A 136,062-nucleotide genomic window follows, 5' to 3' on the forward strand; every position below is an offset into this window, starting at 1 on the left:
GTCAGATTTTCTTAACACTAACCATTGTTATTCACTTAGCTACAGCCATACACACACAGAGGGCAAGATTCCTTGAGAGTAGGTGATATGAAACCTGGAGAGTTATGAGCCAGAGGACTTCATGGGAAAGACTTCAGAGTCCCTGGAAGTCCACTGGCTGTGACAACCAGGACTTTGACTTACAACTGCAACACACCCAACACACCCATTACAACTGCAACACACACCAACAGACCCATGAGTGACCAGCGCCAGGCAGGATCAGCAACGTACAGATGTGTCCAACTGGTAGGAATGCTTTCTTCCATTGTAGGAAGGATGGAGGTGCCTGGGATCAGCCCTGACACGGTGCTCCTTCTTTTCCCAAGCCCTTCGGCATACCCTGTTGTAGCAGTCTCCCATGGTACTTCCTTGGTTCTCCCACAGGAGGAGGTAACTAGTTTAAAGAGTTTGGATTTGTCCCACTGAACTGCGCAGGAAAATTAAACTGCAAGCTTCCTTTGGAGTTCCCTTTTTTAATATTTTTCTAGAAAACAAGTATAAAAATATTCCAGAGAAATACAGTGCAAAGAACAAAACATTCACATGTGTGTCTCAACATCACAGGAAAATAATATAATAAATATAATAAAAATAATAATAAAATAATAATTTATGAAAGATAGCTCACATTTACAGTTGTGGGCAGTGGCACTTAGTTTTACTGTGGGGCTGCAGCACCGCCACGCTGCGGTCCTTCTCACTGTTTTGGAGTGAGTGACTGATGACTGCAGTGACAATCCACAGTGGGCAGCCAACGTAGGAAAGGTCTTTTACAACCACATCACCATTCTTGAGCCTGCTGTCACCCCTCTGTGAAATTTCTGCTATCGATATACCAGGCTTAATAACCTTTGGAAAAAGCCCTTTAGGCTGCAATTTCCCAACATCTTGGTAGTTTTCACTGGCATGTAATAATGCATATATTTCCAGAACTTCTTGTTTGGAGCAGCAGAAATAGAAGGCTTCCAGGTAACGACTGGTAAAATCCGAAGAGCTTTCTTCACTACTGGAGGCAAAGTCTCTGGCTCTTGGAAAGCCTGGAACTTTATTAACACCAGCTTTATCCTTTTGTCTTCCAATGCACAGTTCACTGCTGCCTGCAGTTCAAAGATGCTTGGTCCGCTGACGTAGGCTGGGCTCAAAATAATTATTACTCGTCTGCTTTGTTTAATAGCTGTGACAACTTCATCTGTGTAAGCTGGAGAAGAAACGGCGATCATTATGGCAGTCTATAATGAACTTTTTATCGTATCAGTTCCTTTATCAACAGCTAAATCCCAGAAACAAGGAAAAACAAAAAATAGGGATACTGAGCAACCACATAACCCCTAGAAACGTGTTTGCTATCAGAGGGTACTGCAGCCATTCTTACACAGCCTGGAGAACACCACTTTCTGTTTAGGAGGTGGAGAACACAGCTGAGACCTCAACACGCTTTATTGCTATTCAAACAGAGTCCCAAGGGACACTTGTCTTTGTCCCGGGGACAGGTACTGAGGGCTTTCTAATTACTGCAGGTAGCACTGACTAAAGTTGCTCAGAAAGTAACTACTGAAACATTTGGGGTCTTCTTTTCAGGGAATGGAGTCTGCTTGAAAAGAAATTCTTGGACGAGAAGCTTTTTCTCAGACAAGTAGCTCCCAGCAACGACACTCAAATGGACGTATGCCTCAGGTGCAGGGGCCAAATATAAAGATCAAAACATGATGAGATTTGAGCAGAAACTCCAGTACCAAAATATAGCATTTACTGATCTGGTGCATATGGTTTTTTGGAAAGTGAAAAACAATTTTATAAAGAACTGAAGTTTTTCTACCATCCACAAGAACCTTACCTCCTCCTGGAAGAATATCTCTTTCAAGAATGCATAACTTGTATCCATGTTTATTTTCCAGCATATCTGGAAGAAACTCCAGGGCAAATTTTTCCTCACTAATTAAAGTAGAGTCACTTTCAGAAGAGTCGAGTTTTGCATAGGACACAAACGCATCAAATTCTTTGCCATCTAAAATAAATAAATAAGTAACACTGTATACATTAAAAAGTCTGTCTGAAGCATTCAGGTTCTTTCTTAATTCTCAGTTTATATCTATTAAGTAGGCACAACACAAACCTAAAATTGTCACCTGTTCATGAAGTACAGCCATCCAGTTACCCAAAGCCAACCCTTACTCCTCACTGTCTCGCAAATTTTGTAGACGCACATTATCAAAGCCAATAACGATGCTTCAGATGACGAGTGCAAAGAAATTTAAATCAGGCATTTTTCTGCATTTTCACAAACGTGATCCAGTTTTCACTAGTGGAAGATCTGGCCCCTTCCAGGCAAAATCCATCTTTTCTCTCATTTGCCCAAACACTGATTCCAGAAATACTCATCAATGCACAACATACTTTGAAAATATAGTGAATTTTAAAGGAAAAATTCTTAAATATTAGCTGCTTGCAAAAGATGCACTGTTTTCATACACTGTTATGTTCTAATCAGAGAGACCGATGCAAGTAGCAAAGCCTAAGTCTGATGCAAGTATCAGCTCAGACATTGAGTACTGGTCAGTTCTTGAACTTTGTTTCAGTCTCATTAAAAGACCATGTTTGTGTGGTGCAGATAAAAAAAAAAAAAAAAAAGAACTTTTCTCGGCTTTGAACCAACCTGATACCAATGAGATAAGTTAGGCCGATACTTAACTACAAGGCAAAAGCAAATCTTATCTATTCACTAAATAAAATTTGGACTACATTTGAAGGAGGAGGAAAGAAAACAAAAAGAATTGCTGGTGAAAGCAAAAGGCACAGTGGACTCAGGCCAGCTCACTGTATGTAGATGTTTGGTGCCATTTAAGGTGTCCTAAGGTTGGGACTGCCAAATTTCATATGGAAACTATTGGACACTCAAATCTTTTGGAATGGCAGGATATCCTCAGGCAACCCAAATGACATCAGACACCTATGTTCAATCATCCGAGTTATATCAGTACAGTTAATGGAAACCAGAAAGAAATTCAGCTGTTTAATGCAGGGGCCTACTGCAGGGTGCTGCTGCAGGGCAAGCTGAGAAGCTCTCAAGATTTCACCATGTTGACTACATCTTCACTGCACAGGAGCTGAGACACCTACGTCCAGCACAGACACACAAGTAATGGTGTTGAGTATCACCTCGTGCCTCAGTGTTAACCTCTTGATTTCTATCCCTAGATGTAAGATTAGGACCACAAACCCGAGCTAGAGCCACCAGGTTCCCACAGGATCTAGAAGAGCCCATGTGGATTCCAGGGAGCAAAGGAAATACACACAGAAAACTAATGACATACATGAGCTGGGGTTGAACACCAACATCCAGAACCATCACATAGCAGAAAGTATGTAATCAAAACAAAACACAGGTGTGAAGATTAGGTTTGGGGGCCAAGGATGTGATTAGATAAGACACATTACACCTCCGCTCCTCCCCTTTCTGCTCCTGGCCACACACTTCCACCACTTCCTTCTAGTGGTGCTGAAGCTCTTGTGGTAACAGAGGAAGCTGATGCACTTTGCTAGCTACCCGCTGTCTTTTACTGAGTTATTTTTCTGCCAAGTTCAGCCAACTTAGGCCCACAAGAGTGAATCACCACGAGCAAGCATGTAGGACTAGTGTGGGCATCGAAGGTGAGGCAGAGGGTCACTAGATTGGTTTAGCTGAACTTCAATTCAGCTACATCCTGAATTGAAGCTCCTTTGAAAACAGTTTTGAAATGACAATAAATTGCACTACAAGCTGGATATTCCTCATTTCACCTACAGAGGTCACTGCAATCTTATTAGACAATGACCATTAATACCTACATCACTGTTTCCTTTTATAATATTACTATTACACTAGCAAGTTAGAACTAAGCACCACTAGGATACCTTTTTTTTTCCCCCCAGAATTGTACAGAAGGACAATTACAACTTGAGGAACTCGTGGCACAAACACTGCAGATGCCCAAAGGGTAGGAGATGAAGTACCAGAGTTAAGCAAAGTGATTGCATACATGGTCTATAAATGTTAGTACCACAGCTTCCGCACTGTTTCTTTCTCCTTGTGGAGAACGGCAAAATTTTTAAGAGGTATATCTGAATTGGCTAAGGAGGAAAACCAAGGGTTAGAGAGGCACGAGAAAAAAGGTGTCCTTAACTGCTGTCTTCAACTACCAAATGAGACGGTACAGAGGTGATGGAGACAGAGCCTTCTTTGAGGCGCACAATAATAGGAGAGGAGGCAACAGACACAAGTTGCAACGAGGGAAATTCTCTTGAGATGTTAATGAAAAAGTTTGCACTTTGTTAAAGTTTGATAATGAAAAACTGGAGCACATTGCCCAGAGAGGCTGTGGATTCTCTATCCACAAGGTCCTGAGCAACCTGGTGTAGGTTGGCTCTGCTTTGAGCAGAGTGTGGGATCAGACAGCTCCCAGGGGTCCACTCCAACCTTGTGGGATTCTGCAATGCTCTAATTCTGTGCTAAGAGGGGTGGGAGAGAAAAAATAATGGAAAGGAAGAAACAGTAAAATTAAGTCATAACCGATGCTTTTCTGCTCTATGACCGAGCCTTTTCAGACCTCAGGTGACTTGATATGCATCCACATGAAGTGAGAAGGACATAATCTTGCAGGTAAAAACACATTTTATGGCCAGTCACCTTAGGTAGAAGATTATCTGGGTAGGCACAGTTTGTCTGCACACTCCATGCCCCGACACTGCAAATGGTGCTGCGTGTGTGTGATACATGAGAGTCAGGGAGCGGGACAGAGGCTGCCACCATGGAACCCAATGGCATCTTCAATGCACAAATCTTGTCAGGTCTTTCTCTGTCCTACTGACATACGGCATGAGGTCTCAGGGGACTTTCCAGAGGTTCTTAAATCAATTTGTTACCAAATAGAGGGGAAATTTTGAGTGATTTCCCAAATTGCTTTTGGCAGCTGCCTTAGGACTCACAAAAATACTTTCCAAAAGAGCAGTTAATTTTCTCATTGCATATGTATTTATAGATACCTAGATACAGTTATTTCACACTCACGTATAATCTACATACACACTTGTAAACACAAAAGCAGACTCAGACACCTGTATCTCAAGCTGCATCAAGAATTTTTAGAAAAATTTCTTTAAGCACATACTATCAGATTTCTTTCAACCCATGTAAGAAAATTCTATGTTAAGTTCTTTGAAGTAGGCACTGTCATTTCTGATATGTTTTTACACCGCCTACTACGGTGGAGGCCCGTTTTAGCTGACACGATGGGGCGATGCTACCATGGAGACTTGAAATATCAGACGCTGAGCACTCTGGTGTAAATGTCAGGATGGTCAACATATTTTTTAGAAAGGAAATATGAATATTTCCCAAATGTACACTTCTCAGTTGGTGACCTATACCATCTTATTTCTCTCCTTTATTTATTCTTCTGAGAAATTATTTGGATTCAAGTGAAAAATGCAATAGACTCTGGAGCCCTTCCCTTAGTTCTGAAGGACATTAGATTCTTATCCACAGGTTCTACTGAACACTTTGGGAGAATGAGGTTAAAATGTTGGAGATGCTTTATTATTCCCTGCAAAAGGACTGCCAAAATTCAACTTCCTATTCTAATCTTCCATGGGTAAATTAAGGACCTTGTAAAAGGCTAGCTGTGACATTTCAGTTGGTGTTAGATATTTCCTCCACACTGCCTGGCTTTTTATCCACCTAAATCCACTGAGCACCTTGATAGCTTTAACAACCTTTGTATTGGCTCAAAGGGAACAAGGTGATTAAGAGAATTTAACTAAATGTTTAATTCACACCAGATTAACCCACACGGCAAAGGGCAGTATAAAAACTAGAGAAAATTAATATTTTACAATGTCTCTTACCTCCTGCAGTTTCGTTGTGGACCAGATAACTTCGGTACATCAGCACTATTTCAATCCAGTGCTGGTAAATAAAGGCAGTGCACAAAAGCAACGCAAATAGTGTAGAAATGGCACTGCATAGTATGTATAAAAGAAACACTGTAGAAAGAAAAAGGTCTGTCATAACTCAGGCTTCCAAAATAATGCTGACACTTAGATAAAAAACCCAATTCAGAAACTGGGGTAAACTATCTCACAGTCTTCATTTTTGCCCCACTGGCAAACTTTAGGGAAGTCAGGAATTCATTTAGCTGCAAACCTGAACATAGACTTTCAGTCTACCGTTAGGGATCTTTTTTGAATGATATCTCCTTGACGGTATGAAAGGCCAATCTGTGATGGAAGGCACAGAGAAAAGGGTCTATCACTTGAGATGGAAAAGTCACATCAGAACAGACACAGCTGCACACAGTGCCCCGCTGGAGACTTCCTGTGCCACTCCAATGATGAATGTCTACTGTGAACTATGGTTCAACGGTTTAATTTCCACACTGACTGGTTTTGGCCTTTGCTTGAAAGGCTGCCACATTTATAGCAGTTATGGTAACTTTGCAGAAACATGCATGCTAAGGACTGGGGAAACAAACAGAAATGTCCTATAAAAATCAAGGAATACTATTACTTTCAGCAGCTGCTCTTCTTCAGTTTAGTAGATTGCCTATTAATGGTCAGAGATGCTATTCTCCTTTTTCTTTCTCCCAGTTACTCTCCAGCTTCCACTTGGCCCACCTGCCTGCAGTAAGTCCCCAGATAACCCCGTCCTTCTGAGTAGTCCTCAGAATAATGTGACTTTCTAGACATCTGACAAATCAAACTTTTCCCATCCAGTGTCAAGGGACTTCTGCAGCCGGCTAAAAAACCAGTGTCAATGGGGAATGAATTTGTAGCAGTGAGTGAATCAAAACGTGGCTTCAAGAGCAAATAGTTTTACCTCTCTGCTTTCTTTTCAGCTGGATCACAGCAGTGGCATTCCCCACCAAATTCTTAGCAAAGCACGTGAAGTTGCTTCTGAGGTCCCTTTCAGTAACTTCTTTCAGTTTTGCAACATGAAGAACTGTGTGCCCCTTTAAACCTTTTGGATAAACACTAAAGAGAAAAAAATACGTATTTGCATGATACCTTTGTTGCTCGTTCACACAATCCTCAAATGTCTTAAATACAGCAACAGAGGAGCTTGCAACTTCTTAAGATTCAGCTTGAACTTTTAACAGCGATGCAATATTCTGGTTTGGAACTTCCATTTGTTTTTTACATTGTAAGAAAATACTAACGTCAAAGGTCTGCAGGCTGAAAGGTCTGTTCTTAATTCATCAACTCAGCAAAATACTTAAGCACTTGCCTAGTTATAAATATTTAGCCCTTGCTGACTGCTATAAGATTACTTGTGTTTTTTGAAGATGTAAAAAAATCCCCCAGAGGAAATGCAGGGAAATGAAACTTGAAAAAGGAGCCAAAAGGAGAGAAAACGAGCTGGGCAAAAAGACTGAGCAGCACGGCCTCTTGCACAGGGGTAAAAAGCCCAAGGGTAGGACAGGCAAACAGAATAAGACAGATATAAGGGACGGAAGTCTAGGAAATGAAGAGGTAACAAAGGAATCACTCTGGGGCTGAGTGAGGGTTGTGGAGAGCAGACCTGTGTCTGCAACCACTGGAGAACACCCAGGGTTTATGGGTCTCAGTGTTCCTCTTTGAAAGCCACAAGTACAGGCGTCTCTGAGTGCTCCCAAAGGCGCGCCATATCGTGCCACAATATGACAGTCTAACGTGGCTCTACCGTTGCTAATTCAAGACACACAGGCATGAGCACTGGTAAGGATTCAACCTGTACTGAAAGTCTGCTGTGAATGTTTTATTCATTTGGGTTTTTAAAAAATAAACAAACAGAAATTGTATGCACGCAAAAAGCCAAAAATTTGGTAAGAAGAAGGACATTACAAAGCTAAACATTCAGAAGTTAGGAAAAGACAATTTCCAATCTACCTCATGAGTGAGTGTGTGTGCCCACGTGCATGTGTGCGTGTGGTACCATCACTTGTTATTTTTTTCCCATATGACTTGTATTAGGAACTTGACTCTAGCAGTGACAGCAGGGCTTTTGCTTCCCGCAGCGTACAGAAAATTTTTCCCATAAAGACGACTCTGGGCTGTGTAGTGAAAGACAACTTGCCTGTGTTGCCTCCACTATGTCTCTTGCCCAAGTTGGAACTGCATAAGAGAAAGAGGCAGAGAAGTACAGGAAGGAAAGGGAAGCGTGGTGACTATTTAGGTTATCCCCAAGTCACAGGAAATCTTTCCCCCACACGCTGCTTCTCTGCAGGGTCTGCTTAATTCTTGCCAGGGAAGATTCCTGAAATTCAGTGTCCTGAAATTCAGTGCTGCAAGTCCTCAGACTGACTCAATAAACACACCCCAACATCTGAAGCACATCTGTCAATGTCCACAGCACTGTTTTACTGATCTGGTTTATTCCTCACTCGGAGACAGAGCTTCCGAAGACAGATTGTGTGAGTTGGCACAACAGAGGGAACACTTGAAAACAGCCGATGCAGGCCCAGGCAACCGAGCACCATTCACGTTGAAGCTGTCCATGAGCTAAAGCTTTAGGAGGAAGAGTTAAGATTGTGTAGAAGGTTTTTCTTGACTTTATGGCCATCAATATGTGCTTCTGTATGTGAGGGGTACATGCCTGTCACGTGCTTATGGACACGCACATTAATACATTGAAGAACAGAGCCTTCTGAGTTTCTGTCAGTAAAATGTATTCAGTAAAGCTGTTGTAGAAGGATTTTTCAGTGGATGACTGTAGTAGTAATCAGACTACTGGGTTTTTTCTTACCTTGTTTCCTGAATCAAATTCTCATTTATATTTTCTTTGTTGTTTCTTCTCCATGTCACCGTCACCTGAGAAACTCTTTCAAACCCAAACTGTACACAGCATTTCAATTCAAGTGGCTTTCCTGGAACAAATTAGCACACAAAAACCATGTGTATAGCTCACCAGAACATTTTTCTCTTAAATAGCCTGCAATCTGCATAACACATGATGCTTCCTTTAATACCTACAAAGATATATATCAAGAAAAAAATCCTATATTTTAAATAAAATTCTCATGCTCCTAGAGAGCAAAGCTGTTTTGCCTTATCAAGATCTATCATTATCTAGCAATACCTCATTTAAACATTTTCTCTGGCTTTCAGATGAGGAATCAAAACTTACCAAGCTCTGCTTCGAGGATCACCACACCATTGGGATACAAGACGTTTGGTGGATGGATAGTGTTTTTTGCTGCAATTAACAGGAATGCTGTTAATAACTATAATGCTATCATCAGTGCAGAAGACCAGAGAAAATAGCTTACACAAAAAAGAAAATTTTTCTTTTTCAAATTTTAGGTGGAATGTAGACCCCTAAGTCCAAGAGGATGATTTACAATTGTTGATGTGTCTGAGAGTGCACAGATAAGGGAGTTTTGACCACAAAACTTATGTTGCTACTTAAAGACCTGCTATCCCTGTGACTCTGAGGCATTGTCATCACACATGATCTGAGGAGCTCAGTGTCTATCCTGCACTTAAGGTTATTTAGGATGCAAAAATTAGGGACACCCCCTGCAAATTCTCATAGCAGTTCCATGCCAGGCCTCATTCCATGCCCAGTAAGCATAGACACAGCACATACACCTCATTCACCTTAAATACACAATACAGGTACTTGCATTAAAACAAACTTTTCTTTTCTTTTTTTTTTTTTTTTTTTTCAAAACAAGGGCTGCCAAAGGGCACAGATAATGGCACCCAAAGTTTGTACAATCTAGTAAGCAATTACCCAGGCTCCAGAAAAACAGCCTGAAGGGGCTAAAACCCACAGCTCTGATATTCTAGGAAAGTCCCATACCACAGGAAATGGTGCCACACATCACTTTTTTCTTTTTTTTTTAAATGAAGCCACAGCAGAGGAATGTATGCAAGATGCAGGGGGAGTGTACATGTACATGGCATCTTTCAAGTGTTTTTCTGACGACTGTGCTGTAAAGTGAGGGAAAAGAACTGAGACGCACAGTGCGTTAACTCAGCTTCAGCCAGATCAGAACAAGAGCAGAGCTAGTCCATGCCTGCTTGGAAAATACTGTGGGAATATAGCCGGAGAGAAGAGTGAAAGAGCACCAGACATTGTAACCCAGCACGTAGAGGTCTCAAAAGCTGGTGAGACATGGGATCCAGGCCCTGTCCTGATGGTGTGTATATATTTTTCCCGTGACTTCTTAGTACTAAATGCATCAAACATCTGCAAAAAAGGGACCAGCTATTTCAGAGGAGTGCCGTCCTTACTAGACCATGGAATTTCAGAGTAGTGCTGTCCTCACTAGAGCATAGAACAAGTTTGCCTCACCTGACACCTTTCACTCCCTTGAATCTTGTCCTCCCTTCCACAGAGTGGCCCACTTTCCACCAGGATGCTGAGAATAGGTCCTGTGCTACTGTCATATAGAAACAGCTGCACTGGGTCCACCAAGCACAGCATATAGAATAGCTGTAGCTATGCTCTCCTCTGGGACCTGTGACTGACTGGAGTAACTGGAGTGTCTGACGAGAGTGTTTTACAGCGCTCAATCACAGATATCTGGAGGAAAGCATAACCACATCTGTCTGCTAGCAAACTAAACAGAGTCTCCCTTGTTCATCACCCTGAGCTGGTAGCATGCTCAGGGTGATGAGCCTTGTGCAAGGGAGCATCAGGATGATGCTCCCTTGCACAGTGTTAACCTGGTCCAACAGCACTCTACCTGGCAATACCCAGGCTTTGCCTGAAGGGCAGCAGAGGACAGTAAATATTACGGAAAAAGTCACCATGATTTGAAGGAGACTATAAGGCCATGCCATACCACTGTGCCATAGAGTTCTGGCCAGCTTTATTTAGTAATTCATACAAAGTCTATAAGAACAGGTCATGCAGGCAGTGATGCTTTCCCCCAAACAGCACATGCAACGACAAACGGCTTGTTTGCTAGTTAGATTGCTCACAGGTCTCACATTTCCTCTGCTGTTAGAGTTATGTGGAAGACGGGCAACTATCCCACCAACATCACCTTCCTTATCATCGTCAAGTGAAAAAAATGAAGGTCTCATTCATGCCACAAAGCACGAGTTATCATCTTACTCCTACTTTCACATAAGACTCTGCTTCAGGGACAAAGGTAGGAACAAGATGCAGTGCTTTGGTCCACATTTCCCATGCAGGATTAGCACTCATTCCCCCTAGCATGTGAATATCTTCCTAACACGCCCCATACAGTACATGGAGGACATTAGCACCAGTTGGAGTTTCATGAATTCTACTCCCAGATCAAGAGATCTAAATCCTTTATAGATTTGATACCCGCTGTTAGGAACTACAACAAATCCAAAGCAGAATTAGATCTTGAAAATGATGGTATTGCATGCTACATATTACTGAACATTGAAGGTTCCAGTCAGTGTCCCAAGATGTCCTCATAATACCTGGAAGAGGATTTTAATGATGATGTTGCTAATTCAGTTTATGGGTTTTTCAGAACAAGACCCTGCGCAAAGGACATAAATGGGGTAGGAAAGAATAGAGAAAACGTACTTAACTTCAGGTACTTTAGTCTGAATTATTATATTACTCACCAATGACTTCTATTGTTACTGCTGTTCTCATTGTCCAATTGATATTGTTGTCATATAGAGTGTAATCACACACATACATTCCAGCATCGTTATCATAGGTTGGATTCAAGTAGATTTTATTATGCTTAAGCTTTAGGCTTTGTCTGCTTTTACTGTGTTTTATCTGACGACCATCCTAATGAAAAGAAAAGTGTATCAAGGAATTAGAAGTCCTTTTTTTGTTGTTGTTCCTGTTATTAAAACGTATTCTAAAATATTTGGATACGATTACCATGGCAGTAGGGCTAAGCCAAACTCTTTCCACTGAACCCCAAAAAAAGATTTATTAACATTCTGAGGACATTTGTCAGTTATATTAAAAAACTGTCGTTTATTACATGTGAATACCATTGTCTTTTTAAAAAAAATATTTAAAATTTGTGGTTGCTGAGAGAAATGTGAAATCATGAACCTAATCTAAGTTAAACTCCTATTACTAAAGAGCAACAAAACGGATCACTTTTTTGATGGACCGGGTATTTTTTTTTTTAAATAAATGATTTTCAAAACATTTTAATGTCCTTTCATGAGAAATAAATCATGGTTTTGGATTTTCTGAGATTGACAACACTGTCACTACTTTTAAAAGGATGAAAACTGACTATTTTTTGAAAAGCACTCCTATTTTTCAGCTTAGTGTATTCTCTAAGACCACTAGGAATTTTTCTTAAATCAAATTCCTGAAAAAAATCCACTGATACAAAATGGAAAGAATCTCCTTAAATTCAGTGTTTTTCAGATCAAGATGTAGGTAAAGATATACCTCATTTAAAGTTTGAAAGTAAATGAAGAGTAACTTTGACTAGATCATAATTCCACTTCATAGAATCAATAACGTAAATAATACCAGGTACACAATTGAAATTTCAGTCATTTTCATTTGCTCATTTAGACGGTATATTACAATCCTTACAAACGCAATAGGAATAAATATTAGCTTGCAAGTATTTTAGTGGTCATTTGAAGAAGAGTAAATCAATAATGTTTCATTAAAAACAGGAGTCTTGGAAAGAACAATGCGAAACATTAATCTTAGAAGAATTTTGTTTTTAACAAAGGCACTTTTTCTTTGGTATGTTTGATATTTTTGGAATTTAAAATGTCAAAACAAAATGTAAAATTTTAAATTCCAATCATATATCAGTTTTGTAAAGAACTGGTTTTGATTCTCAATTGCTTCAATTTCATAGGTGAAGAGAAAGCATTTATAGGCCTCTCTTTCATGGAATAATATTTTGGGTGTGGCAAATTTCTTCAAAACTCTTACAGACTTGATATATATCAATTCAAGTTTCTGCTTTTGTGTTGAATTTCTCAGGCTGTATTGTCTGCTAAAGAAGATTTCAAGAACCTATAGTACATGAGCATTAACTAGACCTAAAGCTATACCTCCACTGAGTTTTTTTGAATGCTCAAGAAAGTGACTTTTACCTTGTACCATTTTACATCTGGCTTTTTTATATGGTTGTAGCATTTTGTCCCAGGACAAGTTATTGAATTTCCAATGCCAGCAAGAAGGGGTAGTGTATTTGTGTCATAACCTGAACATTTTGCTGCCTCCTTTGTTTGAACCTCCAAAACAATTTTGAGACATGGAATTTTTTCCCTGAGTGATGCAGGAAAAAAAAAAAAGATAAACATTTAATACACAAAACAAAACAATTCTTGTATAGAAACATAAGCCTTTTTCTCCATCACATACCGTATCACACAGATGTACACTCCAGAAGCACTGTCCCTTACTGGTTTAAACCAAAGTGCATCCCCTCGGAAAGCAGGATTAGAGCTTTCCTTGACAGGCTTCAGTGGCTCGTTATCTTTCTGACGCCAGAACCATTTCACCTCATGTTGTTTTAGAAGTGTGTTGTTATAAATGTGCGTAACATCTTTATCTGGTAAAGCGCATTGTAAAACAAACTCCTCATCACTAATTGCACGATACGATATTTGAGGTTGAACACGGGAACATCCTGAAAAGCAGGACAATAAGATATCAGTACCACCTGAAAGAACACACAGTCATCATGTTTAAAAAAAAATAATTCGGAATACTAAAAAAACACAACTTTACCTTTCTTTGTGTTAAATAATGTTTTATGCGACCAGATGCTAGGATAATAGAGAGTTGATTTCCTTAAACATGGAATTTGCCAATGTTCTCAAAAGTTTTTTCAAAGGTTTCCAAAGGCTTATTAGGCCTTTTTCAAAAGCCCAATGTGAAAATAACTTGATTGCTAGTGAACGGAGATTTTCACATGTGTGTTAACCTGTTAACCTCAACTCTGCAGAAGAGCAGAGGTAGCCCTTCTAGCTCTCCTTGTATTAACGGAGAAGGGATTGGCATAAACCTGAAGAAGCAGAGCCTGCCCACCACACTCCCTCTTTAGGCTAAGATTGGCAAGCGCTATCATCTCACTGCTTTCAAACACTTCTGCTCTTATGTTTCAGCTACTGTCACTAAAATTAGACAAATTTTGGGACTCTGAAGGCTGTGGTCACCAATTCTAACCCCAATTCTCTAAAGGCTGACTGACCTTGCTGCATAACCCCTCCTGCCCGTCAGGATGTGGTAACCCGTGAAAGCACGGCAGGATTTCACTTCAGCAGAAGGGAGGGCATGAAATCTTCGGTTCCTCGCCTGCCCACCTGGGAGATTCTTCGCAGTTTCAGTTTCTCTCTGTGAACTGAATTGGATCAAGCTCCTCCAGACAGATTGTGTGGGTGGAAGACTTTGATATATTGGTCTCACCCTGCCTTTCTCTTCTTTCTCCCCCCTGACAGGCTTGGACCAGCTGCTGGAGACTTCAAGGAGTCGCAGAAGAAATTCATTTGCCACATTCGGTTCTCAGAAATTCTCCTTTACATTTGCCCTTTTCTTTTCATTAGGGAACTGAATTTTGAATCATATTTAGGATAAACTGTATTACAAATACTGAAAAAGCTTGCAGAAAGTCTAGAAACAGCTGTTTGCCTAAGACAAGCATGAACAGGTGCAAGAAAAACTCATAAAGGCATGGCAAAATGCAGACCCACTTTTCTTAGCTGTCAGAAAGCACCACAAACACCAAAACTCACCAAAGCAGACTCTTACCTGGCAAGGTAATCTCTCTAACTTCTGCCCCACTGACAAACAATGCTAGGATCCAGCACAAAGCAAGCATGATTTTCTTTATCAATTTTGGTTGATTTTCTGAGACATTTTCTCGAAGAATCATCTTGCTCTCTGTAAAAGAGGAAAATGGATTTTTTTTTTGTAAATAGTACTCTAGTAAGATAGTTAGGCAATTACATATTTCATTATGTAGCTCTATAAAACTTAGCAGACAGAATTTCCCAAATATCGTGGGTTTTTTAAAATGGAATTTGCAGCACTGTTCGTACTCATACTGTTTTACACGAATGCAGGAGAGATGATATTCAAGAATGTGCAACAGTTTCTTTAAATACGTCTTGCATAGAGTTGCTTACAGATGGATTTCTAAGTTACACCTGTAACAATGCAGAACTCCACAGCTGGAGTGGAAAAACAGGTCTTTCAGCAGCTATTGCTGTTAGAAGGGGAACTTGTCCTCTAAGATGAGTGATAAGATACCAAATAATAAAATCAACAACTATCAGCAACAGACTGAGAAAGGCATAACTGGCACCAAAATCCATGGAGCTCTGCTGTATCTTGAAGGCCAACATGCCCAGAGTATGTAAACAGGATTCTTTTGGGATTAAACCAAACCTGAAGGTGTGCTCCGGCTGTAAATGGCATTGAGTCCATGGGGCTGGAGTAGAACTATGCAGAAGTAAAACCCTCAAAGCATGTACTGTGTGGACACTGGGTCTTTGCTTGTAACTCTTTTCCCCCAAGACACATGCTCCTACTGGGCTTTGTTACCAGCTAAAGTGGACATACCTTAAGATGTCTGTTAGGGTCAGCAGAGCAACCTAAAAAGCACTTCTTCTCCTTCACGACTGCATGTGCAGCACCAGGCCTCACTTCTGCACCATGCACTGCTTGAATGACCCCAGCAGAGACCTGTTGAACAGGGTCTGATCCATCCCATCCTAAGGTATGAGCTCTGTGGTGCGCCATCTGTCCTTTCAGACCAGGAACACCCAGGGGATTTGGGAGCAGGTCCAAAAATACTCGGCTTCACCCAGACGCCCATATTACAGCATCCTGTCCAAGGTGAAACCCTGGATGGTTTCATCCACCCTGTTGGATGAAGTGTTTTGCCTCCCCTACTAAGAGGTTTGATGTGTGTCCCACAGCCTTCTCAGCCACAGGGCTGGAGGGAAGGCAGGCTGTCAAGCAAGCATATTCAAAAGCCATGACTTAATTTGGGTATTTCGTAAAAACATATCCAACGCCTGTGAATGACACGTCTGTAATGCCTGATTCAGGATCTCAGTGAGTAAAGGCTATGTGTTTTGCTGATGTTCACATTGTGCAACTGAGACCTCAAGGAGCTTTTTTTCTTTGCTTATTTGGCCACAGAGTGACTCTGCGTTTGCACAGCTGCCAGAGAGGCACTGAGTCAGCCCAAGGGAAAAAAGAAAAGGTCAGGCAAAGGCTAGTCCCTTGTCTGTTGGCACCTCATGCAAATCAGACACGACTCATGCGGGCAGGCAGCAAAAGAGCACCCAGTGCACACTGAGCTAGCAAGAGAGGTGAAGAGAACTCCCACTCTGCACTTTTTCAGGCAGCTATTATGCGTAGAGAGGAGCACTTTAGTCACCGTTCTCTTCAGCATGTCTCTATTCCTTGCAAGTTAATGGAATGATCTATTTTTACACTCAGAGGTCACATGGAGTAGGTTAACTCATCTGTGTTAACCCATCCTGGTGCTTTGTTAAACATTGGGTGCTGCCAACTGTCATTGCCCCATATGGCTTTTAAAACCATCCTGAAACTCCACGCCAATATGTATGTCTGAATAAAGAGACAGTTTCCTACCAGCACTGGGCAAAAACCCTCCTAAACTTTAAGAAGACTGTCATGTCCACTGCAAAAGGATCAATGGATCCTCACTCTTGAATGTGGGTTTATGACATTCCTAAAGACCTCTCTCAAGGCATTCATTAGGGCTGCATCTCTAGCCCTATTAATACTGTATAAAACAACGGATGGTGTTTTGAGTTATGTCACACAACGGCCCACATGGCAAAGGCTTACTGCTGCCAGTAGCAAGCACGACCCAAGGGTCTAGTTCGTGATTCAGCGCTGCAGTCCCTTGAGCAGGTGAGCTGATGTAATGGGTCACTGTTGTCAAAAGGAGAAGGTCTCATCTACTTCTCCATCCTCCACATGCCCCTCTCCCTTGATCCCAGACAAATGTCCAGCCCCTCTCCTGTGACAGCTCTGGTCCTTTCTGGTGACTTATTCAAACTGTTAAGCCATCAGAAACTACTTGAGGAGGACTTGACCTGGCACAAGATAAGCAATGGAAGCATTTACTTCCCAGCTGCCCATTTTTCTGTAATCGGGGACACGCAGGCGACGTAGCGAAACCACATCAAGTGGCCACTCACAAAGCATTTAATAATGCCACTGAGGTATAATCTCTGCTCTCCAGTTTACTGCCATGCTAACAACTCCCTCTTCAAGCTCAAAAGGTCACCACGAATGGGTAAGAAGTGTGAAAGGGAGGGTTAACTAATAAGTGTTATAGCTTTGGTTAGCAATCTGTTTAATTTTCTGTTGTCTTTTGCTAGCCATGGGAAAATACACCACTGTCACTTTATTTTATTTTATTTTTGCTAACTGGTAACACTTTTATTAGAGAACCTCAGAAACTTTGCATTTTTATAGTGCTTAAAAAGTACCGTAGTGTGCGAAATTAAGAAGCTTTGTCTTGCAAGTGTGCTTGACAGGAAAAGAGAAATTCACAGCAGAAGCAAACAGCAATTACCAAACGAGAGGAGTACCTGAAACGGGATAAACTTAAACTGAGCATTTGGGCGTATTTGCAGTGCAAGTGGACTCAAGGTGATTCAGTGATTCAATATATTCAGTGACTGATTTTATCTTGGTCAGTATCTGCCAGAAAAAGAAAGCACTCTACTCTGGGCAATGTATTATCGATAGTTTTTCTGCCTTCTCCTGCCGTGTACACACCCATATTATCATATCCTTAGTCTAGGGATTTAGGATGCCATTTAATTGGAAAGTAACTAACTTATCTACAGAGGAAACTAATGTGGTCTTAACATAATTTCCTGTGGTAAAAAAACGTAAGAGAGAAGAATAAAAACTCTGTTATTTTGCCTATGTTTCAACTCCTAAAAGACTCTCACAAGAAAACCATAAATCTCTATTTCATAGCAGTTTGTATGTATTTACGTAAAATATAAGCAAAAGAAATCAAAGTCAATTTCTTGAGGGCTGCACCAAGTTTCATGATATCTTTGAAGCCAAGTAGAGTGGCATGCTGCAATCTTATAATCTACTATTCTGATTCTGATGAAAATCACTTCAGCGTCAGAGCTATCAACTCCTCTGTCTTGTACATCAATGGAAAGAGAAAAATAATCTGATTCTAGGAGTAAGATTAGTAATAATCATGCAGGAGAAGAAAAAAAGCTTGACCGTACCTATAAACCAAAAATAAATAATCTAATGAAGCTACTTATTAAGACACTACTGTTTTGTCTGACCAAGCAATTAAAAACTATTTACTTTAAAATGCAGATTCAAAGACAATAAAACCAACTCACCTGTCAAGCAGATGGGCTAGGGAGGGCTAAAATCTGAAGCTAAAAGCTATAATTAAAAAAAACAAAATTATCTGAAAATCTTACCTGCACGTCCTACACTACATGATAAGAATTGTGGTTAGTTCTAGCTGTGCACTGTGTTGAGTCTGTTTCCTTTACAGGAATTTCCTCTACCTCACTGTCATCATCCCTTCCTTTCTCAGTTTAGTTGCATTCGGTTCAAAATTTCCGGGTCATTTTCTTGTAAAAAGAGCAGGGGAAAAACTTTACCCCTAGTAATACCCCTAGTAACAGATTAAAGCCTTTTGCGTTCTGAAATCTCCTACTTGCATTGGGTGTAAAAAATGCGTTGGACTTTTTAGTTTGCTTCATTTAAGAGGAGGAAGGGTAAAAGTTTATTTCTTTTTTGCCCACATGCTGCTACTAGATGGTTCAAAAAAGTGTGTAATACCTGCAATCTACAAGAGAACCACACTTTTGCCCAATAATGAATAATGTTTAGTATAAGAGCTGAGCTCTCCTTACTTTTATTCTCCTCAGCTACCTTCCACACCCACTGCAAATGGGCGCAATAAGGGGGCTGTGACGCACTATTGCTTTCTGTCTGTGTTCTCCCAGTTAAGCCTTGTTGGTTACCCAAACACAGCTTTGGCAGAAAGAGAAAAGAGAAGCCCTGATGAATCCGAGCTGTGACTTTGCCCTTGGACCTGCAAGTCAGGCAGAGCACGACAGCATATACAGTCCCACACGGTCCAGTCCCTCTGCCAGCCTTCCTGTATGGATGTGAAACCCATAAAAGACAGGCTGCACAGTGACTCAAACTACATAAAAGCATCTGAGAACACCTTGTCATCAATTCTGACCTCAGTTTTTCCTATTTCAATAGAGGTTATGTAAATATATAGGTCCAGCAGTTTGCACCAGAGTTATCTCAAGAACAGTAGGACGTGCTGCTTCTTTTTTGGTGTGAAGTTCACTCTCTTTACATTGAGTCAATTACTCTATTTCCACAAGAAGAAGATAAAAAAGGCTTTTTGCTGAATAACAGGGGATTTCAATGCTGCCTCTGTTTATATACACATTCCTTGTGGCAATGTCCAGTATTAATGCTTGATTCTGTTGGGTTCTGAGCATTTGGAGATACAGGATTTGTATTCTCAAGTTCCACCATGTGTTCAGCTCTCTGCTCTTTCCAGAAGAGAGTTAGAGCAGATCTTAGAAATACAACAGAAGCACCAGTCCCATAGAGGTTTGAAAGCCACGCTGCCAGAAGGCTGAGTGGTGCGTCACACCGGTTAACACACTGGGTAAAAGTCTTGGCAAATAGAACCAAATGCATGGCTGAGCCTCTGCTCCATTTCATCCCTTCCTGTTTTGTAAAAGTAATGTAGATGCCAAAAAAGCAGCCTCACACACCTGTACTTTGCAGGTTCATATTTATCCTTTGCTGCTAGAGCAAGTTTGTGGAGGAGAGGGCAAAGGATCGCTCCAGAACACCCTTCCTGCTTCCTCTCTCTCCCCTCCCTGTCCTCCCTCTCGCTCGCTCACCCTCCCACTCACACATTTAGCATATTCGATGCTATAACTCCAGGAAGTTGTGCCTCCCCACCCCTGTGGAAAGTCAAGGTGGGAGTCTATCTCTTACCTTGTCCGTCTCACTTTTGCTCAAGCATTTTGCCAGCCAAGAAGCAGGGGAGGAAGTGCACCACCTCTGTGTGTACACAGAGTAGTCTTACAGTGCTGGGAGGATTATGTTTTTTAGTATTCTGGTACTATTCTGGCTTGACACATTTATGCATCACCTCCTTCTCTGCCCACCTATGGTTAACGCCGACTGGGTAAGAAATTCTCCGCTTCAATTATCTTCTACACTGAGTCAGTGGTGTTGGTTATGGTGTGACAGGAGGTGTCTGAACAACATCTAAACATGACCTTCTGTCCATTTTGTACCAGGTTATACAGTCAGTGAAATGACATACAGTCAAGGGCGGCTTATGGAGCAGTAGGGTAACTCACCTGTTACTCCTCTGTCAACTAAGGGAAGTTGGTGTTATTTAGTACAGATTTGCCACAGTACAGTGCATTCTACCTTGGGTATCAGGGTGTAACATGGCCAGTTACAGAGAAGTACTTTGGCTGTACTAAAAACTGAATAGATCACTTGCCAACGGAGAAAGAGCAAAGCAAATACTCGTGACCCAGGCCTTTAAAATCTTTTTACTCTCGCAATCTTTAATGGTTAAATAGAAAAGATTGCCTAGCACCTCAAATTCCATGCCAATCCCTTCTTGCTTTCCTTGATAGTCTAGCCTGCATACTGCAAACCAAGAAGCTTAAAACTGACAAGGATGACCATTGTTGTGTTACGGCTTTTTTTTCAGAGACTTACTGTTCTCCTGCACAAAAGCAGGTCAGATTAGTTTCCCCATTACTCCCATAGGAGACTGTACTGTTCTAATGGCTTTAATGCCCATCATAAATTTATTCATGGACACGTGTCCTTGTGTGAATACCGTTCCTTAGCTTAAACAACTCTTCTTCTTTCTAGTGCTTTTTCTTTTCCCGTGTGCATTGGTTGACAATGCTCCTATTTCTTTCCCTGTTCATTTTATCAGCCTAAACAATTTAAACTCTTCTAGGATCCCTTCACACGATTCTCCTGGTGATCCTCATAGCTCTGCCTTGCAAGTCTCAAGGTCTCACTTCACTGACAGCACTTCATTGGTATTTGCACTGTATTGTTCAACTTTCCTTCACCATGCTGGCAGCTGGCAACCATCCTGAGGTTCTCACAAGTTTTCATTCCCGAAGTATGAGTTCCTTCCTTGTACCTGAATTTTTGCTGCTAGTCCCCAAAGGCAGTATCTTCCTGAAGTACTACAGAAATAAATATGCTTAATATACTACTTATTAATTCACTATACACAGATAGAGACATTGCTATCACAGCTGAGCTGAACATTTAGGCTTGAGTCTCTAGCTGAATGCCTGAATTTGAAAAGAGGTGTAACCCATAAAGAAGTCCCTCAAGAGATCCTTCACCATAGTCAAAAAAACTCTAACAGCTACAATTTTTCTGCAATGCATAGTAAACAGTTTTGTAACCACATAGTGGAATGAGGTCTCCAGCACGTGACTGAAATTGGCTTAACTAAGGTAGTGGTAAAAAGAATTAGAGCAATGAGCCACGAACCTGCCTGATTACCTTTCACAAATACCTTAAGCCATCAATGTACTGAACTCTATTATTTTTGTATTTAATAGGTAATAAGCAACAAATGTATTACACTGGACAGTGGTAGATCTTGCTAATGTACATACTATATCTCACCAGTAGAGGCCAGATGGAAGATCAAACAATGCAATATAAGAGACAAATCCCTGTGATGAGTTGTTTATATATTTAGCTGACAATGAAACTAAAAAATGAGACTATTGTGGTCTATCTGCAGCTGTTTTCACTGAAGTTCAGGAAATTTGGATTGTTGAACCACAGGAAGCTGTCATGAGTTGACCAAAACTGGAATAGATACTTGTAGAGCCTTTTTTCCATTTTGTATTTTCCGTAACTTGTGGCTATTGCAGGAAGCTTGATAACTACTCTTTCACTCTGGCACTTTATCTAATTATAGTTACTAAATCAGAAAGGTATTTCCCAAAAATGCAATCACATTTTCTTTTTCAAAACACTACATCACAAGCATCCCACTAGGAAAGACAACGTTTCAAACATTTTATTAAATATATATAGGGTTTAATGATGTAAAAATTGCCTTTTCTGTGCAAGTCAGACCACAGTCATCTCTCAAAAGAAAGCCTTTTTTTTTTTACTTTCTCTGAAAAAGCAAGATAGAAAAGGACAACTTTTATATATAACCACAGTTCTAGGGTATCCTTCCAGGCCAGACTCACGCATCTACCTTCTTACCTGCTAATCTTTCTTTTATTTTCTTGACAGTTTTTATGACCTTTTAGCATTTACCCATGGTTTGCAAATTCTGCCTCCCCTCATATGTATGTAAAGAATGCAGACAGCAATGAAGGAACAGAAGTGCTTATAGTAGGAAGAAATTATAGATATGGAACTAGATGTGGTGTCTGAAAGACACCTTCACACCCTTCACTGAAAGAGTCCCTCCATACTTGGTGCACTGAAGGAGGACACATAACACAGGGCATGGACAACTATAATTCACAAACCTTCTACATTTCCAGGCCCTTATACGGTACTACACTATAGTACTGATAGTGTATACAATAGTCCCAACTCTTCCCAATATTTACATTCAAATTATCAACATACAAGAAGACTTCTTTGATACTCTTTTTCTTCCAGCCTGCACTGTGCGTGGTAGAAAGTGGTCAACCAGGAACACTAAAAAAATGCAGACACAGACTGAGCTCTCACAGTCACTACCATGTGGTAGCTCGTGCAAGAAAGACAAGAATCTTCAAGACTGGTGTCTTACAACAGCTGTCTCCTCAATGATCCCATCTGAATCCTCCTCTGGGAAATTATATATTCCAATCACTTCTTTGGATTTGGCTTGGTTTAAATTGTCCTACAGTACAAATGAGACATTTATTGCTCGTGGCAAGCAGGCCTAACAACACTCTTGCTTTTTTAATTGCATTTTTTCTTCTTACTGTAAGTTTTATTTTTGACACTTACTGCTTTCTAACTGCAGCAAAAAAAGAAGCCACAGATGTAGAAAGGGGGAAATAAAGTTTTATTAAGTGCAAAAATGGAACAAAAAATGCAATGTGAATCACTGAAATGACCCATTACCTCAAACCAACTATCATGTGAATTCACTTATAAATCGACATATGCATGATCAGACAGATCAACACAACTACAGTCTATAAAAGTCATATTAGCAGCTCCTTTGCTCTAGGGACTGTAAAGAGAAAGCACGCATTTCCAAGCCCTGATTAAAGTCAGCCAATTCAGGATATAGAGCAATAAGGAGAACATCTGGTATTAATATAAGGACGCATACCCTTAATTTCCCTTGTCTCCCCTTACCACAACATGGGCTGTGAGGATCGGCTATACAGATTAAATGAATGTGTTGTGATACCATTCTATGCAAAAATACTTGCCCCTTTACAGATATTGAGTAGCTCATTGAACTACATCTGAATGCCTGTTTTGCTGGCATTCGAACAACTTTGGAGTTAATGCCATTTAGCTTTCAACCTTCCTCATGTGAAGTCCTCTGGTATTCTGTAAAACCTCAAGTGTGGTCAAATTCTGTATGGTTTCACAGTCTTCAGGGTACAGCTTCATGAGTGCAGTCACAGCATTTCTCCAAGCTGAGGTTCGTGGCAAATTCAATCTCAATTTATAGTAGCTGATTCTCATAGAGGGTAGGCTCAGTCCAGAGCTTTTAACAAACCATGTGCACTATCTTTATTCATATGTGTAGTATAATACATTTGACATTTTATGGTGTTAGCTAATACATTGACAACAGCATATGAAAAAATTATGTGGCTAAGAAGTTTAACCCCTCAGTTAAGTATCAGGAAAGTTACTAACTTTTCTGTCAGCTGTTTCACCAAGAAGTGGATGTGCCCAGTATGTCAGATGGCATTTCTGAAGTAGGGGCAATCATTAGCACTGGAGGAGAATGTTAAAACTGATCTGTGATTACAAATCACAGGAAACTCTGGTAGAGAAGAACTGAACCTTGAGAAAGATTTGGAAATATAAAGACATGCATATATACAGAGCATAAATCCTCTTCAGTAAAAGCTTAAGCCAGAAAATGGCTTTTGCCTAAGGATCGCATTTCAATGGCTCTTTAGTTGCCTAATAGAAAGAGGCAGATGTCCTGGAGCTGATCTGAAGGACACCACACGTGTGCCTTATTCCTTTGTACTTTTTCATCTGCGTGTTAACCTGGCAACCGTGTTGTCTTCATTCTGTTATGCTTGATTGCAGGATATTTGATGAACAACAAGGTATTTCATTCTCATGAATCTTGAGACATTGCCATGGCACCTAGCACTCCAATTGTGTCCTCAAGTTCACTGAGAAGGTAATGGAGATCCTCCACTACAGGTGCATGAATTAAGTGTCAGTGTCAAAGAGATGTCTCCTCATAACTAGCATTAGTTGAATGCAAGACAATGATGAGAGTGGGCTAAGCCTTGATGGTTTCCCAGCAAACTGACAGATCTTCCAAAATGATTCTCCATTGATTTCTTCTCATTAGTACTAGGAGGAAATACGGCTCCATTTTATCTAGGAATTTATGTCAGATTGGTATCTTCTGACAGACAGCTAATAATAAGGGAGGATTACCATGGTTTTGAAAGGCATTACTAAGTTTGTTTTAAAAAATAGTGCTAAGTACAAATGTTCCAAAGGTTTAGGAGTACATGTACATACTGAAGATCTCATTTTCACATAAATCCCCTACATCCCTCAGTGAAGGCAGCTCAGGGTCCACAAACAAAACACTATTATCTCTATCCCATCCACCACTTCTCACTCCAAAAATAAGCATTTACACTATTGTCAGTGTAATAAGAGGATGGAAACAGTCTTTATCATTCCTCCAAATCACTCCCACTTGGCTTGTCTAGACCACATAGACGTCAGCAGTGAATACTGTTAGCCCGACCAAATCTGCCCAACTCTTTCTCTGTTGCCCTACTCCCTTTTTCTCTGTTTTCACTTGATTTTTCTGCTTGACGTTGCCCAAAGCCTGCATGCCAAGTTCTCTAGGGCAGGAGCCTTTTGGGTCTACTCCCAAGCAGGATCCTTAGGAAATACCAAAATACAAACCCAAGAGTGTCTAAATAATAATACTTTGCAAATACTGATATATTTATTGAGGGGCCTCAAAAAGTATGCAAGTATAACTAATATCACTCTACATTACTGGAAAATGTGAAATCAAAATTTTTTACATTGTGCTTTGTGTCTTGTGGTAAGTCCTAAGCAGAATCAAATTTCTGCTCCTTGTGCAGATCACTGAGGAAACTCTCTGAGATAGTATTTCGCATTGAGGTTAACATCGTCCTAGCCCCTGTAACAATTTCTACATTCTTCACAGACCTCAGACTTGGCTTCTTATGAACACTGTCTTCCCAAAACAAGTGTGCAGTTTGTGTTTTCTAGTAGTTAGCAAGTCTAGTAGTTTGCTTCTGTCTCCAGAATTGTTACACAACTGCATTAAAGCCACAGACTTCAGTCCGTGGTTGAGCCCCTTCTAAGCCTAGGTCAAGATTATTATAGTGTCCTTTGGTGTTTATCTTGGTAGGTTTTGCTGGCATCAGGTACCGAAGGTTCTTCCAAAATCTGGAATTCACAGGAAGAGATTTATCCTTTTTCCACTTCACAACCCTCTTTGATGGTAAAAGAGACAGTGATTCTGGCAAGAAATTGTAGTTACTTATAGGCATATATTGAATCAATATGATTTTAGTTTTCCTTTCAACTAGGGCTTTATGTAGTCCACTCTCAAGTTCGTATACGGCTCTGTCAGAAATGTAGTTCTGGCTCAGTATAATGATTAATCGTCGACTTTTGTCAATGAATGAATGAATATCATCAACAACCGCTGCAAATTAAGGATAAATGTGTTATTAAACTAAGTTGAAAGGATAGGGACTGAATCAACTTATCTTTTAACAATTTTTAACAATTGTATGTATACAAACTGTTCCCCTTATAAAGTGAGAGCATGTAAGCATCCAGTCCATATGACGAGATTAATATGCATTGCAGATTAAGAGTTTGCAAAAATGAGCTCAGGAGTGGCCAACACTTGTTTTCTGAAGCAGTTAAAACTGACACACAATCTCCAGCTACCCTGGAGTCTGTCAGTCTGTCTGTCTGTAGTCACATGGATAGAAGGTCACAGCAAAATTTATTTTTCCTCCAACCAGACATCTCTTTGCTTCTTCATAATAAATACCACTGGAGTGTTTCCACAGAAAGTCACCAACAGCAACGTCTCTCCAAATATTCAGTAACCCTCAGGTTACTCTTTCCTTTACGTCCCCAAATACCCAAATCTGTTGCCAGTAATATAAGGTCTAGAAGACTAGCATGTGATGACAGAATGAGTTTCAACTGTGTTTTAGATCCATGACTTTTGTCATGACAAGCAATGAACAAAATCAAATGGTGATATCCTTCAAACACCCATGCACCCAATTAAATTCTCATGCACAACTTCCTGTGGTTGCTTCAGCATCATGGGACAACAAGGTCTACAGAAACCAGAGATCTAGAAAATCTTTTAGGGAAAGGCAAAGCAAACTGCAGGAGTAACCTAAAGAAGAGAAAACTGAGAGGAGGAGGCGGCACACCAAAGGCGCCTGTAAATAGAAGGAAATACTCTTGTTTTCCATATTCACAACAGATCAGCCCACAGAAAAGCTAAAACTACTGCAAGGAAATAAGCTAAAATTATCAAAAGAATCAGATTGAACACTTTGGAAAGACTTTTTTTAATACCTAAGGAGAGATAATACCTGGAAAAAAATGGCTTGGGAGAGTTGTGGCACCTCTCAGGTTAGAAAAATATGTCAGGAATGGATACAAGGAGAGAAGATCCTGCTTTGTGAAGGGGGCCTACTGACCTTATTGCTCTGTGTTTTTAACAATGAAATCCTACTCCTCAACTAGATCTTTGGACTAAATGGAATCTCCCCGTATCTTTTTTCCAAGCATCTGCAAAAGGCCATCTATCCATAGGACATTTAGAGAAACAAAACTCCATGTTCTCATTTCTATTTTGTTATGGAATCCATTACATTCACAAAATGGTTTCAACACCCACACTAAAGATACAGCAAACATACAAGTTACCTGAGAATAACTAGTACCAGAGTGTCATGGTTTCAGCTGGTGTGGAGTAAAATTTCTTGCTAGCAGCTGGTAAGTGGCTATGTTTCGTATTCGGGATGACAGTGGTGTTGATAGTGCACTGGTGGTTTTGGTTGTGGCTAAGCACTCAAGGCCTTTTCTGCTCCTCGCACCACCCTGCCAGTGAGTAGGGTGGGTGTGCACAAGAAGCTGGGAGGAGACACAGCCAGGACAGCTGACCTCAACTGACCAAAGGGTCAGGGATATTCCATACCACATGTCGCCATGCTCAGTATATAGAGCTCGGGGAAGAAGGAGGAAGGGGGGGACGTTCTCAGTGACGGCGTTTGTCTTCCCAAGTCACTGTTATGTGTGACAGAGCCCTGCTTTCCTGGAGATGGCTGAACACCTGCCTGCCCATGGCAAGCAGGGAATTAATTCCTTGCTTTGCTTTGTTTGTGCATGCAGCTTTTGCTTTACCTATTAGTCTGTCTTTATCTCAACCCAGGAGTTCTCTCACTTTTGCTCTTCTGATTCTCTCTCCCATCACACCAAGTGGGGAGTGAGCAAGTGGCTGCGTGGTCCGAGATGCTGGCTGGGGTTAAGCCACAACACAGAGACACCAGTTGCTCTGTGCAGTAAACGTGAGTTCATTCATAGGCGCCTGCTCTCAGCAAAAGCAGAGCAAGAGCACTATTACTGTGAAACAGCTGACATCATCTGTGTTCTCACCTTAACTTTCTGCATGCTAGCTTTTTCATCTGTTCATCTTGGTTCTGTGTAATCAAAGATATGTGTGTATGTATGTGTGTAGGTTTATGTAAATTCATAAATATATCTATAAAATATCTAAAATGAATGCATGCAAACTTTGCATGAACATGGTCTAGGAATAAGTGAAAAATGTAGCATTTCCATGCACAACACATTTCACAGAATTCCTTCTAATTACAGACTTTCACCTTTATGTGAAAATTTTGTGCCTATTTAATGACAAGAATATTCAATACAGAATATTCAATACACTTACCTCCTCCAGGGGATACATCCCTCTCAAATATACATAACTTGTAGCCAAAGTTTTCTTCTAATATCATGGGTAATATATTCAAAGCAAATTCTCTCTCTTCTTCAGTAGGAGAAACACAATCTTTCAGGTAAGACACAAAGGCATCATATTCTTTTCCATCTGGAATGAAATCAACAATTGTTGTCTTGTTAGCAACCATTAGAAATACAGTATCTGATCCACCATTCTTTTTTTCCAAAGTTGTTGTCTCAGTAGCAAAGCATCTAGAAACTCCTGCTCTTTCCTTTGTACCCAAACAGTCTTCAAACAAAAAAATAAATAAATTCCTGAATCAATTTAAGTTTGATACAAAAGATTCTGATTGCATTTGGCAAATATTTGAAACTAATGTATCCTTTCCACATTAAGGTGTTTTGGTTTTTTTTAAAATAGATTAATTTAACCAGTTAATGTCACATCTGTGATGATCAAGAAAATTAAGGGAAGCAAAATATGTGTCTGTAACCTGATAAGAATGCTATTTAAGTGATACTGCACAATTCCACATTTATGTTACTTTCTGTCTAAGACTATCAAGTAGTTCTGTAGAATGGGTACTGGCAAAAGAGAATGAACCAAATTATTACTTTAATTACCATGTCTGGTAATGCTTTCAGCAGTAATTTACAAAAGCAAAATCCAAGACCAATTCAGAGGCCAGGTCTACCACACTGAGCGATACCTAATTGAACCTTGCCACAGAACAACTATCTGGATTGATACAGCAGCGCACATAGCTTTGCTTCTTAAACTGTACTTCTTTGCTTCCCTTTCCAGATACTTTCCTACATGTAGTTCATAAGAGGGAGCACAAAATAAAGCCCGTGAACCCCTACACATGCAAGAGCTCTAGGAGTAGGAAATCTATTGCCTAGTATCAGACAATCAGTTCCTCCAGGGTGGCCTAGTCCAGGTTCTCCGAGATCCTCCCTGTAAGTCAGTGTACACAGTGATAGCTAACATCAACAGACAGATAAATAATGCTGGCAGGCGTAAATTTCATGCACCCATTACTGAAAAAAATCTCCAGGCACTGCACTTTATTCAAGCCGATTTAGAGACTAAAGAGGGCTAAGCAAATCAGGTACATATATACCGCAAGTTTCGTGACCACAATTTTCAGAAAAATTATACCCAGAACTGGGTAACTGTCAGGCTTGTTCCTTACATCAAGGTCACAGCAATGCTGCCTAGGAAGATCCTGGTAGCGTGCTCTCCTGCTCTCCTTAAGTGCATTTAGTGACAAACCTATAAACATTGCAATGGCCTTTACAGTCAAGGAAGCATCTTAACCTTCACCTCACTGCAGGGCATCAGTGAGGTGAAAACAAATTTCTGTCAATCTGCCTGTCTGACAACTCCAGAGTGCTCATCCTCTTTACAGACAGATAATTGTAAACTTCTCCACATTCATCAACTTCTATGATGAAGAAGATGTCAGAACAGAGCACATCTGAACAGCATCTAACCATGTCCCTTCCGCTACCTTCTCCAGAGACAGCTGCTTCACTGTGTTTATCTGCTGTTACTGCACCAGGTGTATAACAAACTCACTTTAGCACCTGACCATCAAGTTCTCTTTTACATATTCTTTGCTGGTTTTACTCACAAAACTCCTGGATTTATTTTGTCTCTTCCTCAAAGATGGTTGTTTTATAGAACCTACCAGAAACTATTTTTTAATCAATACACTTATTTCAATGTCAGCATTTGCCAAGTCATACCTCCAACAGTGTCATCTCTTCTGCATACGTTCCTGTAAAATAGAACTAAATCAACTCTAAACATCACAGAGACAATCACCACAGCTACAGCAACACATGGAAATAGTACAGCAAGGACCATTCCAGTTGTAAATATGTGGACAGGCAGATCTTGGGTGTTCCCTGTAAAACAGAAACCCAGGAAACAATAGCCTTAAAAAAGGGCATTATATTACAAGATTGCTTATTCAATACTGATGGCATCTTAAAATCACCCTAAAAAAATAACAATGTTGATGTGGATCCTCTCCTGCTAATACTGCTACTAATGCTAATATGCACATAGGCATGCCATTTGTCCTGAGAAGACCTACAGAACGTGGATTACTCTAAAAACTGAAGAAACAACCTTGCATGCAGTCACACCCTCCATACGCAGAAATTAACTGTATGTGGGATCAAGACTGACACTACAGATCCTCAAGAATGTGCAGCATCCCAAACTGGTGATCACCCGCTTTTATCACAGAATGGTAGGGGTTGGAAGAGAGCTCTGGAGATCATCTAGTCCAATCCCCCTGCCAGAGCAGGGTCACCTAGAGCAGGCTGCACAGGAACGTGATGAGTTTCCTTCAGGTTATTATTTCCTATTATTCTCTACCTTTTGCCCCTCTCTCCATCCATCCATAACAGTCCTCAATGTCCCTTTTAATCTCTTTGGACAAGATTTTATTTTTTTTTTTAATTCTGTCTTTGGTCTCTTTCAGGCTTTTATTTATTATTATTATTTTCTGTTGTTTTTGTCTTTTTAGTTCCAAATACAGATTTTTAATGCTTAAATCTTTGTGAACTCTTTATGAAGGCATTGTCAAGTCATGCTCATTGTAGCTGGTATTTCATTTGCTTTATTATATGCATCATCTTTTGACTAGTCTATTTTCACGTATTTCCTCCCAGAAAAGCTTGTAAAGGTCTGAGAGAGATGGAAAACAAGAAGGGAATGCTCATTTCCTGTGAACGCCCAGGCTGCCTGGACTATAAATGTGAAGTACTACTATATGGTAGAGGTCAGCTTTCCATAGCTAGGAGGATAGAGTCCCTGGCAAGAGAGAAAGTGCTGACCAGAACTTGTCAGGCATTATCAGGAATATAAAAGACTGACCTTTCCAGGTGGAGGAAAAAAAAAAGAAAAAAAACCAACCAAACAAAACCCAACAAACAAACAAAAACATAAAAACACAAAAAATAATCAAAAGCTCAGATTTCAATTTTATAAAGAGCTGCTTAATAAACAAAGTGATCCAAACAGCAGACTCTGAGCTGCATAAGTCTTGGGTAGTTAACCAAGGCTTATGCAGTGATCCCACCAATCTGATGATCCCACCAATCTGGTGAGTAGGAGAGCACAGGGAATGCTCTGTCATGGGGCGTAGCAAAGTTCCGCCCAGGGATCTGTCAGCCAGAACATATCTCAGCCCCCCAGCTATGTCCACAGCAGAAGCAGCAGTTGAACTATGGAGCCCTCACACAGCTGCTCTAGCAGTCGTAGCAGCAACCCCTGCTGCCCCTGTCTCACAGCAGGAGGAATCACCTTGGTGGGCGTTGTTAGGTCCAGCGTTAGATGGACCAGGGCCTTCATAAGCACGCAGACGTTCCTGGAGAGATGTTCTGAAATCAGTACCCTGCCCTCAGGATTGAGAAGGCTGGCAGGATCAATAATTATCTATGAGGAGTACGATCATAGATTATACCATACCTTTCTTCAATTTCACTATTTTTATTTGTGTTCTTTCATCAGCTTGCAACATGCAGGTGAAATTATGATGCATGTTCTCCTCTGTTACTTTTTTAATCCGTAGTAGCCTTGTGACATAGAACTTGTTTCCCAACCTGCAACAAGGAAAGGTCTTAGCAACACTGTACTGAAATCTACAACAGCTGAGAGGCAGATTTTCAGAAAAAAGTTCTAAAATAACCCTAGACATTTTACTGAATTTGCAGTCCACAAAGTGCAGGACATTATCATATACAAACAAAAGTGAGGTATCTTCAGGAAACCTACTGTAATTTTTTGAACTCTTCTTCACATATTGAAGGTCCATTCTCGGGGAGACCTGCACATTTTTCTGGAAACGTTTGATTAATTAACCAGTAGAGGCTGGCATCTTCTCGCATATAATAACCCAAGAAACCTGTGCAATTGAGTATCTCTTCTTTACCTAAACAAAGCATAAGATGAGAAGATCTAGTCAGAAGTAGCATTCATCTTCACAGTGCAGTAGCGTGTCAGCTTTCCAGGCAATGTATCCCAGGAGCTGTGCTCCTTTCTGGACTTTGTAGCCCCTGCACGGCATTTCATACATGTTACACCTGCACTGGTGGTGGCTTTGGGAACGATGCACAGGCCTGTCTTGCACCCTGTTGCAGAGTGATAGCCATCCACTGCTTTCTCTCAGATAAACTCTGTCACAGCCAGAAGAGTTTAAATAGGTGAGAGCGTTTCAGGCTTTAGAGAACTAAACAGCGCTGGACTCAATGATCCTTATGGGATCCCTTATCACAAGATATTCTGTGATTCTATGAACTAAATTGTGTGCTGCAGGCAGAGAACAGGAGAGGGCAACCCATCACCAGCACCCCAGGGCCAGGAAAAGTAAGTAAGTGATAAGGGAAATTACAACCAATTGATTATAAAAGCTAAAGTATACGCTGTTACTCAAAGGAAAAACAAAACCTGTTAGAGCCCCTGCTGAAGTCTCACAGAATAAATTCTCATCCCAGCTCCACACCTGGAAATCAGCATAATCCTGAATGTGTGAATCACAGAATGGCAGGGATTGGAAGGGACCTCTGGAGATCATCTAGTCCAACCCCCCTGCCAGAGCAGGGTCACCTACAGCAGGTGGCACAGGAACGCGTCCAGGTGGGTTTTGAATGTCTCCAGAGACAGAGACTCCACCACCTCTCTGGGCAGCCTGTGCCAGGGCTCTGCCACCCTCAAAGTAAAGAAGTTCCTCCTCATGTTGAGATGGAACTTCCTATGTCCAAGTTTGTACCCGTTACCTCTTGTCCTGTTGCCGGGCACCACTGAAAAGAGCCTGGCCCCATCCTCCTGACACCCACCCTTGAAGTATTTATAAGTCACTTAGTTAGACAGCTACTTTGTACCATTTCAGAGCACTAACTGGAAATGACAGGAACCACCTCTTAAGAGTCTGATTAATCATAAGAGCAAAAGTAAAAAGACAACTGTACACTTGGGAAAATAAAGACAGAAGGCTACAGCTCTGCAAATAATCTCTGGGTGTGAGATTTGATGATTTGTAAGGCATTTTATTTTAAACGTTGTCATGGGAAGCTGGACCTAAGGGTATCTGCAACTTTCCAACACCATTTCTAGGCTATGCCAGTATCATTTCCAGGGAACACAACCAGAATGCCCTTTACTAAGCCACAAAAGCTGCATGTTAGTTCTTGCTCAGACCATCATGCACAAATGTTTTCCAGTAAGCGAGGCCTACCCAGGAATTCTCTAAGGGCACACATTATAAGTTGCCTTCTCAAGATTTATCAGAGTGAATGCTTCCAATGGAACTGCTTAAGAACATTTAAAGCAGGATACAGCTGAAAATCTGCTCATCTTCAATTCTGAACTTAGAAGTCCAAGTCGTAATTGCACAGATTGGAACATAGACCCAAGTTTCTAGTATCATCTACCTTGCAACTCTAGCCTTTTCACCATACACAACAGCTATTTTCAGGGAAATATTATAGAACACCATCTAACCAATGACAAGTTTGAAGGGCCATCCAAAATTCCCTTCACTATCCACCATGCCACCTGTCTCACCACTCACCAGGTAGTTTAATGACCTTATCAAAAGATCTTATCAAGACGGATAAGAAATGGAAGACAGATGATTCATAATCATTTTATGCTGAATGCTGCTACCTTCTAAGGGTTGGCACAAGCACAGTAAGGGGGAAGAACTGTGCAGGAAGGATGTACTGGGAGGTTGGGAGATATGAGGCATCATAAGATTGGGGTACTACCATTGAAAAAAGGACCTACCAAGTGGTATTTGTAGGAAGGAAGAAAAAGCATCTGGACCTTAGCATCTGAGGTCCTGGCTGAGCAAATGAGATACACGTATGAGCAACAGCGGAAGTAAATATAATTTTTCAGACTTGGAAAGGAAGGACTAGGTAACCAGATTGGAGAAGTCTTCAGGCACAGGAAAGGTAAAAGACAGGTAAATTTCTGTTTCAAAAAAATTTACAGCCTCAATCACAAAATTCTGGATCCTGTCCAACACTGCATGAAGCCTGCAGACTGTGTTATCTAACCTGCTCCCAGTGAGAAGAACAGTCAAGGTTTGATTTTTGACAATATAACCAATCCTTTGCTGCAATGACAGATCTGCATGCTCACATTGCCAGGACTGTCAGCCCTCACACTTCTCATTTCCCTGCAGAATAACATCCTCAACTGCATCAGGTATTAAGGGAATTACTCATTATTGCTGTTTGCTAAACAAACTGGACATCTTTCACACATCACTCCCTGGAGTTTGCTATCTACAAAAGAAAGCTGCGGAGAGCTGGTTTATCAGCATCACCACTTTCTCTTGCTGGTCATAGCAGCAATCTCAGCTTCTGCCTCTGTAAGAGAGGAAATTCAGTGTACTCGTACATCAATCATGCAATGCACTAGGCAAAATATAAGCAGATGTGAAGACGGATCAGATCCAGGAGGGTCCACAGACAATTCCTAGTTTGATTACACTTAGACAGACCATCAACCATAAGGAGATCAGAATAAAAGCATGTATATACAAAAGCTACCACAAAGATTCTTGTACTAATTCGATACCTATTTCCGTTTCAATTTCTTCATCTTGTCCAACTATCTCCAAAGTTACAGCCTCTGGTGCATCTAAAATAGAAAGAAGTACTGCTATTGAAGCAAGAGCTTACTTACATTCTACCACAGCAAAAATTACACATTTGCTTTATTTCTAAAACATAGATTCCATTTAATTCAAAGAATAACATCTGGGCTCTGGCATTATTAAGTAGTGTAAAAGACAGTATGTCCTGTTGAATTTTTTTTTCCACATGCATACACGTACAGGGACAATTTACAATGGTTGGAAAGGCTCTGCCCCAAAACTCTTTGTAAGTTTGTACGACTGACTTACAGCAGCTAATTTTGAAAAAATATAACTGCAGGGAAAACATACTAAATACATTTTCCAAAATTGGTAACCTGTCATATAAACGACTTCTGCTGTTTGTGGTTGGTTTTTTTTTTACTTTTGAAATTATTGCAAAATAGTTCAGATTACCAGATTGATCACCCTTGTATATATTTATCAAATGAGAACTGTAATTAAAAATCTCCATAGTAAGGTGAACAAAAAAGCGTGCTTCAAAATTTCAGAAAGCTTTCTTACCTTCTTCTACTACCAGTTTAATTGTATTTGTGCTGTGATATGTCTTTCCTTCATGATTGATTAAAATTTTACAGGTATATATCCCAGAGTGCTGTACTGTTAAGGTTTTAAAATCCAGTTCCCGTTCTGTTTCATTTTCAAAGTTCTTACAGTCCTGCATCAATAAAGACAGAAAATACTGTTCTGTAGCAAACATACATTCAAAATCTTAAAGATGTTAAAAATGATTTTTGAAAAGAAGGATCACCATCCTTCTTTCATTATCTCAATGACATTTAACTGACCCAAAAGAAATGGGGCACAATTTTCAGTCATGGTCACTTAACGTTTGAACATTTAACCCATTAGAAGTTGAGAGCACTGCAATTCCAAGTAAGCATCTGACTATAAAAATATTGTCTCAGGAATGTAAATGCACGCATCATTCTATGATTCTATGATCTATTTTTTTCAAAACGATGTCTTGGGTCTGTAGGTGCCACCTGCTTGTGGCCAAAAGTTGTCTAGACTTCTGAGGAGCTTTCAGGTTAAAGCAAAATGCCTCAACAATAGGGAAAGTGACCATCTCTGAGGGTGACGAGTTGGACTCACATTTGTTTATCCTCCCTATCCTGCCAAACAAACTCTGGTTTGTTGGGTTTTTTTTTTAATTCATAGCACATGCTAAGTGAAATGTCCTGTGAAAAAACAGCAATATTTGGTTCTGGTCTGATTTACCTTAGATGAAGAAGGAAAATGATCACTGCTGTAAATTGTCCGGGGAATGGACATTTCCTGGATGCATATGCTTACTACCAGACTCCTACACAAACGCACATGTGACCATCCCTCTTTTATCTATGTCAGCTTAGACTGTGATAGGAAGGCTTTGAAAACTTTCACCCAATCAAGTGCCAAAGGATATTTAGGCACAAGGATGGCTGCTTCATCTGTCTCACATAGTATTAGCCATTGATATATTGGGCATCAGTATACTCTGCTTAGCCATGAGAGAGGTCAGTCTGGGGTATGGTCCTTTACTGAGGAAAACATATCCACCTATGGCCCTACCCATTAATGGTCCTATCCTCTTAGGCCCCACAGGACAAGGAAGCAGGGCTGTGGTTCATTCTGCCAGGCAGAATCCCGATGCCCATACTTAAGCTGTCAAAATCCTTTCCTGAAACTGATTCAACGCAAAGTGAAGAGGGTCTGTTACTCCAACCAAGACACCTGAGAGGAATAAGGAGCACTGATCAAGGCGATGCATAAGGACAGAGTGGAAGAAACATCTGCAGGGTGCTTCATCCAATGGTTGAGCACAACACCCGACAGTTACAGGTGCTTACACAACTATCATCTGTATTCTGACAAAAGCTGGTAGAGAGAAAACCCATGATTTGCCTAAAATGAACAGAACTGGATCTGTTACACATTTTGTAAAAAGTGTTCAGAAAGAGCAAAATTGAGAAGTTTGCAATTACTTTACAAGCACGTGCCAACTGTAAAACAAATATCTTGGCACGTCATGTAGTGTCAGGATAATATCTGTATCAGCAAAGTAGCAGCTGGCTAAAGCAGCTGCTAGCTAAAGCAGCAAACAGACATGCGCATCAGATCTTTTACCATTTGAAACTACCAGTTAACTAATAATTTCTTATTACAGGTGATTTTTTTCTAAAAAAGGATCTGAGAGCAGAGAAAAAAAAAATCTTCTGTATTTCCCTAATAAACTGAGAAATTAAAGATTTACAAGGTTCATAGATGCTTCTAAAAATTTGCTTGCAGTTAATTTTTCCTGCAATCAGATGTTTTTTCTGTAGGCAATGATTTGAGTGACACTGTTTCAGTAATTACCTTGTACCATGTTATGCTGTCATTTTCATTGACAGACAAATCACTGCATTTCAGTGAATGACCAGTTCCAGCATTTTTAATTTCTGTAGTTAAATGATTTTTGTTGAAACAGCTGCTTTTATTTCTTTCAAGCACATTCAAGGTCCACTTTTGAATTGTGAAATTTTGTTTTCCATCGCTATGAAAAAAAAATGGCAAAATCAGTTTTAGGAGCTTTTTAAAGGAATGTAGTTTAGTGAGTTATACAACAAAATACAAGTAAATTTTCTAATATATCTGTTAGGTAGAAAGTACATCTACAGTGACCTAATTATTACATTCCCCATTACTACTTTTCTAACACCAAGTATGTGTAATTTCCCATAACAAAAGAGTTATCTAAACTAAATCATCTATCACAAAACATTTGACAATACAGTTATATCTATGAAATATGACAATATATGCTATATCAACCAGAGCAAGGATGCAACAATCATGGCATGCTGTATATTAAAAGTGAGCATAAAAGAGTTTTAGGATCTTGAATCAGCTACTAATTTTGCAAGTTTAATCTCCTATGCGTTACTCAGGTTTAAAGTAGTAACTGAAAAATATATTTGTAAAATACGTCAAAAATAAGATGGGCAACTCTGCTATTGTTCACAAAACAACATTATTCATTGATCAACACTGTGCAGATAGTCACCGATATTTTGGAAATATTTCGAAACTATGCAGATCTCATGAATTACAGAATCACTTATGGATTCAAGCATGTCTGCAAAACAAGGCATTTTGGAAAGGATTCATCTCTTTGTCTTTCTGTTTGCACTGATCAGAGATTTACTGTAGCTGGCCACCCCAGGTTGACTGGAAGACCCAGGAACTACCACTCCTAAAGCAGAGTCCTCATGTCCCACGCAGTACCTATAAAAGATCAGGTGAATATACTCCAAAAATACGTCTTTTGCATATCTAGGAGCTGACCGTTGTCATTCAGGTATCTGCTATGTTCTATTGACATATTCCTCTAAATAATCAGATTATAGCTGTGAGTTATTTCATTACTGGAGATGTCCAAATACATGACTACCAAGAAAGAAGCTGGAGGAGTTTTGGCTTAAGTTTTGCAAAGCTGGCCTAACTTTGTCAAAGTTAGGCATTAAGAGAATGTTGTAAACTGCTGTAAATTAATGGGTGAGATTTTGCAATTAGTGCATAAAGCTCTCATTTTTTACTGAACAAGTAGGGTCTGACAAAGCAAAAGCAGCAATCACGGAGCACTTCCTTCCACTGTCAGTCATATCTTCACAAATATGTTTGAACCTTTTCTGTCTCCAAGAAAAGAAAAAGGAATCATTCCCAGGAGAATTGAAACCAGTCAAATATCATTTTGATGAGAAGGGCTAAGGGGACAAAGCAGTGAAATGGAGAAGCAAGCCCGATGAGTGTATCAGCTTAAAAACCATTCTTGACTGACATGCCTTTTACTGTTACCAGATTCAGAAGAACTATTAGAACATCATTCGTATGATGAATTTAGACCAAGTTTTGGTTTGTTTTTTCCCCCCTTTCTAAGTTCCCCAAATAGATGTATTTAGGTATTTCGCTCACTCTGATTGCATTGTAGCCCTTTTCAGCCTACACAGGTTCTCCTTGTTCTCCTTACTCACTTGAGAAATTCATGACTCATAATTGCAATTGACTATCTAAATCAAAACACAGCGCTTTGGTTTCTCAATCAGCTAACTAGGGTGTCAAAAACAGGAAAAACCTTATCAAAACTTTTCCATCAGAGATGTACTCGCACGGGTATTCACGGTGGGTGGAGGAGTCCTTCTCACCTATTCTTCAACATCACATTTACACATTTAAATCAGAGCTACTCATCACAGGCAGCAGCAGGACCACACTCAATAGTCACCCCTTTACAGCACAGTTTACTTGACCTATTTTATATGTTCGGTTTAGGACAAAATAATCCGTGCCCCAGAAAGGCCTCTCTCTCTCTCCCTGACAGTAAAGGTACCTAAGATAAGTTTAGGTGTAGACATAAACATTGGTTCCAATTAATTCCACCAAGTCTGAATACTGCTGGAGAGGCAGCTATGGATCTAGCCATAAAATACATATAGTTTTAATATTTAGATTCAGCAGAAGGAAGAAAAGGATCAATAAAGGCACATGATCTCTGCAGCACTGTCACTCACCGGAGGCTTTCTTCTGCAATCATATTTGGTGAAATCACTTTGACAAATATGAGGATTTCACCCAAAGTGGATCAAGATATTCTACCTGATGAGCCAAAATCCAGAAAAGAGCAGCTCCCTGGAAGGTGACAAAGCCATACCCATGCAAACTAAGATGAATGTGGCTTACATAATTTCTAGCTATCTGCCATACACATGATTTTCAACAAAAAAAACCCAAAAAAACCCAAAAAAAACCCCATCAAGTTGTATTGTTTAAACTACTAGCGTCTAAGTTGTTACTTTCTATCCTGGTTTTCACTTGCTGAGATTCTTTAGTGATAATTTGTGGGAAACAAAACCATTTCTGCCTTTCACCTCCCCCCGCCAAACCCACCAAGAAGGAACAACAAGAACTAGCTTGACTCAGGAGAGGACACAAGGAAGTGAAAGCCCTTAGAGAATACAAACCAAGCTTACTGGATACATTGCCAACTCTACGCCATCCCTTAGCTATTTCACTGCAAGAAGCCAGGGTTATCTCAATATTTCCATCTACTGCAAGAAAGTGTCACTCTGCCTTCCAAACTACGATATTAACTCTAAATGTGTAAACTCCCACTGCTTTCAACTGTTCTAAATTCATTGAAAAAGTGAGCAGCATTAACATCTTAAAATGTATCATGTGTTTATCGTGGATCTCAACACTTTCTTTTTTTTTTTTTTTTTTAGGAACCTGTCAGTTCCCTCAGTTTCAAGGTCACCAACACAGAGCAACCAGATGACCTGCTTTTTTTGTAATCTGGTTTTCTCTTGATAACCACAGGATATAGCCTATGAAAAAAACATAGAAATGAGAAATCCTGCCAAAGATGTGTGACACAGTTTTTCTGCTTATCATTTCCACTACAAGTGCATATGAAATCTTTATTTTCAAGAAATGTTGCTGAAGATGGACACACTCAGGCTTACAGGTGATGACTATTAATTTCTGAATTTATATCTTAAGTTCTAACTAACTATAAGTTATAGTTAGACTTATAGTTAGTATAACTAAGTTATACTGGCAAACACACGTGAGCACATCAACACACACGTACGCACCCTTTAGCTATCTATGCGATGTCTCATCAGGACACTTCTGCTTTAGCTGGAAAACTTCTGATTCTTCTTTAAGTTAAAAATAAGTGGATAAGACACCACAAGTACATTGTTACATCATTTCCACTCTCGCCTCTTGCATATTGTCAGTTGTAACATACCAGGGGGGAAAAAAAATCCCTAAATTTAATTAGTTTGCAAAATCTGTCAACATGTGTTGTCTTACTTTTCTCAAAAATCTGCATAATATCTAATTGTCACTTTGTTCACTAGAACTGCCGAAGCAGTTATAAGCACTCTAAAAATAGTTTCCCGCATGGCTTACAAATACCTATCTCTTAATTAAATAGTTGAAAATAAAAAAGATAAATAAAAATATACTTAAAATGTCTGTTTTCAAAACCAGAACATATTATGAATGCTCTGAAATGAAACTAATTCCATTCTAATTGTCATTCTTATTAAATCTTAAACCAATAGCTCGCAATTTTTCCCTATCAATAGAAATTACTAAAAGTCCTCTGTCTCTGCAGAAATCTGTTTCTGCAAATAATCTTCTGTATTTGCTGAAATTAACTGCTTTAACATGCTTGCCAATAATGATAACCCTCATATAAACTAAGTCCAAGATCCCATTAAAATCTAATGAAAAAAATCCCCTCATGCCTATTGTTCCAGTGGTGAGACTGTGAAGAGTTCCGGCGTAAGGATTGCAAGATTCTGGCGTGTGCCTTCAGATACACAGAAAAATGAGTATCTGTATGGGCTTAACAGAATGAAATTTTCAAAAAAAAAGTTAACTTGGACGTTGACAATTGAAGTCTAGCTTAAAACTGTGAACTATTGAACTTGTGTCTGCGATGTTACTGGAGAAACGCGGAGAGCATTTTTCAGTATCCACAGTCCCAAAACCTTTATGAACCAGGCAAGAACCTTAAAACTAGTACCTGGAGAACTGCACAAATTATTACATGCAAAATAATCTGCTTAAAATTAATTATTGCTTCTATTGCAAATGCTGAATTACAGTTTCGGTGCAAGCTAGTCATAAGAAGTCTGTGCAGCAAACCTTTGATTTAGTCCTTTAGTCTTTCGTGGTGGTCTAATGAAGATTACCATCAAATAATTGAGGCCCACCCTTATTTCTCCTTTTGACTCATGATGTCCTACCGTGGTAAGAAATGAAATTCAATGATTTCATTTGTTCTTTGAATGGCTCCAAGCATGCAAAGGTTTGCACAGAAAGCAGGACTTCAGCTATGCCACTGTGTTTATTGTTTTACTATAGAATTAGACCACTTGGCAGACCTCATAGGGTGAGATCCACTCAATGCAGTAAGGGAGAATAAGTCTGGTGCAGAAGACAAGCAAATGTCTCCTTTTACTTGGCAGTGAACAGAAGGGTTGCCTATCACTCATCTTGCTTAGGTAATTAATCACAAAGGAGCAGAAATGCTACCTGCCTTATCAAAAGGTGTACAGAACCTTTAAAAGGCTGCAACTGCCTGTAGCTACTTGTAAATATTATAGGTGTGCCTGGATGGTTATTGTGAAATGGTGTGGAAAACGACACCACAGTCAGTGTAGTTCCCTGCACCTCCTTTGTATGGATGCCACTAGTAACACAAAGCAAGACAAAGAAATTAGCTTCTTCATAGACAAGTGCAAAGGAAAGATATTCACCCACCAGCTCGTGTACCCACCTGTGAGTGACAGAGTAATTCCCAGAGTCACTGAGCTTAGCTGGCCAAAACTCCAGAGAATTCATTTGGGAAACAATTCCATGTGTTTCCTTTATCAGTTGCTGCTTTCCAGCATTTCCTTTGTACCAGCTTATCGTGTATGCTTCTTGCTGAAAATGTTCTTGCCTTGACTCAAGATAACAAAGGAAAAAATATTCCCCTTCTAGCACATCAATGGAGGCACGAAGGGGACACAGCTTCTCTTCAGAGAAAGCGGAAAAAAAGATACATTAGGAAGCCAAGTACTTCTTTCAGAATATGACATTAGCTTGACTTTAAAGTGATTTACTGTGCCACTGGTCTTTTATAAGTGACTTTCCTTCACCAGAGTGGTTTGGAAGTATTTATTTATTCCAGCAATATTCAGTCCAAGAACTGAATTCCAATTCCAGTCTAAGAACTCAGCTTTCCAAGTCTTTATTCTACCTCACCCAAGCAATGGCCTCACTCTACAGTAAGGCAGCTGCCACAAATGGGAGGGGAAAGAAGAAATTCTTACATAGGGTTTGACTTGTCAACTATGGCTAATCCTCAGAACTGGTCAACTGCCATAAAAGAAGAGATTCTATGAATTAACATTCGCATTTTCTTATCTTCTTGATTAAAACTAAATCATTATGTGGCTAGATTTCTTAAAAACTTCAGATAAACTGCCTTTGAATGAGATTATGTGTGTAAAATTTAGTCTCAAAGTCAGCTTTTCCAACCAAATTTCCCAAATGTACCCTTGCATACAAAAGTCATAAAAAATACAGAAAAGGGACCACAGTCTAGCATTAATAGTCAGGAATCAAATAAGCCTTTGGTCTCTATTTCTCCTGAGGCTCTCAGAGATTATTGTTGTTTAGCAACTATTGCGACCACACTTCTGAGTAGAACGAAAAGAAGCAGACTCATTCTCTTCCTTGCTGTGGCTCTTCATGAAGCCATGCTCCCATACAACATCATCAGGCATCTCCAGGTCGCATGTCTGCTCTTTTTCCTTCATAATTTTGGTATTTTGGACAAAACTTCCCAAGTCTGGAGCCAAGCTGAAATTGCCAAAACTTTTAAGATTTTGTACTTAGCTGCAAAATACAAAACCTGCCCCACTCTAAGCAACTGTAAAGAAGATGCCACACATTCAGCAAATATTTTGAAGGTTCTACTGTTGAAATGAGGATTTATACTTACCAGTGGCAGCTTCAATGATAAACATGAAAAAAAATATCATCATAGTAATTTTCTTGAGTAACTTCTCACTTCTTCTCCAGAAAAATGAAACCAAACTGTTCTTGCTTGTTCTAAAAGCCTAAGAAAAAAAGACTCACGATTCATCACAAGTGCAGTGAAACAGATTCCTTTGAGCATGTGAGCAGTGTGACTATTGCCTGGGACTGAAGAGGGCTTTTCAAATGCAGAGTTACACATTTTTATCATAACTGATGTTTTCATATATCAGGTAATGCCTCCAGATTTTTCTTGGCAAGTTTATTTTAAATTCAGAAAGCACCACAGGGTTTCCTTCCTCCATTTTCTTGTTCACTAGATGTATTTCGCAATTCTGATTAAACTGGCAATCTTATAGAAGCACTCAAACTTAGATCCCAAGCCAGTAGACACCTACCACGGGACAGAACAGCGCTTTTTTTTCCTCCACAAAGAGTATAAACTTTGCAAGGCTGGACCTTATAGAAACAGCTCGTAGAAACTTCCCTTGCCTTCAATGAGAAAAGCACAACGTTGATAGATCGGACATCTTGGTGGCTAATTTTGCGCCTGTTGGAAAACAATGAGATCTACGATTTATTTCTTCCAATTTTGTCTGTGGAACCAATAAGCACCAGCTGAGAGCGCTAACGTTTCCACTGAGGGGGAGGAGATGAAGCAGCTCATACTCAATTGCTTCATATGCAGTCACCTGTGCTTTCAAAGGCAAATGGAAAACACCACTAAATAGTACCCGTGTGGAGTATCAGCTCCAAGATTCCTCAGAGTAGGAGGTTAACTGACAACCAAAGGCAGAGCCAGTCCTAAGGCTGTGCCTCGGTTTTGCTTACAAAACAGACAGATTAGGTGTATAATAAACTCAGTTCAGCCTCTGCAGACAAGTCACTGACCTGAACATGCATGGTCAAATGAGACACACACACACGAGAGAGAGATTTCACGGAGATGTGCCAAAAGAAATCTCGTTAGCATTCTGTTTCTTTGTTTTTATTACCCAAAACTCTTGCAATTTGAGAAAGCACGTACTTACCGCTGTAAGACACCTCCCTGAGATTCACAGTCAGAAACTTCCCGTGATCTAAAGAGGCCGGAAGCAGGGGGCTACTGCACTTCCAGCAATATTCCAAAATGACATCAAACTGTAGAGCTGCTCTCTCCCTCTTACCGTTCTCCACAGTTCTTTACAAGTATGCCACCATCCCATAAATCACTGTAAGGAGATGAAAGAACTGTTTCACATCCCCTTTTTCACACTGACTGGTAGAGACATCCAGATTTAGAAAGCAGATAGAAGAAGTTGGATGCTAAGTACTGCAACAAGCAACTTTAAGGGGTCATACAGTAAACTCCTCAGACCTCGTTTCAGTTCCCTTCTACACATGGAGATTCAAACTGCTGCACTTCAGAAGGAAAGAAGGGCCTTGCTTTATTTTCATTTCTTGAATTTACTTTCCATTTTTCACCCTATCCCATCCAAAAGAAGTACAGCTGTTACAGACTATGAAATTATGATCCACTACATAAAATAATTTCTCACCAGATTTTTAATTCTAAATCCCATTATTTTTTGGCATATCACATCAGCACGCAGCGTAAGTTCTAAGGAATGCAGAGCACAGCCCTTCATTCTTTAAAGGGGGATTAAAGAACACAGTATAATGCAAGCTACTCAGTAATAACCAGGTTTGAGATTAGTGGCTACTATTACCAAGCAAAACACAAATCCTTAATCTTACTCTCACATTGCTGTTGAACCTGATCAATTTATCTGAAATTGTTCTACTCCAGGCTAACAGCATTTACATTTGAGCCATATGGTTTACATACTCTTCGATGAAAACGGGGGGGGAGTGGGGGAGAAAAGAAAAAAGATAAATTCTTTTGGTAAAACTCAGCACTAAACTTTCCTCTTTTAAGGATGGCTCTTGTGGAATTTAACTCTTTTTTCAAATATCACAATACAGTGCCATAATTTGCATAGGATTCCTAAAGGAAACAAAAGAATCTAGCAGTTGCCTTAACCATACTAGGTCTAAGCACCATTCTGCCAGGATTTCAATTTATTGGTAAAAATGAAAATCCATTTTCATTTCAATCAACACAAGTAAAGTTGTTTACTTACTATGCAAATCTTGCCAGGTGGAAAGCAGATGCAGAGGTAGTCTTCCAAACTCCAGAGAGTTACGACTTGTACTTTTAACTCTTCTGAACCTCATTCATCACTGAAACAGAGAGCAAGCTCTCTCGATAAGTGAGTCAATACAGTCTGAAAAACCTCCTGAAAAAGGAAGAGCGGAACTTCTTACATTGTGAACTGCTGACTGCAGGGAGGAAAACGGAAAAGGTAGATGTGAGAAATTCATTTTTACTAGCATTAATGGAAAGATAATAGCAAATTACAAATATTAACTTTTCTAAATGAGGTATTTGAGGGCTGATAGACAAATGTTTTAGGCATCATCTTTTGCTGTTACCATCTACAATAGCACTTAAGGAGCCTGTCCTGTTCCAAAGACATTGAGGTATGAGGGAAAGGGCCAGGGGAAGGCTGGGGTGGGCAACTTCACAGCACCAGTGAGGGGCAGTGTGTTGAAATAAGCCCTTTTCAGAGCTAAATTATTTATGACATCTCTGTAATAAGGAACAGGAATATCACGGGCCTGGGAAAGTGTTGGAGAGAGGTGCTCAAGCCAGGTGGCTTAGGGTAGCACGGCAGGGAAGGCAGGGTTTGGAGGGGACAAGCAGGGATGGGGGGACAGGCAAGGTGCCCCAGAGACGGAGCCACAGCCCTGGGCAGGGGCTGCCCGATATGCCGGAGGGATGGGGCTGGCGGGGTAAAGCCAGGGACCCCCCGCCCCGGCTCCCTGCGCACACCCGCAGGGGTGCCCTGACCAGAGGCAGGCGCTCGGCCCCTCGGAGGAAGGGAAGAAGGAGCCTCCCGCACCCGGCCCTCGCCTCCCCCGTCCCGCCTGCCCTTTTTACCCTTCCCCGGGCCCTACCTGGAGGCAGCTCCGCGCCGGGGTGCGGGATGCCGGGCCGTCGCGGCAGGACCGCTTCCCGGTTTGGCTGGGAAGAATCGGTCCCGCGGGGGCCGGCGCCAGGCAACGCAGCGGCGAAGGCAGGTGGAAATATTGCCGGGCTTAGCAAAGGGTGCTGAGCTGTCACCCACCCACCCGTGAGTGACACCCAGCGATGCCCCCCCCCCCGCAAAGGGAGGGAAGGTCAACCCTTCTAGGAGGCGGCGGGGGTGGTCTTCCCTCTCACAGCCTTCCGGGTCGGGGGGGGTGGAAGGCGTGAGGAGGGGATGCCTTCGGTGATCTTTAGCCCAAACGCCTCTTCCTCCGCTTTTCTGCTGAATGCCCGCCGCAGGACGTTTTCCAAGAAGTGGAAGTAGGATGGAGGTTTAGGAAAGCGTAATTTAAGTTAAATGCAGCGACTTTCATCTCTGCTACAGCTTCCTCCCCTCACCCACTGGACCTTTTGAGAGTGAGGATGTGCAGAGAGATAAGCTGTGTACTGCAAGGCTGAGATTCTACAAAGACCTGAAGAGATAAAAAGTGAAATAAAAAAAGAAGACCAAAAAAAAAAAGACAAAAAGAAGAAATAACCCCCCCCCAAAGCATTACAAAATATTGTCTGCAGGAAGAGACCAGGCAAAACATGATTCTTTGATCAGAAATATCCCAATTTCAGTGCTATTCTTCCTGTGACAGCATCCTCTTTGGGAAGAGAGTAATGTAATGCAAGCTTTCAAGATGTGAAACATTTTATAACTCCATTATTGCAAAGGGACTGTATGTATTCATTTCTAAATAAGCCCTCATGCCACTAGCTGAACCTGCTTTTAAGCCAAATATTGATATATTGGAACCGTAGTTCAATTCAGGATTTCTGACAGCTGCATTTCCTGTTTAAGTACTGGTCCTGAGTAAATGAATGCTTGACACTGTTCATTTCACATGAACAGTGTATTTGACATGTACTGTGCAGTGATTCACTATGCTTCTAAATAAAGTTATTTTGATAGCAGCAGGAAAAAAATCAACCCCTCAGGACTTCTTTTACTTTCATGTCACCCTTTTCATGTTCAGAAACTTGTTTAGTGACAGCTACCCTTCTTTTCTTGTTTGTTTTTTTGTTTTGGTTTGGTTTTTTTCCCCAGAACAGCTGGGACTGGAGAAGTTTCTATTAGCAACAGGAGGCATCACTTCAGAGGTAAAACAAGCAGGTTACGCTAAAAAAAGAGGGATTCCACAGAGCTGGCTTCTTTGCATATTTTACTGCTGAAGTGAAGCAAAGAAACCCTGGAGAGTTTTACTGTCTCACTTCATTTATTTTCCCCATCACAGATTGAAACAATTGTCTATAAAAACAATCAGACCATCAGCTAATGTAAATCGGCACAACTTCAGGAAAGCCAGCTAAGAATCTGACCCACTATAACTACTTTAAAAATGCGTACAAGTACTTGGCAGTGGTTTTTGGTTTTATGATTCAGTGCCTGATTTTAAAACTTAAAAGAAAGCATATGTCATAAAAAGGATAGTGATTTTACATGTGAGGCTGAAAGCAATTTAGCAGCCAACAAATAAAATCGTAGAGTAAAATGTCATGGGCTTTTTACTTTGAGACTCTCAGTCTTGATAGTGACAGTTTGGAAACTTCTTTTTTTTTGATTGCTATTCACTCTTTTATAAGAGTATTTTCCATGAGCTATTCTCACATTAATTTGCTTTCACATCCTTTTGAAATACTCTCAAGTTTCTGAACTTTCACCTGTGTTGTAGAAAGTGGTGCATTCAATTAGTCCTTTCAATTAATGTCATAGCTGGCTTTGAGATATGTGAATGTATACGAAAGGAGAAAAAGTTTACACTTTTTAGTTCTCAGACTAATACAATTTTAATGGAGAAGTCATAGCCTTGTCATAGAAAAGAAACTCAACCAAAAATAACTACAGCTCAACTTTTCACGATGAAAATGCCATGATGAAAATGAAAGTTCGCACTAATACTGAAAAACAGATTTCTGTATGGAGCTCCAACGACCTGACCCATCAGCTATAGGGACAACCAGTTACTTCTCACAGTTTTTCACATCTTCCTTTCCATCCAACATACACTACACGGAGGTGCTAACTGAAAACCTAAACTGTGAAACTATTTCCGTCATAAATAGCAACACATCCAGCTCCTGTAACCACAGTCTCAGCCTGTTTGCCTCCAGCTCGTAATAGTCTTTTTTAGTCTATTTCTGTCATCTCTGTATACCAGTTATATTAATTCTTAACAGAGGTTAAGTTATATTCCATATTTTTTTCAGCGTTTTCTGACCCTGATGTCAAAAAGCAGATTCCAGACTGATAACACGTCTGTTAGACCCTCATATGTTTCTCAGAAATTTTAAAATACGCAAGTTGCACATTTTCAAACTTTTCTCCACGTTATAGCATCATAGAATAATTCAGGTTGGAAAGGACCTCTGGAGGTCATCAGGTGCAGCCTCTGCTCAGGGCGTGTACAGCTGAAACCTGAACACCTCCAAGGATGGAGATCCCACAGCCTCTCTGGGCACATTTTCCAGAATTTGACTATGCACATGGTGAAACTTTGTCCCCTAATATGTAATGTAAATTCCCCATGTTCTAATTTGTTCCAGCTGCTTTTTTGTCCCATTGCTGTGCTCCTTTGAGCCTTCCTGAGCTCCATCCTTTCTCTCTGTCTTCCCATTAGACTCCTGCAAACAGAAACAGGACCTCTTGTCCTCTCCCTCTATGTCCTGTGCTCTTGGTGGTCTTTTCCTGGATTTGTTCCAGCATGTCAGTGCCTCACTTGTACTGGGTAGCTCAAAACTTGACACAGTATTCCAGAGGTGGTCTCACAAATGCTGAATACAGGGGAATAATTACTTTCCTCAACTATACTCTCTCCAGTAAGGTGCAGGGTGCAATTGGTTGCCTATGTCACACGGACACGCTGCTGACTCATGTTCACCTTAATGTCAACCAGGACATCCAGTTTCTTTCTGCAAAGCTACTGTGTGTTGGGTTGACCTGTTGTTGAGTGTGTGTGTTCCATCTCAGATGCCGCACTTTGTGTGTGGGTTGAACCTCATGAGTTTCCCATCAGTCCATTTCTCCAGCCTATTTCCATCTGAAACAGCAGCCCTGCCCTCCGATGTGCCAAATAGCATTCCCCAGTTTGTTTTTCTGCTGGAAAATCTGTTGGTTTTGCAGTCTGCCCCGCTGCCAAGGTCATTAATAAGGATGTTAAATAGTAGTGGTACCAATATAAGAAGTCCCTGATGGATGCCACTAGTGATTTACTGTGAGCTGAGGTTGGTGCACTGATCACAACACATTGATTCTGCATGGACTTTGGTCCCGCTGCTTTTCCACTCACCTTTGTCCACTTACCTATGTGTCACCAACAGACACTGTGCCAAAGGCCTTGCTCAATTCAAGGTTTGCAGCATCCAGTGTTCTCCCATTGCCCACAGCACGGCTGGATATGCATGATATGCCTTTTGTAAACCCAGTCACCTTCTTCTCCTGCATGCACTTTGAAATGGCTTCAAGAGGGACTGCTTCATAACATTCCCAGAAGATCTATAAAGAGTGGAAAAGGTTTTAAAGAATAAATTGCTATATAACCAATTCTCTCTCTCATATAAAATTAGGCATGTAGCTTATGCTTTAAATGGGGAAAAGGGAACACATGAGCACATATTTCTAACACAACAGCTGTAGTTTTTCAACCCTTGAAAGAGTCAAGAACATGTACAAGTTTTCAATAGAATATACTATCAATTATACATATTATCTTCCGAACATACTTTTGTCCGACGCTGTAAGAAATTAATGTTGCATACACTACAAATAGTAGCTTGCTACAAAAACTTATAAAAACTCCTCTCTAGTGGTCAATCTCTTGGGCTTCACCACCATGTGAAGCAAATATAGGTAAAAGTCTGTGACGGAAGCAATAGCTAAGCTGGCTTTTCAGGACTGTGGTCTAGGTGAAGAAGCCAGCAGGGGTCATGGTTCTTTCAGCTGTAGGAACATCAGATCTCAATGGTATAGGAGACCTCAAGGCCAAACCACTAAATATGTTCACACAAAGGGCTGCTGTCTATTAAATGCATATGTGAGGAGTGAGGAGGGCAGTACGTTCTAAGTGCTGTCTGCAGTTGTCCTACTTCATATTAGCAGGAGCTGGTTTTCATACCTTGAAAGTCACCAGGAGCTTCATCACTGACATCAGTGTCAGTGAAGTCAATGCTTATTCCTGTCTCTTTGTTATTTCTTTATTGCCAGCAAAGCAGCATATACTTTTCAGGTACGAAGCATCCAGAGGTAAGATTTTACAACCGGGGACGTACAACTCTGTATGACTGCAGTTACACGGCAAGGAGACACTATTTTTCCTTCAAAAATATGCTGTTATAAGAGAGTCAGTGCTGTATTCTCAGTGCCAGATTCTGAGCCGCTGTTTACAGGTAATGCTGTATGGGTTTCAGGAGGTTACAGCAGTACGCATTCCCTGAAAATTTCACCGTGATTAACTCGAATGCGATTCTTAAACTGATTTCCAATTGGTCTGAATCGCTCTGTACCTGTTTAGCCACTAGATGGCACGATGGCTCCGCTCTATTAACAAGAGAGAGCAAATCTGCTTTCCGGAGTCACCTAGGCTGAGAAGTGCGAAGCGCAGAGCACTAAAGGGCATTAAATCTCTATGTGGAAGTTCTAATTCAGCAACAGAATTACCTTTGTTCTGTGCATTTTAAGCGTCAAGCATCCAAAATCGTTCTTCTATAAGTTTTCTGTGGTGAGAGATTTTTTTGCACAGGGCAGACTGTCCTATTACTCCACTGAGGCAGCCTGCCTACTGTACTTTGTGTACTCCAGGCTGGAAAGTCCCAGCTCTCTCAGCTTTTCTTCATTGGAGAGATGCTCCAGTCCCTTCACCAACTTCATGGCTCTTTGTTGGGCTGTCTCCAGTACGTCCATGTTGCTCTCCTACCGAGGAAGCCAGAATTGGGCACAGGACTCCATGTGTGGCTTCAGCGGTGCTGATGTTGTAAAAGTATTCCACGGTTCTTTTTGTGCTTTCTCTTTAACACTACAAATGTGATAATATCTGGAGAAAGACATTAATTTTAATGCATATCTCAGATTCGTTTACTAACCACCATGGAATACAAAAAGAAGTGACAACTGCGGCATTTTTTGTCACTATTACAGTCACATACTCACCCCCTGCTTTCGTAAAAGTTCTTTACCCCTTTTCTTTCTGTCAAGGCCAAACCGCTCACTGGTGGTAAATCACAGTAAGAGTTGTCAGGTTTTGCTCGATATTGTTTTCCTCTTTTTTTTTGGTTGACCATGAGGCTTGATACCAAAGTATTGTCACCACAAGACCCATTTTTCATCATCATAACTACATGCCTGCCTAATAAAAGTCAATAAGATATCAGTATTTTTGAGAATAATTTGGTTCATTGCTGACCCCGTGCACTTCCTCATTTTACCTTCTCCTCTTATCCCTTTCCAGCTTCAAAATTCATCCTAGAGTTTTTGTTTCCAAGATACTCAGTTATCATCCTTTCTTCATCGTAAAGTGCCAAAGACTCAAACTCTATTAAAAATTGATCTTGTAATAATCTTGGAAGTGAATAGTCTTGCTCAGAAGCTGCTGTGAAAAATCTTCATAGTGAAAAGCAACAGGCTTTCCTGCCTTTACATATGCCCTAGTATTAGTATTCTTTCTGTTTGAAGAAATAGTACTGTAGGAACAAACCAAGTCTCTCTTACATTGCCATGAATACATTTTGTGGAGCTTCCATAGAAACAGTAAAGTTTATCTAGAGAGATCTTTAGGAAGAGGACCCAACACTGTACACAATCTAATGAGGCAATAATAAAATGCAACATTAGATGTTCTATAGTATTCTATTAGATGTTCGGTGAGTACATGAACACGTGAAAATATAACTCATCAATGAAAAGCAGTTTAGTTTGCCATAGAATTTTAATTTAATGTTGAAAAAAAAATCTATACATCTATTGCATACATATTTTTCCCACTCCCAATAGCCATCCATAAGTCAGAAGATCCACATTCAATAAAAACTTACAGTAAAAGGAAGTTACTTGCCTGCTCTGTAAGCCTGGACTTGGTAACATGAGATGTTCTGCATCTAATTTGCACTTTTTAAGTCCATCTCCATAGCAAGCTTGAAGCTCAAAAACAAGCATTCCCAACAGTAAGAAAATTCCTGGTTTTAAGAAGATAAAAAGATTAAAGTTTGCAAAGATATCTGTAGTAGAAAACATTTTGTTCGTACACCCTTGAACTAGAAGGAGATTTGGCTCTGACCTTTGCATCTCAAGGTATGCCTGTCAGAAGAAAGTATAAATAGGCAAAAGGTCAAAGCAGAAAGAAAAAAGGTGGATGCCGGCTGTTATAAAATGCAGCAAGACTTTTTTTTCATTAGTTTAAAGGAATGCTATCTGTGTACAAAAAAAATAATTACATTTTAAAATGTTATTTCTATCTGGAGATAATAACAACAGCAACAGCATGGTCTGTTGTACTTGAAAGATTTAAATTTTCACTTTGTGTGAGATTAATTTTTATATATATATAATATTAAAATACGTATAAATATGTATCGGTGTGTATTTATTAAAAATGAACAACAGCACAATATTACACTTTCTAGTTGAATAATACACACTATGCTTCCTAGTTGAATAATACAGAAGGCATTTATCTTTGAACAACTGCATTAGAAAAGTAAAGCGAACTTGCAGAACATTCAGCTATTTGGAATTAAAACTTTCAGTTATTTGTATGAGTGTACATAGAAAGAGTATAGGTAAATTTTGTTTCCTGTGACATGCAAAATTCTGCATACAGCCTAGAATGATTTATTTACAGAACTCCTATACCTATAAAAACTTCCCTCAGTTCCCCAGATATCCTCCATCAGTTTACCTTCTTGTTATTCAATCGAAGGACTGAAAAAAAGTCCAAAAATACAGCCAGACTTCCAGACTGTAAAACCATGTACCTACTGAAAGAAAAAGGAGCTGCAGGCATGTAGTTCATCCTGATAGAGTACCACGGTTTTCTTCCACTCACTGCTCATCCAGCATTAGCTGAGTAGGAAGACTTGAGTGTCAGTGGCATATGGTACCTCACCTGCTTCCAGAACTTAGAGTTGGATGACTGTGGGTGCACAGTGTGCTGCTCTTTCCATTTGATGGTACCTTGCTGCTTAATAATAAACCTAAGAGATTCCTGAAGTTTCTCATAAGTCCCAATTGTCTCCATTTCCAGCAGGATCACCTTTGTATCATTTTGAATGAGGGCATTGTATAAAGCGATGTGTTGATCATATGCAGGTTCTTTACAATTAGTCAGCTGGTGCGTTAGGAGGATGATCAGCCGCCTGCTCTTCTGCATCCTCTTCTCAATTGCACTGGCCGTATCTAGGAAAGTACAAGAAAATGATGAGACCCCAAAATTTCTTTTATAAACTATTTTGTGTTTAGGCACTTCATTTTCATTGCTTTTTAACCAGAAATAACTTCTGTATCACTTCAGTCTCATACAGTTTATTCATTCGAAAAAGAGCTTAAAAAAAAACCTAAAAAAAACAAAGGAAAAAAAAACAAACAGGAAAACAAAACAAAACAAAAAACACCCAAAGCTTTCCTTTCAGATGTTTTCTTTGGTTCAAACATTAATATTTTCACTGCTTTTAAGAACTGTTAGGAAGTTCTAATCCAACAACCTAGGGTCAAGTTCAGTAGATCTGGATTGCATCAAATTTGTGCTTGATCAATAGTCTGCATGTAAGGAATCATGTTCTATCAAGTTTAGTGCTTTACAGACAGATCCTGCAATACTTAACCATGAAAATTAGTCATTTGGAGACTTTTGGGTGGGTGACTTCTAAGAGACTTACTTACCGGCAGAGGGAGTGTTAATTCTCCTGAGCTATAGCATGCTAATTGATACGCTTAACCTGTGCATAGGGTTGGCATCTGCCCTGCAGGGGTGGATCCAGACTTGCAGGGTGTTTATACTTCAGGATGACTGAAGGTGATTTTCTTTCTTTCCCACTGTCGTGTTAGGGAGAGCTGATCAACCACTATGGGGACTGTCATGTTGAAGGTGCTGAACCTTGGAAACTCAAGAGCCAGCATGCTGTGGGAGAAACTTCTGTGCCAGCTTGGAAGGGTCCACATCAAGCCTCCAGGAGCTGCTTTTCTCAATGACCTGATGTGACATCTATGGCAGGAAGACTGCAGATGAATTCCTGTCCAGTGGAATGCTCATCCCACTTAGAAGAGTTTCCTGCAGTCTGTAGAATGAAAGCTGGAGTTGTTTTGGTGGGAGCATGTGATGCTGGGCCAAAATAAAGGAGGTGGGAGCCTAGCTAAGGAAATTCAATGTAACAGTTATTTAACAAAGCCACTGATTTGCAGATGTCATCAGCCCATTCTATACATATCCTCATTTCCTTTGCTGGGCGCTGCCAGCCCGTTGCAATGGTCTCCTCAATCTCAGAGAGGTCCAGCTTTTTCAGCTCCTGGCTCAGGAACCCTTACAATGACTTCTCCATCCTATTTCTTGGCTCTGAGAGTATTCTATGAAAATAATTTGCCTTTCTGTGATGGTCACCAATTCAAACTCCTTTAATGTTCTTCTTCTTTTTCATTAAATTTTCCTGATGTTAGGAGAGTAGATCCTTTGGAAGGTGTAAGCAGCTACTGTCATATGTTTAGTTCCCACAATAAAAACACTTTTTAAAAAACATCTTTCTCCATTTTGAGGTGCTGACCATTGTGCTCAGGACTGAAAAACCAGGGAGCTGGGGAGGTATTCAGTTCCACATTGGATTTCTGATACCATACTTGTTGCAAGAGGAAAGATGGAGCTGCATGCTGCAAATACTTTAATCCAGGGATTCATTGCATCCTGTTTTGTGAATGTTAGAAGTTTATGTGGGTTCAGAAAGTGACAGAAAATACTGGGAAACAAAAATCTGTAAGCAGCTATTATACACAAAAATTTGAGCATCTGAAGTCCACATACTGCTGGGAGAGTGCACTCATGGAATTATAATATAAGCTTGCCCTGTTCTTAAACTCTTTTCCAGTCCTTTGCCCATGGCCACTGCTGAAGATAGGACACTGGGCTACACAGAATATTGCTCCAGTGCAGTATGATCATTCCTCTGTTATTCATTCATGGTTTTGTGTATTACAGATACAGCAGCTCCATCAGTGTTTGGTTAGATGCCATCCTGTTTATCACTTGAATCATTCTGTTTAACTTTACTTTTTACTGGAAGAACACAAGTTTCAAATAGCAAAGCTTTGCTTTGGAATGAAGAGTCATAAGCATGTCTTGAAATAATAATTCCATTGTATATCCTCACTGATTTTTTTTTTCTGGAAATACATGGAGTTCTACGTGAAAAATATGATTCATCAAATGCTATGATATGTGTTCAGGAAGGATTACAGTAACTTGAAGTGGCATTTCCTGTTTTACTCTGCTTAGCATATTTTAATTGTAAGGTTTTGAACTTGGAAACCTGGTCATGAAAGGCTCAAGATTGGAAGATAAACAAGAGTGGGGACCCTATGGGTAAAGCCCATCCGCCTGGAAGCAGAGAACTTTTAAGTGCTCCCTGTGGCAGACAGATTCTAAATAGCTTTTCCACCCAAGTGGAAGCATTTTGGGGCATGAAAGTGGACAAGGAAGAGAAAAGCAGAAGGCTGGGAAAGTAGGCAAGAAGACAAAAGGAAGGACAGGAGTCAATGCTCAGGAGATTTTTAGAGTTTTAATTAAATCAGACCGAACAAGTCAAACAAAAGTTACTCACTGTCCAAGGCTGGCTTGCTGAGTGTTCTGTCTGTGACCCCTGGGTTGCAGGCCTTTGTACAGTGAAAATATCTTTGTTTTCAGCCAAATTCTTAGAGCCTTTGTTAATCCCACAGTCTTCAGCCCAGTTGTATGCTGTGCTCAGTTTTCTTCAGGATTGCTATCCAAAACCACAGTTTGAGAGCAGTGTCCCATAACAAAATATTGCCCTGTCTCTAATCGCCTGAACAGATGGCATAAATCTTTGGCATTGACAGTTTTGTGAGCTATTGTTAGTTCCTTGTTCTGGATCTGGCTGGGAACCGTCTGTCTCAGCAAGTCTTGCAGCTTTTTTTACATTCTTGTTGCGGTGGGTTTTCTCAAGGCCAGGCAGCACTTTTGCAACTCTCCAAAGGAGAAGGACATCAAAGATCTCAGCCCAGCTCTGGGCAGGTGAATGAGACCTGGCCCAATGCAGATGATGTCAGGAATACGTAACAAAAAATGTGTCAGCTTTGGCTTCATGCCTACTTACTGACAGGGAGAGAAGATTTGCTCCACAGAATAACCAGAGCACAGAATAACCAGACAAGTCAGCTCTGAACTGAGGCAGGGAGCACCTAGATGACAGCAATCATAAGAGGTAGTGTAGAGGTGTTCATATGGAAATTAGCACAGATTAATTAACATTATTCCATTCTGGAAGACAAGGAAGCAGGAATAAAGAATACCAACTGTCTCCTAAACTAACATTGGGAATTGTGTGAAGTGAAAGTAGGTCGTGTCAGTGAATAGAAGTTGAACTTCCTGTGACGCTAACACCCTCATAACAGGTTGAAAAACCCCGAGTGATAACAGCAAGGTAAATTCTTCAGCTTAGTTTGTGGTTTTTTCTTCTTCCGTGTCTTGTAGACCTACTCACACACAGTTTGGTTGAGGTTTTGCCCAGATAATGGCTATGCAGAGTTACACTACCCAAAGGGCAGGTGTAGATTTAAGAGTCATGCTTGGGGTCACATTTCCTGAATGACCCAAGAAGATAATAAACAGCCTGTGCCCCTGTCCTGTAGCTTGATTTTTGTAGAACCAGCAAGTACAGGGTGCCATAGTCTCACCCTGCCTGAAAGAGCAGACACACAGCGGCTGAGGAGTGAGCAGCCAGCTCAAGAACGTAAAGGAACCTCCTATACCCCTAAAAGAAACTAGAACCACAATTTGCTCCACCTTGACAAGTCATTCAGTGCATTATCCAATCTGAAACTTACCTTCTCCAGGATATATGTCTCTTCCATAAATACACAGTTTATATCCACATTTATTTTCTAGAATATCTGGCATGATTTCGTAAACAAAATACTCCACAAAATTAGCTTCATTGGTGTGGCTTCTGGGGTAGATAACATATGCATCGTATATCTTCCCATCTGTAAGGCAAAACAAGAGAAAAGTGTTAACATGAATTAGTGCTGTCTGCTGCAAAAGCTAGAAGAGAAATAAAAATATCAGTCTTTGAAAGACATCTAAGTCAAAGTTCCTGCTAAGGTGAATAATATATGTCATTGGATGCACGTTTGGAAATTAGAGACTGTGCACATTTGGTGTTTTCCATGCTCAGTTGTTATGTCCTGTGTGTTTGTAACTTTGAAGAACCTGACTTTGCATTGTGAAGGCGGTATCCCAAAGTATATAGAGTAAGAATTCAACTGATTGATTGATGGATATTAGCAGCAAATAGAGCCGCAGCTCATAATTTGTTATTTCAGTGATATAACAGGCTGTCATCAGCCTTTGTCATTTAGGACAAGACATTGCACTTAAATTCTTGCACCTTGAAGAAATTACTCATCATTCCCACAGCATATCATACTTCTGAGTGAAAAGCTCCTTTACTCAGGAAGTAGTCTTACAGTCAGTACCAAGTACAAAGTCAAATATTTATTTTTCTCTCTTCTTCATTTCACTCAAATATGTTTTCCGTTATAGCATTTGTTTTCTAATCCCAAATGTTTCATTTCTTTCTTTGCAGTGGAGATGATCATATCCCTTCTTCTTTTGTTGCTATCTGAGGTTCTTGGGTCCTGGTCCAGACCATGCTTGCAATAAAAAAGAAATAGCCATTTCTAGAGTCTGATTTATTTTATCATAAAATATACTTAAATGGAAGCTTCCCTAGCAAGCATAATTCTTACCTCTTTAAAGAGAACATAAGTAACTAGATCAGCTGTAGGTATCTACTGTGCAGACATCTGTGATAGGAGTCAGCTTCAGATTCAAAAAATGTAAACTGAGGTGTCTACATGAAAGCTAGGTGTCTAAACTCCTGCTACAATCAGTGCAAAAGTAGCCATTGCAGTTAGTGAATTCTAGAGTGATTCAGATTACTCTCATGCAAATTCCAGGGACCCAGTTGAGTTGCCTAAACATACACTTCTAGTGCCATTTGAGACTTCCTGGTACTTCAGGTACCTTGCCTGATCTCCATCCCCTTCTCTAGAAGTCCGAAACATCTGACAGATTTGTGTTGTGTATTCATTCTTTTGGCCATGCCAAATGACTCTAGATGACCATGTTTAGACCACTGACAAAAGGTGCCAGCGCCTGCTTAGCTGAGTTGATTTTATTGATGAGGAGCTGGATTTGGTCACCTAAAAACATATACCACATAATGTCATTAGGCACTGCCTGCCCTTCAGCTGCCACTGCAGAGGGATTCAGGTCTCTCCTAAGGGAGCTCAAGTGGCACCAGCTGCTTATAGCTTGACAACTGAACCCAGCCCCAGGCCTCCAGGTTTCATGTCTATGATGGGAACTTGCATGTGTTCACCTTCATAGCATGAGACTGAATTTAGATGAGCTGAAGTCCACCCCTAAAGTTGGTTAGGATGTATTCCCTCCATAAATGTCTTCCACAATATTGGTACCTTTCTTTTTGGCTGGTAAGAACTGTATTGCTCTAACACATGCCTGTGAACATATCAGCCAGAAGGCTGGTTCCTTTGTTTCAGAGAGCACATAACAAGTACAGTTAATAGCAATGTAAATTGGATTTTCAGTGTCGTTCAATGTTTCACGGCAAATATTTTTGTTAAAAAAATATGAAACCAGGACTGAGTCCCTCTTTTGTGTCATACATCGCTACAGAACCCAAATCATGACACCAGGAAACAAAGGAATGTAGAGCCCTACCAGAGATATGTTTTTCCCCCCTTATCTAGACAACTTCAGAACACATGAGAAAGTGAAGGATCAGGCTCAGGTGTCATATGAGTTAGTAAACAACTACCAAACAAATTCATTTCCATATGATTTGCCTTTTTCCTTTTTTTAGACTTTCTTGCTCTATTATTACTTACCATCCTTGACCGAGTAGGGCTGAAATATCTCCCGATACAATAGGACGATATCAACTCGGAAGGACTGATAAAGTATAATGGAGCCTGCCATTGCAAATAGCAGAACTAGAGATCCTACGATCAAGAGTACGTTAGGAAGATCCACTGCAAAGAAGAGGAATATATTGTTAGCTGTAGAGAAGTTAACCCATGGTCTCAAGCCTCAGCCTCTCATATTCTTACTTCTATTGCTGCTTTAAGGAGCTCAACAGAGACGACAAAGTTTTTTCCTTCCCCAGCTCTGTGGAACCAACAGAGACCCCTGAACTACAGGCATACTAAGCACTATATAATTAATATTTACTTACGATGAATCCAGACTTACCTACGCTAAACACCACAGCTGAGGATGATGTTTAAATATTTTGTAACATTGTAAAACTGTTAATAACACAACCACCAATCATTTTCAAGCATTTTGCAAGGCATCCAAGCCTACGCATGACAACCGTAAGTGTCCACAGAAGGACAAGTGGAGGCTTCTGGCCTAGTTGCACAAACAGGGCGCAGAGAAACGTGTGCAAATAATGAAATCTGCAAGATAAGAGCAAAGTACACAAAACAAGCAGGAAAACAGAACATGTCCTGGTCACAAAAGTAAAATAAACTATGCTGGAAACAGATGATGTCCTCCCCTGCCTTTTCCTTTGAAGAGGGTCAAGGAACATGAAGTAAGTAATATACAATGAAGTAAATAAGGACAACAACAATGAAGTAAGTAAGGAAAACTGGGAAAGAAAGGAGCGATCCACTTTAGTTCCAGCTTCCCTTGTGGAAGAACTCTTGAATCTGACTGCCTCCACCTCAGAGATGAAGATTTATCAAGGTTAGATTTAGATTATGTATAAGGAAGAAATTTTTTACAATGAGGGTGGTGAAACACTGTCACAGGTTGCCCAGAGAGGTGGTAGATGCCCCATCGCCTGAAGTATTCAAGGTCAGGTTGGATGGAGCTGTGAGCAACCTGGTCTAGCTGAAGATGTCCCTGCTAATCGCTGGGGGGTTGGACTAGATGGTCGTTAAGGGTCCCTTCCTACCCAAATTATTCTATGATTCTGTGATTCTATGAAGTTTGAAATTAAAACATCAAAGGCTTTATATAGGAATTACACAAAGAGGATTCATTATTCCCTTGGAGGGCAGATTAATGGCAATTGTCTCATAGTAGAAACCTCCTCCCAAGCAAATGAGAGAGACCTAAATCTACTCCACTTTGTTTTAACTTGCACACTCAGAGCAGTTCCATGTACATTTTTTTTTCTGACAACTAAATCCATTAAGAGCTTTCCATTCACAGTCCGTCTTCTTTACCTAATTATTGCTGCCCAGCATGACAACTCCTCATCCTATAGTTGTAATAATATAGCTGCTTTGTGGACTTTTCTGTGATTCAGACCACTGAAATGATTTAGACTGAAAAATATACCCCCAGAGGCATCGTACTGGGTGATGAACTATTACCCCCAAAGAAATGCACATGAAAACATCCAGACTGTGCATCACATCTGCATAAACGGACCCACCTGTATTTTTATTTTACTATGGTATAGAAAACATAATAATTGCCAGATGCAATGCCCTAGCTTGGAATATGACTGGAAGCATGTATCTCTTCAGTGTTCCAATGAGATCTGAGGTATGCTGCAAACTCAGAATTATCTTAGCAGAGGAAAGAAATACTCCTTTGAATGTTGGCCGTATTTAAATTTAAATACAAGCATTCTATCAGTATTAACATGGAGGCGAGCTCTGGCATCCTCACTGTAAAGACCCTTCACAGCAATTCAACCCATGGAGGGTGACAGTATGTACTGGTAGCAACTTCACCCAGCCAAGTCTCGTGCGTTCAGAGCAGTGATTCAGACGATCAGGGCTTTTCCTCCCCCTGCCTGCAAAACACACACAAGACACATGCGGCTGCAGCAGCAGGCCGTTCACCAGCACTTGAGGAGGTGCGTCTTACAGCAGGCTGAAGAGGCAGTCTCCATTTCCTCTACAGAAGAGGCAGCAAGACAGATTGGAAAACGCTGCAGATTCTATGCAGCCGTCAAGCTGCCAGGTGAAGGCACTCACTGACACCAAGGAGCAATTTCAGAGCTTTTTTTCGGACTTGGCACTAAAGGACCGTAATAAAGTAAAATACTTGGCAGTGAAGAGTCTCATATTGGAATTTAAAGGTTCCCTGGCTTCTCCAGGAGATTTGAATGAGGCAGTGTATTGAGTAGTACTTATGGAGGCAATCTAAAAATAGTAGTGCCTGAGAAATTCCACTGAAAAGCTATATAAATAAAGAGTTTACAAGTACATTTTCCCTTTCCTCTAGTAGGATGAGAGGTAAATCGGACATGATTTTCACACTCATCCTGTTTCTTTCTTTGCCATTTAAAGGGAGAAAGAAACATCAGGCACACGATGAAGCCCACCTCACCAGAACTAGGACATCTGGGGAAACTACCTTCCAATAAGATTGAAGCGGGCAAGGAAAGAACTGGTTTCTTTTATAATGAAGTTTGGCCATTTTGTAGTTTTAACAGTGTCATGTGATGCCCATGAAGGGACTTTGTCCTTGTGGACCCCTTCAAATTTTATAATTTGATCCATTTTCCTGGTCTATACACAAACACGCAGAGACAAAAGCAGAAAACCTCTTCCACTACCTGGTGAGGACGACCCAAGGATCAGAGATTGTCATTATTTCTTATTGTTTCATTTGCTGAGAGGGTGCTCACCACAACATTACAAATACTGTTGTAACACATTGAGTAAGTATCTGTAAAACATCTAGAGAAGAAACAGGTTCGAACAACAAATTCTGAAATTACGAACTTAAAAAAATGCTGTTTACATTTGGTTTTGCACTGATTAGACCAAGGCTGGAAAAGAAGCGATGAATTTCCTGTGCTTATACAGCTTGTAAAGCATCAGACAAGAACCACACAGGGGTCTTCCTGGAAAAGCAGGTTCAGTTCCCAGTAAGGCTGACTCAGCCTCTCGTTTCTCTGGAATAAATCAGCTATCTCCACCATAATGCGGGCAAGGGCCAAAAGCCATTTTTGGAGGCCCTGAACAGAGGTTGAACAGATCCCGTTGTTCCATTTGACTTTGTTACACCATTTAGCAGCAGAAAGTTCATGAGCAGACTGTCTTCTAATCCTATTTATTTATATCCAAGCGTAATGGGAATACAGAACTATCAGCTTACAGGAAACAATACTGGAGAGGCCAGACAAAACAAGTCAGAAAGCAACATCTGAAGAATTTCCTGACAAATTTCAGAAGAACAGCAGGCTTTTGTAACTCCTCTGGCTTCTAAGGTGGATGCACTACCAGACAGTAAAGGCAGAGAACTGAGTCTGGAATTCCTGTCCACATCTGTCTGCCAAAGATGAGCCAAAAGGTTAGATTTGGTGTTAAATATCTTTGAAGAAGAACAGAGCTGATGTTCTGGGCTGAACTTTATCTCTGCTCCAAATGACTGGAATTTCTAACATTCCCCAGAGAAGAGAGTTCATGCCAGAAAAATTTGTGGTCCTCTGGGCCTTTTACACTTCCTTGTGAATGAGAACTGAGGAACGCTCAGGGAGAAAGAAGATGATGCTTGTGGGTCAGACACATGAAAAGCCACTTCCAGTTATTTAATCATCCCTGAATCAAGTGAGAAGCTAAAAGCCAGTGGCAGCTTATATATTAATAAAAAGGGAAGGATGTGGAAGGCATTCAGACAGACCATGTATTCCCTAGCAGACAGGCTAAAGGGGATGCTGAAGGGACGTTCCTGCCCTGACCCAGCTCTGCTGGTAGGAGGAGTTAAAACTTTCAGTGTTTCTCCAATTATTTGTCACTGCCTCCACCTCAGGAGCTAACAGCTTCCACCCCCCCTCCCCCAGCAGAGCTATTTTTGTGAGCATTGATCCACTGTAGTTATCAATGAACTGAACTGGCATGAACCGTGTAGCCAATTAGTTTTCTTGTTCTTGAGAGGTGACATCTTCCAGCGTGAGAGGTACCAAGCAGCTGTGGAGGGCAACTGGGAGCAGTCTGGCAGACAGAGTCACTGTCTCTTGCCAGGTGTCCAGAACAGCTACATCTACCAAGACTAGCTGCATCTTTGCCAGGAAAGGTGGAAGAAAAGGGAATTAGATATCACAAGTTTCTTAGCCTTACAGTGACTAGAGGCCAACACCACACAACAAGCTATACAGATGATCTCGGAGCACATGAGAGGACATGTCTTGTGGCAGAGAGGGAACGTAAAACATGGGATGATCACCATCTCTGGAGTTGAAAAGGGAGATGTAGGACTGAAAAAGCTGGAGGAAATGGGGCAGCCTGTATTTTCTGTAAAGAGGTATTATGAGACATGTAGAATGTGTTCAGTGAACAAGTGTCACTGAAGGAGTCAGAAGATACCAAACAGCTTCAGGCAAAGAGGGGAGAGAAAGGATGGGAAATAGTGTGGAAGGATGGGTTCCATATTGACTGGGGGTGATCAAAGTCTAGGCGGGGTGATGGATGAGGAAAAAGTGAAGATCTTCCTCAGCAGGAGAAGAAACCTCCAAATTTAGCAGCAGCAGCAGCTGAAAGACACAGGGACATTAGCACCTCCTAATGAAGGCAAGAACATAGCTGCAGAGACTGTCAAAATTCATAGACAAATACTCATTAAAGTTCTTCTGTTAAAGCAAATAATTTGCCTGATTTCTGTGCCTAACAGATATAGTATGCGTAGTCTAGATACCACCAAAACACACCAAAAGCAGCTGACTGCATTGCATTACTCCTGATAACTGAGGTACTTAGGTCATGTAGATCATTTCTAAACAGCTGATAAGCTTCTCTTTGCAGCATTTATTTCCTATTTAAAAAGACAAGTGAAAAGACACTTGGGACAGACATTAGAGACAGATGCTTTTTTCACAATGCAGCACTTTTCTTCACACTCACATATGTGAATACATATATGTGTGCACAGCATGTGTCTTAAACTGGAAAATATACCTTTTTTCCCCGTGAAACGTCAAGCAGTTTTGCAATGACACCCGTTCCTGGCAGTATTAAGGGAGTATTTTTGTATGCCATGGAGACAAAACCAAACAGCTCTCACCACTCTTCACTGTGAAAGAAACTCCTCCTTTCTCATCGCTCCTTTCTGGCAAGTTTTTATTCTTACGTGGATTACAATTGTTATCAAAGCAAATTGCTCGGGTTAATTATAATGATATTGCTAACAGTGAAATGGGGCTTAAAGTACACGATTATGACTCAGAAAAATAGATTTAATTCCTGGTTCCCGTGGAAAATTTCCATAAGGTGAGGCAAACCATTCATTCAGCAGGTTTTTGAAGACAGAGACAATTGCTGTAAGACTCAACAGGTACTAACATGGAAGAAGAGCTCTAATGCATTTGCTTACAGCATCTTTTCTTCCTCCTTTAATCTGTCATTTGTGCTGCTAAACACTATCTATCTAGTTCATTACATGCCCCCAAAACTGACTAATTTTAGTAGTAAGTGGCACAACATCTATTCATCTCTTTCTTACTTCCTATCACAGATCTGTGCTACAAATAATGATAAGGTAACCCATACTGAACGCCCTGAAAAGAACAGGAACTTGCATAAAAAGCACATTAACAGGACAGTAGCTAGCAGACACAATTTGTGCTATGGGAAACACTACGGAAAAACAACATATTTAAAAAGAAAAAAAAAAGAAAACTGACATTTTTTTCCATTAAAAATAAACAAAGAAACAAAACACACAAAAAAGATAGATTTTTTATTAAAAATTTACAAGATGTGAGGCAAAAGCAAACCCTACAGCATTGTTATTATACTTAGAGACAAGCTGTCATTGTTTTAGCACAAATATTGCTCAGCTGTGTGAGGAGTGAGTGGAGAAAACTAAAGCAGAGCACAACCATTTCTGAATGTAGCTTTGCTTACACCAGCAGTGCTTACTAGCAGAAGCAGGCAACGTGACAATAGCAGCAACAAGCAGGAGGCGAGAGACATCCACACAAAACAGGCAGCAGCAAAGGAAGGTCACAGTTGAGAGCTTTCATTAGCATTTACTGTCTACAACAGAAATCAGATTTAATGAATCACTTGATGAACACAAAATATAAAATATACCCTTTTCTTCATGTAGTTTGTAATATGGGGCCCATAAAGGACTTGTATTGCCTGAACTAGAGTGAATAGGAACTGTTACTCAGTTTCCTTCCCTCTCAATGCAAGTGCACTCCCACACTCAGATAATTCGGTGCAGAGCTGATGTGTTTCCAGCTTCCTGGGTGATGCTACGCTTCCACACATTTAGTAATATCCAACCAAAACATCTCCTGTCACCTTCCTCTCGGGGGAACTGATGCTGTCCTACTGGATGATGACCCATCCTCTGTAACAGTTCACCTACATCCCTTCTAGTCTAGACTATGGCGAGCAAATAGGTCTGTGCTTTGAAGCCATAATCCTGTAGGAAGTTATCAACACTAAGGAATACTGCAGGACACAGAGCTGTGTACACCCTGTGATCACAATACACTTAATTTTGCTCTTTCCAGCATTCTCACATAGAAAACTAATCACTCTTAAAGACCTTGGGATTTCTTCTCAAGGTCTTTGGTGGTTCAGCATATCTGAAGGGATAAGAAAGGAAGCCATTGACCGCAGCTTCTTTTTGTGCCTTCACAGACACAACAATATTTTCTGCCATAAGAGTCAAACTCAGTGGTGCCGGTGACAGTGCTTTCTCAGGGATCTGGCTATCCCTATTAAAAAAAAAAGTTCCCACAGGAGCTAAAGTCCCAGTCCCCACCATTTACTGACCTTGATTTTCCTTCTCTGGCAGAAGTTATTAGAATCATAAACTTAAAAACAAAACCAAGGGAAAGCCTCCGAAGTGTTATTCACACCTTTGTGTGGCACACAGTGAACACAGTGGCGCTCAGAGGCAGAGAAGGTAACGCCAGACATCACAGAAGTTAGTCAAGCCACTTAACGTTCCGTCAAAAAACAAGGCACTACAGTGGGTGTGGTATGGGAGGGAAGGCAAACCAACTGGTAAACTGGCAGCTGAAATTCTAGCTTTTAAAGTTTGCCTATATTCTGCCATGGTTCTGCAGTAGAAACAACAGTTTGATTCTCAAAAGAAGATGAAACTCTGCTCCTCACAATGCATTGTAGTGCTGATGACCAAAGGAGAGGTCAGTTCCTTGCCCGGCTCTCGTCTGCAGAGGCTCCTCTACAGCCTGAGTATCTTGTAGAGCAGACCGCACTACACCAGTGTGCTTCAAATCCAAGCGCACCACATGCCTTCAAGGCAAGGGGAATTTGTCACCGAGCAGAAATATCCTGGAAATAGGATATTGTTATTACAGGACTGATACACTGTCCTGCTCTGCATACTTAATCCTCTCCCCTCGGTCCCCCCAGGACTTCCATGACCTAATGAAGCCACAAAAATTTTGCCACTGGCTTGAATATGTAGGGAGGAAGCAGGCTGGTGTTCCCTCTTACTAGCAGAAACATTCTTACTAACAGAAACAAAAAATAAAATCACCAACATGTTTCAAACTGAGCGCAAAGTGTAAGAAAACAAAAAGAAAAAATCCTACCCTCACTTTGTGCTTTGAGTCGTAATGTCACCGTGGCCTTTGTGGTTTGCATTTCGTTCAATGCTACGCAAGTGAAATTTGCTTGCAGATCCTCCTTTTTTATTTCAGTAATATGCAAAGTTGTCTCTCTGTAATATTCTTGCTCACGCCCTTCAAAACTAATAGAGAGAGAAAGAGCTGGTACCGTTGGCTTTAATAGCTAGGCACGGTTTGCATAGAAGAAAGATTATTCTGTGTTATATGTACTTACAAACTAGTTTTTTCATGAAATCTTGAAAAATCTAAGTATTTCACCCGGATGTTATCCACATCCCATGTGACAGCAGCCATTGGCGGTTTCTTAATCCCCAGGCGGGCCTGACATTTCAGAGACCAAGCAACACCTAATCAAAACACAAAGGTAAACATTCCTTCATAAAAAGCAAGTATAATTTAATTTTCCTCATAACACCTTTTTCTACAAATCTTCATACCACCTGTGAGTTTTGTCTTAACAATTTTGACATATTTCTCTGCTGAGAAAATGATCCACAGAAAAGACTTGAAAAGAAACAGTAAAAGGAGATTGTAACAAATGATCTAATACGACACCAAGAATAATTCCTAAACGGAAGTATTTATATTTGCTATGATGAAGGCAACGGAGATGTTACTTGTGATGCTTAACCCACGTAATCAACCATCAAGGAACATGGAAAGTAAATGCTGGCTTACACACAAACATGCAAATAACAAAAAGTAATTTAGTATATATTATTTTGCGCAAGTCTTCGAGTACAGAGTCTTATCTTGGATTTTATTCAAGCTGGACAAAAGTAAAGTGAACCAGTCCAAACAAAACTAAAACAGGAAATTACTTATTAAGTATTTGTCATTAGGAAATATTTATTCCAAAGTAAGAGTCGCTGTTGCAGTGGAAGAAGGTATAATTAAAACACTTTAAATTATTTCCATGTAAATCGGCATGTAAGCAGGGCTTAGATAAGATTAACAAATCATAGGACTTACATCCTGCATTAATATTAAGGAGAAATACCTTCAGTTTTGCAAATAGGGAACAATAGATCCAGTAAAGAAAAGGGATTTTAAATGTAAAGTACATTTGCTCCTTGTAAGCAGTGCCAGATTATTCATTGTCCCAGAGGGGTGAACAGAGTCCACAGAGCACTAGAGACTAACCATCTTATTAGAGAAAGGTGTTCCTGGAGCACAGATTGGCTATTTTGAGTGACAAAGCAACTGGGTGAAAGATAAAAAAAAGAATGGGAATGCAAATCAACATGGCAACTCCCAAAGTATTTGGCATCTCAGACAGTGTCCCCAGGCCCTGCAGTGCCTGCTACCACAGCAGTGTTGCTGTAGGACAGAAACAGTGGAGAAGTAATTGTGATCCCTTCTCCCAGCGGCTCAGATTCACCCCACCTGCCCTGGGAAACAAGTATCCTGGGCTACCTATTTATGTTTCTGATGGGCTCAGTTACTTTCTGGAGAGGTCCACCTCTCTCCATTGACCATGCAAAAGCCCTAGATGGCTCTCACTCCTGCCACAAGGAACCTGCTCTGATGCTGCAAGTTACGCAGGGTGAACCTGAACCACTGAGAACACCTATGGTCCTAAATGAAAGGGAGCCAGGGAGCAAGCTCTGCATCACGGGCTCTTCAACTGCTATTTCTAAGTTCATTCCTTGGTCCTGTCTTTCAGCCCTCTTGGTATCTTCCATCCAGAGAGGTCCGGTCAATGCTAGCCAATGTGGACATGAGCCAGGCAGTCCTCCACGGCCTTAGGGCCAGCAACCAGTCCCTTGCTTTCCTTCATTCATCAAGAGAGCCACAGCCACTGTCTCCAGACTGGAATCACAAGGAACAAGGAGTAACTCTAGTTGCAAGAACAGTCCACCCTTCTCTCTTATGGGTTTAAAGGGATTTATCTACAGCCCTCTTTGAAGTGGATGGAAGCTGTCACCCCTTCAGTTGAAATGTAATCATTGACCATGTGAGTAATCCTCGTCTATCCCAGTAAGGGTAGAATTTTTAAATCCCCTTAAATTGCTGCTTAATACCTAAATAACCCATCAGTTATATCTAACTTCACATCACTGTGCCTGGGGTAAATTAAATCTGGTAAACATTACGGTGCAAAAATATAATGAAAAATTACATCACAAAATCTTCGTGAAGATCGCTGTGTTCACTGGGTCATCGCAAAACGTTAGTTTAAAAACAGTTTATAGTCTGTACTTACCAAGCTCCACTTCTATTACATCTTTATCTTTTGGAAATAAAATTTGAGGAGGTAGAGGTGAGTGTTTTGCTTTAGAAATTAAGAAGGGAAAGAAAGCACATATTAGAAAGTTTTGAAAAAGCATTTTGTAAGATAATTATTACAATCTGTACAGTTAATATTTTAAGATCCCAAAGCAGAATTGCAAACTAACACTATAACAGTGTTTCACATGTCTGTTGAGACCATCTGATCTTATTCCTATGACCAAATATTCCTGGGGATTCTGTGCATGTTAATAGTTTCAGTATTTTCTCCCCATTTATTTAATTTTCATTTTGTACATAAAGAGCAAGGAAAATTTTTGGCTTCTCAAGTGGAAAAAAAAAAAAGCAAACGCAGTTATAGGTTTGTGTTTTTTCTCAGTTGCTTATTCTATTTCTAAAAAGAGATAAAGAAATTCCTTCAGATGTTGGAGAAATTACTCATGTCCATTAAATGAAATAGTGAACATGTATTTTCATGCGGTATCTGAACTGGGGACCCTCTAGCCCCCAGCTGCCTGCCTGTGTTCCCCTCTGTCGCCCCCATCTCTGCATCCTGACAGCCGAGCACATCTGGTTCCCAGGCCCCTCTTTCTGCTCTCTGCGCACCACTGCTGCACACAACTGCTTCCCATTACACCACTCGGCCATGACATTGAGCATCCCTTATCGTTACCTTTTAGAAGGAATACTGCTTTTCCTTTGACATATTTATTTTCCGTCCCCACTAATAATTGTTATGGACAGGTCCAAACTACCTCCAGTCACTTGACTTGAATTAGGTGTTTAAAACCTTTCAGACTTTTTTCCCTTGGTGCATTTTTCTTCTTTTCTTGCTCTTTATACTGTCTTATATTTCCCACTCTCAAAACATTGCTTGCTACCTTTTCCCTCATTAAGCTTTTTGATCTCAAGGCAACTCTACGAAACCCCTAAAAAATCTGCAGGAACTCATTTAACACCCTGCTTCCCAGGCCACCAGAAAAACAAATCTCTTTACCCGTCCTAACTCTTTCTCATTTTCATTAGCTGGATCCGGTAAAAAAGAAGTCAGGAGAAAGTCAGTAACTTCCTAGCTAGCTGACTATGGTAAGTTCTTAGCCTTCAGCATTCAGAGGCAGGGTCAGTGTGGATTTGCAAGGCAACAGGAATGTACATCATAAGCCAATATTATCAAAACATAACAGCTCCACTCATCAGGATACTAATTTTAAGGTCTGATAAAACCTCAAACAATTTGTCATTAAGTACTTTGAATTTAGTAAAAATTGGGCTCAGATTTCACTTGTTATGTTGCAATCACTTCTTTCTGCCATGATTTCAAAAGAAAGTCAGACTAACTTTGAATTGAAGTAATTTGCCTGGATATAACACAGGCTTTTGCAAATTTGCATATCTTTGTGCCAAATAAACCCCAGCAATTTTCATTGTAGCACAGACATGCCAATATTCCTGACCCAGTTAGGGAAGTTATGGTGAAAGTATGTTCAAGCAAAAATTATTAGGCAGAGAAGTATCATGTAGACCAACAGGGTATTACAAGGAAGATGGGGAGGAACGGCACCACACCTCATATGCTACTGGCTTACTAGGTCTCGGCTCAAATTTGTCTTCTGTCCAGCTCAGAATAATCAGAACAAACTCCACTACGGAGACCTGGGCACAGCAGCAAAAGCTGGAATCAAGGCTCCTACACCCCAAATCTGCATTCTGGCCACAAAGCTGGGTCCCTTCCCACAGCAAAAAGATCTGATGTCAGTCTGCAAATTAACGTTATCTATTTTGGGACAAAAAACAAAAACAAACAAGAAAAAAAAAACAAACCCAAGCCCTCCCTGTCCCCAAACCCACAACAGCCCTTCTGACTTTTTTTCTACTGATCTAACTGCAGAACTGAAGACACATTTTGAAGTCTTGGAAGTTGATACAATCTGAACTGCTCGCTGCTGCGTGCTCTTTCCCTGACCACCACCCAAATACAAAGCCTCCCTGAGGAGACTGTATCCTAGAGGCACCCCAAAGTCCACACGTCTCAGCCATTGTGGCTGAGTTCACAATAACAAAGACACAGTAATCACTGACCTCCACTCATTTTCTGTCTATATATATATTCTGGCATTTTGCCTCATTCAAGACAAATCTAAAAGTTTTTTAAGACCTACTATCAAATTAATGCTAGATAATCAAGAGGGACCAGAAGGCATTCCGTTGCAGGCCATCAATGCATCAGTGATCCATTGACCATAACAAATTCCTCTCCCCTTGAACAAACAGAAAGTCAAGCTTTGTGGCATCCCACTAAGGAAACCCTTAATTTCAGAAATAAGTACTACCAGACAGCTCTACCAACCACAGTATGTAACCAGAGTCATCAGAGACTTTAACAAAAAAGCTGAAAGTGACCATGTCTGAATTTACCCACCTGCCCTTGCTCCATTTGGATCCCCATCCACAAAATTCACCTAAAAAAGCTGATCTAAAGTTTCATTAAGAAGATAAAACAAACCAACAGAAACTCTTGTTCTCTGTAATGTGCAAAAGCATCTTCTTTTGCTTTGAGTAGACATCAGTCCTTACCCTCACTTATGAAAATCCTTGTTGCTGATACATTAAACACATTCCCTTTATGAGTGTAGATAAATTGACAAGTATAATAACCATCATCCTCCTTTCCTGGGTTTTTAATAAAAACGTATTTTTCTTCCTTGAGGTATCTCTCTCCCTGAAGAGGTTTGCAGTCCTGGAAAAGAAAACTAACCTTATTTGGCTGCAAATATCTTCTCAAGGTAATCTGATATACAAGTGGCACTGTCAGGGTTCTCTTTACCTTATACCACTGGATGATAGTAGCATTCTTATAATTGTCAATTGTAGGACAAACAATTCTTCCTCTTCCAGTGTCATTTGGGTAACGAATCTGACTTGGGAAACATAGTCCTTGCTTGTATGGATGCACCTGCACACTCACGTTGAACAACTTTGTGCGATTATTTGAACTTTAAAAGTGGGAAAAAAGGTACATCAATGATAGTATTTTTATATGGAATATACTAAATACTTGTAACAAATGTGAGTTTTCGTTTTTATAAACATATGGATGGCTATTGTTGTTCAGTCACAGATTGATTTTTGATGACCTGTCATAAGAAGCGCAATTTCAGAATGAAAAGTTAAATGAATTTGTGTATACCATGAAAAAAAGGCATCATTTCCACAGATAATAATTAGATTGTATTATAAAACATGGCGGGGGCATGGGGGGCATAAGCAGTCTTATGCTTTTCACTTTTCAATGTTGCACTTACAAATGTATAACACAAGTGTAGTTTCCAGAATCCTCCCTAGAAGTTGGCAGAAACCAAAGAAATCTATTTAAGGAAAATATTCGTGATCCCGTTTCTTCTGGAGGAATTATTTTGTTAGTATCCATGTGATACCAGGTCACTTTCACAGATGAACTCCATCGGGGACATTTTATAACTAAAGCCTCACTTTCCATTGCATCAACTGCAAATGAACAAAAGATAAAAATACCGGATTAATCAAACCTTAGCCCCACTGAGACAGAGCTGAACTTAGCATTCCTGGATCAATAGCCAGCCATGTGCCTCTAATTACCTTCCTTGAGTTTTCAGAGATTATATATAGCAAACTTATGCCCACTGGATAAAGAAAGACATTTTTACCTTGAGTTATTGAGTCATTTGTTTGCAAAAATAGTAATTAATGTGTGGGACAGAAGGAAAAAAAACCCCAACCCTAGATTCAAACCAGAAATACACTAAAAAATATGTTGTTTTAATTGAAAAACAGTGATTGCTGGAAATGAACTTCTTACGCAAATCTTTGCTTAAAAACCTGGTTTTATTCAAAACAGGAATTTAAACACAGACAGAAAAGCACTGGCTTTAATGCTGTACTATGAAGTTAGCTTTCCTTACTTCAGTATAAATAATATTTATCAACAGAAAAGAGTTTTTGCTCTGTCTTTTTAATACATAAAAAGGAAATCAAGAATTTTTTTCTTTCACTGAAGAAAAAACTAGAAGAAGGAGGAAGCCTGCAGATAAGATCATCAAAAAAAACCAAAAAAGACAAAAGCCAGAAGAGCTTCTCTCCATAGTTCACAGAAATGTGAAACAAGTGAATGAAATGTAACAGACTGAAAGGAAGAATCTGATGGGAAGGTGAATAGATGCCAGAAAGGAATAAGAGACAAATAAGAAGCATAGGAAGAAACCCACACACGCTCACACAAAAGAAAAAAGAGGAAGGAGTTGGCAGTAAGGCACTAATTTATTTTTTTTTCAACTGAGTATATTTCTACTCTTGAATACTGAAACTGGTCCAGAGAAACTTGAATCAAACAATTATGACAGATATTTAAGTGCCCAGGCACCTGAATAGTGAATTGGCTGCTGAAAACAGAAATGCTAATCTGAAAGTTAAATTGCATTTTGGAGAAGAGAAAGATGAGAAAATAAGCCAGGAGGGAGACTGCACAGAGATGGAGATTGGCAAAGGAGTTATAGTAGGTAAGGGAACATGAAAATGAGAGTAGGTAACCAAATAGCTAAACAAAGTAGAGAACCTCTATCAAAAATCACACTTTGTGGGAGTATTGCCACTGCCTGGCTTTAGACACGTAGGTGCACAAATCAGGTGGCGAGTCTCTCTACATGGTGAACACTTGGCTTCTGCTATGCTTCTTTCTAAAGAAGCGGACCTTCTCTACTGACATTACTTGTCTCCTCGCTTACTAATTCAGGCACCTAAGTTAGCCACATCAGGTATGAGTAACCCCAGGCCCACCATTTTAACAGCATTCCTACCCATGAGCCTTGCAAGTATAGTGGGATGTATGAGGGGTGTCCGGAAAGCGGGCATTGCCCCACCGAAGGAAGAGTATATTGGAAATACAGCTTTCTTCCAGGAAAAAGAGGAGGAGAGGGAACACATAGAAAATAAGAGGCCTCATCTAAACTCAATGACATCAGTGAAAATTATCTTGGCAATTTCTTCAGCAGAATTTGGCCTCTTAATAAATCTAATGTGTTTGAAAATTAGCATTCGTATTGTAAAATTGAGAATATGGGGAAATATTTAGAGATCATATCTTATAATGTTTTTCAGACAAATAAGCAGCTCAGCTGGAGACTAGAACTACATGAGTGCTATGTAATGGTGCGTCACCGGTCAGCACTGGCCAGCATTATATAGCTGAGTCAACAGACCTGACCCGTCAGAAAGAGCTTACTGTCTTGAACATCCCCCATAGGCAGGTAAGTGTTATTGTTACATTGCACTTGTGTATTACCACCTCAAAACCAGGACATTAACAAGCATTTTTAGAGAGCAAAGCGCCCAGTTACGTCCCTGGTTCAGCAAGGTGCATACACATGTGCCCTGTTCAGGGCAACTTAATCGTGCTCTTGGAGACTAGCCTGGAACACCGGCTACTCCCAAATCCTTTCAAAAAGACCCTTTTCTTTCTGCTTGCAGAGATGCCAAGGAGCAGAAGTAGAACCTAGGCTTAATGTCACAGAAATGGACAGTACTCGGTGCATTTTAATATACAGAGAAAACACATAAAGCTAGATTTGCAACAGTGATTTTTGGCTTGAGGAAAACTAGCTAATTTTAGGTGTTAAAAAAATTGACAATTTGGGAACAGCCTACACATTCCTACAGAATAAACCTCATCAGAAAGTATTTTTAAAATGAAACTTACATGTTTCGGCTGTCATGGAAACTGAGAGGAAGGCAGATAGGAAGATCAGATGTACACATCCCATCATACTTCTAAACCAAAAAGAAAAACATTGATATCTCAGAATATACTCTGGCTGTACCAGTTATGCTACTGCCATGGCACTGATGTACATCTGCTAACAGATAATGGTATCGTGCAATGATAAACTGCATCATGCGAGCTGCTCTGTACAGAGTGTGTGTGTAGCAGTGGTTTTACAGCTTTGAGATGATCCTCTTTGCTCTATAATCAGTGCAATAGTTGATGTTCCGTTGAAACTACTGTTATGACTTAGTTTAATGGGGGCGGGGGAATTACCCTGCCACGGTGGGCCTCAGGCAGAGGCCTCTTCTTGCTTAGTTGCTTTTTTTTTTTTTAAGGAAGCCAAATGTACATTGGCTTTCTCTTCATAGTCCAATGCAGAAAAAATTATACCTCAATTTAGAAAAGGATAGGTCCTGGATTTGACAATATATACCCTGGCTTTGAATTAAGCTTACATCCAATCAACTGCTTAGGTACCTAACACCTTTTTGGCTTTCTACAGAGGTGGAGGTATCTTCAGTGAGTGCTTCTCTAGGAAAGCATTTAACAGTAAGAACAAAACCAGGTGAGCGTCATCAGCAATGCTAACCTGAAGGGGAACTGAAGAAATTGACTGGAAAGGAACATATATTATATTCAAGTAACAGCAGTAGGGCAGATCCCATGCCTTACTGATGTTTTCATTTGTGTCTAATTGATATGCACCTGTAATTCACAAGTTGCCACGCGGCCCAGGCACCCTCCAGCAATCCCCTTTATTAAAGAAACTGGTTATTTGTCTGTGGATACTAAATTGACCTAATCTCAGGATAACTCAGGAGACAGCAGACACGCAATCCAGCTATACTACGCAGCTGTTAGCATTCTACTTACCATTAATAAAGCCTTCGCTTGAATGCTGTCCTTCACTGCAGATCACAGAGCGGTGGGTTCTACCGTCATGCGTGAGGAAGACGCGGTCCCAGGGTGCTACAGATGGCAGATAAGTTTTCAAGAGAAATCACATTAGAAACAAGTTATAATTTATCTTGCAGATAGTAAGCACAAGAGAAGTAGTGAAAAATAGGCAAGAAATGTACAGGCAGAGTAAGTACGGTCGTCACACTTACGGCAAGGAATTTTTATTTCAGTGCCAAGGATTTCCAGACTAAACAAACATTGACAGACCTTATCAAGACCTACATTTTTGCCAAGTCTGAAATTCAGAACAAACTAGATTTTGAGCTTTCAGAAATGTCATTTGCTTTTTATTGGCATGGAAAGTTTCTTCTTTTAGAGGGTTTAATAACATCCAGAGGCTTATTCTTAAAACTTTAAAAAATAATAACAGAACTTAGTGTTGGAAGAGAAAAGCGTGCGAATTTAAGTGTAGATATTTTGCAGTGATACTCACAAATCACAGAAAAGATGAGGTTTAGACTGAAAAAGCAGCATCCCAGCTTTAATGTCATGGCAAGGCTGATGTCGTGCTTTTTATGGGAAGCAAGTAACCAGCCAGGAGCTCCTAGAAGCATTGTGCATCAGCAATGCTCACTTTCATTAGAGCTGGAGAAAAACACCACATACAAGCACATGCAGTCTATTGACTTCTTTAATTTTAAGGAAATCTTAGGCCAGGTTAATAGATTTTTAGGAGGTACTTTTCAACACAACAAACATCAGGAGTTATGCCCTGGAAGGAATGAATGAGCTGGCCCAGAAGAGGGTTCAGGAGTGACCTGGGACAGGATAGGCCCTCTGGGAAGAAAGATACAGAGCAAAACAGCACACAACAAATATTCACAGCTTCAACACAGCAAAGCATTTTTCTTTGTTCATCCTTTAAAGCAGAAGGCTTGCTCCTAGAACTTATTTCTGGGACTTCCAGGAAGCATACTAGATCAGCAGGTGGGAACGGGGAGCTGAGTTTCACATAGCAGGATTATTAGAGGCCTGGATCCAGCTCAGGACCTAAACAGGTCCTGTATTTGCCAGCAACTTGCTTGACTTCATTCACCAGCTAAGATCTACTTTGATCGCAGTTGAAAAATGATATGGGGTCATGGCTCCTTGACTTAGTTTCACTGAGCCTTGTTACGATATAGATCTGCTCTCAAACACCTCTTCATTCTCTGCAGTAATTTCCACTGTAGTTAACTATCTTTCACTACCTGTTACTGTACCTAATCTTATTGATCCAAATCAGCTTTGGTTACCCTATGTCTCACTTGTTTGTTCTCACAGAAATTACTTTTTTCACTTGCAGCTCACAAGAGCCATTACTGATCATTCCCAATAATTCATCATCTCCAGTTACTTGTGACTTTGCTATTTAGCATTGGCTTGTGCAGAGGAGACCTTTTCTTCCTAAAGGGTCCTTCTGTCCAGCCAGATGTCCCGTTTTGCAAGCTGACTTTAAACTATTTGGTACCCACATACATTTGGAATGGCTCGTTTGTTTCAGAGAGGGACAGACCGACGCATCTGGGAGTGCAGCAGGGTATATACATAGTCAGAACTAGTGGTATAGCAAGGGAAGGTGAATCCCTCCAAAGGGTATTTATGCAGCCTTCCAGAGCACTGTGCCATCAGTTTCTGAATGCCTACAGCATGCGAAATACACGTATGTGTATACACGCAAACAAACATGATACGCAAAACACTAGCTCCAGTAGGGCTGGTTCGTACAACTGAGATTAGGTACATCTATATCAACTGAGTCTCTGCAGTGAAGCCTCCAAACAGACCCTAACAATCAATCATCTAAGTGAAGAACTCTAAGCCGTATAATAAATAGAATTTAATGTCATTAGAGTATTTGAGCAATTAAATAGACATAAAAAATATTCAGAATATGGCTTTTCTGCTGGGAGCCTTTTCCCTTCAAGTGTTTGTTTTTGTTTCACAAACCTGTTTGCCCCCAATATCAGCAGTTATACTAAATGGCCTACTACTTTTCAGAGCTCTTTTGTTTAAACAAGAAGATACTTCAGCAAGATGACAAAAAGTAAAACAACTGACTTTCAAAGGAAAACCAGTTTCATAGACTAGATATGGAGATTGTCTGAAATCAGGTTCTTTCTCATTTCATGTTTTATTTGTACGTGTCTATATTGTATTTCACCACAACTGATACCACTATTGGAGATACTGGCGAGTCCCTTATTGACAGTGCTATTGCAGCCCTAGAAATGGAAGGATGGCGATTAACAAGAAGTTGCAAGGAGCTGTGCTTTCTCCATTTTTGAGATACAGTTTTGTCCAGGAATAGTGGCAGCCAATTACTTGCCTTCACCTACTCTTCTAACAAGTGCCAGAATGATCCAGGAGTAAGAAATTTACATTTGCCTGTCATCGTATTTGACAGTTGTTGTACTTTTACCCTTCTGTTTCTTGAAAAAGTATGTCTTTGAGAGATCTTACACATACTGGGCTACCAGCCTGCACCAAAACAGTGCAAGATAGTTGTACTGAAAGGACAGATTCTCCCCACCTAACTCTGATTGCTTTATGGATTTTCCCCCCGTTTTTAAGTTGCCATGTATTGGTGGTAGTTTAAGTAGAGTTTGGGGTTTGTCTGTGTAAATACATGCAATATATGGGGCTCTAATTAAAGAGGAACGTTTCCTGAAAATACAAAGAGCTCAGGCAATTCAAAGAACAATGTGATTCTGTTTGCAATTTCCAAAGTCAGCAGCAAACTGCCAGATGACCTGAGTAAAAACCGAGGCAGAGATTGCAGTTCTAGACAGCAAATAGAAAGAGACGGACTGATTCACTAGTGCCTGGCAGCTTGTGGCATTACTCGGTGCAAAGCAAAATGAAAGCACCCACACCTCCATCAAATGAAAAGGGCATTATGAGGCACAAGACAAAGGCACTAAGACACCTCACGTCTCACAATCAAAAGGAAGAAGTTCCTGTAGCTTGAAGCACTGAGAGACAAAGGACATGATTTCTGCAAATAGTTGAGTTGTCTTACTGCTTTTGCAGAGGTATTTAGAACTTATGTTTTATTACATTAGTCTGAAGTAAAATCTGCATAACAGATTGTTGGGTCCTCGGTATACCATAAATTTAGACTGCTAATATCCAGGGGAAAAAGGAAAAGGAGAGATTTTCCATAAATCTCTTTCTTCCTATAGCTCACAATAACTGCATGTTATGTGCTTAATTCTAAGCTCTGTGAAGGAAAACTTCAGAATGATGCTGAAAAAGCACTAGATCCAAATACAGAGGTTTGGGATAACTATCTGAGTATGTCAAAACCTAGCCCCTAAAATCAAATACAAAAGGAAGATGAAAGAACTGGGAACCCCCTAGTTTTGTTACAGAAGTAGTAGTTTATAGGGCTTAACTCCTTGCTTCTCCAAAGGCAACTATGTTAGTAACATATTTGTGATTTTTTTTCCAAAACTGTATGTGGCAACAAACTGTTTATAGTACCGTTTATATAAGTGAACAAACATTATAAAGGTACCATACCTTACAACCTAATAAAACTTGGAAACGGTATTGCAATTTCTACTTTCAAAAGCCTAACAGACTTTACAGTGTAAACATATCATGAAATAGCAGTTGCGTGAAATTTGTTTACTAAGACATAAAATTCATTTATTCACCTTTTGAAAGTTATTTTCATTCTTTTATCAAACAAGAAAACCCATTCTGACTGAAAATGAGCTTTTAAAATAGCAGCAGGAGCACTGAACTTCTTCCAGAACTAGCACTCACAACAGTTAACACCTACACTAGTTACATCTGTAAGTGCAAAATTTAGGAATTCCAATATTTAAGTATGGAAATGCTAGAATTGATATACACATTATTCATACAAGTTATTTTGAAGAAAAAAGGTACATAAATATACTAAACTCTGAAAAATCCATTGCACAGTAAATATTTTCTGTGTCTTTGAATAATTAGTAAAAATATCTGCCAGAAAACTGAGGACAAATCCATTTCTAAATACACTTCATTATAAGATAAGCCTTTATGCTGTTCCCAAAATTATTTGTCTATCACATAAGTGTATCCCCTATTTAAACCTAATATTTTTTCTTGAGATAAAGAAGCACATAAATGAACTGAAATAAACTTTCTTCTAAAATACTTCTCACTATTTCCAGCAGCATCAGTTATTTTTGGTTAAATGATAATATAAAAATTCAACCTACCATCTGGAAAACTCAGAAAGCAGAGAAGTGGCTTGCTCTCTCTGGCTGGGTCTTTTGCACTTATTTCTCTGCCGTAGCTTCTACCAGATATTACTGGGAACTCTTTTTAACTGGCTTGTGCAATTCATATCTGTAGGAGCAAGACAGACAGCTGCATTTTGAGACACCTCCCACTGAACTGAGCAGAAAATGCAAACTACTGTAGGAACCTTAGGTACCTATCAGAAATGACATCTCACAGTTCCAATTAATCAGATATCTTTTACCAATAGCACAGGTTTTCCATTAATCACAAGTTATTACATTTCAGCATGATTATACTCCAATAAATCTGCTGGCTGGTTATTGGCTTTCTCACATGCCCGGGGAGAACAAAGAAGAGACACTCAGCCAGTAGAGGGTGCTTGGAAACAGATTTTGTTTGAAAACAAGTGACAGCTTTGCCTTGTCCAGTCAGGCAGCAGCTCCCGGAGAACAGCTCTAAAGTCCCTGGAGCACCAGGAAGAGTTTTCAGTGAAGGAAACTGCTTCACTGAAGTCAAGCTGACAAAAGAAGGCTGCTGAGAAACCAGTTGTCTGCACCAGCAGCTAAATGAAGTCTCTGAGGGAAAGAAGGCTGGAGGGGCAGGGCCGTTCCACAGGAAATCCACAAGCAACTCTGGGAAAGAAAGAGGAGAGGGAGAAGTAGCCGCAGCAGTGGACATGACCCAGTGTACACAGTGTACAGAGAGACATGACCCAGTGTACGGAGCAGGTATTCAGGAGACCGTACAAGCCACCGAACATCTGAAAAGACATTTTCAGGGAGCACTGTTCAAGACTCCTGAGCAACCTTCCAAACATCAGCACCAAACCTGGACCCATCAGACCAAAGGTCCCAAACTATCCCCTTCTTGCGCAGCAGCCAATCTAAAGGGGTAAGCTCAGTACCAAATCAGCCAAATTCCAGCAGACAAATCAGTTCATATATCTTAACAGAATAACCCCTAAAGACATTTTGAGAACCAACTGTTCATTCTTTCTTTAACCAAAGATTTTATGCTACGGTCATTCCCCAACTCTAATTTTTCCCTGGCAGCGTTATGAATACCATTTATCACTTCCCATGTTCCTGTGACTCTGCTGTCAGCATGCAGCATCTCCACATCAGTACACAAAGATGTAGCAATTATACACCAGTATGTAAAGATCTTACTGATGTCACACCCATGCTTTCCCCGGTTCTTGGTGTAGCATTTACTTTGAAGTGGCCTGGGGGTTGCACTTCCCATATGACACAGATAATGCAAAAGAGCTCAAAAAAACCCAACCCTGCAACAATGAAATCTCACAATAGCCAACCATTTGGGGTCAGCTCAGATCCCTACCTTGAAAAGCTCACAAACCACTCCCTGCTCAGGTTTGTGCAGTTTCATTGGAATCAAGACCTTCCTCATTTCCTGACACCATTTTCTAGAGACTCAGACAAAAAGACTGGAGCAACCATCTGCATTCAGTGGTAGATTCAGCATCCTCTCACCAAAACATGTCAGATTACTCCAGGGAAATGTTAAATACATTCGGGTCAAACTAACTTCCATTGCCTGGATACAGAATGAGTTCTTCTGTCATAAAGCCCACTGAAACATAATCAGAGATGCTTATTGTGTTGCTCTGCAACTCAGAAGAGACCTTCATCCATTCCCCATGCCCAGGTTCTTCCCAGATCATGATGGAGGTGGGAAACTGAGCTCCTGACAAAAGGGTATAGTTGCCAGCTGAGCACAAGCCATCCCGCAGCTTTCATAAGAAGCTATAATCCATGTTAAGGCTTTGTAACTTTTGGTCCAGCTTCTAAAAAATTCCTATTTGATAAGTATATGGAAAAATGTGCTTACATAAAAATGGCAAGAAATTTCTTTGGGGACTTAGATGCCTCATGCTCCTTTGACAGCCTGTAGGCACAGCACTCCAACAAGCAAGAGAATCATCTGTTCTCCAAGCAAAGAGGTCAAGAAGTAATGCGCTTAAATGAAGCAGGGAATAATTAGGCAAGATAAGCAGGAAAAATCTTTTAACAGGAAAGCTAGTGAACCACTGGAAGAGCTTGCTGGGAACCTAGTGGAGCTGCCATTAGGTTTTAGACCTTAAAGAAAAATCTGGTATTGGTATCAAGATGCTGTAGATGGCCCCACAGATCCTTACCAGGACTAGGAGTAAATGGCCCAGAGATGTCTGTGATTCAGTGGCTGGGTTTGGTGCAGCATGGCTGTATGAACTTAACTCGGTTGCACTGGCAAAATGACTCCTGAGCTGTGAAAAGTATGCAAGTTAAAGCCATGCTAGATACAAAAAGTGAAAACCCAGATCGAATGAAGTTATTGAGATCATACGAGTTAGGGATTCAAGCATTCAAGAGAAAAAATGATGACATGAAAAAAGATAAAATCCTGAGATAAAAAACAGAAATAGCAAAACAGCAACTCAGCAACATCAGGGTTCACTCTGCTTCAAGAAGTAATGCTTAGCCTAGCAGCCTATTAGTTCTGGGTGCCTAATACCTACCTCTATTAGCCAGGAAATAATTTCTGTGTACATTTTTTGCACCCTGCTTGCAGACTGTCTTGCACACAATAGGGGACACCTGGACAGAAGTGACCCTGGCAGGGAAGGTTTCACTATCTACATTTGTTGAGGCCAAGCTAGGTAACGCTGGTGGAGTTGGCAAATGGCCAGGTGGCAGGGAAAGCTGTTGTTGGGTGTGTCCATACACATAGTAGGTCTAATGTTTTTCAGCTGGTGGGGATCCACCCTACCGAGGTTACACTATCCTTCCTGTTCCCCTGTGTTGTGGTGCCTTACTTGTGGCTAGCATAGGCACCTCATGCTTTGTGCAAAACAGAAATTAGAAAGATTTTTCAAGAGTCGTAATATTCTGATGGGGATGGACCCTCTTACTCCAAGGTTAAGAGTTGCCCGTAGTCTTTATCATGAATCATGCAGTCCTATTACCACCCGCACTGGGATAAAGACGAATGGGTTGGCCCCCAAATAGCTCTGCTGGTTCTTTTCTTAGAGAAGTTTGAGACAGTTATCCCAAGAAGACACTGTTGGGGGGTACATGCCTAACCAGACTGTATTGTGTTTATGTGGCAAGACTTGAGGGGGTGCAGGAGTGGCTTCTATGAGAAGACTGCCCAGGGAAGTGGCTAAGGCACCATCCCCAGCGGTATTTAAAAGACGGGTAAACATAGTGCTTAGCAATATGGTTTAGTGCTGGGTTTTGTCAGTGATAGGTTGATGGTTGGACTAGATGATCTGAAAGTTCCCTTCCAACCTAGGCCATTCTATGATTCTAAGACACCGCGAGCTTCCCCCATGTTGGAGAGAGCCAGTTGCAGCTGGCTCCAGAGAGACCCACCGCTGGCCAAAGCTGAGTCCATCAGCGCACCTCTGCGATAACATATTTAAGAAAGGGTAAAAACTGCTGCATAACAACTGTGAGAGAGGAGTGAGACAACGTGAGAGAAACAACCCTGCAGACACCAAGGTCAGTGAAGAAGGAGGGGGAGGAGGTGCTTCAGGTGCCAGAGCAGAAGTTGCCCTGCAGCCCATGGAGAAGACCATGGTAATGCAGGTTGTTGCCCTGCAGCCGATGGAGAACCATGGTGGAGCAGACATACACAGTGGAGCAGGTGGGTGTGCCCTGAAAGAAGCTGTTGCCCATGGCAAGTACATGCTGAAGCAGGCTCCTGGCAGGAACTGAGGCCATGGAGAGGAGCCCATGCAGAAGCAGATTTTCCAGCAGGTTCTGTGGCCTGTGGGGGACCCACACTAGAGCAGCCTGTTCCTGAAGGCTGCACCCCATGGAAAGGACCCACACTGCAGCAATCCGTGAAGAACTGTAGCCCATGGGAAGAGCCCACGATGGAAAAGTTTGTGAAGGACTGTCTCCCGTGGGAGGGACCTCACACTGCAGCAAGGGAACAGCGTGAGAAGGAGCAGTGGAAACAAAACGTTATGAACTGATCACAACACCCATTCCCCATCCCCCTGCACTGCTCGGGGGAAGGATGTAGAAGAGTTGGGAGTGAAGTCGAGCCTGGGAAGAAGGGAGGGGTAGGGGGAAGGTGGTTTTAGTTTGGTTTGATTTCTCACTACCATACTCTGTTATTAATTGGCAAGAAATTAATTTCCCCAAATTGAGTCTGACTTGCCCTTGACAGTAATTGATCTCCTTGTGCTTATCTCAACCCATGAACTATTCATAGTATTTCCTCCCCCTGTCTTGTTGAGGAGGGGGAGTGATAGAGCAGCTTGGTGAGTACCTGGCAGCCAGCCAAAGTCAACTGTCATGGCAGGGTGCCACAGAACAGTAGGTGAGGATGTCCATGTGGACATAAAAAGATTAATAAGAATTTAAGTCTTACAAAGCCATCAGTACTTTCAGCGTACTCCTCTTTCTCCTTCATCCCACCAAGGCAGAGCTATTGAGTTTTCAGCTCCACTACAGCTGCCACTAAAGTTCAGATGCTGCAAAAATGGAGGTGAGAATACCTTGAAGGAAGCAATTGGCTAAAGTAACAATAATTATATCTGCCCTTTTTAATGTGTCTGGCATGTACTTACCTTTGGGTTGCACATTGATGTGCTACTTGGGAAGTTATTTGATCACCAGCAGTTTATAAAAGATTTTAACAATGATAGTTATGTAGTCCGGCTAAGGACAATATTGAAACAAAAATCTTGACAGCAACCCCAAAGCCTTTGTATCTTAAAACCAGATTCCCGTTCTAAAGCAGTTCTCAATTTCTCTGCTCCATGCCTTGCCCCAAAAGGAAAGCAGCTGCGCCACCATCCCACAGAGGCTGGATTCAGACAGCCAGAATGAAAACAACAGCAGCTGTTCTGAATGTCACCGGGCCGCCAGCAAGATCCCCAGGGGGAAGACCACAAAGCCCACCAGAGAGAGGATCGGTACAGTACATCTGTTGCTTTTATGGAAATAAAAATACTCCACTGAGTCTCCAGGATCTTCCATTCCCACAGGTGGTCCTGTCCTTGGGTACCAGAATGCCTTACAGTACAGAGATGAGAGTGAGTCTGAGCAGGCAAGTATCTTTGGGCAAGGAACCTATCCAAAGTTTATCCACAAAAGAAAAGACTAATAAACCAGCCCTCCTGTGTCCAATTAACTTCAGGGCACAGAAAAGATGTGCATAAGTGAAATTTTCCAAATTTGAAGTCAAAGACCGTTAGATCCAAGAGGTCATTCCTTGGTGCAACAGCATAGACTAATACCAGAAGCCCCAGGCCCTTACAGCCAACCGTCCTCTCGGAGTGCACGGGAAGCTAACCTCCTGTGCAGCACCCGCTCTATTTCCCATTACTGTGGAAACAGAAGATTATTCAGCACATTGTTGTTATTCCTATCTGACCTCTTGACTAAGAATGAGGAGTTTTTTCTACATGATTTCTTAGGAAGACACTTCTACAAATACATGGCATTCTGGAAATCATCACTTGGATGCGAAAGACACAGTTCTTACTAATTTACACAACTAAAATGAATTTGGATCCTCTGGAAAGTCATTGAAGATAATTTGTTGACAAAGGATGTTGTTCATAATGACTTTTTACTAAATAGTCTTGTTTTTTCCTTAATGTATGTGAATTACTGGAATTTAATGTTTTACTGATAAAAGAGGGTCATGACTTACTGACAGCATGCAGGAGCAGAGCTTTAGTTGTAAAAATTATTTATATTTTTGATAATGCCACTATTTAAGAAAATGTCTGGGTTTTTAGAAGAACATTTTTCTGATAATTATCTCGTATTTTCTATCAGATCTGGCTACAACTTGGAGCTTGCACTCCCTGAAGGTTTAAAATATTTTGGAAAGAAAAACAAGGCTTCTCATGAAAACTAGAACTTCCGAACTTTTCCTATGGAAAGGAAATGTCACCCAACCTATTTTTGCTAGAATAAAAAAATCATCATTTTTGTTAGTTTTTGTTACAGTTGAAGAAGCCAGATGCCCAGACCCCAAGGAATCCCCTGCTAAAGTTCAGAAATCGTTAAAACGCCCAACCCTTAGACCTTAGAGCACTTGTAAAACCAGAGGGGCGAGGGCTAGAGAATGAAAACCTTCTGTGGCCCTGGCTCCCAGCAGACAGTTACGTGAAAACGAGGAGAGAGTATGTCAGCAATTGGGCTGTTTATTGTAGAACTGCATATAACCAGTTTGGCCAGGGACAAGAAATTTTGGGAACACAGAGAGTTTCCTGTCTCTGTAAGCTTTAGAGATACCAAATGGCATGCATCGTTCCTTCCAGCAATTATTACCTGAGGTTTCAGGCTTGTTTCTTTCACTATGAAAATGTAAACTCAACACAACCTTTTTTTCTCTCCCTTCACTAAGCAAAACTCCTCTGTTTATGGAAAACCTTCTTGCAGCTCTCCATGTGATTTCTTGCAAGTCTTCTTGGGAGATGAGCTGTTCCAAGAACCAAGCTGCTTTTCCTGTCAATCTAAAATGAGATATTTGTTCACATCTGTGGTCACCATGCCTACTCGCCCTGCATAACATAGACTTGGTGTATCAAATGCTCACCTTTCTATTGTCCCCCAGGGTCAAATGCCTCATTTCTGTAGGATTCTACGTGGAAAACAACCTGTATGTAACTATGGCCTGTTGCAAACCCATGCAGGTCTTCACCAGGGCTATTTCACAGACTTGAGAGGTCATTGTGCACAACAATTTGGCCTGCCAGGTGCCAATAAGAAGCACCAGCTTCTGGGAAGATTTAGGAGAAACCCTGCCCCATCTGCTTTCCCTGTAGGATGTAAGTGATATAATACAGGCAACCCACTACTATGCAGAAATTCAGTGCTGAATGGTGGAGTTTCTTCACACTAGGCAAACGTTTTCTAAAGCCATTTATTCTTTTGATTTTGGGTCCATGTATGACTTTTGGGAGGCAGCTCTCTGAAGCAGTGGAGCACAAGCTCCCCCAGAGCCCCTGTGAGTTTAATCCACAATTAATCAATGCCTACACTAGAAATGTGAGTCCTCAGCATGGATTCAGGCAGAAATGGAGGTCAGTTCATGTCTGTTTTTTTTTTACCCAAAAGTATTTGATTAGAAACCTCTCTGTTCCACCTCGTTTCCATGGCCAGCAGCAGAACTTGCACAGTGTCCTAGCCGCTTCTGAGGAACTCGGTGCCTTCAAGAGCTGCAGGTTTCAAGCTATCCTGCCTGATTGCTCTCAGAGCCCGTGACCACAGGCCAAACTTTTCCTAGGCTTATGTTCCTAGACAGCTAACAGCCTGCAGAAGCAAGCTTGTCCAAGATCTCCCACATTAGCAGTGAAGGGCGTGCTCTGCATCGTACAACATGAGGAGGTACGTCCCTCTGTCATCCTCTCACCATATCACAGCCTCACACGCTGGAGCCCAACAGCTGTACTAACTACCTGTGGCTCCCAGACACACCAGTCCACGACTGAGGCTCTAGGACAGGACCCAAATGTTGGAAGTTTCCTAGATCCTGTGAAACTAATTGAAACCCAAGGGCCACTCTGTCAGTCAGCTCTGTAGCAGAATGATTGCTTTTGGACAATGGATAAATTTTCATGGTTTACTTGGTTTGCTATTGTTAGCCACTGATCTACATAAAGAAATATTCTTGGAGAAATAATCTTACCAACACATTGAAAGGGATCGGCTTTCACTACCTGGGAAGGACATCTTGGAATCATTTTGGATTTTCTTTGAAAACAGCCAATGTTCAGCAGCTATCAAGAGGGCAAACAGATCGTGAGGAGTTATTAGCAAAAGAAGATAACAAAACAGGAAATGTTATTACACTGATGCAACATATCCTTATCTTGAGCAGCATATGTCATTCTGATTGCCAGTGACAAAAAGGATATAATAGCGTGAAAAAAGTTACGAAAAAGAGCAGTAAGGATATAAGAGGTACAGAGGGCTTTTGCTGCAAGGATAAGCCAGATTGACTGGCAATCTGCAGCTGAGAAAAGGGAGGACTTTCAGCACGAGGAAAAATTACACAGGGAACAATTTTTCAGTACCTCTTATGATAAAAGAAATAGGGAAAGGATCAGGCATGTGAAGTGCCACACGAAGTCGTCAAAAGTAGATGCATAGTTGGGTTCGAAAGGCATGACTCGAATTTCAGGAGGAGAGATACATTGATCACCATTGAAGATGCTGGAAAAGCTACTTTAAGGATGTCCATCCCACATGATTGACAAGGTTCATCGTCCTCTCCTTTGCCTGTTTTTGATGGCCTGTGCTTTTGGTTAGCAACAGAATAAAGACCTGGGGACAGGGGGTGGGGGAGATTGTGTGAGCTGGTATGATAGTTGTTATTTTCTTACATTAATAGGGAAACAGAAGAAACACAAAAATGAAGGGAGGTAACTCTTATTTGAGTTTAAATTCCTTTTTTTCCATTGCCAGGGAAATGACACTTTAGTGTCAAAGATAAACCATATTCCACCTCCTTTATCTTACAAAAAAGCAGTTGAAACAAGTAGGCCTAAAAGAAGAAAAATTCAAGGATGCTTAGTTCTTATTACCTAACGTGGACCTGTTGGTATCTCTCAGGGTAAATAAAGATCCCTAATGCAGAAGTAGAAGTAAGTAATAAATATTATAAAAAATTATTAAAATTGCATATAAGTTCAGTGAATATCTGTCCTGCAAAGACTGACAAATCAAGCCCTCACGTGCTCTTGATTCCACAGAGTCAGCGTGCACTGTGCACCAGGCTCCCAAGCAAGTGCCAGCCACTCTGCATGGTTCATTCGGATAATTGCATGTGAGGGACTGCTACAGCCTGTGTGCAGATTGTTGATTAGCTCAGTCATGATCTTGAGGCTCTTGTGCCTTAAATGAATTGTCTGGCACCCTCAGGTGACATTACATATGCGCACACTACGTAACACGCTACTCACAGTCTATGTCGCTGAGCGGAGGATGCTCCCTGGCCAACTCCATATTGCCTCACCATCCTCAGTGCAGGCACGTCCACACTGCTGGGGATGTCATAGGACAGGTAGGTGACATGGAGATGACACACTGCACATCCAGACAGTAATAAGATTTGCTATTTTCTTACTTTAAAGAAGCTGCAGACTGGCAGGAGACTTCTTTCCTGGTATTCATTTCCAATATCCAGGAAAAAAGTTATTTTTATCTGCAGTCGCCGTGGAGACCAGCTTCAGTGCAGGTAAGGCCTCACTGGGGAAGGGGATCGCGGCGGATAAGGCCGGCAAAGGGCTCTTTTGAGGGCTCTTTCGAGGGCTCTTGTAGCCAGGAAAGGCGGCTAGCTCGTGCCGGAACCGGCAGCTCGGGGGCGGCTGCTGACGCGGCGGGGGCGGAGTCAGCGTCACGCGGCAGCTCTAAACGGGTGGTCCCGGAGTGAAAGAAGTAATCTATGAAATAGATTGGTGGAGCCATACTCTGAGGCAAAGGCAGCAGGAAGAGGCTCTATCAGAAGTGGATGACCCACTTCCCCCCTGTCACCAGGCAGAAGGAGAGGACTCAAGGGATAAGGGGGAGTGGAGTCAGATCCCTCCTCGGAGAGGTAAGCGAAACCTCTCACGGCCCCCCTCACCATCCCAACTGCCCTTATGTAATAGGTATGAGGCTCTGGAAATTGAGGACCAGGCGATTGAGGATGGAGAAGCTGATCCATCCAGTGAAATGCCCAGTGCTAGTCACTCACCCCCACACCTCAGGACGTCCTCAACAAAGAAAGAAAGAAGGGTTATTGTAGTAGGTGACTCCCTTCTGAGAGGAACGGAGGGCCCTACCTGTAGACTGGACCCATCCTACAGGGAAGTCAGCTGCCTCCCTGGGGCCAGAATTAAGGACATACGGAGGAAACTCCCTTCCCTGGTCCAGTCATCAGATTACTATCCACTACTGATATTTCAGGTAGGCAGTGACGAAGTAGGTACCAGAAGTCTGAGGGCAATGAAGAATGACTTTAGGGCCCTGGGACGGCTGGTTAAGGGATCGGGAGCACAAATAGTGTTCTCCTCTATCCCACCATTTGCAGGGGTAGACGAGGGGATAAATAGGAGAAGCCAGCAAATTAACTCCTGGCTCCGCGACTGGTGCGTCCGGCAGGACTTTGGCTTTTTTGAACATGGGCTGATCTACAGGAAACCAGGCATGCTGGCATCAGGCGGGGGAAGCCTAACCCGAAGGGGAAGAAAGAGACTGGGACAAGAATTAGCAGGGCTTATTCATAAGGCTTTAAACTAGGTTTGATGGGGGATGGGGACGAAACCAGGATCACAAAAGTGGTGCCTGGGAGCAACATAGCAGTGCTCATGGGTAAAAGTGATAGCAAGGTCTTGCAGCCTGTCTCCACGATGGTGGGGGATAGTGAATTGTGTGGCAGCATAGACACAAGGAGTAGTGATAATTTGGTAACTACAGTAGTGTCCGAGAATGATCAGGTGCAAATCAGGGCCTGTCCCCCCAAGAAAGTGGCAGGACAATTAACCCAACTGAAGTGCATCTACACTAATGCACGCAGCATGGGGAATAAGCAGGACGAGCTGGAGGCCATCGTGCAGCAGGGAAACTATGATGTGGTTGCCATCACGGAAACGTGGTGGGACGACACACACAAGTGGAGTGCTGTAATTGATGGCTACCAGCTTTTCAGAAGGGATAGGCAAGGGAAGAGAGGTGGTGGGGTGGCCCTCTATGTTAGGGGCAGTTTTGAATGTCTAGAACTCAACAGTGTGAATGACAGTGTTGAGTGTGTATGGATAAAAATTAAGGGGAAGGCCAACAAGGCAGATATCGTGATGGGAGTTTGTTATAGACCCCCTAATCAGGATGTAGAAACCGATGAAGTATTATATAAGTGGCTGGCAGAGGTCTCGCGATCATCTGCCCTTGTTCTTGTGGGGGATTTCAACTTCCCAGATGTCCGCTGGGAATACTACACAGCAGAGAGGGAACAGTCCCGGAGGTTCCTGGAGTGTGTGGAAGACAACTTCCTAACACAGCTGGTGAAGGAACCAACTAGGGGAAATGCCCTACTGGACCTACTGTTTGTTAACAGAGAAGGTCTTGTGGGGGACGTAAAGGTTGGAGGTCGTCTTGGGCACAGTGACCATGAAATGGTAGAATTTTCAATTCTTGGTGAAGCAAGGCGGGGAGCCAGCAGAACTGCCACCTTGGATTTCCGAAGGGCAGACCTTAACCTGTTTAGGAGCATGGTTGAGAGTGTTCCCTTGGGAGGCAGTTTTGAAGAGCAAAGGTGCCCAGGAAGGCTGGTCATACTTCAAGCAGGTGCTCTTAGAAGCACAGGAGAAGGCCATCCCCATGTCCCGAAAGATAAGCCGACGGGGAAGAAGGCCAGCCTGGCTAAATAGAGAGCTTTGGCTGGACCTCAGGAAAAAAAGGAAGGCTTACATTCTCTGGAAAAGGGGCTTAGCAACTTATGAGGATTATCAAGATATAACAAAGCTATGCAGGGGGAAGATTAGAAGGGCCAAAGCTCAATCAGAACTCAGCTTGGCCACTGCAGTTAAAGATAACAAGAAGAGATTTTTCCAGTATATCAACAGAAAAAGGAAGACTAGGGAAAATATAGGTCCACTGATGAATGAGGCGGGTGCCCTAGTGGTGGAAGACACAGAGAAGGCAGAGTTACTGAATGCCTTCTTTTCTTCGGTCTTCACTGATAAAGCCGTCCCTCACGCATCCCATACCCTGGAGGCAAGGGGGAAGGTCGGGAGAGAGGAAGACTTTCCCTTAGTTGAGGAGGACCGGGTCAGAGACCACTTGGCCAAGCTGGACATTCATAAATCCATGGGCCCTGATGGGATGCACCCGCGAGTGCTGAGAGAGCTGGCAGATGTTATCGCTAGACCGCTCTCCATTGTCTTTGCAAGGTCATGGGGAACAGGAGAGGTACCTGAGGACTGGAGGAAGGCTGACATCACTCCAATCTTCAAAAAAGGCAAGAAGGAGGACCCAGGGAACTACAGGCCGGTTAGTCTCACCTCTGTCCCTGGGAAGGTAATGGAGCGACTCATTCTGGATGTCGTCTCCAAACACATAGAGGAACAGGAAGTTATTGGAAGTGGTCAGCATGGATTTACCAAGGGCAAATCATGCCTGACCAATCTGATAGCTTTCTATGATGTTATAACGGGTTGGCTGGATGAGGGGAGAGCCGTAGATGTCATCTACCTTGACCTTAGCAAGGCTTTTGACACTGTCTCCCATAACATCCTCATTAGGAAGCTGAGGAAGTATGGGCTAGATGAGGTGACAGTGAGGTGGATCGAGAGCTGGCTGAGTGACAGAACTCAGAGGGTTGTGATCAGTGGCACAGAGTCTAGTTGGAGGCCTGTAACCAGTGGTGTCCCTCAGGGGTCAATACTTGGACCAATTTTGTTCAATATATTCATTAATGACCTAGATGAGGGGACAGAGTGTATCCTCAGCAAGTTTGCTGATGATACCAAGCTGGGAGGGGTGGCCGACACTCCAGAGGGCCGTGCTGCCGTGGACAGGCTGGAGAGCTGGGCAGAGAAGAACCTAATGAGGTTCAACAAAAGCAAGTGCAAGGTCCTGCACCTGGGAAGGAAGAATGCTAAGCACCAGTATAGGTTAGGGGCGGACATGCTGGGAAGCAGCAGCTCTGAGGAGAAGGACCTGGGGTCCTAGTAGACAGCAAATTATCCATGAGCCAGCAGTGTGCCCTTGTCACCAAGAAGGCCAATGGCATCCTGGGCTGCATAGGGAAGACTGTGGCCAGTAGGTCGAGGGAGGTCATTCTCCCCCTCTACTCTGCACTGGTGAGGCCACAACTGGAGTATTGTGTCCAGTTTTGGGCTCCCCAGTTCAAGAGGGACAGGGAACTACTGGAGCGAGTCCAGCGAAGGGCAACCAAGATGATTATGGGACTGGAGCATCTCCCTTATGAGGAAAGGCTGAAAGAGCTGGGACTCTTTAGCCTGGAGAAGAGAAGGTTGAGGGGGGACCTGATTAATGTTTACAAGTATCTAAAGGGTGGGTTTAAGGAGGACGGAGCCAGGCTCTTTTCAATCGTTCCCAGTGACAGGACAAGGGGCAATGGGCACAAGCTAGAACATAGGAAGTTCCGTTCAAATACATGGAAAAACTTCTTTACGGTGAGGGTGACAGAGCACTGGAACAGGCTGCCCAGGGAGGTTGTGGAGTCCCCTTCTCTGGAGATTTTCAAGACCCGCCTGGATGCAGCCCTGAGGGATGTGCTTTAGGCAATCCTGCTCTAGCAAGGGAGTTGGACTAGATGATCTCTAGCGGTCCCTTCCAACTCTGAAGATTCCGTGATTCCGTGATTATAAAGGATAGAGTCAGTTTGCTGTTCCCAAAGGCCATGCAAGCCCAGACAACATAGACATGTCCACAAATTGTTTATCATTCAGGCTCCAACTGTCATGTATTTCTAGCTAAATATTGCTTGAATTGAGACTTAGAAAATAGGACTGACTCACACACCAGGAAAAAATCGCATATATACGACGTCCAGCACTGCCTGAACTCATTCAAAGTCTCTTCTGCGCTTAAGACAGGCACGCTACACACTCAGAACCCATCCTCTGGAAAGGACAAGGATTTCTCTCCAATGTAAAATCATTTACAGCTCAGACCGAGAACAATCCACAGTGCCCAGACAAGGCTTTCAGTCAGAAGACTTATCCAGAAACACGAAGACCCAGCTTCTAAGATCTGTAGAGGCTTCTACATCACAGGAAGAGCCCTTCACCCTGCCCATTGAAACTGGGATGCTACATGTTGGGGTTTATAAATTGTGGGGAAGACAGAGAACAGACAAAAGTGAATTTGACTCAAGCCATGTTGGGGGTGGACATTAATAAGAAATTTGTATTCTGAGGCTCTGACTCCTCTTAAGTGGGTTGCCTCCCTCACATTTGCTTTCAACATGCAAAACTGCTCTAGCAGGTACAAATTGGTCCAGGTACCTCAGAAGAAGCAGAAAGTGTCCTAGGAGGAGTTGAAAGAGCATGTTCCCCTTCAGGGCAAGAGAGGTCACCAGTTTCCCAATGACTGCTCTAATTACAAGGCTAGTATGAGAATGAAGAAATGAGCGGGGGCGCACCATGCATTCAGATTTTTTGTATCATCAGAGCTGTTTCTGCTTCGTTAGCATCTATTCTCAGAAAACAGATAGCCAGCTTACATCATGACTGGGGGTGGAAGTAAGCATTTCCTATTAGTTCTATCTACAGTCAATGGCAAGGGTCAAGGGTAGCCAATTTAGGGAGCAGAACTACCTCTGAAGGTGTTCAGGTCCTCACCTTCTGCCACTAACCAGAAAGGCATATTAGATTGTCCCTTTCCCTTTTTTGGGGTGTGAGTCTAAATTCAGGCAAAGGCATTACCCATAGACACATTTCTAGCTCTGCAGGATATCACAGAAATAATGCTATGTTCATGCAAATTAATTTATCCTAGTTTTCTGAATGAGAGTGCTTGTGTGGAGAGCTCTTTCTACAGACTTTCCTCCTGTTGCTATCACAAAACTTATTGATACTGCAAAGCCAGCGTAAAGTTTCTATCAGTCAGGTTGATTTTCTGCCCCAGCAAAACCTCAGGTCAGATCTGACCTTTGTGTAGCCACAGAGTCTGAATTTTAAGACGTCAGTAGAAATGGCAGTCTACCATACAAAATAAAACCAGAAAATTGATTTAATCTCTCTCCACATCACTAGCAAGAGCAGACTTTTTCTATGAATTCATATGCTAAAGATCGAAAGACACAGTTTAAAAGTAGTCATAAGTAGAACAGCAACTCTGTGGCTGATAAGCCAATGAAGGAAACATATATGTAAAGCAATTCGTACGTTACATACTCTTTGAAAAATAGTTGTGAGACACTAAAGTCCTTGAGTTATTCTGTTCAGTGTGTTGTCTTTCTGGAGTAGTTTATTATGGAGTTTCAGAAAATATTGAATTACACTGCAAGAATGTGTCTGATGAGAAAATCTAAATCAAAGAAAAATTCATTCGTTGTAAACACTTAAAATCTAGATGGAAACTACCTACACTTAGCAAAAAAAATAGAAAATTAACAAGATTGTGGCATGTTTTCCAGCATATTCATCACAATAGAAGATTAGCATATCAACGCAGCATAACAGCACACATCTCAACTACATTTTCAAGAAATAGTATGAGGAAAGCAAGGACACATCCCTGATCTGCAGATTTCAGAAGAAATTTTAAATGCACAACTAAGTATTGTAACCAATGTTACTATAACCCCTTCTAGCCAGCATGAAGAGGACTGAGATTACTTGCAAAAAAACTCTGAGATTGTACACTTCAGTGGGCATACCTTTCGGTTATGTTTCCTTTCAGTTAATCAGTCAACCAATCAATTAGCTTCCCACCTGTAACCATTTTTTCCATTGACTTCACCTCTAACTCCTTACTGTAAATTCCATTTGCCAGTAAATATTTCGTATGTTCCACCTAAAGTGGATATGAGTAATTCCGATTAATTTTTTTCTCTTTTTGTTGTTGCTCTTTTGAGCTGGAGAACAGAAAGCCTAGAATGGAAATCCTACCATTAAATAGCATCTGCACATCATTGTTATGGATAATTCCACCTACCATCATAGCTGAAAAGGTGGAATTTAAGGAACTTGTAAGTAGTATTTGTCATAACTATTCAGAGGCTCGTATGGTCTCTAGAAGTTCAATTCCAAATACACTGTTATAACTGTGTTTAGGTCTAGTCCATGCATCTCCTTGCACCATGCCAACAGAAAAGTCTGTGAGGTTACAGGTACGGGGGTTTACTACCTCCTATTTTTTCCGTATTATTACTTCCTCCTTTTTTTTCTGTTTAGTCATTCGAGTCAAACAATGTCTGGAAAGAAAGAGCTAACTTCTTAAGTCTGAAATTCTGGGTAAATTAATGAGAAGGAAGAAACACCCAGAAGTTTCCATCAAAATGTAATATCCAATAGGAAGCAGTAAAAGTATCCCCTGCATCAAAACAAAATAAATATTTATGTTCCAAAGATTAAGCCAATAGAATAGTGATGACAAAAGAAGTAGAACCTGCTCTAGCAAAATGTCTCCAGGTGGTTTTCACGAACATAGTCCCTTCAGATGGTCCATTAAAGTTTGAAAAGACACAGAATATGGCGACAAACAATGGAAATACCATATCTTGAACCAACAAACAGCTCGTTGGGGTTACTGAAATCATGGCAAAATCACAAATCCACAGAAGGATAAAAAGCAACTCTGGAGCCTGTTGAAGCAACATAATGGACAATGACAGCAAACTTTGCTGACATGAAGAAACAGGCAGTGATATACAAAAGTAGACAACAATGATGAATTTCAAAGAGTCTGTAATTCAGACAAGATGATTCCTTGCAAGACTTGCCATTTATGGAATTAAACCATCAATAAATGACACGAAAAAAAGACGTGAAGGAATGTTTGTCAAGAGCAGTGGTAGCAAATTTTGATGGAATAGCTCCATCCTTGTACTGCTTTTATAGTTCAGGTCATAGAAACATGACAACAGCTGTGCTGGTTCAAACCATCTAGCTCGGTACTTTTTCTTAGTAAGGACTACTAAGAAAAATAAAGAGGAGGATCACATCCAACATACACCATAACTCCAACTCAGTGTTCTCCTAGCCCCCAGTTGCTCTCAGCACCAGGAATTTCCTGAGCCTGTTATGTTTTGTCTGTTTATTCACCTCCTATTGCATCCCTCTTCCAAGTCTGGTCTCTCCAGGAACCCGTGTCGTCTTCCTACTGCCGCAGTATCCTCTGGCAAGGAGTTACACAGGGCTTCTATCTCTTTCCTGAAGATCCATCATCTTTTTCTCTTTAATGTGCTGGATAGACAGTGCTGAGATTGTGCTGAAGCTCGATAAAGGAATAGGTACAAACAGAAGAAAAGTTGTATCAGTTCCAGAAAACATCCCTCATCAGAAGCTGGTGTCTCAGACTATGCTGCTTACTGTGGGATACAACCTTTTTCACTCAGCCCCCTGACCTGAACTGAAGTCCATCAGATGAAACACATATAGAAAAAAAATCCTTAAAACCCAAATATGTGGCCAGAGAAGAGAAACGTTATCTCAGTGTGCCAGTTGTTTCCTGGCATAGTACTGCAATCTACAGTGGGAGCTACAAAGGACCATACTCGAGTGCTGGGAACAGTACAGCCACCAGAACACAGACCATCAAGCAGCAGCTTAACCCTACCAAGGCTGTGCATTAGGAGCAATGCTTCTCATGCCATTCCAGTTATCTGCCCTTGCCTTCCCTGCCTCTCCTGTGCCAGAAAAAAAAGTATTTTGTGTTCCTAGATGGCAGACAGTTCAGAAAACAGATCTACCTAGGAAAAAAGATGGCCAAGAGGAACAACAAAAGCAGTTATTTTTCAGCTGGTTTGGTTCTTGAGCAGGTTTCACACACTAGCAGCTGTGCTGGCACAATAGAAAGGGCAGCCTTGGAGCGGGTGTGGGCAGACAGAGGGATCAGGACAGTCCAAACTAGTGAGGACAGCGAATAACCACCTGTCAGACCATGCCAGAAGAATAGCTAAGTGTCACAGCTCTCCTGATACCCAGCTGCACTAGATGGCAGCACCAGCATGATGCCTGAAGACATTTCTCCAGTAACTTCGTGTTGCATGAGTGTGCAAACCAAGAACAAATGAAGAATGCTGTTTTCTTCAAGGTAAAAGTTGTCTGTTTTAATACCTCCCAGGGTCTAAAAATACCATAATATACAAAAACTTCTATTATTCTTCTACCTTTATTATTCTTCTGGGGGAGGATGTGGTTAATTGTGTTATGCTATAACAACAGAGCAACTTAGCATTATTATATATGAATGGAAATAAGCTCTGCTTTGTGTGGTTTTCAAGGCTTACAGAACAGCGTTTGCATTCTGACACTTCACCCTGGGGACTGACTTTCCCACCAATAGCAACAGACTTTGCAGGAAGCACAAAAACCTTTTTCACTCTCAAGAGAGAAGGTCAACAGCCTGCCTGCATCTAAATATTTGCTGAGTAAGCATGATAAAAGCATCTCACTGTAAATACACAACTTTATTTGACACCGATTGCTACATGCCAAAAAATACTGGAGCAACACAGGCCAAACAAGCTACACAAAACCCAGCAGGTTTCACATGGGTTTTTGTTTGTTGCTGCAGAGGGGAAAAGGAAACAAAATACTAAAGAAACATCAGGGTTCAGACACCAGAATGTTTTCCTGATCCCAGGGCTTCAGGGGAGTTCATATTTCACATCTTGAGTGCTGGAGATAAAGTCCATGCAGTCTGAATTAGCCATGGCCCAGCAGCTGCAAATATGCACAGCTCCCTGCTGATGTTTGTAGGCAAACAGGCAGGAGACGACAGCACATTGAGAGCTTAGAGCACCTCAGGATCTCCAGGACTGCTTATATGACAGTGTCACTTGCTTTTGTTCAACCACCACTCTGTTCTGAAACTTGCAACACTAAAACACCCTAGCTAGGCTCAGCTAACAGCTCGTGGGAACAAAACCCATCAGCCTGCCAGCACAAGGTGTCTCTACAACCAGCAGTATAGCTTGGTAAGGCCAGATAAAGCAAGATGGGAGAGGCTTCATGTAGGAGTATCTCTGGTCTATAGGAAGGGCTGGTTTTTAGGGGCCTGCCTGCTCTTGGCTCCATTCCTTGGTCTTGAGGGAGTGCGTGAGGAAGCGTTAAGGATAGCAGGCCCAGAGTCAGACCTGAGACACCACATGAGCAGCATACAGGATGGTCACGGCACAGAAGTGGCACGGCCATGGCACGGGAGCCAAGCTGGCTTGAGCTGACAGCAACAAGAGGTGCAGCTAGAGCCGGCACCCTTGGGAGGCTGTCCATGCAGGTGCAGCACCAGAGCAAGGGTGGCTTCAGCTTGGACACCCACCTGAACCCTCAGAAATGCCACCCTTTTCCCACAATGACAGAGCATCCTGCCAGAAGCTGGAGCACACTGAGGTTGGGCAGTGAGGTGAGAAGGTAGCAGCGACATACCCAGATGCTTCAGCAATTGGAAAGTCATCCCAGAGGCTTAGGGCAGCTGTTGAGGCATCAGTCAGATTTTCAGCAGCTCCTTTCACCGCTGTTGAAGACAGAACGCCTGGCTCAGTCAGCTGCTGGCCTGATTCTGCAGAGTGTTTCTTGTGCTCTTATCCAGCGTTTGTTGTTCCTCTTTTTTCCCAGCAGCCATCATAAGTAAAGCGGGTCCTTTGGCTGCGAGGCAACTCTTGGCTTGAGGAAGTGGTCAGCTGGAGCTATTGCAGCCAGCACGGCTCCCTCCAGCCCTTACAAGCCCCTGGCTGGAGAAACAGGCGGAGTCACAGCATCTGTAACCAAACTTCATCGCATGTCAAAAGCCTTGTTTTCCTCCCTGGGGCATTTAGGATCACCTGTAGGTGGGTACATCCTACTCTCCGTTATGAAATACAGGTGCAGGCTTTCAGTGTAGGTCAAAAATAACTGCTTCCACAGCTCCCCTTAAAAGCTCTGTACTTGCTGCTTGAAAATACTTTGCTGACAACAAACCAGGAGCCTTTAGGGGAATAAAAAAAAAAGTCTGCTCTGCATCTAAGGCAAGGGAATTTCCACAACATCAGGTCTTGTGAGAGGAACGTGGTGATCCAGGAGGTGGCCTCGCTCAGGAAATCAAAAGATCATCAGGCTGATTGGAGTTATCTTCAAAGAGAAAAGACAAGAGCAGTGAAATATGCCCATAGTAAGAAAATTTGTGATTAGCGAGAGGCACATACAGAGATAAAATGGCACTTTGCTGCTTCACATGTCCCAAAAGTAGCTCAAAATACGACATGTGATCCTAATCAGTAATTATGTAGGGTGCTGCTGGCTTTATTCTTCCTCACCTCCTCCCTTCTTCTCCCCCAGGCCAGGCCACAAAGACTTTATAATACTGCCAGGTCTAGGTCAATTTGTCTAAACACTTACAAAGCATTACAAGGATTATTTTTTTTTTCAATTAGCCTCTGAGATGGTATTTGGCTGCCAAAGAAGAAGTCATAGTTATTTTTAAAATAGCATGTTTTCTTTTGCAAAAAATGCACTTTGATTTAAACCCCATTATGATATGGCCAAGAATTCTCATTTTATTTCCTATGAAAGACCTCCTCATACTATCCGCCAGGACCCTAATCTGTAAATGGAAGTAGCCACTACCCTGTATTATTCACATCCTTAAGAGAAATGTATGTAATCACTCCCTTATCAAGTGCTCTATCCCAATTCCAGCTAGGACCTGTTGTAAGTCACAAGTGCAGACATATGACTGAGGTGGTTGGTTTTTTTGTGAGAAGCAGCTGTGTGCCACCAAGCATGAGGTGAGCAAGAGGCAGCCTCTTTTGGTGGGTTTCAAGGAAGAGAGAGATAGACTGGAGAAACAAGTGCACGGCCTGAATTCCAGATTCCTGAAGCCCCACCAAACCCACTGAGCCCCTCTCCCAGCCTCCCCCAGCATACCAGTGACTGTTCATAGCCTTCCCATAGCTGGAGCAGAAACTTTCAGCTTTGGCAGCACTGTTCATTTGAGGTCCACGCAAAGCATGCCTGGGGTCGCTTTTGGACCCTTGAGTCATCGGATGACCTTCATGTATCTTAATGCATATACTACTATAACACTTTAAGAATTGCCATCTGAGTGCTCGCTACAAAATCCAACTACTACTGAGAGATCCTCAAATTGATGGCAGCATTATGAACCACATTAATAGTAATATTATTAATATAATATTAATAATAATATTATTAAGACTGGCATTAATAAAAATACAAAATTTTTCTCCACAGAGATTTTGGCAAAGGTTTTAGATAGGCTTTGAAGCCACCCAGTCACTTCCATTTTGGAAACTCTCTTCAACTTACAAATCATATGGCTGTAGATCAATTAAAAAATAAAATAACATAAGGGGAAAAAAAAAAAAAAAAGGCTACGTACCAGGAAGGAAAAGAGGGTTTGCAAGGTCCCTTGGCGCCTGGGCACACCACCCAGGGCAAGGACTGGGGACCGATCATTTCAGGTAGCAGAGACACTGACTGTGAAATTGGCCTCTCAAATCATCAAAGTCAGGGAGAACTGCCAGTGCTTCCTGCTCCTAGGAATGTTGTGACGTTCAGTTTCGGATGGTCTTCATGACACACCTCACTGCTCTTCTCTGATGGCAGCCCTGAGGCAATTCTTCTTCAAGGACTCCAGGACTACTGTCCATCTGCAGACTGGAGTCCTACAAACACTTCACATCCCAGCCTCCAAGATTTTCTCACCATATGACCATTGGATCCATTTGTTCACAGCTCAATGGGCTAGGTAGTTAAATTAGGCACAAATTCTCCATATATCACCATGTTAAGTAAGCTGTAGGACTCCCAGTTGCCTGGGGACCACACAGTTGGTAATGGTCCTCCAGCCATCACGCACAGTGGATCTGCTGGAATGCAGATCCCAGATGAAGTGGTCTCTCTGTTCATAATCTCTTTCTTAGAATAATCAATTGGAAGGGTTGCTCAACACAAAGCAGTCAGATCTAATTGACATATGCTGGAAGCCAATAAAGAAACACAGCTCTACAGAGGACACTCCTCCCCATTTTCCAATTAATTCTGAGGCACTCAATTAACAGATGTACAGACTCAAAGGACAAAAATATCATTTTCCACTAAATTCCCTGCTAGTGCCTACAAAGGATGGGGAAAACACTAAAAAAAATAATTACAGTATAATTCAGAACAGCAATCGTCAGAATATCTTCTTTTTTTGACTCCCTCTTGGTGGTTTGGATTGGTGGGTCTTTTTGGTGTTGTGGCTTGTCATTATTAGCAACAGAACTTCGTTATGATTTTATGTAAACAGAGTGGCTTTTTTTAAGTGGGGAGAGCTTCAGCCTCAGGCATCACTAGGTGGAGGCGTTGCACAGCGCAAGGCCGGTGCGGCTCCCTGCTGCAGGGATTTGGGATCCCCCACAGCTGCTTCCTATAGCAGATGTTGCTACTCCCTCACCAAGCCTCGCCCTGGGACCCCTGATTTTTTCCCATCCTCAATTGTCTGCTCCCTTGGACGTGATCCTTTCCTCAATAAGAAGCCAGTTCACCTCCTAATTTAGGTACCCAACTAACTACATGGCCCAAGCCTCCACAAAAGTCAAACATGCCAAAGTTAGAGGTTTTTAGAAAATGACAGCAGACGGTGCTGGCACATCTTTGGCTCATTTAAATACATACATGCACCCAGCCATCCAGATCTAGACTGAGGAGACATATTTTTATGAAAAACTTGGCTTTTCTTGCAAAAGTCGGCATGTGGTCTATTCTCTTCAGTCTCTAAGGAGAATCAAGCCCCTTTTACTCTAAAAATACAGGAATCGGAGCCAGATATCAAGCAGAACCAGATGTCACGACCCAGAAGAGAGCGTACACAGATGGTAGGGGGACATATGGCACACAAGTTCTTTCCCACTGTGAGTGTCCCTGTCAAGACAGCTCTTTAGCTTTTTCACTATTTGTTCCTGTAGACAATATGTAGGGGAGTTAACTGCCAATTTTTTTTCTGTTTTAAAGGGACAGATGAATCTTATTTTTTGTAACTCCCAAACACCCTGCTTATTTGCCATTTCAGAAGTGGGAGAATTCATAACCTCCTTTACCTGTCTGTACCTTCTTTGCTCCTATAAAGATGCATTTGTTCTGCCACTTCTCCTATGCTTCAGTTGAAATCATGTGGTTGTGGCACACCTTACCCAGAAAACACAGACCTAGTTGATACGATCTGAATGTGCTTCCCTAGGAGCGAGAGGTAGAAGAGTAGATAGCTCAGATTTCTTTCCAAATCCAAATGCTTGTGCAAGTCATCCACTTCCATAGCACAGAAGAAAAAATTAGTAACCCATATTTGAAAAAATAGAAAACAAACAAACAGTGTGGGTATTCAAAACAATGTGCTCAAAGAGAGAAAAAATATCTTCTTAAGGACTTGAATGTGGCCCTTTCAATCTCTCAGGTCATTTGTATATATTAGAATCATAGAATGGCCTAGGTTGGAAGGGACCTTTCAGATCATCTAGTCCAACCATCAACCTAACACTGAAAAAAAACCATCACTAAACCATGTCGCTAAGCACTAGGTCTACCCATCTTTTAAATACCTCCAGGGATGGTGCCTCAACCATCTCCCTGGGCAGCCTGTTCCAATGCCTGATAACCCTTTCGGCATAAAAATTTTTCCTAATATCTAATCTAATCCTCCCCTGGCACAATTTGAGACCATTTCATCTTGTCCTATCACATGTTACTTGGGAGAAGAGACCGACCCCCACCTTGCTATACCCTCCTTTCAGGTAGTTGCAGAGAGCGATAAGGTCTCCCCTCAGCCTCCTTTTCTCCAGGCTGAACAACCCCAGCTCCCTCAGCCGCTCCTCGTAAGACTTGTGCTCCAGACCCCTCACCAGCTTCATTGCCCTTCTCTGGACCCACTCCAGCACCTTAATGTCTTTCCTGTAGTGAGGGGCCCAAAACTGGACGCAGTACTCGAGGTGGGTCCTCACCAGTGCTGAGTACAGGGGGAGAATCACTTCCCTAGTCCTGCTGGCCGCACTATTCCTGATACAAGCCAGGAAGCTGTTGGCCTTCTTGGCCACCTGAGCACACTGCCAGCTCATATTCAGCCAGCAGTCAACCAATACCCCCAGGTCCTTTTCTGCCGGGCAGCTCTCCAGCCACAATTCCCCAAGCCTGGAGCACTGCATGGGGTTGTTGTGACCCAAGTGCAGGACCCGGCACTTGACCTTGTTGAACCTCATGCCATTGGCCTTGGCCCATTGATCCAGCCTGTCCACTTCCCTCTGTAGAGCCTTCCTACCCTCAAGCAGATCAATACTCCTGCCCAACTTGGTGTCACCTGCAAACTTACTGAGGCTGCACTTGATCCCCTCGTCCAGATCATTGATAAAGATTTTAAAGAGAACTGGCCCCAATACCGAGCCCTGGGGAACACAACTTGTGACCATCTGGCAACTGGATTTAACTCCATTCACCACCCATCCAGCCAGCCAGTATTTTACCCAGTGAAGAGTGCTCTCTTCCAAGTCATGGGCAGCCACTTTCTCCAGGAGAATGCTGTGGGAAACCATGCCAAAGGCTTTACTAAAGTCTAGATAAACAACATCCACAGCCTTTCCCTCATCCACCAAGTGGGTCACTTTGTCATAGAAGGAGATAAGATTTGCCAAGCAGGACCTGCCTTTCATGAACCCATGCTGACTGGGCCTGAGTGCCTGGTTGTCCTTCATGTGCCCCATAATGGCACTCCAGATGATCTGTTCTATGACCTTCCCGAGCATCGAGATTGGACTGACAGGCCTGTAGTTCCCCGGATCCTCCTTGCAGCCTTTCTTGTGGATGGGTGTCACATTTGCTAGATGCCAGTCAACTAGGGCCTGCCCATTTTGCCAGGACTGCTGGTAAATGATGACAAGTGGCTTGGTGAGCACGTCCGCCAGCTCCCTCAGTACCCCTGTGGATCCCACCTGGCCCCATAGACTTGTGTATGTCTAGGTGCTGGAGCAGGTCCCTCACCATCTCCCTTTGGATTTCAGGGGCTTCATTCTGCCCCCTGCCCCTATCTACTAGCTCAGGGGGCTGGGTACTCAGGGAACAACCAACTCTACTACTAACGACTGAGGCAAAGGCGGCATTAAGTATCTCAGCCTCCTCCTCATCCTTTGCCACCATGGTACCGCCCCTTTCTAATAAAGGATGGATATTCTCCTTAGTCCTCCTTTATTACTAATGTATTCAGAGTATATAAACTAAGCAAGAAAGTGCCAAAGATCAAAATCAGCATTTGAGATTGGAGAAGAGATCAGGCAGCACTGGGGAGTGTTACCATGGACAGTGCAGGAAAAGGAAGCGCTCCCCTGATACATATTGCTGGTGAGATAAGGGAACGAGAGAACATGGATTTTAATAATTGCCAACAGAAATAAAGTCCATCAGGGAAACGGCTTAGTGAAAAAAAAAATAAAATAAAAAAAATCTAATGACACAGTGTTCAAAATTTCCCTTCTACTAGTCACTGCTGTGCTCAAAAAAAAATTAGGTCAAGATCAAATGAGTGGCTGGGGGCAAAACTGAACCAGAAAAATAATTTACATATCCAAGTCACCTGATCTGGAGCAGAAATTCCAAACCAACCTTTCTGGAGCAGAATATTCACCTTCACGACTTGGTGAGCTTTCTACCTTTCTTCAGGGTGAAATACCAACTCCTGATAGTCACCATCATCGCCAAGCAGAGCTCTAGCTGCAGCTGTAACGCCACAGTGCTCTCTCAGAGGAAGTCACACATGAGCTATACATTTTAACTGTGCCACCTGATGCCCAGCAGACATCAGACTCCTTTTTCCAATCTATTTCAACATGGGAAGCAATCTTAAGAGTTGGCTGAGGACACAAGGGGTTTGTACTACTTTCTAGCTCACTAATACTCAGTTTATCTCAACAAATGCATCAAGTCCTGGTTTATATTATCCCACCTTAAAAGAGAACAAGAGTCAACTGGTGTGCTTTGCCTTTACTCTGGGGACTAATGAGCATAGGGATGAGAAGAGGAAACTCTATGGCTCCTGTGTTCATGCATTGTAGCATCTATGACTAAACCAGAGACCTGGGAGTACTCTGGAGTAAGGCTGCTAGCCACTGATTTTACTTACATTGTAGAGCTTCAAAATACATGTAATATATACTTAAGTATTTCTAAGAAAAAAAAATTGTCTCTCCTTAGCCCAGATTTTTATAAACATTTATTGTATTCTGCCTGCTTCATCTGCAAGCTAACTGCAGCTATGGAAGGAGGTACAGTAGTTAAACCACCATAGCCTCTGAACAAAAGGCAGACTAGGCTCCTCCTTCTAGCAGAAGCTGAAGGCAACAAAGGAAAATATGAAATTACCTTTGTGTTTTTCCACCTGCGAGGATGCAATACAGAGGTAAATTAAAAAGAAAAAAAGAAGAAAAAGTCAGTCAGGGCTGTCCTGTATGGGGCCATTGCACAGACTCCACGAGGTTGTAACAACTTTTTCTAGGTTTGGGCTCAGAGCAAGTGACCTTCCCCATCACACAAGCCTCTATTCATGAATTAATTCATGAATTAATACAGTCATAGATGTGTACATTAAAACATGAAACAGGCTATATCTTGGCACTGACATAAAGGCAAGAAAGTGGGATATAGGAGGAAAATTATAAGAGGAGGAAAGTCTCCCAGAAAAAAACTAGCCTCATAGTATGGAAGGAAAGATGCAGTGGAATTAGAAAATCCGAGACAAGTTAATCATAAGGCAAGAAACAGAAGGGGCAATCTAGAGTGCCAAATAAATTGTCAGGAACAAGCCAGCAGAAGAAGTATCAAATAGTTACATTTGAAAAGTAAAAATGGTGCAGAGAATGCTTTCAGTGTATCTTACACCACATAACATTCAGATCATTTTCTCTGTCAGCATAGATATACAATAAACTGAAATATATCTACCACATTGTGGTGAACAAATACTTTTTCAAGGATTACACTGCATTTGCCTTTTCCTTCTGGAGCTAACAAGTTTCCAGAAGCAGGCCTGTGGCCAACTAACTGTTTTGTTTTGTTTTTTTTAATACAGAGCAATCAGCAGCACATCTGTCTCTATGGGAATTTTGTTGTACCACAAAAACCAGTGTGTTTTCCTACGTGACTTGCAAAAAAAAGTTTCCAAGGGGAGTTTCCAAGGGGAGAAAACAGAAACAAAATTCAGTTTCAAAATAAAAAAAATGATAAAAGGATAAGCCACTTCATGTCATGCTACATTCAAGTAGTTAGCTAACAGCTAACCACGATAACTGAAACCGTTCTCCCACACTTATTTTTCACACAAGAAAACTAAAATGCCTGAATGATCATACTAAATGTGGTTGTTTAAAAGAAAGTATCAAGTAGATAAATGCTGACTCACAATTATCTGTCTTCACTTAAAAGCCTTTAAGTCTCATTTAGCGTGAAAATGCTTGTCTTGAATATTGTAGCAAACATCTGAAAAGAACTATGAAAGAAGTGGTGACAAATCATAACTGCACATTGACAGAAGAAACAAAAAATACCAGCACAACTCCATGCAAATGAATGTACTCATCTGTAGTACTGCAAATCCTAGAATTATTGGTATTTTTTTATTTCACAGCTTATGAAATCAGGAAGTTGCAGTTTCTTTATTATTTCTCTCATTCTACATGGAAATAAGAGGGTTCTGTTTTTAAATACAAGTGGAAAAAAAAATCTTTGAAAGAGAGTGTAGTTTTCAACAAGTCTACACACTCTGTAAAAATTTGACAATAATGATTATCTAAACTCTCTAGGTTCCCAAATTTATTTTTTAAAAGCTCCAGCCTAAACATTATGCATTTCCAAAGACAACTGTTTCAGCATCTACTAGAACAATAGTACTTCATCTGATGGATCTATCCTGTTCTCAGTTTTCATGGCAACATTTCATAAGTCTCTGGTCAATGGAGGCTGTGGAAAATTACACAGCTGTGAACCCCACAGACAGGATAATGAGACACTGCTCATAAGGACTATAGCTAAACCTTCTCAAAGAAAAAGGCAGCATGAAATGCTATTGCAAATCTTCCACGTTAAACATATGTTCCACTCCTGGACCTTGCTTTCTCTCCCAGCAATACAGCCCAACAAAGAGTATATTCTACACCATACACGCTTCTGAGAACCAGATGAAAGGAATTCAGTGACAGATGCTATCCTAGCAATAAAGATAATGTAAGAACCTACTTAACTTCAACAAAGAACAAAAAAAAAAAAGCAGCAAGCAGAATTCACATTTGCATTCAGATGCTGCTCTTCAAGGCTGGAGAGTGAAAATTCTTGCCACTTCAGATCATCTTGAAAAGGAAGCAGCATGTCATTTTCTCATGGTGATGCACACAGAACAATGGATGGGGGTCCAGAAATACCAAGCTACTCCCCAAGCAGGTTGATATTGCCACATACCTCTAATTTTTTCTTACACAAGCAGACAAGATGTTATTCCTTGCCATTAGGTACTGGCCACTTTCCACTCTCTCCAGGATACTCAGCCCAAGCACAGTCCTTTGACAGATTCTCAGTGAATTTCTGTGCTTGTAGTTAGCACAGTTGAGACACAGAATGAGAACCCCTGGTTTCCAGAGTAGCAGCACAGTCTAGAAAGCTTCCATTTTACAAGAAATCTGAAATATTTTCAGTTTCCTGACCATTTCAAGAGACTAAGTTTAGAAACACCCCATAGACCAGACATCACGGAATTATTCAGCAATTGTCTGAAAAGCCACAGATTCCATTCCATTTGCTGAACACACTTAGTACCAACTGTTCATCTGAAACACATTTATTTTGTGAGGAGTTTTAAATATACCTGCTACATCATGTGTTTTCCCAACCCCTTCAAGAAGCAAAGATAAGGCCTATTGATCAGGAAGAGACCCCAAAACTTGTACAGTGCTGATTCTTGCAGTAATGAGGAAGTCAGACAATCACAGAGAGGCAACAAGAAGAGGAACAGAATGACTAGGAAAAGGCAGACAACAGAAACATATTTTTAATTTATCAACTGTAGTTTCAATTTTTAAAAAAAAAAAATTACTTTACTTCACACGTGCTTCTTCAGTGGATATTACTTTTACGTGGACCACAACTATTAAATAGCCTGCTGCCGTCAGCAACATTTACTTCTCGTATCTGTGTGAGATTAACACAACAAATTTTGTCCAAAACCCAGAAGAGAAATAAAGTTGCAGAAAGCTTTTCTTTTAGGGTGTAATTTGGGGAATGGATGAGTAGCTTATACTCCTTGACGAAAACGTTTACTTTGTAATATAAAGAATTTGTGTAAAAAAGAAAATAAATTAAAAAATAAATTTCACTGCAGAAGCACCTTCTCAGTACTATTTTAAAAAGTCCATCTTAACTTCCCTTTGATGCAGAATTGTTCAAGGTTAGGGGCAATAAATACATTCCAGAATAAGATACCTTCTTCCTGGATGGCATTTGATAGCGCACATTTTTCCAGAATCTTGTATTTGGTGAACAAGATTTCTCTGAGAAGTCCCCTTTCCATTGGATAGCTCCATGTTTTTGCTTAATATATCTGATCGATTCCGGCATGCTTGTGTGGTCCTGTATTTCATCTATTTCTATAAGAATTACTTGAATCCCATCACGGATGAGAGCATTATACATTGCTAGTTGTTGTTCAGAGGTGTCTTCTAACAGGCAGCAACTAGATGTTTCTGATCCCAAAACAATCATCAGTCTTCTGCTTTGCTTAAGGGTTTCATCAGCAACACTGACCACAGCTGTACGTAATGAAGGAACAATCAATGTTTGCATTGCAACTTTACAACTGATGTAAGATATATCTTAATTTTAAAATTGCATATATAGAGAGCAGTGGGTATCTCAGAGGACTGGTGGGTTTAAGATCTCCCAACTGTCATTCATGATTCATGATCCATTGCATGAAGTTTCTGACAAAAATTGTTTTCTTCAGTCCCAAGCAGCAGGTATCATTCAGAGAACCTCAATGATATATTAATGCTGCTGCATCCTCATTTGTTCATCACTAAAAAGAAAGTGCAGACCCTCATAACAGAATTTTTTGTAAGAAACTGACAAAATTTAAACTAAAAAAAAATGTCCATTGGGCAAATCAATAAATTATCTATTAAAAATAAACAAATATAATTTTTTTCCCAAAATAGGTGTTCTTTAATTGTACATATCATCTTCTAACCCAAGAACAACATGTCAAAAGACAACCTATTAACTGTACTAATTAAAGCATACCTTCTCCTGGTAAATCATCCCTTCCTAATATAAAGAGATTATATCCACATTGTTGTTCTAAAACATCTGGGAGTATTCTACGAACAAAGGTTTCCAGACGATAGAAGCTTCTGTCTCCACTGCTCTTTGCGTACAGGACATATGCATCATAGACTTTCCCATCTAAACCAAATACAAATGTTTATATTAAAGAACTAAAAACCAGGAACGTGCCTTTATTGCAAGGTTTCATTTTGGACTGTTTAAAAATAGTAATGGGGGGCTAATTCACTTATCTGACAGAACAACATCAAAGCACTAAAATGCTCTACAAATCAAAAGAAAGATGATCAGCCACAGAACCTGACCTCTTTTTCCATCATGGGGATGGATGTGCCAGCAAGAGAGCTGGATGCAGGACCTGGGACCTGCAGGAAGGAGCCCCAAGCCCCAGAGGTGTCAGGACATTAAGAAAGTGTCCTCTTAGAGGACTTTCTTCACCACGTCTCCTGAAACAAACTCAACAGCTATTATCTCCCCTTCTGACTAACCATGAGAGAGGGTGGAAAATGGCAACTCTTTCTTGTAGTAATTCTGCGAGAGAAAAGCAGGTAGAAGAAAAGACCAGAAGGCAGCTGAGGTTTTGGGAGTTAAAACTGTGTTATAAACAGCAATGAAGAAACCACAATAAAATCAGATTTAACTCACCAAGTTAAGTCTAGCTCAACAAGCTACAAGAGATAGTTTCTTTGATTTTTTTTTTTTTTTTTTTTTTTTGCTAGAACTCTATTAAAGCATTCTGGGAAAACTGAATTTTTAACCAGAAGTTGAAATTACTTTTCTGTGAAAACATTTAGAACAGCCATGAGTAAATGTTAACTATCTCAGTGCATGAAATCCATTTAACTTTCAAACTATGGGGAACTTCAGACAGTCTAATTTTGAGGGCTGCCAAACAAAATATCTCTAGTGTTGCACTTATTCCAATTTTTTCACACCTGTCCAATCCATTTGTCTACACCATAGCAATAAAAACACCTAAGAAGAATCACTGAATATGGAACTAGTAGTATTTTTTCTCTTTGGCATATAACCATCATAACTGACAGAATTTAGAAAGAAAGTGTTGGGTAAAAGAGAGAAGTTGCAAAAAAAAAAAAACCCAACAAAATTAATCTCTGAGAAAATGAGAGTCTGATTTTCAATATAAATATTTAGTGCACGTCTTTAAACAGCTAGTTTACAGGATGTAGCTCTGCTGACACCTATTGATCATCATCAGAGTGACCAAAAATTTACATGTAAAGAAACTACTGAAAAGCAAAAAGCAACATGCTAATTTGGGGAAAACCTGGAGTTCTTTCTGACCTATCTCACCACGACTGCCTTCAGTATTATGCAGTGTTTATTGCATCGACTATGATTATGTGTTTTACTCATATGACTGAAAAATTACCCAAAAAAATATCTTTATGCATATCTGAAAATTCCTCAAGGAAACTCCACATACATTCCACTAAATAATCACATCATTTCTTAGAAGTAATAGCCAGTGAAAAAAAATCAACAGGCTATTTACACTAACATACCTGGTCACACTTACATACCTTCCTTACTTGCAAAGGCACAGACAGAATTACGGTACCAAAGCACCAAGTCAATCTTGAAAATCTTGTAGATTATTAAAGTAATAAATGTTAAAATTAACAAAGAGACAATCCCTCCAGTCAGCCATCTTTGTAAATCTGGAACTGCACAAAAATATAGGAAGATTATTTTTTTTTTAAATGCTGAATTTGTCCAAATATGATCTTTTACACAAATGTAAATTCAAGTATCATATTTTTCACTTCCATCTACCTATTATTTTAATAATGATAAATACAGTACTACAGTGACTCCTCCCCTATGGACAGGTACATGCATACATACTGCAAACTGTAATCCACCTGTCTTCTAGCAACATGATAAATGAGCATTTGGTATAAAAACCCCTTCTGGGGAAGTCAAGGCAAACACAAGCCTCAAAAATAACAGTATTTCTTACCTCTGTGTTTTAGTATAATATAGGATGCAACCTGCCCAAAGGCATTTGAAGCCTGACAGACAAATGGTTGTTCATAATCTTCACTATTCACTTCCGAAATTATTAGCTTCACAGAATGCATAGGGCGCCCATCGTAAGAAGTTTCCTCCCTATCCAAAAGGTGACAAATAGAGATATAAAACCACAACCCTTTCTGGAATGGCTTCATCACTAACAGCTGCAGCATGACAATGGTTGTTTCCATCTGCAAATGTCAACCACGCTTCAGAATAGATAAGCAATTACATTATATGAAGGAAACCCAAACAACAGTCAGGCCTCTTCTTGACATTTAGCATAGACATTGGAAAACATCAAGACCTTATCTACAGCTGTGTTTCCCCAAAAGAATAAAAAGTTTCTATAGGCTGAAGTACAAAAATATACCTTACAAACCTAAGCAAACCCTTGTTACGGTTTCCCAGGCCCTGTAAGAGTAGGTGGAGAGAAAGAAATTCCACAGTGCAATATGACACAGAAAGAGGCCCTGGTACAAGGGCGTCATCTTGCAGTGACCTGCTCTGGGACAGGGAAGAAGGACATCAAAGGTGGTGACCTGCAGCAAACAACACCAACTCAGTGCAGTTCCTGCTGCAGGGAGTGGAGTCTAAACTGCTGCTTCACACCATGGATCAGAACAGAATTGTAAGAGCTAAAGTGTCAGGCTGCACCACTAAGAAACATAGATTATCCCCCCATACATTCTACAAGGGCACAAAAATGCCCATTATGCTGCACATTCAGTTAGTCATGTGTATCATGATGTGTGACTGATGTATGAACTAAACAACTTTTTAACCACCAGCAAAATGAGCGATACCACTACCTTGTTAACAGTAGACCTCAAATGCAAAATTAACTAAGCTACTTAGCCAAGCACTATTCTTTCATGAAAATATATTCTAGTTACCGTTTAAAACGCAAAAGAAAAGCTTGAAATATACCATAAAGGGCATATATAGGACCAAACGAATCACTTTCTAAGCAAGAAGTTACAGCAATTTGAACAATGTAACAAGGAATGAATGAATCAACATCACTAATGCAAATGACTAATGGTTGCAAAGACAACCTATTAAGTGCTAGGAAGTACAAAAAAATAACACTGCTTTTATGTTATCAGTTCAGTGACTGTGTGGTTCTGCATTATGGTCCAATTGTTTATGGCATTACAATTCTTTATGACAGTACAATACATTACTTTTGTATAGGGTTTTTACTTGGTTAGCACTCAAAGAATTCAGCATTTTATTTCCCCCTTTGTTTTATGATAAGGACTTATTTCTCACAACTATATGCTTATTTTGAAGATATTTTCATTTCTTCATCAGTTTCTCGCTCATACATAGTGCTTGAGAATTTGCAAAAATGAACATTTTCCTTCATAGCACCACCATGAGACCAGGGCTGACAAAAAACCTGCAATTTTTAGTTCCCAACCTTTCATGTCTAAAAAACTTCCAGACTGTGTTCTGCTCTGATTTTAGTTGCCTTTTCAAGTCGGGTCTAATTTCTTCTCTCCTAACTCCATTTAACTTGCTTTCCACCTTCACCTTATCTCCCAGTTTCCCTTCTCATGCTTTACTCAGTCCAAGTCCATTTTCCTCCCAAACCCCAACTCATCACTGGAAATCTCTCTCCCTTTTCTCCTCTCGCCCCACTAAGCTTCAGTACAAATGTCCTCAACAGTCTTCCATTAGCTCTCCAGCTGATCGCATTTACACTTCTCTAACTCAAGGCTCTGAAATCTGGAAGTCTCAATTTCTCCTGTGAAGCACAGGTTTCACCTCTTGCGACCTTTCAGAGATGCAGATGTGAAGGGAAAGGAGAACAAAGAAGAAAGACAGTCTGAAGATCATGTGCCTGGACATGCTTGATCCAATTGAAAGTGGTTTCTGCCATGCCAGGGCCTGCTCAATAGAAACTGTATTACAATTATGAGACTGTAAGTCTACAAAACACCTGTTCCCAAGGTTGGAAATTAAGACAGATTTTTACAATGACCAGAAATTGAAGTCCACGTGCCTACTATGTTTCAAGTTTCTATTTTAAAGCAGAAAGTGAATTGGAGAAAGCAGGCATTAGAATTTTTACAAAGAAAGCTATTTAAGCAAGTGAAAAACGTTGCTAAACATTTTAATGTCAAAGGGAGAAAGTTCCACGTTGGTTGCCAACACAGTATTTTCTAATCTGAAAATATACTTACTCATAAGGACTTGCAAAAATTCTGCTCATATAAAATACATCAATATATACACCGTTGCCTGTCCAAAACACCTCATACCCATCAGCACCTGTTGTATTGCAATCCACTGTAACCTGTGAGCCTATAAAATTGTGTTACAAAGTGAAAAGTTAATTTTCATATTTTAATTAAAGTCTATACAATCCTGTTCACAGACTCGCACACAGACCAGCTAAGGATGGTCCCACACCCTTACAGAAAAGTTACCCTAACAGAGGGTCTATATACTCAGTGATCTGAAGGTTCAGAAAGAGACGGGTAGGATGAAAGAGACTAAATCCAGAAAGAAGATGCCTCTCTCTGGGCATCACTTTCCCTGCAGATTCAAAGATGGATGTGTTCTTAGAATCTCTTCCAGAGTGATGGAAAGCAACAGATGTGACAGAGAATCACTTGGACTCTCTACACTCTCTTTACATTTGAGAAGTTTCCCTAGGACTTTGTAAGCAACATGCCTTGTCTCCTTCCCTCTCACCCCCAAACTGAGCTGGTCACTGAACTAGTTTTTGTCAAAAAACAAAATCAAGAAAGCACAGAATATGGTACTCCTTGAGTATATATTTTCACTAGGATACAAAATCGTATTTTCTTATTGAGAAAACCACTTACCTAGTTCTACTTCAATGGAGTTGTTTCTTGGATAAGATATTTCTGGGGGCTTTTTTGGTGGGCTCACTAACCAAAAGAAAGAAAGTGCTTTTCAGAAAACTTGGGGCAGTTGCAGTCCGTTCTATGCTCTGTAACCCAAATACAACCTAAAACCCCCTGCCTTATGGACGAGGTTGTCAGCAATTTTATAACAGATATCACTCAATACCGGAAGTATCATATCTCATCTAGTCGTTACTTCTGACTTGAAGATAAACTGTTCTTTGCCCCACCTCTTCCAAAACGTAGTGCCACAAATCTCCACACACTCATGGTGGACTGGCTCTTCCACAGCATAAAGATCCTGTAATATTGCATGCACGGGTGCTGAGAAGGGTGTGGGTAAATATCTACAGTATTACCCCTCTACAATCTGGATAGCCTGTCACCCAGCACCCCACAGATGCACTCTAAAAGTATCAGGCTGCAGTTTGTAATTCATTTATTTTAGACTTTTACTATTATAAAGGGGAAATTTAATCTCTGTACTTTAGTTAAAGGCCTTGCAATTCTTCCCACAGCACTATCTATATGGAAGTACAATGCCAGTGCCCCCTTTTAAACGTTTACATTAGACTAGATATAGATCCTGGAATATGAGACTATATTAATATATATTATGATATGTGAATATTATTATACGACTATGATACATATTCATATGATATATACATACATACACATTTATGCATATACAAAACAGGGAAGCACAAAAAGAGACTATTAAATAGTAATGAAATCTATTAGTAAACCTAAAAATGTCTTTCATCAGCTGAATTGTAAAAACGGTATTGCATTTCATACCTTGATACAGCACAGCCTTTTTAGTGATTCAATATCAATCTCATAATGCTGTGCTAGCAAAGGAGTTCACCTTTTACAGTTAGGCCTTCTTTTATATTTCTTTTTTGTTGTGCTGGTGGCCCCCTGACATAAATCAAGGTCTACTGAGCTAGACACACGATATCAGGGATCAACAGTTCTTGTGCTGAGAAGCTTGAAACCAAAAACAGAAGAGACAAAGGTTTGAAGGAAACAGGACACACAGAGTCAAGACACTGCTACGATTTGAACTGGTTTAGTTCACTGTTCTTGCAGCAAGAGGATAATGTGAAGGAGAAAGAAGTAAGATGGGCAGCACTAAAGTACTGCAGAAAGTACTGTGCCTACCAAGCATTACAGGGTACCTGTTTAGGGACCTTGGCAGCTGGTCTGAGTAGCAAAGTTTTGACATACTGCAACTCTGAAGAGGGGAACCAATCTTCAACACAGTGGCAACAACAGACAAAAATATGTAAGCTCTCAGTCAGAATTTCTTTCCCTAGTAGCCCTGAGCATGCCTATCCACAAATTGGGTCTTTTAGTTTTAGTCATCAGAAACTTGGACAAAAATTTGGAGTCACTGTTATGAACACAAACACTGTGAAATTATCTACTTACCTTCTACAGTCAGACTGATGTCTCGTGAAATGTTATATTGTTTTCCATTGTGGGTATATGTTGTTTCACATGTATAGTTTCCTCGATCGTGTACATTCACATCGAAAATTATAAGATCCCTGTTTGAGAAGGCAAACCTTTCCCCTTCCAGCAGCTGGCAGTCCTAAACATGTGTAGAGAACTCTGTTAATTCATACCACTATCTCTTTGCAAGGTTTTTCTCTCTTTAATGCAATCTGAAGTTTCAGTGGATCACCGCATAAGGATTAATGCCTTGCGGAGGCTGAGGAAGAGTGAGGGGGGTGGAAAGAAAAGCAAAACATACTTCATTTTGGCTCCGAGTTTTTAATTCAAAGACACTCCAGTTCATTTCTCATAGAAAATGTCTTTCCACTTTAGAGAAATAAGGAAGTGAAATGCAAGTGTCAGTATTTGTAAAATTATTCATTAAGATTTTTTTTTAATAATTAGACTTAATTTTTTAAAGTATTTAAATACTCTTGGTACTATATGGACTGCATGGGGATGAGGGAGGAATGCTGCAGAAGGCACTATGTTCTTGAAACAGAAAGAGCTTTTAAATAAGCGGGAACAATAAGAAATGGCATTTATTTAACGGAACAATACTGAGCACACAGTGGATATGCCATCTCTCACAAATGACAGTAAATCTGTTTCTGCACAAAAGAAGTTCAGGACAGTGTGTTTCGCTAGCAGGTAAAAAGGTGCCACCTGCTGGATACGCGGGTCAACGTCTCCTACATCTAAACTGAATTACTACCCCGTTAATCAAAAAAACTATATACACCTTTAAAAGATAAAAAGCCTTAATCCTCTACCAATTTGTTTTAAAATAATTTTTTCCCCATTTACAATAAATCTTCAGTTTTTCTCTTAAAATTCACAAACATCAGTGATTTATATTTTAAATAACGGACAGTTACAAGACAGTACAAAACACAACATTCTTACCTTATACCAACGAACAGGCTGAATATTCTTCTCATTCCTGAAAAAATCCAAGTGTGGACACACAACCTTTGCAGATGATAATGTGAATATCACTTCCTCTACAGCAAATTTTTCATTTAAGCATATGCCATCAGTCCTCTCAAAAACTGTTACTTTTGTACACATTTTCCTGCAGTTTGTCAAATTCCTGCAATTAATATAATATAATTAAATTAACCTATTTGGCATATTTTCCAACTCGAAAATATATGGTATTCTTTTTGGAGAAGAAAAAGAGGATGAGAAGTTTACAGTTTCTCTAATAATTTTTGCCCACTAGGAAAAGAACACCAAAACTAGACTTACTTCCCCTGACCTAAATTTATTTTTTGTGAACACACTCTCCCTTCTTCATTAGTATTTCTCTTATCCTTGAAATTCTACTTGCTTTCTAAGAGTTATTCCCTTTGCAAGTCATTTCTGTAACAACGTAATTTTTTTTTAACTTTCACCTTATGACACATTCATAATCTCCAGAATCTTCTAACATTGCAGGGAGAAACCAAATTAAATTCTTCTGCTGATGAATTCTAGCAAGTTTGTCTCTAGGCACAGCTGTCTGGTTACCAACTTTATACCATGTTAAGTTGTAGTCTCCATTTTCCAAGCTCTTTTCCAGTGAACATTTAATAGCAAGAGGCTGCCCATGAGGCACAAGACTTTGCCTCAACATCACATCATAGGCTTCACATTTCTCTAAAGGAAAGAGATAGACATTAAAGAAAACCTCAAACACTGTGAAAGGACATGATGAACATATTTCTTGATTACATTTACAAAGTTCATTGGAGTTTTCACCTCCATCCGCAATTCATCTACCAAAAATACAATTATAATCCCTTATCTTTTCAGTTGAGAGTACTACTCAGTGATATACAGATATAGTTATGCTACTGAAATGAAATGCTGGTTTTTTTAATGCAAACTTTATACTCAGTGGAATCTCTTCGTTTGCAGCAGACTGTAATTTGTGTATTCAGATGCAAATTACTACAGTAGTTGTATTTCTCAAGTCTGTTTCATACACACACACACAAATCTCACATTTAATGTTTTTATTTGTTAACTTCATTTAACTGTAGTCAAAGTAGGTCTTTAAGACAGACTATACTCTCAGTACCCAAATGTCCTAAGAGGACACTGAAGTTAAAGTTACTGTTGCACAAATATTAAGTTTGCTATGGAAATTTCAACTTAACCCTCATTTTATAAGCATTTAAAGAGGAATTATTACAAGCACTTACCAACGAGCTCATTTTCTTTCCCTCTAACCCAAGGGGATTCACACAGGGAAAAAAACCATGAGATTTATTTTCTTTTGTCAATATGACAAAAAAGGCACCGGCTCTGGATACCACGGTCACATTCTTATGTCAGCATTATATTTATCTAAAATTCCTTGTTTTGTTAGAATATAAGAACAGCCACACAGAGTCACGTAATTGTCTGTCTAGCCCAAAGCCCTGTCTCTGACAACAACCAGTGCCAAATGCATAAGAAAAGAGAGTCGGATACAACAAGCAGAGTAATACTTCGCTTTCATTCCCTTTCCTTCCTCTTATGTGCTGTGTGAAAAACCATTCACTGCCTTTTACCATTTCTCTGGGTATCATGTATTTTCTTGTTATGAGAAATGGCAAAGTAAACTTTCCCTCATCTGCCTAGTCTATGGTATTTACAGTTTTATAGACCTCCATCACATCTTGCCTTAGTTGTCTCTTTTCTTTACCTCCGAGTCCTCATTCATTTAATGACTTCTCATATGGAAGCCATTCCATATCATACCACACTGTCACTCATCTCTCTACCTTTTCTGATATAGTCTTTCTGAAATGGAATGAATGGAACTGCAGAGTTCAATTGAATCACATTCACCATGGTGTTATATAGTAGCATAATGAAGCTTTCTGTTTTCTGCTCTACTCCCTTCCCAAAAATTCTACTTTTCAGACAACCACCACTGATGGCAGAGCTAGTGCTTCCCGAAAGCATACAGGGATGTCAAAGTAGCATTTTTCCGAAGTGGTTATTAATTAACTTAATGTTCACACCACACACAGGCTGCATGCTTGTTTGTGCTATATGTGTATGACCCTTCCATGCCCCTACGCATCCATTTGATTTTACTTATTGACATTCTATCACTAAACCATTCAATATCCAGATAGCCTTTTCATAGTCAGCATTAGTTTTAACCACCAGGGATAATTTCATATCATCCACAGCTCTCACCACTTCGCTATAGATCTTTTCCAAATTACTTATCAAAACACTGAATTACTGAGATGTCTATATTGGATGCCCCATAATAACTTTGATAGTTATGAAATGCTGTGGCCGCAGGAACTGATAACCGTTTTCTGCCTTTAATGTTAATACTCTGAAATAGCGTCATTTTTTCACACACTTCTTGCCTCAGTTTTTCTGAAATCCACCTCCCACATAGCAGGAAAAAATTATAAGGTACACACATACCTAAACAGACAATAGAACTCTCTGCTATTGAGGGAAGGGCAGCCAAATAATCACCTTTCCATACGATTACTTAGTTAGCCAAAAAAAAGAAAAAAATCAAACTATCCAACAGATTGGTGAACTTTGCAACTTGTCCATCTATGGGCAAAAACACCCAACACCAAACCATTTCCAACCAAACGGCTTGCTAGAAACTCAAGGAATGGAAATTCATTAAGTTTTTCTTTTAACAGTCTGGCGCTGCTGCAAGATTCCAGGTGGAATGACAAGATTATGACAGCAACTCATTTGAACCATCTGAAATGTTTTAAACATGAACTGGATTGTTGATTGACAGCTGAAGGGCAGATGAGTAGCCTAGCAATTTTACAAAAATCTAGACGTTATTGTCAAATGGTTGTATTTTACAATATGAAAGGACACATTCTGTAAAGTTAAAACTAAATTCATTTCATCATCTTACACACCAAAGGGTCTTGCTGCCATCCAACAGCCTGGGGAAGTGAATAGGACAGGATAGGATGGAAGGGACCTTTAAGATCATCGCGTCCAGCCATTAACCTAACACTGACAAAACCACCACTAAACCATGTTCCTAAGCACCACATCCACCCATCTTTTAAATCCCTCCAGGAATGGTGATTCAGCCACTTCCCTGGGCAGCCCATTCCAATGTTCGATAACCAGGGGGTTACAAGGGGGTTACGAGTGGGCTGACAGAAACCTCATGAAGTTCAACAAAAGGAAATGCAAAGTCCTGCGTCTGGTGAAGAATGACCCCAGGCACCAGCACATGCTGGAGACCATTCAGCTGGAAAGCAGCTCTGCAGAGAAGAACACTGGGGTCAACAAACCGACCACGAGCCATCAATGTTTCCTCATGGCAAAGAAGGCTAATGGTGTCCTAGGCTTCATTAGAATCTGCAAGCAGGTCAAAGAAGGTGATCCTTCCCCTCAGCGCTGTTAAGGCCACATCTGGAGTACTGCAGCCAGTTCTGGGCTCCCCAGTACGAGAGAGACATTGATTTACTGAAGAAAGTCCAGCACAGGGCCACAAAGATGATTAAGGGAGTGGAGCATCTCTCACATGGGGAGAGGCTGGAAGAGCAGAGACGGTTCAGCCTGGAGAAGAGAACGCTTGGGGAGTGTGTGGGTAGACCCTGTCAATGTGTGTAAATACCTGATGGGAGGGAACGAAGAAAAGGGGGCCAAACTTTTACCAGTATTACCCACTGACAGGACAAGAGGCAACAAGCACAAACTGAAACACAACACACTCCATCTGAACACAAGAAAACACATTTTTTTACTGTGAGGGTGACCAAACACTAGAACAGGTTGCCCGGAGAGGTTGTGGAGTCTCCATCTGCAGAGATATTCAAAATGCAACTGGACATGGTCCTGGGCAACCTGCTCTAGCTGGTGCATATTACACGTTTTATCGGTTCCTGCTTTTAGGACAGTTTAGAAAAAACTCACTGGCATGCATATAAATTTGACTTTTACAGCCATTTCCACAGAAAATTAGTATTGTGTGAAAAAATAAGTTTCACAACAAGACCTTCCATAGCCACCAATAAACTTACCTGCAATAATTAAATACAGCAATGCTGTTGTGATATTACACAAAAACAATGTTTTTGCTGTCATGTTTCCCTGCAAAAAAGGAAAGAAAACCATCAATTAGCAGTTTCCAATATAAACATCCACAACTGAAAGTCAACATTTGCATTACACAGTTAATACAGGACACAAGAAATATAGGAATTGTCTTCGGCTTGTTTTGAGCCTGTTAACTGCTTGTTTTACCTGACAGTTGCTAATTATTATACCAGAAGAAAAAAAATGAGTGAATATTTTCTATTCAGCTTGTCAAGCACTCGGGGTGGTTTTTTTTTTTTTTACACCTCTAGTACACTTCTCACCAGTTCTTGCCTCCCTCCCTAGAGTCTTAGTCTTTCTAACTGTCCCTTCGATGGAATCTGACTTCATTCTTCTGACCATCTTTTCCACCCTCTTCTGTACATCCTCCAGTTACACTACAGACTGAGATGAAGAGGGGAGAACAGAACTTGCATATAGTCTTTAAAATATAGGTGCACTACAGACTTATAAACTAAAACAATGATTTTTTTTTCTGGATTTCTTCATAATAATTTCTAACAATCTATTTGCTCTTTAAATACTACTGAGTATCGACCTGGTATTTCCACGGGCCTATGTAATAAAATACCAAGGTCTCATCACTGAGTGTTAAAAATCAGGTAAACCCAGTCAGCTGCTGAGCACGTGATGTTAGGATTTTGCCCGTGTGTTTTCATTTAAAATTTTCTTTACATTTATCTACAACAAATTTCTTCTGCTATTATTACCCAGTCATTCACTATCATGACATCCTTCGGCCACTCTTTGCAATTAACCCCTCTGTGTTCTAGCCTGAATAGCTTTGTATTGTTGACAAATTCTGCCACGGCAACATTTTTCCTCTGTACGGATCATTAAAAATATATGCCAAGCAGAAGACAGTTTTTTGGGATTCCACTAGTGATCTTCCTCCATTTGAAAAACTGAGCATTTATTTTTTACCTACTTATTTATAAATGTGAGAATAAATACGCTATGGCAGTCTGGCTTCATTGACAGCCTCTGATGAATGCTTTTTGAAAATTAAGGCACATTATATCAACCATGTCTCCTGTATCCAATGTGTTCGTGTACATGTGTACAATTCTAACACACCCCTAGTATTTGTGAGCCATGACTTCCCTTTAGAAAAGTTACTGTTGACTCCTTCCCTACATAATTTATCTTCATTTCCATTGGTTCCATTCTATAAAGCAGTTCCTACTCGGATGCCTGCTACACATACCAGACTCACTGGTCTCTATTTTCCTCGCTCTCTTTTGATCACTTGAGGAGGATAAAGAAAACATTTACCATTCTCTGATCTTTCGGTCCGAAAGCTACTTTAAATGAGACACTTACAGTAAGAGAATACAAGAGTGAGCATTAGCCAGTCATGGTGCTCTGTTACGGATAATTTTGTTCTATAACTGCCTTTTACTGACTTTTCAATTTGAGACAGATACTTCCATGGAAGATTATCCATAAGAAAAGGTACTGGCCCTGAAATCCATGCTGTTCTAAGATGAACACAAATGCAAAGAATTCTTCCCCCCCGCTTCCCCCTGTGTTCGCATCTTCCCATAGCCCATCTCATAGGGGTTTTTTAATACCTAAATGATCCATTGGCTCTCAGGACTCTTTGGTAGGCTTCTTATCACCAATGTGTTTGGAGAGGGATCTATTAGTTGCATGCCTCTGACAAGTTGTTCCTTAACTTGGCCTGCCTTACTCCTTTTTTTCTATTTGGCCTGCCACAGTTTTTACAGCATCGTGAAAGGACAAGTGCAATTAGTCAAACTGAATGATAAGCAGGAGAACCTCAGCCTGTTGGGAAGAATCTTTAGTTGATCACTAATTTCTAGAACAGTCAAAGATGACGCTTCCAGCTGCTGTGTTTTACTTCATCAAACTGACTCGGAAGCATGCCATCTATTGAGTCACCCACACTGTTTCTTGCAGTGACTGCTCATTTCTTCTTCCCCTTCTCTTTCCTCCTCCCTCATTGCAAATTTCTGCTCAAATTACCAGGCAAGTCTTCTCTTGCCTAGCTGTAAGAAGAAATGAGTCCCTGCAAGACTGTTAAGCATAAAAAGAAATACACAAAACTTTAACATCACTGGAAGGGGTTTATGCATGTTTCTACAAAAACTCCAACTTTCTTCACTATTGTGATAGGTGTTAACCCTTAAAATCTCTAGTTTTCAATTTTAAAGAAGACAAAAATATTATACTGGAAATAATTTAAAGAGAAAACAGGACTGAATAGACTCCTCTTACAACTAGGTATTTTCTTTATGACTTTTCTGAATTGCTGTTTTTTCATAAGCTCTATTTCATTACAGCATTACCTCACTCTAGTGTTCTGTCTCACGTGTGCTCTTTTAAGCAGTTTTTTGCCCCAGCAGTAGATGTAGCACTAGTAGTTTGCCATATTCTGAAGGAGACTCTTCCAGAATCCTGCTTCTCTATAAACTCAATTTTCTTTCTATCTATTTAAATTTGTAACTCACCCTTTTGCCAACATGGAAGACTTGCAAATATCTATATAGCCCTGTGTAAAACCAGACACATGAACTGCTCTGAGAAGACTCCTTCTTGTCTCTGACTTTTCACGATGAAAAAATTTCCGTTTCTGTGGAAGGTATACCCAACAGCAAAATCAGGCTCTGCTCTGTGCATGCATTCACTTAATTCATGATGAAAATAACAAACATATGACTGCAGAGTCAAGTGCAAATGTTTTTCCTACCACATTCCTCCATGATAAACAGATAAATTTCTCCCTTTTCCCAGCCATTCTGTCCACATCTTGAGCCTGCAATTGACCTCCGGAACTTTACCACTCAGGACAGAATTCAGATGGAGTTATTTTTGCCCAAATTTTCCAGAGGGGAAAAAATTCCATGTATCTGAGACCATATCTGTAAAGTTTCACCCTGAAAATAAATATTTGTATGAATTTAAAATAAAATTAAAAAAAAAAAAAAGATTATGGCAAGTGCCTGAAAGAGGTCTTCACTGATACACATACCTGAATTACAGTTACAGCATCCCTGATAGCACACAGTAAAGCATAATTCTCATCAAAATCTGTGATTAAATTGGTACAACCACCTTTCCCTCTGCTCTTTAGTCCTTTCGAAGTTGATCTACTCAATTTAAAAAAAAACTAGCCTCATGAGAACTTTGAAGATTCACGTCTTTCGGTAATTTTTGCACACTCATGGCACTTTTTGTTAGAATGACTTATTCAAAAACATGGACAGATTACAAAATGCAACAGTCCTGTTCTCAGAATTGAGTAACAAGAAGTCAGAATATCACACCATTTCTTTTACGTAAGCCCATGAACATTTTAAATCAAAAATATATAGATATACACATTACCTTAAGTGCTTCTACGAACTGCAAGGTACGCTATGCCTCTTTAAGAGAGCTTAACCAAGCGTCTCACCGCTGATCTGGGAAAAATAAAAACAACAAATAGGCATATTCCTTCGCTGCTGAGACATACCTCACTGGTGCTGAAGAGCCGGGCTAGCCCCCCCCGCATCGGGCTGCAGTCACAGCGCTGCGACGATCTCGGTTTTCTGTGAATCGCCGACATCCCCTCACCAGGTGTGGCAGGAAATCAGTTTTCGATATTCTCCATTTAAATACTCACCTTATCCTAGAAACATTCACCTGAAAGAGGCTGCAGCTGCTCAGGGGTGCCGGCCCGCCCGGGCTGAGGGGAGCTCCCCCAGGGCGAGGTGAGCCGTGCCGTGCAGTACCGGTCGCCCGCCCGCCCGCCCGCTGTTGCCTGGCGACTCGCCAGACCCAGGGCGTCACCAATTACTTTCCAAAAAAAAGGCGGACTCACACTTTCTCTCAGAAACCCCGCCGACATTGCCACGGAGGCCGCCCCCACCCTCGCCGGCAGCCCCCACTGCGGGGGAAATCCCGCCGCCACCTCCCTCAGCGCCGAGGGCAGGCGGGTTCCCTCAGGACGGGCCAGCGCCCGGGGGAATCCCCGCTGCTGCTGCTGCTGCTGCTGCTTACCTGCTGCCGGCCCGGCCAGGCGGGGGGGAACCCCGGCTGCCGTCTCCCAGCAAACCCGAGCGGCCCGTAAACAGGGTGCCGGCCCTCGCTGCCCTCTCCCGGGCAGGTATCCTGCCGGCGGGGCCTCGCCCTTCCCCGACTGCCGCTTCGCAAAGCCGGGTAGTGTCGGGCCGGGCCGGGCCGCCCTCCCCTCAGCTCCCCGTTGGGCGGAGGTGTCCTGGCACAGGCAGGTGGTGCTGATTGATTAAACCCAGGCGGTGAAAAATAAGGAGTTTGGGCAAGAGCCACTCTCTGTTGGAAGAGGTAAGCGGGGCAGCCGCCCCACTTCAACCACCACCCGACCCCGCCATCTCCCTCCAGCCCCTCGGGCAGGGCTCGGCCTCCGCCCCAGGGCACGCGATGGGGAAGCAGGCAGGAAATCCTGCCGGTAAGGATTGCGAGATTTGGGGTGACTGACCTGTTTTGGGGTTGTTCGTTTAGGTTTTTTTTCGTAGTACAGGCAGCTGGAAATGTCCCTACTTGAAGGGACCTTGTCACTGGCAGTGAAGGATCCCTCTAGCACTATGGAGGCTGTTGGCAGGAGCATCTCAGGGACATCAGCTGTTTTATTTGCTTCTTCAGTAGACTACTTTGGCAGCTTGGTCTGAGTTTCCCAGACTGCCACATGTCACTGAGATATTTGGCTTGGCTCTGAAGCTTGAACATAGAGGTTTAATCCCATTTAGCCTTGTCATGGTTTAACCCCAGGCAGCAAGTAGGACCATACAGCCACTCGCTTGCTCTCCCAATTAGGATGGGAAGAGAATCAGAAGAGTAAAAGTGAGGAAAAATTCATGGGCTGAGGTAAAGCCAGTTTAATCGGTAGAGCAAAAGCTGCATGCACAAGAAAAGCAAAACAAGGAATTCATTCCCTGCTTCCCATGGGCAGGCAGGTGTTCAGCCATCTCTAGGAAAACAGGGCACCATCACGTGTAACAGTTACTTAGGAAGATGAACGCCATAACTTCAAGCATCCCCCCTTCCTTCTTCTTCCCCAACATTTATATACTGAGCATGATGTCATATGGTGTGGAATATCCCTTTGGTCACTTGGGATCAGCTGTCCTGGCTGTGTCTCCTCCCAACTTCTTGTGCACCCCCAGCCTGCTCACTGGTGGGGTGGGGTGGGGTGAGGGGCAGAAAAGGACTTAGCAACAACCAAAACCACAAGTGCACTGTCAACACTATTTCTCATCTCAAATCCAAAACATAGCACTGCACCAGCTGCTAGCAAGAAGTTTAACTCCATCCCGGCTGAAACTGTGACTAGCCCCTAAGTTTTTACTTACAAATTTAACAACTATTAAGTAACCCTGGCATTTTTAAAAGGTTAGATTGTGGCTGTTCTGGGAACAGTATGTTCACTATATTCTGGTCTTTCTTAGTTCTCTGTTTCACTCACGCCACAGCTGGAGTCAGATTTCCTCAAAGTAGAGGTTCTTCAAATGCAGCATGGTGAACACATTTTGAACCCAGAATTGTATGTAGGCATTTTTAAGGCTGCACAGTCACTTATACTTTGACTAACTACTAAAATAGATAATAAGGTAGAGGAAAGCTCTTTCTTAGGTTCCTCCCAAAGTAGGCAGCAATCATTGACCTTTTGGAATTATCAAGGTAGGTGTTCTCATTATTGTTAAAAATACATCACAAACAGATTTGCTAATCAAATTACAAATGTTCTGCAAAAACTGGGGAGAATAATCCAGACATGTCCTGCTCCTTCCACCCTGATTTTTCATTCTACTTCTGGTACTTCTTTCATTCCACTTTCTGGTACTATTGCATTTACCAAACGGAAACATGTTCAACCATCCTGCCCACCATGTGGTAGCCACAGATAGATAAACAAAGATGAGAGATTGCACCCTACTATGTCTGCATATATTGGCCTCTATCAATGCAAGGTATATAGTGCTGGCTGGAGGCATGTTGTAACAGCTCCAGACATGCTGTTGGGAGGAACACAGAGAATTAATTCATTCCTGGCTCAGTGAAGACAGCAGCATTTATGCAGTCAGCTAGTCTCTCTTCAGTCAGCAATTATATCCAAATTTTATTTTTGGAAATGCTTCAATTATATCCAAATTTTATTTTTGGAAATGCTTCTTATGAACTTACTGCATTAGGTCAAATAATTTTTATGCAAGATTTCTAGTTTCTGTATTGTTATTTTGCACCACCACCAAACACCTCTGAGTTAAATCTGACTATCATAAAGGCAAGTGAGGTGTTCCCTAATCTACTCTATTACACTTTTCTGGAAGTACTTATTTTTTAAAAAAATGTTTTTTTAAGAATTCTTTCTGAGACATACACACTAGAGGTTCTGCGGTGTGTAGGGTGGTTGGGTTTTTTTCTCCTGTTTGCATTATAATACTACTAATAGTGAAAAAATGTTTCTGTTAAAAAGGTTTCCGGTATAAAAGATGTTAAAACATTACCGTAATGAATAGGTAAAATTAGAACTATTTAGTCATTCAACTATTCAGTGATTGATGCAAATCAGAATTTAGAGAAAACATACTGTAGGAAAGCTGAAGGAATATCGAGTGAAATGGCTGAATTTCATGAGACAGCAAAATATACAGAACATGGCAGTCACAAGAAAAAAATCTCAGGGAAGAGCAGAGAAGTGGGTTGTCCGAGGAAAGCAGACATTGACACAAGTCTGCATGAACATTTGATCTGGTCACCAGGAATACTTCAAAGCAGACCAAGAACCACCAGCTCCAGCAATGAGGGTGATGCTAAACAAAGAGTTATCCAAACATCCTGTTCATCAGGTATGTGCAATGGAATTTACCTTTTTTTTTTTTTTTTTTAAACCTACACAAACATTCAGACAAAAGTATTTTGTCTCATAAAGCTCTAAGATAGAATGATCTGTTGTAATAAGCACAAGGAGGTCTCTAATACAACTCATCAGTGCCATCTTTGAAAATGGATTGCAGCAGAGCAATGATCGTGAGGTGGAATATCTTTCTGCAGCTGAGGAGGTGTTCAAAAAAGCCTACTTCTGTGCAGATGAAGAGACTGGACTTTGGGGCAGCATTTGGTATATTGCATTTTTCCAACATGTATTTGCTAAATAAAGTATCACTGTGAAGTCCTTTTTCCATCAGATGGTGGCATGCATCTGCTTTATTTATTTGATAAATATTATATAACCAACGAAGGGAGAATGTTATCTGCAATAAATAATTCAGTTCTTTTGAGTTACACATAGAAGGATATCAGAGTGAGAGTATTCACTTAGGTAGGGACGGGATGGAAGTTGCCTGGGATGAATTTAGACCATTGCGTTTCATTACCACAAACCTCTTGTTTTTCTACATCCTCCTGTAGTTTTGTTCCAGCTTTCAACATCACTTGTCTTCCCCAATTTCTAATACTAACAACTTTCCCTTTTCACATGTATTCATCTGCTTTGAGTGTATACGTGTGGCTGCCTTAGCAGTTTTGTTTGGATTAGGAGAGCGCAGATCTCACTCTCAACGCCACCCCCCACACTTTGTATCATCAAACAGTCATAGAATCATAGAATGGTTTGCGTTGGAAGGGACCTTAAAGACCATCTAATTCCAAAACCCCTGCCATGGGCAGGGACACCTCCTACTAGACCAGGCTGCTCAAAGCCCCATCCAGCCTGGCCTTGAACACCTCCAGGGAAGGGGCATCCACGCCTTCTCTGGGCAATCTGTTCCAGTGCCTCACCACCCTCACAGGAAAGAATTTCTTCCTAATCTAAATTTCCCCTCTTTCAGTTTGAAACCATTACCCCTCATCCTATTGCTCCATTCCCTCATGAAGAGTCCATCCTCATCTCTCCTATAGGCCCCCTTCAGGTACTAGAAGGCTGCTATAAGGTCTCCCTAGAGCCTTCTTTTCTCCAGGCTGAACAGCCCCAACTCTCTCAGCCTGTCCTCACAGGAGAAGTGCTCCAGCCCTCTGATCATCTTCGTGGCCCTCCTCTGGATCCATTCCAACATATCCATGTCCTTCTTATGTTGGGGACTCCAAAGCTGGATGCAGTACTCCAGGTGAGGTCTCACAAGAATGGAGTAGAGGGTCAGAATCACCTCCCTCGACCTGCTGGCCATGCTTCTTTTGATGCAGCCCAGGATGCTGATCGAGGACGCCCTGGAGCCCACAGAACAGATTCCTTTCAGATGAGGCAAAACTTGAAGATGAGCTCCAACTACTGGGACATGCTACCAACAGTACCTGACAGGAGCTAGTCTGAAATAAAGTCTCTTGAAGCATGCATTGTGTGGACACTAGGTCCTCCACACCAACTGATTTAACTTGCAGAAATCAGGGCAACATTTGCCCTGATTTTTTTTAGGACAAGTGACAATATAAGTAATTGCTACTTTCGTAAAGGAAATTATAGAATTCAGTAATCTTGTGTTTTACCTGCTCCTGGTAAATGATCCCTTCTATGTGAAAAGAGACTATAGTCACACTATGTCTCTAAGACGTCCGGAAGTATATTTGGGGCAAAACTATGTGGTTTGTAGCCACAATCTTATACTTTGGTTTTGTCTGTAATTGGTATTCATCGTATATCTTTTTCGTCTGAAACTGAACAGGGCAAATAAAAACCTAACAGAATTTTAAAGCCCTTTGTGTATATTTTTCTGCCGTTTCTACTTAAAGCTATGTTGCACAAGACAGCTTTGATGAAGACATTAAGAATATTGTTGTATGTACAAAACTTTTAAAACTACAAGAAAATATAAAGAAATGTAATTGCAGGTAATTATTTAGATGCAGTTAAAGCTACATAAAAGAGTCCATTTTGATACCTGTCATCCCAAACCAGAATACTAGGAATGTCAAGGCCATCTAAAGGTGCTTGCAGTGCTGAGAATGTGTAATTCCATTTTACTGATCAATCCTACCTTTGGTTTTAACACTGAGCAACAAGTTTAGCATTTACATCTTGCAGACATCCATCTTACAAGAATTTCTCTGGACTTGTAAGTGTGGTAATCAAACATCTTGCAGTTATAAATTATTCACCAGTAGAGCACAGGAAGTCATTTGTACCTCTAACAGGTTTCTAGTAGAAAAGCTAGGCACACTTTTTATGGCAAAATCTATCCTTTTTTCCCCCAAAGAAAATGATTCATTGGTTTTCATGCTTCCAACAAATTTACTGCCTCCTACTTTACCTGCAGGTTGAAAGGCTTGAAATTCAGCTGGGAGAATCTAGAGAAATGGGACATGGAACTGACTGGTAAACAAAGATCTGTTTTCAAGGTCATAATCACAAGCACTGGCAAAAGTCGGATGGAGTTTAGTTTCACAAGGTAAATTGAAACATGTAATAAAATATTCTTTAGCTATAAAAATGGCCAATGAAATCAGAATTCAGTGCAATCAGAATGAGCAAAAGAATTATATGTGCCCACAAAGCCACCTTAATCCTCTCATCTCCTTTGAGAAAGGTATTGGCAACTATGGGAGGAGAAGGCAGCAAGGCTAATAGAAAGAAAGATATGATCCAGGAAATTGTGATAGCTAAGATAAAACCAAAATTCTCAAGTTTTCTGCATATTTATTTCAGGAAGGCCACGTAGTTTCTATCCTAAATTCCAGAGTAACTGGTGTATGAAGTTGCAGGTCCAGTAGTTAGTAATCTTGAAGCATAGCAAGAGCTACTGCAAGAGGTGATATCTTTCTTTGGGCATCTAAAACAGTTGGAGGAACAGACAAGCTTTTCTGCAGAAATAAACATTCTGCATTATTTTTTAAAACATTATATATTATACAATTGGAGAACAGAAAATCTTCTATTGAGGAAGAAATATTAAAAAACAATCAAACTGTAAGCTGCAGGGTATGCAAAATCTTTTGATTCAGAAAGGTTAAAATGGGAGTGGAAAATTGGAAACGTGCAGCGTTCAGTTACATCACACAAGTCTGTTGTTTTGTTTCAATATCCTTATCGCCTTCTTCTTGGAAACCAATTATCATGGTAGAGCGGAGAAAGCTGATTTATATCGCAAAACCAGAATTGCAAGGCTGACTGGGAAGCCAGCTAGTGAAAGATGACAGCAGATGCTTGAAAAGGGAAGAGCCAAGGTGTGGCGGTAGTTACTGTCATGGAGGGAACTCTCAGGGCATCAGCCTCTGCCTTCATATCGATGTTTTCATCAGTGCTGTCAGCAGAAAAAAATGGAAGTTTTCCTATTAATTTACCAATGTCACAACAGTTAGAAGAGAAGTATGTGACCCAGGGGCCTGGCTCATAATGATGCTTATTCATGTGCTCTTCATGCTCTCAGAAATTACACCACTCCTTTTTTTTTTAACACAAAAATAACGGCTTGCCATCCAGAATCACAGACTAAGGAGAAGAACTGGATCTCGAGATTCCCATGACTAACCTGTATGTTATATCTATTAAAAAAATAATAATTAGCAAATGCTAATTATTAAATCAGGTGAACTATTTCCAGTAGAGTTAGAGAAGTACCAAGGGCAGTGCACCAATGTAAGTGTTCATTATAGATCCCAGTAAGAAAGGTGCTCAGACTCCATGTGTTATTGGTTAAAGCTCAGTTTATTGGAGAGTTTATTACCTGAGAAGGTAAAAGGAGATAGCACAGATAATCTTATGTTTCTTCAGGTGCTGGAAACTCGGAGCTGTGCAGCGTGGGGCAGAGCTCTAGTCAGGGTGTGGCATGCCACAAAAATCCTGTCTGTGGGGACATTTGCCAGCACTGAAGCTTTTAGAAGTTTTATGAGGTGTCCTTAGAAGTAGACAACTCTATTCATTATCTCTACTGTCAAGCAAAGGACGCTGTATGAAAACAGGCTGTTTCTTTTCAAGGTAAGCTGAGACATGCAGGTGGAGTCACCGCCAGGTGCCAAGTGGGAGCTGCCTACAGGCTTCTCCATTAGGGCGAGCTGGCTCAGGTTGTCCTGCACCCACCTGGTACTTGGCAGCACAGCTCAGGCTTGCACCTACTCACATCAGCTCTCACGAGGATCACTAAGTCCTCTGTGCACATTCATCTTCTTTCTAGGACCCCGAAAACACTATTCAGGGTACCAGCCCACCTTCGGCTGAAATGTTGTGCACTGTCCTGGTCAACATGTTAACAAATTTGAAGACGCTTCTCATGGAAGACTACTAGTTTACTAGGGAAAATGAGAAGCTTACCTTTCAGGAAGGATAAAGTTAATTTGGCTTGTCTAGGTTAAATTGAAGATGGACTACAACTGCTGTCTATAAACAATACATCCAGTAGATGCCAATGAAGGAGAAGAATATGTCTCAGCTGTCAATTAATACATTAAAGCTACAAAATTACAAGTTTGTAAGAATCAGATCAAATGAGATTCTTGAACAGCAATAATGGAAATGAGAAACCTAACTACTTTGTTAGGATTAAGCATGAGAAACCACAGAGAGACCAATATAACTGAACACCTGAGATGGGAATGAACTAGCCAAAGGGCAGAGGAAGCCCCTTCCCATCTTGTGTTTCCCAAGTTCAGACCTTCTAGTTGCTATGTATACATTTCACAGGAACACACAACCAAGTTCTTGGTCACAGGCAGGGAAAAAAATGTATTTGTAATTACATACACGTGACAGTCACTGGCAGAAAGTTGTGTCTAGGGAGCTTGAGATGAAGCCCTCTTAAAAACTGGAGGGCAGAGCTGGGGGGTGTTACAATTTAGCTGGGGAAGAGATAACACGAGGAAGTCCAACAAAATTCTGCCATGAGGTCATCTCCTGCAAGTCTTCACAATTGCTTACTTTATTAAAAAGTTCTTAGCAGTCCTAGGAGTACATACTGGACTTTATCTGTGTGATATTATGCAAGTATTACCCCTTTCTGCAGGCAAAGATGACAGCGGGTTTAATGCCAAGGCATGACATCAGTCTTTAAAAATGTGTAGAGTAATACTTCCGTCTTTCAACAGTTAAAAGTGACGGTGCAAGGAGTCCCACAACCAAGCAACCACAAGAATTTTGAGCTAAAGCAGTAAAGGAAAAGAAGGACATAATGAAAGTGTTGCATTGGAACTTTCAAGCAAATGTAACAGAAATTTAGGTCTCCTTAATTTGCCTGAAGGGATTTCTCTGGGCAATTCATACAGTCAAGTCTCCCACTTGTGGTGGGATATTTTATTATTTAAAACTAGTCAAGAAATTATTCCAGCTTCTTGGTAAGAACTTCACTATAGGTCATTAAAGCATGTGAGTTTCTTCAGTAGAAGCAAAGGAACGTAGAGTTTCAGTTCACTTACCAGTAAAAAAAGTCTTAGGAGCAAGTGTTTGGTATGACTTCAATGCTTTCTTTCTATACTTACTCTGAATGCATGACTTAAATTATTCTGGTTTTAATTAATATTCCTTCTAGAGGTTCAGTTGTCCAAGTCTCCACATGAATTGTTCTCAGTTACACAGTGGAATTAGGGGTAACTTTGTTGTTCCTAACTAGGGAAGCGTTCACTATTTTAATAACTGAGTCATGTTAAAGCAATATATGCTGCAACATGGCCAGTATGGCACACAAAGCAGTGGTTGTAGCCTTCTGTGTGCACTTCTGTGATATTGAGCTTCACTGCAGAGAAGCATCATCCATCAAGAAAAGAATTTGTTGATAAAAAGGAAAACAAAGAGGCTGATGCTAAGAAAATAGCTCTGTTTTGAGAGCGCAGTGGGGAAGACATGTTTTATCATCTCAAGTACTTGAAAATCACTCAAATCTCTTCAGAACACACAGAGAACAAAGATTATGAATATTAAATATTTCTATTAGATTGGTATACCTATAAGTAATTAACCATGAGCAGAGCTTTTTGTGGCCAGGTACTCCATAGCTGCACACAGCCACTGTCTCAGACTTCATTCAAAATAGACAAAAGTCTCACATTGTCATACTCCGATGATGAAAGAGACTGAGAAACTGGCTTGTACAACATGGCCAGCTCTTGGGATTTCACCACGTGGCCAGCTCTTAAAAATTTCATCTCTCTCTCAAAGACAACCACAATTATCCAGATTTTCCTTTTTTTAAAAAAGTTAAAAAATATATATAAGCTGAGTGGACAACTGATGCTTGCTAACCTGAAGAGAAATAAAAGAATCCAAATCTACAATAAAGCCTCTTTTTTTTTTTTATAAATCAGATTAAAAATAATTTGCATGCTGGTGCTACCAGCATTCGGGTAAATTAGTACCACCAGAACTGGTGATACCAATGCCGTTCTGGCCTGCCCCATGGCACACAGGAGTTGTGCCTGCAGGTATCAGACCAAATCCTGAAGTGAAGAAGGCTATCAGACTGCTAAAGCCTACACAGAGCTTGTGTTGGAAGCGGAGTGAGACAAGTAAAGGTAAAGCAGACAGATAATGCACAGAGGTCACCTCCTCTTTTTGACAAAATGCCCTCTTATAAAGCCATACCTTCTGAAGCACGATGTTAGCTTTCTGCTGGAGTCTTCTTTAAATCAGTGAGACAGTGTTTCTCCAATTCAAACACTGTGAAACAAAGACAAAAGTGAAACCAAAAATATGTTTATTCAGAAACAGATGATAACTATATACAAATACAGTTACAAATCTTCCTCTCTGTCTACTTTATACAAAAAATTGACTAGTGTATTATTGACTTTCTAGGGTACAGCAAGTAAATTACCTTTGAAGCTTGATAGATTGCAATCTATAATGATACTATACTCTAAAAAAACACCATTAGAGCGTGGCCTTAAACATTATTTAATTTTGCATAGCCTGAGCCATTCAAGTGATAGGAAACAGCACGGAGTCGAAGAGGAATTTGATAGAACAAAGGAACCGTTTTTTAAAAATATGGCACTTTTCTATCTCCCTTGTCAGACTGTGTTTGCTTTTCAAGACCCCAGTCCTGCAAATTGTTCTCCT

General features: G+C 41.0%; 3 protein-coding genes across 12 annotated transcripts; all 3 read right to left on the minus strand.

Annotated features, from left to right (window-relative positions):
- Positions 1-360: 360 nt before the first annotated feature.
- Positions 361-52,163, minus strand: IL18RAP (interleukin 18 receptor accessory protein). Of its 8 annotated transcripts, XM_054222141.1 has the most exons (26): positions 51,732-52,163; positions 51,243-51,615; positions 49,890-50,081; positions 46,474-47,016; positions 45,597-45,752; positions 44,505-44,684; positions 43,872-44,023; positions 43,439-43,556; positions 42,227-42,467; positions 37,252-37,429; positions 35,416-35,569; positions 34,833-34,895; positions 32,022-32,178; positions 31,716-31,849; positions 29,981-30,142; positions 28,218-28,376; positions 14,741-14,872; positions 13,352-13,619; positions 13,081-13,255; positions 11,611-11,785; positions 9,179-9,247; positions 8,798-8,918; positions 6,893-7,047; positions 5,923-6,060; positions 1,877-2,047; positions 361-1,240 (listed from the first exon to the last, which is right to left on the minus strand). In XM_054222141.1, the coding sequence occupies exons 8-26, from the start codon at positions 43,479-43,481 to the stop codon at positions 867-869; spliced, it is 3,069 nt and encodes a 1,022-aa protein (XP_054078116.1). In that variant the 5' UTR covers positions 43,482-43,556; positions 43,872-44,023; positions 44,505-44,684; positions 45,597-45,752; positions 46,474-47,016; positions 49,890-50,081; positions 51,243-51,615; positions 51,732-52,163; the 3' UTR covers positions 361-866. The 8 variants fall into 8 exon arrangements, with proteins under 8 accessions (XP_054078116.1, XP_054078145.1, XP_054078169.1 ...); XM_054222170.1 differs by having other exon boundaries at positions 45,597-45,696; positions 51,243-52,163; XM_054222194.1 differs by having other exon boundaries at positions 42,227-42,462; positions 51,243-52,163.
- A 341-nt stretch (positions 52,164-52,504) lies between these two features.
- On the minus strand, positions 52,505-80,688 carry LOC128918250 (interleukin-1 receptor-like 1). Of its 2 annotated transcripts, none has more exons than XM_054222227.1 (12): positions 80,588-80,688; positions 76,305-76,400; positions 75,366-75,433; positions 72,940-73,141; positions 72,462-72,630; positions 72,212-72,374; positions 69,612-69,680; positions 67,620-67,752; positions 67,370-67,527; positions 59,712-59,855; positions 57,624-57,782; positions 52,505-53,972 (listed from the first exon to the last, which is right to left on the minus strand). In XM_054222227.1, the coding sequence occupies exons 3-12, from the start codon at positions 75,430-75,432 to the stop codon at positions 53,626-53,628; spliced, it is 1,611 nt and encodes a 536-aa protein (XP_054078202.1). In that variant the 5' UTR covers position 75,433; positions 76,305-76,400; positions 80,588-80,688; the 3' UTR covers positions 52,505-53,625. The 2 variants fall into 2 exon arrangements, with proteins under 2 accessions (XP_054078202.1, XP_054078191.1); XM_054222216.1 differs by having other exon boundaries at positions 75,366-75,436.
- A 28,599-nt stretch (positions 80,689-109,287) lies between these two features.
- LOC128915837 (interleukin-1 receptor type 1-like) lies at positions 109,288-126,305 on the minus strand. 2 transcript variants are annotated; one of them, XM_054216658.1, is made up of 12 exons: positions 126,111-126,305; positions 125,457-125,530; positions 122,030-122,099; positions 118,421-118,664; positions 117,930-118,116; positions 116,958-117,120; positions 115,479-115,544; positions 114,831-114,951; positions 112,586-112,734; positions 112,146-112,289; positions 110,560-110,721; positions 109,288-110,069 (listed from the first exon to the last, which is right to left on the minus strand). In XM_054216658.1, the coding sequence occupies exons 3-12, from the start codon at positions 122,091-122,093 to the stop codon at positions 109,678-109,680; spliced, it is 1,692 nt and encodes a 563-aa protein (XP_054072633.1). In that variant the 5' UTR covers positions 122,094-122,099; positions 125,457-125,530; positions 126,111-126,305; the 3' UTR covers positions 109,288-109,677. The 2 variants fall into 2 exon arrangements, with proteins under 2 accessions (XP_054072633.1, XP_054072642.1); XM_054216667.1 differs by lacking the exons at positions 118,421-118,664; positions 125,457-125,530; positions 126,111-126,305 and having other exon boundaries at positions 122,030-122,118.
- Positions 126,306-136,062: the final 9,757 nt, after the last annotated feature.

The sequence above is a fragment of the Rissa tridactyla genome, chromosome 1 (assembly GCF_028500815.1).
Source record: "Rissa tridactyla isolate bRisTri1 chromosome 1, bRisTri1.patW.cur.20221130, whole genome shotgun sequence".
Classification (NCBI taxonomy): Eukaryota; Metazoa; Chordata; class Aves; order Charadriiformes; family Laridae; genus Rissa; species Rissa tridactyla.

Bases quoted from the DNA above. Each gene is read 5' to 3' on its own strand.
- IL18RAP (XM_054222141.1), bottom strand. From the start codon at position 43,481: ATGATGATATTTTTTTTCATGTTTATCATTGAAGCTGCCACTG. The intron at 8,919-9,178 runs GTAAGTTTTGAT...AATTTGTTCCAG, and splicing joins GATCCTCGAAGCAGAGCTTG to GAAAGCCACTTGAATTGAAA. The intron at 7,048-8,797 runs GTAAGAAAAAAC...TTTTCTCTTTAG, and splicing joins AATTTGATTCAGGAAACAAG to TGTTTATCCAAAAGGTTTAA.
- LOC128918250 (XM_054222227.1), bottom strand. From the start codon at position 75,432: ATGATGGGATGTGTACATCTGATCTTCCTATCTGCCTTCCTCTCAGTT. The intron at 73,142-75,365 runs GTAAGTTTCATT...GTTCATTTGCAG, and splicing joins TTCCATGACAGCCGAAACAT to TTGATGCAATGGAAAGTGAG. The intron at 59,856-67,369 runs GTAGGATTTTTT...TCTTCTTTGCAG, and splicing joins ACTCAAAGCACAAAGTGAGG to TGGATCTTCCTAACGTACTC.
- LOC128915837 (XM_054216658.1), bottom strand. From the start codon at position 122,093: ATGACAGCAAAAACATTGTTTTTGTGTAATATCACAACAGCATTGCTG. The intron at 118,117-118,420 runs GTGAAAGTTAAA...TATTAATTGCAG, and splicing joins GATTATGAATGTGTCATAAG to GAATTTGACAAACTGCAGGA. The intron at 117,121-117,929 runs GTAAGAATGTTG...ACACATGTTTAG, and splicing joins AGCCTGTTCGTTGGTATAAG to GACTGCCAGCTGCTGGAAGG.